Source organism: Ranitomeya imitator, chromosome 5 (assembly GCF_032444005.1).
Source record: "Ranitomeya imitator isolate aRanImi1 chromosome 5, aRanImi1.pri, whole genome shotgun sequence".
NCBI classification, from domain to species: Eukaryota; Metazoa; Chordata; class Amphibia; order Anura; family Dendrobatidae; genus Ranitomeya; species Ranitomeya imitator.
In genome coordinates, this window is record NC_091286.1 from 707,412,009 (window position 1) to 707,544,582 (window position 132,574).

The 132,574-nt window shown below is 47.8% G+C and overlaps 1 protein-coding gene across 1 annotated transcript; it reads left to right on the plus strand.

Annotated features, from left to right (window-relative positions):
• Window positions 1–3,352: 3,352 nt before the first annotated feature.
• Window positions 3,353–73,009, plus strand: LOC138638885 (tyrosine-protein kinase-like). Its single transcript, XM_069728591.1, has 9 exons — window positions 3,353–4,168; window positions 23,153–23,271; window positions 31,860–32,023; window positions 32,327–32,492; window positions 32,698–32,862; window positions 34,287–34,342; window positions 42,649–42,802; window positions 49,222–49,353; window positions 72,269–73,009. The coding sequence occupies exons 1-9, from the start codon at window positions 3,474–3,476 to the stop codon at window positions 72,466–72,468; spliced, it is 1,851 nt and encodes a 616-aa protein (XP_069584692.1). The 5' UTR covers window positions 3,353–3,473; the 3' UTR covers window positions 72,469–73,009.
• Window positions 73,010–132,574: the final 59,565 nt, after the last annotated feature.

Sequence of the window (132,574 nt, forward strand, 5' to 3'; positions counted from 1 at the left end):
ACCACTGAGTCCCTGCATACTAACCACTGAGTCCTCGCATAATGACCACTGAGCCCCCATGTGTATAAGTTACTGCTTGCTAACCACTGAGTCCCTGCATACTAACCACTGAGTCCTCGCATAATAACCACTGAGCCCCCATGTGTATAAGTTACTGCTTGCTAACCACTGAGTCCCTGCATACTAACCACTGAGTCCTCGCATAATAACCACTGAGCCCCCATGTGTATAAGTTACTGCTTGCTAATCACTGAGTCCCTGCATACTAACCACTGAGTCCTCGCATAATAACCACTGAGCCCCCATGTGTATAAGTTACTGCTTGCTAACCACTGAGTCCCTGCATACTAACCACTGAGTCCTCGCATAATAACCACTGAGCCCCCATGTGTATAAGTTACTGCTTGCTAATCACTGAGTCCCTGCATACTAACCACTGAGTCCTCGCATAATAACCACTGAGCCCCCATGTGTATAAGTTACTGCTTGCTAACCACTGAGTCCCTGCATACTAACCACTGAGTCCTCGCATAATAACCACTGAGCCCCCATGTGTATAAGTTACTGCTTGCTAATCACTGAGCCCCTGCATACTAACCAATGAGCCCCATGTGCTAAGCTAACCATTGAGCCCAAGGTGTAACCGAGTTACTGCTTGCTAACCACTGAGTCCCTGCATACTAACCACTGAGTCCTCGCATAATAACCACTGAGCCCCCATGTGTATAAGTTACTGCTTGCTAATCACTGAGTCCCTGCATACTAACCACTGAGTCCTCGCATAATAACCACTGAGCCCCCATGTGTATAAGTTACTGCTTGCTAACCACTGAGTCCCTGCATACTAACCACTGAGTCCCCGCATAATAACCACTGAGCCCCCATGTGTATAAGTTACTGCTTGCTAACCACTGAGTCCCTGCATACTAACCACTGAGTCCTCGCATAATAACCACTGAGCCCCCATGTGTATAAGTTACTGCTTGCTAATCACTGAGTCCCTGCATACTTCCCACTGAGTCCTCGCATAATAACCACTGAGCCCCCATGTGTATAAGTTACTGCTTGCTAACCACTGAGTCCCTGCATACTAACCACTGAGTCCTCGCATAATAACCACTGAGCCCCCATGTGTATAAGTTACTGCTTGCTAACCACTGAGTCCCTGCATACTAACCACTGAGTCCTCGCATAATAACCACTGAGCCCCCATGTGTATAAGTTACTGCTTGCTAACCACTGAGTCCCTGCATACTAACCACTGAGTCCCCACATAATAACCACTGAGCCCCCATGTGTATAAGTTACTGCTTGCTAACCACTGAGTCCCTGCATACTAACCACTGAGTCCTCGCATAATAACCACTGAGCCTCCATGTGTATAAGTTACTGCTTGCTAATCACTGAGCCCCTGCATACTAACCACTGAGTCCCCGCATAATAACCACTGAGCCCCCATGTGTATAAGTTACTGCTTGCTAACCACTGAGTCCCTGCATACTAACCACTGAGTCCTCGCATAATAACCACTGAGCCCCCATGTGTATAAGTTACTGCTTGCTAACCACTGAGTCCCTGCATACTAACCACTGAGTCCCCGCATAATAACCACTGAGCCCCCATGTGTATAAGTTACTGCTTGCTAACCACTGAGTTCCTGAATACTAACCACTGAGTCCTCGCATGATAACCACTGAGCCCCCATGTGTATAAGTTACTGCTTGCTAATCACTGAGCCCCTTCATACTAACCAATGAGCCCCATGTGCTAAGCTAACCATTGAGCCCAAGGTGTAACCGATTTACTGCTTGCTAACCACTGAGTCCCTGCATACTAACCACTGAGTCCCCGCATAATAACCACTGAGCCCCCATGTGTATAAGTTACTGCTTGCTAACCACTGAGTCCCTGCATACTAACCACTGAGTCCTCGCATAATAACCACTGAGCCCCCATGTGTATAAGTTACTGCTTGCTAATCACTGAGTCCCTGCATACTAACCACTGAGTCCTCGCATAATAACCACTGAGCCCCCATGTGTATAAGTTACTGCTTGCTAACCACTGAGTCCCTGCATACTAACCACTGAGTCCTCGCATAATAACCACTGAGCCCCCATGTGTATAAGTTACTGCTTGCTAACCACTGAGTCCCTGCATACTAACCACTGAGTCCTCGCATAATAACCACTGAGCCCCCATGTGTATAAGTTACTGCTTGCTAACCACTGAGTCCCTGCATACTAACCACTGAGTCCTCGCATAATAACCACTGAGCCTCCATGTGTATAAGTTACTGCTTGCTAACCACTGAGTCCCTGCATACTAACCACTGAGTCCTCGCATAATAACCACTGAGCCTCCATGTGTATAAGTTACTGCTTGCTAACCACTGAGTCCCTGCATACTAACCACTGAGTCCCCGCATAATAACCACTGAGCCCCCATGTGTATAAGTTACTGCTTGCTAACCACTGAGTCCCTGCATACTAACCACTGAGTCCTCGCATAATAACCACTGAGCCCCCATGTGTATAAGTTACTGCTTGCTAACCACTGAGTCCCTGCATACTAACCACTGAGTCCTCGCATAATAACCACTGAGCCCCCATGTGTATAAGTTACTGCTTGCTAACCACTGAGTCCCTGCATACTAACCACTGAGTCCTCGCATAATAACCACTGAGCCCCCATGTGTATAAGTTACTGCTTGCTAACCACTGAGTCCCTGCATACTAACCACTGAGTCCTCGCATAATAACAACTGAGCCCCCATGTGTATAAGTTACTGCTTGCTAATCACTGAGTCCCTGCATAATAACCACTGAGCCCCCATGTGTATAAGTTACTGCTTGCTAACCACTGAGTCCCTGCATACTAACCACTGAGTCCTCGCATAATAACCACTGAGCCCCCATGTGTATAAGTTACTGCTTGCTAACCACTGAGTCCCTGCATACTAACCACTGAGCCCCCGCATAATAACCACTGAGCCCCCGTGTGTATAAGTTACTGCTTGCTAACCACTGAGTCCCTGCATACTAACCACTGAGCCCCCGCATAATAACCACTGAGCCCCCATGTGTATAAGTTACTGCTTGCTAACCACTGAGTCCCTGCATACTAACCACTGAGCCCCCGCATAATAACCACTGAGCCCCCGTGTGTATAAGTTACTGCTTGCTAACCACTGAGTCCCTGCATACTAACCACTGAGTCCTCGCATAATAACCACTGAGCCCCCATGTGTATAAGTTACTGCTTGCTAACCACTGAGCCTCCGTCCTGCCTTGTATTACACCCATGTGATATTTTCCTGGAGTTTTCTTCCAGCACATTTTGGACTTTGCTTCCCAGACTGTGGACTGGTGAGGACGCCTGTGGGCTTTCTGCCATGCTCGGGCTTCTACTTTCCGACACGTCTCAGGTCAGGGAGATGGCTTGGGGTATGAGGAAGCAGGTTGTGCAGTCCCATGCCAGGTCCGCCCCACACATTCCACCTGTATATTGTGATCTTACTTCCTCATAGCCGCAGTCATCAGGAGCCAAGGATGGGGCAGACTTTGTGTAGAAGATGCTGTCCCTGCTGTTCGTGCTGTCCCTGCCACCGGGAGCCATATACGGACCCGACCTTCCCAGAACTGGAGATCACACGAGCCGATAAAGTTCTGAAACACTCCGAGAGCAAGTTCTACTCATTCAATAAAGCCCACAATGAGGAGAAAACCATGAGGGACAATGCTCCCATCACCCACCAAAAACAGATCATTACCCTGAAGAGGGAGGATGACATCATCAATGGTGAGGATAACCTCGGCTTTGTGGACACTTTAGACCATTCTAAGAACGTGACGAATCACCGTCCCCCAAACTTCATCACTGGACCGAGCACCCAAAACGATGACATCCCCCCTACAAAAGCAGAACCAGACGGAAATAAAAGATTCAGTGCCATGTCCCGGGACCTCCGAGCCAAGCAGGTCTCAACCTACAACTATAAACCGCGCTCATCGTTGGACCTTGACATAAAGAAAGGGCAAAAGGTGGAGATTATCGAAGACCGAGGAGAATGGGTGATCGCAAGGACCATCGATCGCACTGAAGAAACCAAAACCGGGTATATCCCCAAGTCCTACCTGGCCAACGAGGGGAGTCTGGAGGCAGAGGAGTAAGTAATATGTCCTGTCTTACATGGCTACTGTGTCATCTGTACCCTAGAGCAGAATGTTGTGTATGGCATGATTGCCATCTCCTGAAATGTCCAGGAGGTTCCCGAAACTTTCCAGAAACTAGCAGCTCCAGAAAGTTCCTTGTTCATTTAGGCCGGCTTCACACTTGCGAGTTTTACGGACATAAGAGCGCAGAAACTACGTCCGTAAAACTCGCAAAACATACGGCACAATTATTCTCTATGCCCCTGCTCCTATCTGCCGTATTAAACTGATCAGTATTATACGGCTTTCTACGGTCCTGGAAAATCGCAGCATGCTGTGTTTGTCACCGTATTGAGCAAATAAAACGTCAATGAAAGTCTATGGAAGCCCCAAAAATACGGATTACACACGGACCAGCAGTGTGACTTGCGAGGAATACGCAGCGGTGTTAGAGAGAAAAGCCGGTAATTCAGTGCGGTGTACAGTAAAATCACACTGACAGCTTCCAGTAGAATAGGTAGAATAAATGTGTACACATAGAATAGGTAGATATAAATATATATGTCAGTAGACACATATATATATATATATATATTTATATTTCATCCAGCACTAGATAGCTTTATAGCCGGTAATTCAATTGCCGGCTTTTGCTTTCTCCTTTCTAAACCCGACATGATATGAGACATGATTACATACAGTAAACCATCTCATATCACCATTTTTTTTTGCATATTCCACACTACTAATGTTAGTAGTGTGTATGTGCAAAATTTGGCCGTTCTAGCTAGTAAATTAAAGGGTTAAATGGCGGAAAAAATTGGCGTGGGCTCCCGCACAATTTTCTCCGCCAGAGTACCGTATATACTCGAGTATAAGCCGAGATTTTCAGCCCAAATTTTTGGGCTGCAAGTGCCCCTCTCGGCTTATACTCGAGTCACGGTAGCGGTGGGGTCGGCGGGTGAGGGCGCTGAGGTATACTTACCTAGTCCCAGCGATCCTCGCGCTGTCCCTGCCGTCCCACGGTCTTCTGTGCTGCAGCTTCTTTCTCTATCAGCGGTCACTGGCACCGCTCATTAGAGAAATGAATAGGCGGCTCCACCTCCCATAGGGGTGAAGCCGCCTATTCATTTCTCTAATCCGCGGTGCCGGTGACCGCTGATAGAGAAAGAGGCTGCGGCACCGAAGACCGTGGGACAGGCAAAGGGAGAGGATCGCTGGGACCAGGTAAGTATGTCATATTCACCTGTCCGCGTTCCAGCCGCCGGGCGTCGCTCCATCTTCCCGGCGTCTGCGCTCTAACTGTTCAGGTCAGAGGGCGCGATGACGCATATAGTGTGCGCGGCGCCCTCTGCCTGATCAGTCAGAGCAGAGACGCCGGGAAGATGGAGGCGCCGGGACCGGACGCTGGGAGCTGCAAGCAAGAGAGGTGAGTATGTGTTTTGTTTTTTTTTTTTATTGCAGCAGCAGCAGCGACACAAATTTATGTGGAGCATCTATGGGGCACAATGAACGGTGCAGAGCACTATATGGGGCACAGCTATGGGGCACAATGAACGGTGCAGAGCACTATATATGGGGCACAGCTATGGGGCACAATGAACGGTGCAGAGCACTATATGGGGCACAGCTATGGGGCACAATGAACGGTGCAGAGCACTATATGGGGCACAGCTATGGGGCACAATGAACGGTGCAGAGCACTATATGGGGCACAGCTATGGGGCACAATGAACGGTGCAGAGCACTGTATGGGGCACAGCTATGGGGCACAATGAACGGTGCAGAGCACTATATGGGGCACAGCTATGGGGCACAATGAACGGTGCAGAGCACTATATGGGGCACAATGAACGGTGCAGAGCACTGTATGGGGCACAGCTATGGGGAAATATGAACGGTGCAGAGCACTATATGGCACAGCTATGGGGAAATAATGATTTATTTTTATTTTTGAAATTCACCGGTAAATGCTGCATTTCCACCCTAGGCTTATACTCGAGTCAATAAGTTTTCCCAGTTTTTTTGTGGCAAAATTAGGGGGGTCGGCTTATACTCGGGTCGGCTTATACTTGAGTATATACGGTAGTAAAGCCAGTGACTGAGGGCAGATATTAATAGCCTGGAGAGGGGCCACGGTTATTGCCCCCCCCCCCCCGGCTAAAAACATCTGCCCCCAGCCACCCCAGAAAAGGCACATCTGGAAGATGCGCCTATTCTGGCACTTGGCCACTCTCTTCCCATTCTCGTGTAGCGGTGGGATATGGGGTAATGAAGGGTTAATGCCACCTTGCTATTGTAAGGTGACATTAAGCCAAATTAATAATGGAGAGGCGTCAATTATGACACCTATCCATTATTAATCCAATACTAGTAAAGGGTTAAAAAAAACACACACACACATTATTAAAAATTAATTTAATGAAAAAAACACAAAGGTTGTTGTATTAATTTATTCTACTCTCAATCCACTCACTGAAGACCCTCGATCTGTAAATTAAAAAAAAAATAATAAACCAACAATATACATACCTTCCAAGGATCTGTCACGTCCAACGATGTAAATCCATCTGAAGATGTTAAAATATTTTGCAGCCAGGAGTTCTGCTAATGCAGCGCTACTCCTGTCTGCAAAACCCCAGAGAATGAAGGTAAAGTAGGTCATTGACCTATATTTACCTGCATTTGCGGTGAGGCGCCCTCTGCTGGCTGTTCCTAGATCGTGGGAACTTTCCTAGAAAGCTCCCAGGCTCGGGATCATAAGAGGACAACCAGCAGAGGGCGCCCTCTTATGAACTCGAGCCTAGTTCCCACGATCTAGGGACAACCAGCATAGGGCGCCTCACCGCAAATGCAGGTAAATATAGGTCAATGACCTACTTTACCTTCATTCGCTGGGGTTTTGCAGGCAGGAGTAGCGCTGCATTAGCAGAACTCCTGGCTGCAAAATATCTTAACCCCTTCAGATGGATTTACATCGTTGGACGTGACAGATCCTCGGAAGGTAAGGATATTGTTGGTTTATTATTTTTTTTTTAATTTACAGATCGAGGGTCTTCAGTGAGTGGATTGAGAGTAGAATAAATTAATACAACAACCTTTGTGATTTTTTCATTAAATTAATTTTTAATAGTGTGTGTGTTTTTTTTAACCCATTACTAGTATTGGATTAATAATGGATAGGTGTCCTAATTGACGCCTCTCCATTATTAATCTGGCTTAATGTCACCTTACAATAGCAAGGTGGCATTAACCCTTCATTACCCCATATCCCACCGCTACACGGGAATGGGAAGAGAGTGGCCAAGTGCCAGAATAGGCGCATCTTCCAGATGTGCCTTTTCTGGGGTGGCTGGGGGCAGATATTTTTAGCCAGGGGGGGGCCAATAACCGTGGACCCTCTCCAGGCTAATAATATCTGCCCTCAGTCACTGGCTTTACTACTCTGGCGGAGAAAATTGTGCGGGAGCCCACGCCAATTTTTTCCGCCATTTAACCCTTTAATTTACTAGCTAGAATGGCCAAATTTTGCATATACACACTACTAACATTAGTAGTGTGGAATATGCAAAAAAAATGTTGATATGAGATGGTTTACTGTATGTAACCAGGTCTCATATCATGTCGGGTTTTAGGAAGGAGAGAGCAAAAGACGGTAATTGAATTACCGGCTTTCTGCTATATCGCGCTGGATGAAATATTAATATATAAATATATGTGTCTACTGACATATATATATATATATATATATATATATAGACAGTATATATGTTTTTTTTTTTACACATGGATCCCTTGTATATCCGTATGTCGGTTTTGGAAGCCTGCGATAAAAACACGCAGTACGGATGACATACGGATTACATACGGAGGATGCCATGCGCAAAATACGCTGAAACACCTTGCCTACGGAGGAGCTACAGACCACTATTTTCGGGACTTTTCTGCGTATTACGGCCGTAATATACGGACCGTATTTTCATACGCTGTGTGTGACGCCGGCCTTATCGGGGATGCTCCATCATTAAATGTCCAAACACATTCAGAGGACAGGAAACCGGTATGGAAGAGGTGACCAAGATAACATGGAAGGGCACGGCCTACAAAAGGGGGGAACAAATGGTAAAATTAGAGCCAACACTCCACCATCAGTCATTCGTGGTCCAGTGAGGGACATATCCATCAGAACATCTCTACAGTCCAGCGGTTTCAGTAAGTGGGGAGCATTACACGGAGAGGGACTTGGGATTGGTGGTAAGGTCGGCCCCTTACGCCTAGAGGCGTCCTCCACCTGGCACATCCACCTTATTTAGGGTTGATTACAGAGGCCATGAGGTCCATGTGACATGGAGGACACTGATGGTCCCTATGAGAACCTGCTGCGATCACACCAAGTACAGACCTCCCAGCTGTCTCATTGGGTGCCCTCCTGATTAGCAATGCTGCAACCAAAGTCACCTTGTTATCGTGTCAGCAGTTGTCCACCTCAATGACTAAAGGCCGGAAACCAGTGGCCGATATCGGGTCTGTCATGGGCTCATGCCACGTGTTATTGCCCCTGTATGTCACCTCCGACCAATTCAATGCCATCCCATATGCAGGATATTGCTTGGAGGCCACATACTTAGCGCTGTGGCCCCAGGGACACATCAATGTCCAGGCAATAAATATGTCACCAAATGTGAAGATTTATTGTTTTAAGGGGTTGTCGAGTGAGAAAAAAATGTTATCATAAGGCTTAGAAAAATTGAAAGAAGCAAAACTCGCCTCACCGATCCCGGCCTAATGGGGGCCACCCGTCTGCCACCCTTACCGGGGTATTCCTGTACTTGTAGATGAAGGTCCAGCTCCGGGGAACTGAGATGGGAGGTAATGAACCATCTACGTCAGCGGTGGTGAGAATGTCTCCTGGAATTGCTGCTGTGTAAGAATGTGGAGCCTAAAGTAAAATTCAGCCACTAACGTGAAGGCGGGGGGACACCCGGAAACAAGGATGGGCCCCCAATACCAGGGTGAAGGCTGGAGACATGATCCAGCCGTCGTCTATGGGTGGTCCCCCAAGCCTGCGGCTCAGGTGGTAGGTGCGGAGGGTACACATCAGTCCCCAAGTGTGGCATGTGGGGTACAATCTCATGATGCACCCGCTGTGGGGCCACTGACCAATGACAGCCATGATAAATATCCCGACCAATCAGTGATGGACAGCAGTGTAATAGATGACCTCATCAGAAACCCGAGGGATCAAAGTGATCGGAGATTTCAGCCGTCTGGATCCTGCCAGAGACTTCAGTCTGCTCTAAAGATAAAACACGCAGAATTCATTGCGATAATCTAGTGTGATCCACTCCTACCTGACCTCAACTTAATAATACGTATGATCCAGAGCGATCCGTTCATAGGCGGGATCCAAAGTGATCCACTAATAGGTGTGATCCAGAGCTATCAATTATTTGGTATGATCCAAAGTGATATCTACCATGGAAAGGTGAATGCCTTGAAAAAGTCTTCGAACCCCCTGAACTTTTCCACATTTTTTCACTTTCTCCACTTTTCTCTGCAGTCTTTTGGGGTCTGTCTCTCCACCTTTCTCTGCAGTCTTTTGGGGTCTGTCTCTCCACCTTTCTCTGCTGTCTTTTGGGGTCTGTCTCTCCTCCTTTCTCTGCAGTCTTTTGGGGTCTGTCTCTCTACCTTTCTCTGCAGTCTTTTGGGGTCTGTCTCTCCTCCTTTCTCTGCAGTCTTTTGGGGTATGTCTCTCCACCTTTCTCTGCAGTCTTTTGGGGTCTGCCTCCTCCTTTCTCTGCAGTCTTTTGGGGTCTGTCTCTCCTCCTTTCTCTGCAGTCTTTTGGGGTCTGTCTCTCCACCTTTCTCTGCAGTCTTTTGGGGTCTGTCTCTCCACCTTTCTCTGCTGTCTTTTGGGGTCTGTCTCTCCTCCTTTCTCTGCAGTCTTTTGGGGTCTGTCTCTCTACCTTTCTCTGCAGTCTTTTGGGGTCTGTCTCTCCTCCTTTCTCTGCAGTCTTTTGGGGTATGTCTCTCCACCTTTCTCTGCAGTCTTTTGGGGTCTGCCTCCTCCTTTCTCTGCAGTCTTTTGGGGTCTGCCTCCTCCTTTCTCTGCAGTCTTTTGGGGTCTGTCTCTCCACCTTTCTCTGCAGTCTTTTGGGGTCTGTCTCTCCACCTTTCTCTGCTGTCTTTTGGGGTCTGTCTCTCCTCCTTTCTCTGCAGTCTTTTGGGGTCTGTCTCTCTACCTTTCTCTGCAGTCTTTTGGGGTCTGTCTCTCCTCCTTTCTCTGCAGTCTTTTGGGGTATGTCTCTCCACCTTTCTCTGCAGTCTTTTGGGGTCTGCCTCCTCCTTTCTCTGCAGTCTTTTGGGGTCTGCCTCCTCCTTTCTCTGCAGTCTTTTGGGGTCTGTCTCTCTCTCCTTTCTCTGCAGTCTTTTGGGGTCTGTCTCTCCACCTTTCTCTGCAGTCTTTTGGGGTCTGTCTCTCCTTTCTCTGCAGTCTTTTGGGGTCTGTCTCTCCACCTTTCTCTACAGTCTTTTGGGGTCTGTCTCTCCTCCTTTCTCTGCAGTCTTTTGGGGTCTGTCTCTCCACCTTTCTCTGCAGTCTTTTGGGGTCTGTCTCTCCACCTTTCTCTGCAGTCTTTTGGGGTATGTCTCTCCTCCTTTCTCTGCAGTCTTATGGGGTCTGTCTCTCCACCTTTCTCTGCAGTCTTTTGGGGTCTGCCTCTCCTCCTTTCTCTGCAGTCTTTTCGGGTCTGTCTCTCCTTTCTCTGCAGTCTTTTGGGGTCTGTCTCTCCTCCTTTCTCTGCAGTCTTTTGGGGTCTGTCCCTCCTCCTTTCTCTGCAGTCTTTTGGGGTCTGTCTCTCCACCTTTCTCTGCAGTCTTTTGGGGTCTGTCTCTCCACCTTTCTCTGCAGTCTTTTGGGGTATGTCTCTCCTCCTTTCTGTGCAGTCTTTTGGGGTCTGTCTCTCCACCTTTCTCTACAGTCTTTTGAGGTCTGTCTCTCCACCTTTCTCTGCAGTCTTTTGGGGTCTATCTCTCCCTCCTCTCTCTGCAGTCTTTTGGGGTCTGTCTCTCCTCCTTTCTCTGCAGTCTTTTGGGGTCTGTCTCTCCCACCTTTTTCTGCAGTCTTTTGGGGTCTGTCTCTCCTCCTTTCTCTGCAGTCTTTTGGGGTCTGTCTCTCCCACCTTTCTCTGCAGTCTTTTGGGGTCTGTCTCTCCTCCTTTCTCTGCAGTCTTTTGGGGTCTGTCTCTCCCACCTTTCTCTGCAGTCTTTTGGGGTCTGTCTCTCCTCCTTTCTCTGCAGTCTTTTGGGGTCTGTCTCTCCCACCTTTCTCTGCAGTCTTTTGGGGTCTGTCTCTCCTCCTTTCTCTGCAGTCTTTTGGGGTCTGTCTCTCCCTCCTCTCTCTGCAGTCTTTTGGGGTCTGTCTCTCCTCCTTTCTCTGCAGTCTTTTGGGGTCTGTCTCTCACCTTTCTCTGCAGTCTTTTGGGGTCTGTCTCTCCACCTTTCTCTGCAGTCTTTTGGGGTCTGTCTCTCCTCCTTTCTCTGCAGTCTTTTGGGGTCTGTCTCTCCCACCTTTCTCTGCAGTCTTTTGGGGTCTGTCTCTCCTCCTTTCTCTGCAGTCTTTTGGGGTCTGTCTCTCCCTCCTCTCTCTGCAGTCTTTTGGGGTCTGTCTCTCCTCCTTTCTCTGCAGTCTTTTGGGGTCTGTCTCTCACCTTTCTCTGCAGTCTTTTGGGGTCTGTCTCTCCACCTTTCTCTACAGTCTTTTGAGGTCTGTCTCTCCTTTCTCTGCAGTCTTTTGGGGTCTGTCTCTCCTCCTTTCTCTGCAGTCTTTTGGGGTCTGTCTCTCCCACCTTTCTCTGCAGTCTTTTGGGGTCTGTCTCTCCTCCTTTCTCTGCAGTCTTTTGGGGTCTGTCTCTCCCTCCTCTCTCTGAAGTCTTTTGGGGTCTGTCTCTCCTCCTTTCTCTGCAGTTTTTTGGGGTCTCTCTCCCCCTTTCTCTACAGTCTTTTGGGGGTCTGTCTCTCCTCCTTTCTCTGCAGTCTTTTGGGGGTCTGTCTCTCCTCCTTTCTCTGCAGTCTTTTGGGGTCTGTCTCTCCTCCTTTCTCTGCAGTTTTTTGGGGTCTCTCTCCCCCTTTCTCTACAGTCTTTTGGGATCTGTCTCTCCTCCTTTCTCTGCAGTCTTTTGGGGTCTGTCTCTCACCTTTCTCTGCAGTCTTTTGGGGTCTGTCTCTCCTCCTTTCTCTACAGTCTTTTGAGGTCTGTCTCTCCTCCTTTCTCTGCAGTCTTTTGGGGTCTGTCTCTCCTTTCTCTGCAGTCTTTTGGGGTCTGTCTCTCCTTTCTCTGCAGTCTTTTGGGGTCTGTCTCTCCTTTCTCTGCAGTCTTTTGGGGTCTGTCTCTCCTCCTTTCTCTACAGTCTTTTGAGGTCTGTCTCTCCTTTCTCTGCAGTCTTTTGGGGTCTGTCTCTCCTTTCTCTACAGTCTTTTGGGGTCTGTCTCTCCTCCTTTCTCTGCAGTCTTTTGGGGTCTGTCTCTCTCACCTTTCTCTGCAGTCTTTTGGGGTCTGCCTCTCCTCCTTTCTCTGCAGTCTTTTGGGGTCTGTCTCTCCTTTCTCTGCAGTCTTTTGGGGTCTGTCTCTCCACCTTTCTCTACAGTCTTTTGGGGTCTGTCTCTCCACCTTTCTCTGCAGTCTTTTGGGGTCTGTCTCTTCATCTTTCTCTGCAGTCTTTTGGGGTCTGTCTCTCCACCTTTCTCTGCAGTCTTTTGGGGTCTGTCTCTTCATCTTTCTCTGCAGTCTTTTGGGGTCTGTCTCTCCTCCTTTCTCTGCAGTCTTTTGGGGTCTGTCTCTTCATCTTTCTCTGCAGTCTTTTGGGGTCTGTCTCTCCACCTTTCTCTGCAGTCTTTTGGGGTCTGTCTCTTCATCTTTCTCTGCAGTCTTTTGGGGTCTGTCTCTCTCACCTTTCTCTGCAGTCTTTTGGGGTCTGTCTCTCTCACCTTTCTCTGCAGTCTTTTGGGGTCTGTCTCTTCATCTTTCTCTGCAGTCTTTTGGGGTCTGTCTCTCCACCTTTCTCTGCAGTCTTTTGGGGTCTGTCTCTTCATCTTTCTCTGCAGTCTTTTGGGGTCTGTCTCTCCACCTTTCTCTGCAGTCTTTTGGGGTCTGTCTCTTCATCTTTCTCTGCAGTCTTTTGGGGTCTGTCTCTCCTCCTTTCTCTGCAGTCTTTTGGGGTCTGTCTCTTCATCTTTCTCTGCAGTCTTTTGGGGTCTCTCTCTCCTCCTTTCTCTGCAGTCTTTTGGGGTCTCTCTCTCCTCCTTTCTCTGCAGTCTTTTGGGGTCTGTCTCTCCTCCTTTCTCTGCAGTCTTTTGGGGTCTGTCTCTTCATCTTTCTCTGCAGTCTTTTGGGGTCTGTCTCTCCTCCTTTCTCTGCAGTCTTTTGGGGTCTGTCTCTTCATCTTTCTCTGCAGTCTTTTGGGGTCTCTCTCTCCTCCTTTCTCTGCAGTCTTTTGGGGTCTCTCTCTCCTCCTTTCTCTGCAGTCTTTTGGGGTCTGTCTCTCCTCCTTTCTCTGCAGTCTTTTGGGGTCTGTCTCTTCATCTTTCTCTGCAGTCTTTTGGGGTCTCTCTCTCCTCCTTTCTCTGCAGTCTTTTGGGGTCTGTCTCTCCTCCTTTCTCTGCAGTCTTTTGGGGTCTGTCCCTCCCTCCTTTCTCTGTAGTCTTTTGGGGTCTGTCTCTCCCTCCTTTCTCTGCAGTCTTTTGGGGTCTGTCTCTCCTCCTTTCTCTGCAGTCTTGTGGGGTCTGTCTCTCCTCCTTTCTCTGCAGTCTTTTGGGGTCTGTCTCTCCTCCTTTCTCTGCAGTCTTTTGGGGTCTGTCTCTCCTCCTTTCTCTGCAGTCTTTTGGGGTCTGTCTCTCCACCTTTCTCTGCAGTCTTTTGGGGTCTATCTCTCCCCCTTTCTCTGCAGTCTTTTGGGGTCTGTCTCTCCTCTTTTCTCTGCAGTCTTTTGGGGTCTGTCTCTCCACCTTTCTCTGCAGTCTTTTGGGGTCTATCTCTCCCCCTTTCTCTGCAGTCTTTTGGGGTCTGTCTCTCCTCGTCTCTGCAGTCTTTTGGGGTCTGTCTCTCCACTTTTCTCTGCAGTCTTTTGGGGTCTGTCTCTCCTCCTTTCTCTGCAGTCTTTTGGGGTCTATCTCTCCTCTTTTCTCTGCAGTCTTTTGGGGTCTGTCTCTCCTCTTTTCTCTGCAGTCTTTTGGGGTCTGTCTCTCCACCTTTCTCTGCAGTCTTTTGGGGTCTATCTCTCCTCTTTTCTCTGCAGTCTTTTGGGGTCTGTCTCTCCACCTTTCTCTGCAGTCTTTTGGGGTCTATCTCTCCCCCTTTCTCTGCAGTCTTTTGGGGTCTGTCTCTCCTCGTCTCTGCAGTCTTTTGGGGTCTGTCTCTCCACTTTTCTCTGCAGTCTTTTGGGGTCTGTCTCTCCTCCTTTCTCTGCAGTCTTTTGGGGTCTATCTCTCCTCTTTTCTCTGCAGTCTTTTGGGGTCTGTCTCTCCTCCTTTCTCTGCAGTCTTTTGGGGTCTGTCTCTCCTCTTTTCTCTGCAGTCTTTTGGGGTCTGTCTCTCCACCTTTCTCTGCAGTCTTTTGGGGTCTATCTCTCCCCCTTTCTCTGCAGTCTTTTGGGGTCTGTCTCTCCTCGTCTCTGCAGTCTTTTGGGGTCTGTCTCTCCACTTTTCTCTGCAGTCTTTTGGGGTCTGTCTCTCCACTTTTCTCTCCAGTCTTTTGGGGTCTGTCTCTCCTCCTTTCTCTGCAGTCTTTTGGGGTCTATCTCTCCTCTTTTCTCTGCAGTCTTTTGGGGTCTGTCTCTCCACCTTTCTCTGCAGTCTTTTGGGGTCTATCTCTCCCCCTTTCTCTGCAGTCTTTTGGGGTCTGTCTCTCCTCCTTTCTCTGCAGTCTTTTGGGGTCTGTCTCTTCTCCTTTCTCTGCAGTCTTTTGGGGTCTGTCTCTCCTCCTTTCTCTGCAGTCTTTTGGGGTCTGTCTCTCCTCCTTTCTCTGCAGTCTTTTGGGGTCTGTCTCTCCTCCTTTCTCTGCAGTCTTTTGGGGTCTGTCTCTCCACCTTTCTCTGCAGTCTTTTGGGGTCTGTCTCTCCTCCTTTCTCTGCAGTCTTTTGGGGTCTGTCTCTCCTCCTTTCTCTGCAGTCTTTTGGGGTCTGTCTCTCCTCTTTTCTCTGCAGTCTTTTGGGGTCTGTCTCTCCTCCTTTCTCTGCAGTCTTTTGGGGTCTGTCTCTTCATCTTTCTCTGCATTCTTTTGGGGTTTGTCTCTCCTCCTTTCTCTGCAGTCTTTTGGGGTCTGTCTCTCTACCTTTCTCTGCAGTCTTTTGGGGTCTGTCTCTCCTCCTTTCTCTGCAGTCTTTTCGGGTCTGTCTCTCCTCTTTTCTCTGCAGTCTTTTGGGGTCTGTCTCTCCACCTTTCTCTGCAGTCTTTTGGGGTCTATCTCTCCCCCTTTCTCTGCAGTCTTTTGGGGTCTGTCTCTCCTCGTCTCTGCAGTCTTTTGGGGTCTGTCTCTCCACTTTTCTCTGCAGTCTTTTGGGGTCTGTCTCTCCTCCTTTCTCTGCAGTCTTTTGGGGTCTATCTCTCCTCTTTTCTCTGCAGTCTTTTGGGGTCTGTCTCTCCACCTTTCTCTGCAGTCTTTTGGGGTCTATCTCTCCCCCTTTCTCTGCAGTCTTTTGGGGTCTGTCTCTCCTCCTTTCTCTGCAGTCTTTTGGGGTCTGTCTCTCCACTTTTCTCTGCAGTCTTTTGGGGTCTGTCTCTCCTCCTTTCTCTGCAGTCTTTTGGGGTGTATCTCTCCTCTTTTCTCTGCAGTCTTTTGGGGTCTGTCTCTCCACCTTTCTCTGCAGTGTTTTGGGGTCTGTCTCTCCAGCTTTGCACATCTAGAGGTGACATTTTGCCCCGTCTTCTTTGCCCCCTTTCTCTTGCTCAGTGACATTGGATGGAGACATCTGTGACCAGATATTTTGACGTCTTGTCACAGATTCTCGATTTGATTTGGTCTGGACGGTGAGTGGCTCATTGACACACATGAATATGCTGTGCTCAAACCCTCCATTGTAGCTGTGGCAGGAAGTTGAGGGTCGTTGTCCTGCTGGGAGTTGAACCTCTGCCCCAGTCTCTAGTCTTTTGCAGCCTCCAATAGGTTTTCCTCCAGAATTGCCCCAAATTTAGTTCCATCCATCTTCCCATCACTTCTGACCAGCTCCATTGTCCCTGCTGAAAAAAGCTTCCCCACAGCATGATGCTGCCTCCACTATGTGTGATGGTGGGAATGGTGTTTTCAGGGTGATGTGCAGTGTTAGTTTTCAGCCACAAACATTCCATTTTACATTTAGCCCAAAAAGCTCTCATTTGGCCACACGTGACCAAAGCCCCTCCACACCTTACTGTGTCCCCTACATGAGACTTCTTATGACTTTCAGAAATATCTTTGTTCCATGAAGGCCAGAAAATCAGCGTATTTAACCATACACTGTAATATCAGACTTTGTAGGCCACTTAAATTGTAAAAATAGCCCCAAAATTATCCCATTTTGGGGGCAGATACCTTCCTTGCTCTTGCCTATACGCAGGCAGTACAAACAGAAGAAGACATGGCTTTTTCACACAGGTAAAAAATGTATTCCTGTTTGGAAAGTATCAAGAGCTTTTTTCTTTGCTAAATGAAGAAGCAATATCTTTTTCCCAAGTTGTCCAAAAATTATCCATTTTTATTGAGCAAAAAACAGGTATGCTCGGGAGCGATCCATTAATAGGCATGATCTGGAGAGATCTATTAATAGGTGGGATCGGGAGTGATCCATTAATAGGAATAATTCGGAGCCATCCACTAATTGGTGTGATCCGGAGCGATCCATTAATAGGCGTGATCCGGAGCGATCCATTAATAGGTGTGACCAGGAGACTTTTACCCCGTTCTGCAGTGAATGATCCTAATTTATTGTATAGATGGGGTCATCTTTACGCCAGGGTAACCTGGGGCTCCGGGGGGGAGGACTGGCACTATCCTCCCAGTACTGATCTGCCCATCTTGGCCTTTCGTGCCCACTGCCTCTCTTCATGGTCACTGGCAGGTGACTTCTACATGTACAGTAGGGATTATGGTTCATTATAGCGGTATTATTCACACTGGTCTCTGGCTGAAGGACTGAAGACGGTTCTTCTAGAAGGACTGTAGACATCCAGCTGTTCCTTCCTCTCCAGTGGAGAGGTCTTCTACCTCCTAGTTGACCCTCTGCCACCATCTTCATCAGATCTTCATGCTGCCATCACCTCCTTTTATTACTCCCTCTCTTACACCCGACAGCTGCTGACCTGAGACTGAGGGCAGATCTAGAAAACAAATGTGGTAGAGTAACTCATGGCACCTGTGGCATCATATGACCCTCACTGAGCCCTCAGCTCTCCAGTACACCCCATACGTCTAGCAATGTCTGTGGAGATTGCACGACCGTGTGCTGGACTTTATTCTCAGGTTTGCAGTGGGTGTTGCTAACACACCTGATCTCAATAACAAGGGGTCACATAATTTTGGTCATATCATGCACATTTGTCAAGGAAGGCAACGTGTAGTATGACGTACAGGATAAATAAAACCTCTACATGAGAGGAAACCTGGGCAAGACTCAGACCAAACCCCCCCCCTAGGATCAGATCAGATGTGTCCTGTGTTCCGGGGGTCTCTTCTTCCATTGTTATATCCTCCACAGTTATTAAACCCCCACGTTACCACGATGTAATATTAGTATAATGCTAAAGTTATAAAGTCAATCAAGTTGGAGCTTTTCTTTTGAGTTTTCTTCCAGGAGCATCTGCGTAAATCCCAACCACGCATGCAGCATGGTCATTGAGGACATTATGGCCATCTTCCCCAACCTCCTGCTCTACAGATCTCCCTCATCCAGTGAGAATTTATAGCTCTGTTCATCCTGAGTGACATAACATTAATGGACATCATACACTGCCGAGTCTAAACTCCAAGAGGAGGTAAAAGCATAAATGTTCCAAGAACTGTAAAAATTCCAGTGCTCAATCCCAAAACCAATCATTACCAGAGCAATCGAGACTCTGATCTTCTCTCACTCTGCCTCAGCAGTTCTATAGGCTAATACCTGCTTGTCAGAATATCTAGGCCCCTTGTAAATGCATAAGAATAGGGCACAGGCTCTTCGGGGGCGGATCGGCCAGCTGCTCAATGTTACTACTGCTCACCTGGTAGGACGACTGTTCTCTCAATTAGTGGTAACTGGTCTCGTGAGTTCAGGTCACCTTCTATTCATAGGCCATATTGAAGATGGCAAGATTACACACACTGCTTGTACAATCCTATGAGGTTTTTATATTCTTGTTGTTCAAGAAGACTAAAAAGAAAAAATGAAAAATCCACCCTGAGTTATAGGCCTTCCCCGATGTCCATACAGATATACATTAAACCTACCAGTTCCATCAGGAATGTCTGACCATCTAATGTGCATGGAGGACATCCCGGGTCACATCTGACAGATTATCTCAGGAAAGAGAAGGATCAAGATGAAGTTTAAAGTAAAATGCTCCCTGGGACATAAGCCACTTCCAGATAAGCATAGTGGTGGGGACAGAAGGATCTTGAGGAGGGTAGAGCAGCCGAGGAGGACAAAAGAGTTTGAAGAAGAAGGGCGGAGGAGACTGGAGGAGGAGGACAAGAGATTCTAAAGTAGAGGAACAGAGGAGTCTGGAGAGATAATACAGGAGTCTGTTGAAGGGCAGAGGAGTCTGGAGAAGAAAGGTCTAGAGGAGGAGGAGGATCTGAAGGAGGAAGGTCTTTAGGAGGAGTTTACCAAAAGAGTTGAGGAGGAGGACAGATAAGTCTGGAGGACAGAGGAATGCAGAAGGTCAGCGAGGTCCTCTCTCTCTCTCTCCTCTTCCCCACATATATTTTCTTAGCAATTTCAAGCTTCCGGGCATTGAGATTCGCAAACATTTTTGGTGGTTGAATTAAAATATGCAAATTGCCTCTTCAGAGATGAAGAGGACTAGAACTCTATGGGGACACAGGAGTACAGGCGAGCCATACGTGGTACAGGCGAGCCATACGTGGTACAGGCGAGCCATACGTGGTACAGGGGAGCCATACGCGGTACAGGCGAGCCATATGTGGTACAGGCGAGCCATACGTAGTACAGGCGAGCCATACGTGGTACAGGCGAGCCATACGCGGTACAGGCGAGCCATACGGGGTACAGGAGAGCCATACGTGGTACAGGCGAGCCATCCAGGAGTACAGGGGAGCCATCCAGGGTACAGGGGAGCCATATAGATTACCGGGGAGCCATACAAGGTACAGGCGAGTCAAGGGTAATCGAAAAGTAAGCTAGCTTAAAGAAGAATGGGAGGTCGGACTCCTCTCTAGTTCTTTGAAGAGATGCTTTCTCTTCTTCGGTTGTTCTTGTGGGCAACCTCCTCATCATGTGGTGCCAATATTCAAAAAGGGCTCTAAAAGTGAACCTGGAAATTATAGGCCAGTAAGTCTAACCTCTATTGTTGGTAAAATATTTGAAGGGTTTCTGAGGGATGTTATTCTGGATTATCTCAATGAAAATAACTGTTTAACTCCATATCAGCATGGGTTTATGAGAAATCGCTCCTGTCAAACCAATCTAATCAGTTTTTATGAAGAGGTAAGCTATAGACTGGACCACGGTGAGTCATTGGACGTGGTATATCTCAATTTTTCCAAAGCGTTTGATACCGTGCCGCACAAGAGGTTGGTACACAAAATGAGAATGCTTGGTCTGGGGGAAAATGTGTGTAAATGGGTTAGTAACTGGCTTAGCGATAGAAAGCAGAGGGTGGTTATAAATGGTATAGTCTCTAACTGGGTCGAAGTGACCAGTGGGGTACCGCAGGGGTCGGTATTGGGACCTGTTCTCTTCAACATATTCATTAATGATCTGGTAGAAGGTTTACACAGTAAAATATCGATATTTGCAGATGATACAAAACTATGTAAAGCAGTTAATACAAGAGAAGATAGTATTCTGCTACAGATGGATCTGGATAAGTTGGAAACTTGGGCTGAAAGGTGGCAGATGAGGTTTAACAATGATAAATGTAAGGTTATACACATGGGAAGAGGGAATCAATATCACCATTACACACTGAACGGGAAACCACTGGGTAAATCTGACAGGGAGAAGGACTTGGGAATCCTAGTTAATGATAAACTTACCTGGAGCAGCCAGTGCCAGGCAGCAGCTGCCAAGGCAAACAGGATCATGGGGTGCATTAAAAGAGGTCTGGATACACATGATGAGAGCATTATACTGCCTCTGTGCAAATCCCTAGTTAGACCGCACATGGAGTACTGTGTCCAGTTTTGGGCACCGGTGCTCAGGAAGGATATAATGGAACTAGAGAGAGTACAAAGGAGGGCAACAAAATTAATAAAGGGGATGGGAGAACTACAATACCCAGATAGATTAGCGAAATTAGGATTATTTAGTCTAGAAAAAAGACGACTGAGGGGCGATCTAATAACCATGTATAAGTATATAAGGGGACAATACAAATATCTCGCTGAGGATCTGTTTATACCAAGGAAGGTGACGGGCACAAGGGGGCATTCTTTGCGTCTGGAGGAGAGAAGGTTTTTCCACCAACATAGAAGAGGATTCTTTACTGTTAGGGCAGTGAGAATCTGGAATTGCTTGCCTGAGGAGGTGGTGATGGCGAACTCAGTCGAGGGGTTCAAGAGAGGCCTGGATGTCTTCCTGGAGCAGAACAATATTGTATCATACAATTATTAGGTTCTGTAGAAGGACGTAGATCTGGGTATTTATTATGATGGAATATAGGCTGAACTGGATGGACAAATGTCTTTTTTCGGCCTTACTAACTATGTTACTATGTTACTATCATCCATCTCTATAGTCTGACTGTCACTCACAGCAAGTTCAGTCTCATAAAATTTTCTCCGATAATCTTAGGAGAATGGAGCTGTGTCCTGTGCTCCAAGGATTGGAGTTTGTAGGCATCTAATTGTTGCCAGCCTCTTATTCAGTTCTTCATGTTGCCTCGTTTGTTCTTCTTAAGGCTGTCCTCCTCTGGTTCTTCTTGAGGTCGATCTTCTCTTTTGTGCTTCTTGATGCCAGCCTCCTCAATTGTTCTTCTCGTGGCATGTCTCATCTCTGTTTCTTCTTGTGGCTCACCTCCTCTTTGTTCTTGTTGCCTGCCTCCTCTTTGGTTCTATTTGTGGCTGGCCTCCTCTTTGGTTCTTCTTGAGGCCTGTCTCCTCTTTGGTTCTTCTTGTTGCTCACCTCCTCTTTCGTCTGCCTTTGCAATGATTCTTCTGACTGGCCTCATCTCTGGTTCTTTTTGTGGCTGGCCTCCTCTTTGGTTTTTCTTGTAGCTGGCCGCTTCTTTGAATCTTCCTGTGGCCAGCCTCTTCATTAGTTCTTCTTGAAGTCACCTTATTCTATGGTTCTTCATGTGGCTGACCTCCTCTGTTGTTCTTTTTGTGGCTGGCCTCCTATTTGGTTCTTCTTGAGGCCTGCCTCCTCTTTGGTTCTTTTTGTGGTCAGCCTCCTCAATGGTTCTTCTTCTGGCTGGCCTCCTCTCTGATTCTTTATGTGGCTGGCCTCCTTTTTGTTTTTTCTTATTGCTGGCCTCTTCTTTGATTTTTCCTGTGGCCAGCCTCCTTATTGGTTCTTTTTTAGGTCAGCTTCCTCTTTGGTTCTTCGTGTGGCTGCCCTCCTCTCTTGTTATTTTTTGACTGACATCCTCTCTGTTTTTTCTTGTCATCTTCTTTCATTTTTCCTGTGGCCAGCCTCCTCATTGGTACTTCTTGACGTCAGCTTCCTCTTTGATTCTTCTTGTGGCTGGCCTCCTCTGTGGTTCTTCTTGTGGTGAACCTCCTCAATAGTTCTACTTCTGGCTGGGGTCCTCTCTGGTTTTTTTTGTGGCTGGACTTCTCTTTTGATTTTCTTGCTGCTGGTCTCTTCCTTGATTCTTCCTGTGGTCAGCCTTTTCATTGGTTCTTCTTCAGGTCAGCTTCCTCTTTGGTTCTTCTTATGGCTGACACACTCTTTGGTTCTTCTTGTGGCTGACCTCTTCTTTGGTTCTTTTTGTGACTGGCCTCCTCTTCTTTCACCTCCACAGTCTGGCTGTCATTCCCAGTGAATTCAGGCTTATAAAATGTGCCAGATAATCTTAAAGGAGAATGAATCTGATGTGACCTGTGCTCCAGAGGATGGACACTCTAGGCCTCTAATGTAGACAGTAATCTGGACACCCTGACAATAGATAATATTGGCAATATTTGCATGTGAGAAAAGTTGTAAATAACCAAAGATTACAATAGTGTGCTATACCCAAGTGCAATCATAAACATAGCTGAACTCTGAGCTTCTCTTCTACTGCTTCGTATCTCCAGAGCATATTCCCTTTCAGTCTATCATCTACTTCCTTTTTCTAATTCTTAGAGAGGTACGAACCAACTCCAGTCCCGAAGTATAATGCCCAGTTCTCTCATCTGTGAATCATGATGTGAAGTATAAGAGATCGAGTCTCTGCATCTTCTCAACTTATACCTTTCTAGCCAGAACTTGGTGACTTCCGAGTAAGTCGATGAGTTGGTGTCCATGACAACATGTGCAACATTTACCCCGATATATCTTAAAATCAGAATAAATTAATACCAAAAGGAGTCCATCATGAAATTACTATAAAGGTTCAACCATGGAGAGGTCAAAGGAGTATCTTCCGGAATGACTCACTCTCAGCTCTAGAAGTTATGGGGGACAACAACCTCTACGATCTGTAGGATTCTCCATGTAAAACACCTGCTGTCTTCAACCAAAGAACTAAACCCAAAGCCATGGGAGGTTCCATCACCATCACCATGATGGAATTTCTTGAGGTCACAGTACATACGTGTATATCACAGTGGTGCATGAGCTAAAGGGGCACTAAATGGGTATTAAACTTCTTTTGTTTTTTTTTTCCAGCTGGTATTTTGGGTCCTTGACAAAACTAGATGCCAAGCGCTACCTCCTGCAGGAAGAGAATGGCACCGGCTCATTCGTGGTTTGGCAGAAGGTGGCAGATGATTGTTATTACATCTCAGGTAGGTGAATGTGCAACTGCCGTAGTGTCCATATGTCCAGTAATTACTATGTTGACTAGCATGTCATCCTAGAGTGCAGGAGGTTGCTGGGGCAGAAGACTCTGATTACTACCATCATCTAATGGATAAAGGAAAGGCAATAGGCCACAGAGAAGTTAGGTGACTAGCTATGGTTGTGGTGAGGAGGCTCGTGGATCACCTGTAAGGAGCAGTGACTTGGGGGTGATTCATAAGGAGAACAGACACACTGGTAAACTTTAAGCAGAGGAGACTTGGCAGAAGCTGTGTAGAGAAGAGACTCTGAAAGAAGAGGAGATTTGAGGGTAAGCTGTATGGAGAGGAGACTCAAGTGTACCCTGGAAGAAGAGACTAGGTGGCAACCTTTAAGGAGAGGAAACTCAAGGGTGACCTGAAAAGAGAGGAAACTTGGGTGTACCCAGGAAGGATAGGATATTTGAGGGTGACCTGTAATGAGAACAGACTCAGTGGTGACCTGAAAAGAGAGCAGAATCGGGGTGACCTGTAAGGAGAAGAGAATCGGGGCGATCTCTAAGGGGTGGAGACTTGAAGATAACTTGTACAGGGAGGAGACTCGGGTGATGAACTATAAGGAGAGGAGACTTTGGGTTGACCTGTAAGAAGTGGGGACTTAGTGGTGACCTGTAAGGAAAGGAGACCCTGGGGAGATCTCTATGGAGAAGAGACTAGGGGATGACCTGTAATGGAGCAGAGTCATGGGGGTGACCGGTAAGTACAGGAGACTCTGTGGTGACATGTAAGGAAAGGAGACTCCGGTGTGACTTCTAGGAGAAGAGACTCGGGAATGACCTGTAAGGAAAGGAGACTTAGGGGGTGACTTAAATGGAGGGAAGACTCTGGGTGACTGGAAAGTAGAGGAGACTCAAGGGTGAGCAATAAGGAAGGGAGAATCGGAGTAACCTGTAAAGAGAATAGACTTCGGGTGACCTATAAGGAGAGCAGAGTCGGTGGTGATCTGTAAGGAGCGGAGACTTGGGGATGACTTGCAAAGAGAAGTGATTCGGGTGGTGCACTGTAAGGAGGGGAGACTTGGAGTGACCTAGAAGAAGCAGAGACTTGGTGGTGACCTAGAAGAAGCAGAGACTTGGTGGTGACCTGTAAGGAGCAGAAACTTGTGAGTGACCTGTAAGGAAAGGTGACTCGGGGTGACCTGTAAGGAGCAGAGACTTGGGGGTGACTTATAAGGAGCAGAGACACAAGGGTGACCTAAAAGGAGAGGAGACTTGGAAAGAGAAGATTTTTGGGGTCACCTGTAAGAAGTAACTCAGGGGTAATCTGTAAGGAGAGGAGACTCGGGGGTGATCTGCAAGGAGCAGAGATTTGGAGGTCATCTGTAAAGAGAGGAGACTTTCGTGTGACCTGTATGGATCGGAGACTCGTAGGTGACCTATAAGGAATGAGACTCGGGGGAGATGTGTAAGGAAAAGAGACTTGGCGGTATCCTGTGAGAAGAAGGAGACTCAGGGTGATCTTTATGGACCAAAGACCTGGCATGACCTGTAAGGAAAGAAGGCTAGGGTGACCAGTATGGAGCAGAGACATGGAGGTGACCTGTTAGGAGAGATGACGTGTGCGGAGTAGAGACTTGCTGGTGGCCTGTAGGGATTGGAGTCTCGGGGGTGACCTGTAAGGAAAGGAGACTTGTGAGTGACCTCTAAGGAGAGGAGATCCAGGTGTACACGGGAAAGAGAGGAGACTTGTGGGTATCCAGGAAGGAGAGGAGACAAAATGGAGTGCCCCCTAGGGCTGTGGGATGCTCGGTACCGGGTCGGCACAGTTCTTAAAGGGGAAGTCACGGCGGCAGTGACCCGGTCCGTGGCCCTGGGCGTCCAATTAAAGGGAATAAAGCGTAGTGGGAAATAAAGTCTAATGTAGTAATGTTCGTGACGCCTCCTGTGGTACTCGGCCAGGGATGGCCGACGCTGCTTAAAGGGATCCGCTGGGGCCGATGGTGATGCAGCTTAGATAGTTTCGCTCCCCACAGGTGGAGCAGAGGCCCCAGGGCTACCAGGACAGTCTATGAGCGGTTGTAGATGTTGGGATGTAGGAAATAATTGGAGGACACAGGATTCGCAGTCTCTTTACCTTTAATTGCCAGTGTAGTCTGGGGCACAGTTTACAGGTGATCTTTGAAATCTGGGCATGGCAGGCAGCTCGAGCCTTTTTACAGGTGTCCCTCTCTTGTGGTGACTCCAGGCTCTAATCTTCTGCTGTGCCTTGGAGTGTTAGATGGGCCAGGAGACCTGCAATCTCCTGCTCTCCGGTTTCAGCTGTGGGGCAAACAGTTCCCACACAACCTCGGACCCCGGTGTCCAGGGTCTTGCGCTTAATCCTGGGGGTGAGCTCAATCGCAGCTCCATTCTCAGTTTCTCTCTCCTTTGCTTCTTCTCCCGTCACTGTCTCACACAGACTCACGTCTACCTCCTCCTCCAGACCAAAACTTATAGGGAAGCTACCCTGGAACTGGGTTTAGAGCTCCCCCTTCTGGCCTGGAGTCAGGAAAGTGTTGTATGTAATTAAGAAGAAGGAGTATAAACGGAGCAAAAGAATAGTGCAAAAAATAATTTATTAAGCATATAGTGCATAAATATATACAAACAATACAAGCAGGATGGTTAAAAATAGAGTGAGTCTCCACCAGTAAACACTGCCAGGAATCACTATCCCACATATAAAGTAGTAATAGGGAAGCAGCCTAATATAAACACCAAGTTACCGCTGTGGGTAACTAGTATACCCCCCACAGTGTAAAATACCCGTAACCAGGCGGCGCTTACCAAGAAAATATGCAGAGGCAGTGTGTACCGGGCAGGATTCAGTCCGGGAAATCCCCGACGCGCGTTTCGCTGACGCAGATGTTCGGCTTTCTCAAGGGGAAGTGCCCCAGAACAGGAAAGGACCCTTCAAATAGCGCGGACTCTGCAGCATGTGACTAATCACATGTAGCGCCCCAGCCAACGGCAGCCTTGATAGCGGCGCATGCGTGCCTGGGGCACCCCGTCCCACGTCAGAGACGGCGTCAGGTATCACTCAGCCGCTGTGGGAAGGGAAAGCCCCACAGTGCCTGTGCGAGACAAAGGAGACGCCGCTCGGGCCGGGAACCAAGGGAACCGAAAGCAACGCATGCGCACCCGAGCATGCCGGACTGTGGTAAGTCAGCGAAGCAGATGTGTGAGCCCAAATGTATAATACAGCCCATACGAGCGTGCTGTACCCAGCATGAAATGTATGTTAGAGGCAACCATACATATTACAACAAACAATGATTAGCTAAAGAAGATGCCATAAAAATAGTCCATGTAATATCACATTAGCTGGGAAAACGGCACGTGTGATGATTCCAACATGTGACAGAATCCGTCCACAGGAGGTGTCCTAAGAGTCGGAGCAGGGTAGATGGAGGGTATAAAAACTAGAAATAGTAAGAGAAAAAATAAGTAAATAAAAACAACAATAAAAACAGAAAAAATCCAAACAGAGGACCCACACATTGGGGACCCGAATGTGGGCACTGGTCAGGAGGCAATATCAAACACGCAAATGCATGAAGGAGAACAGAGAGGAATTTATATGCAAATTAAGGTTTAACCTAAAAAAGAGGAGAAACTGAGGGACTCGTTAAGTCCAGTTGGGGTCAGGGTGTTGAGGCGCACAATCCAAGCGGCTTCTCGTTGCGCTAGCACTTTCTTATAATTCCCGCCTCTGACCCCAAGATGGACACAATCGATGCCTCTGACCTGAAGAGTTCCCGCATCACAGTCATGAAATTGTTTAAAGTGACAGGGGAGAGTCTTCAGGTCAGAGTCATCAGTGGCCGTCCGTGCGGCGTGGATGTCTCTGACATGTTCCCGGACACGTATCCGAAGCTCTCTGGACATGAGTCCCACATATATGAGAACATCCGCACGTGGCATAATATATGACATTAGACGTACCACATGTGATGTGGTGTCTGATGTCACATACCTTGGAACCGTCCGAAGATTTAAAAGACGAGATCCGTACCATATTGGTACAGGCCACACAATGGCCACACTTGAAAGAGCCTAACAGTGGGCCCCTAGTACTGAATGGGTTCACAATAGGAGGGATATAGTGGCTCCGGACCAACAAGTTGCCTAAGTTGGGAGATCTTCTAGCAGTCATTGATGGAAACTCCCCCAAAACAGAGGCTAATGCGGGTTCTGTCAACAAGACCGACCAGTGTTTTTTTAAAATTTCCCGCATATTTGTCCACTCGTGATTATATGTGGTGATAAACCGGACCCTATCTCCCTCTGTTTGTGTCTCCCGTTTATTAGTTTTTGGGTACAATAGGTCCCTCCGTGGCGTCCTTCTGGCTCTTTCAAACCCCCGCTTAATGGTCCTGTGGCTGTACCCACGTGCCTCAAAACGCCCCCTCAGGTCCTCCGCCTGTGCGAGGAATCTGTTGTCAGTAGAGCAAATCCGTCTCATCCTCAGGAACTGTCCGACCGGGCCGGCCCTGACAGTACTATAATTGTGTGCTGAACCTGCATGCAAGAGAGCGTTGACTGACGTCGACTTCCTGTAGACGTCCGTCTGAATACGACGTGCATCATCAATCTCAAATGTAACGTCCAGGAAGTCGATGCGTTGGTCATGAAATTGATATGTCAGTTTTATGTTTAGCTCATTCTCATTAAGCCGGCTCATAAACTCCACGAACTGCTGGGCCGTTCCCCCCCACAAAAACAGAATATCATCAATATAGCGCATCCAGCACAGCACATGGTTCGCGGACTGCGCGCCCCCGTCGCCAAAAATGGATCTCTCCCATGATCCCAGGAAGTGTTGTATGTAAGTATTACCTGCTAAGGGATTTCCTTCTCACCTCCAGGCATGGCATCACCCTCCCCCGGGAGGCAGGCAATGCCACTGTGGCATCCAGACTCTTGGGTTGCCACAAGTAGACTCGGTGATGACCTGTAAGGAGCAAAGACTCAGAAGTGACCTGTTGTAATCTGCACAGGGCAGTAGTCATGGGCGACTGGGCTGCAGTATTCCCACACCTTGGCACCCCACACACAAATAAACAGTGTCCCGATTTTCCTGTGCTATTTGGGTGGTGTGTAACACTCACATTTTGGTCGCAAGTCACTTTTGCCTCCAGTTCTTCAACTTCAGAAACCGCCATCAAATTTGTTTTATAATAGAAAACTTTACTTACCTCCCAATTTCCATCATATTGAAACATGCAGTATTGGGCACAGACCTTTCCATTTTCAGCACGTTCTGATATCCGCTGTTCGCTTGTCCTGAGCTACCCCATTCCTCTCTGGCATCTCTGACCCCTGGGATACTCCATTCTTCTCTGCAGCTTCCATGAGTCCTGTCCCTTATGCAATTCCCCATCCAACTTCCTCTCCTAGGAAGAAATTGAGGCACACTTCTCAGTGCCTCAGTTGGACCATAGGCCCCAGACATTCCAGGTATGTCCTCTCTGAATTTATGGGTTATGTTCTCTTGCTGCTGAACAGCCCGTGCGTGCTCCTTGTTCCCACAGACCTTCTGCTGCTGGTTTCTCTCCATCTAATCTCTTACTCTGACTGCACTAAACAGGAAGTTTGCCTCTTGTTACCTGCCCCTCCTACACTGGGCTGTTCCTGAACACATTAACTGTTCCTATCCTAAACCTACCTACTTCCCGAACTTATTGTGCCCACCATTGCACTATACCCAATCCTATCTTACAGCTAAATCTTAACCTATGTCCTATATGCATATCCTTTCCCTATATCTAATACATTAGAGCACATCGAGTCCTCCACATATTATAGATTATATGTTCTATGCAATAGAACACACTTTTTCGTATACACAGGTTAGAGCAGTTTTTCTAATCAAGGGAGAAGCACATGACCGTCCCGGTCACCCTCTGTAAGGGGTAGAGAATCGGGGAGTGACTTGTAAGGAGAAGAGTCTTGGGTGTTCCCTGGAAGGAGAAGAGACTCGGGGATAACCTGTTAGAAGCAGAGACTTGTGGGTGATTTGGAAGGAGAAGAACCTTTTCGACACAGAGGCAGCACAGAGAGGCTGAACAGCAGCACAGAGAGGCTGAACGGCAGCACAGAGAGGCTGAACGGCAGCACAGAGAGGCTGAACGGCAGCAAACAGAGAGGCTGAACAACAGCACACAGAGGCTGAACAGCAGCACACAGAGGCTGAACAACAGCACACAGAGAGGCTGAACGGCAGCACACAGAGGCTAAACGGCAACACAGAGAGGCTGAACGGCAGCACACAGAGAGGCTGAACAGCAGCACACAGAGAGGCTGAACAGCAGCACACAGAGAGGCTGAACAGCAGCACACAGAGGCTGAACGGCAGCACAGAGAGGCTGAACGGCAGCACAGAGAGGCTGAACGGCAGCACAGAGAGGCTGAACAACAGCACACAGAGGCTGAACAACAGCACACAGAGAGGCTGAACGGCAGCACACAGGCTGAACAGCAGCACACAGAGAGGCTGAACAGCAGCACACAGAGGCTGAACAGCAGCACAGAGAGGCTGAACAGCAGCACACAGAGGCTAAACGGCAACACAGAGAGGCTGAACAGCAGCACACAGAGGCTGAACAGCAGCACACAGAGGCTAAACGGCAGCACACAGAGGCTGAACAACAGCACAGAGAGACTGAATGGCAGCACACAGAGGCTGAACAACAGCACAGAGAGACTGAACGGCAGCACACAGAGGCTAAACGGCAGCACACAGAGGCTGAACAACAGCACAGAGAGACTGAATGGCAGCACACAGAGGCTGAACAACAGCACAGAGAGACTGAACGGCAGCACACAGAGGCTGAACGGCAGCACAGAGAGGCTGAACGGCAGCAAACAGAGGCTGAACAACAGCACAGAGAGGCTGAACGGCAGCACAGAGAGGCTGAACGGCAGCACAGAGAGGCTGAACGGCAGCACAGAGAGGCTGAACGGCAGCACAGAGAGGCTGAACAGCAGCACAGAGAGGCTGAACTGCAGCACAGAGAGGCTGAACAGCAGCAAACAGAGGCTGAACAACAGCACACAGAGGCTGAATGGCAGTATACAGAGGCTGAACTACAACAGGCAGAGGCTTAACGACAGCACAGATAGGCTGTACATCAACACAGAAGTTCTACAGCAGCACACAGAGGCTGTACGGCAGCAGATAGAGGCTATACGGGAGCACACAGAGGTTGTACAGAAGCACACAGGGTGTATGGCAGCACACAGAGGATGTCTGGCAGCACACAGAGGCTTTATGGCAGCACACAGAGGCTGTACGGCAGCATATAGAGGTTGTACAGCAGCACACAGAGGGTGTATGGCAGCACACAGAGGCTGACCGGCAGCACACAGAGGCTGTACATCAGCACACAGAGGATGTGCAGCAGAACACAGAGGCTGTAAAGCAGCATGCAAAGGGTGTATGGCAGCACACAGAGGATGTACGGCAGCACAGAGGGTGTACAGCAGCACACAGAGGATGTCCAGCAGCACACAGAGGATGTCCGGTAGCGCACAGAGGATGTACGGCAGCACATAGAGGTTGTACAGAAGCACACAGAGGCTGTACATCAATACAGAGAGGATCTATAGCAGCACACAGAGGCTGTACAGCAGCACACAGAGGCTGTACAGGAACACATAGATGTTGTCCAGCAGCACACAGAGGATGTACGTCAGCACACAGAGGATGTCCGGCAGCACACAGAGGATGTCTGTAAGCACACAGAGGCTGTCCGGCCGCACAGAGAGGTTGTACAGCAGCACACAGAGGTTGTATATCAGCACAGAGAGGTTCTACAGCAGCACATAGAAACTGTACGGCAGCACACAGAGACTGTACAGCAGCACACAGAGGCTGAAGGGCACACAGATTGTGTATGGCAGCACACAGATTGTGTATGGCAGCACACAGATGTCTGTCAGCACACAGAGGCTGTCCGGCAGCTCTTATGGTTGCGCCGTGCTACAGGCTTTGAGGCTTTATGTGAAGGACTCTGCCGTGCACATGACCCCAGTGATGGGGATTCTTATGAGTGGCTTGGATCTTCTCCAGGTCGCACTTACATTCACCTTCTCCTGACAGTTTGTAGATGTTTCTCTAATTTGTATCCTCTCCGGAACAAAGGCCCGTATTGTGCGGCCCGTGACCGGCCTGGATTAATGTCTGCGTGAGGCTGGGCCGCGTTCATTCACTCCAAGCTCAGAACCAGTTTTTCCACTTGGTGTCTATTTACTGTGTCTATGGCAAACTATGCTGCAAAAACCCTTCCGAAACCACGAATGTAGAAAAACAGAGAGCGGCACTGTGGTTTCCCTGTTGTCTGGTCCTGACGTACAGTAGTGTCCGGCCCGACAAGGGAAGACCATGATAGAAGCCGAGAGGCAGTCATGGTGGCCATCTGGCAGACCACATATCGCTGACGATCTCCTCCCATGGATTCTCTTCTCCAGGACGGAGGGTCCCGGCTTTATTATAATGATTTTGTCCCGATTACGACACGGCCACGTTATTACCGGATGTCACCATGTTTCTTGTAGTGCGTGTGGAGAAGTTGGTGAGACATTACAAGATCCGTCAGTCCGTCCATGGCGCCTTCTGTCTGGTGGAGAGAGCGTCGTTTCCCAGTCTGAAGGATCTCGTCCTGTATTATCGCGACCAGTATGACGGACTGTGCTGTAAACTGGAGATGCCGTGCGTCAAGGTGAGATACGAGAGGATTCACTGCCATCGTTATCACACACTGGTCCCAGCGAGAGAACGTCTCGCCCCCCATTATATAGTGGGAGGATGTGTGGTGCCAGCCTCTCGTACAGCCGGCGCCACCACATCACTGGTCCGATAGTGAGACTCAGCACCGTGGGTGGGCTGGGGGCCTCGTCAGGATGTAAGATGTCTGCCCTCTGTGTATTGGGGGCTCGGAGGGGCAGTCTGGTCGGGAGGTAGGAGGGGGCCTGGAACTACAGACCTTCAATCCACTTCTCCTTTCTTCTTTTCTTCCATGAAGCTGGACCTCCCTTCGGTGCAGAGCATATCCCACACCACCGTAGACCACCTGGAGATCGACCCCTGCTCCATACAGAAGGTTCGGCCGCTGGGCAGCGGCAGGTTTGGCACGGTGTGGCTGGGCTTGTGGAACGGAACCACGGAGGTGGCAGTGAAGGAACTCCAAGGTGACACTCAACTTCTCGCCCTCTTCCACCCACATAAATAAGTCCTTCTCGTGCCCCATTAGGGTGGGTGCCTGCACCAGGACTATCCCTGTGATTGCTCACGCTGGGGGTCCCATCGTTACACATCTGATATCAATCACTGTCTGGATATTAAGGGGGCAGATGTCACGTCTTCTTACGTTCTGTGTCTTCATTCTGATGACAGTGACGGCCGAGTCCCTCCAAAAGACGTTGTACGGGGAGGCCGAGACCATGTGGAAGCTGAGCCACGAGAAGCTGCTGAAATTATACGCCGTGTGTCTGCAGACCAAGCCCGTCTTCATAGTCACCGAGTACATGCCACAGGGGACCCTGAAGAAGTATCTGCAAGGTGAAACATCCAGGGCAGCGGCACTGATCATGTGACCCAGGAGAAGCGGGGCGAAACGTGACTGCAACCCTACAGATCAGCCCCATCATGCTGTACACGTCCTACCATAACCCCCATCATCCTGTACACGTCCTACCATAACCCCCATCATGCTGTACATGTCCTACCATAACCCCCATCATCCTGTACATGTCCTACCATAACCCCCATCATGCTGTACATGTCCTACCATAACCCTCATCATGCTGTACATGTCCTACCATAACCCCCATCATGCTGTACACGTCCTACCATAACCCCCATCATCCTGTACACGTCCTACCATAACCCCCATCATCCTGTACATGTCATACTATAGCCCTCTGTTATGAACTGGTGGTTTAGGAGCAACATGGGACGAGCTCTGAAGGAAGTGGTAACGTACTGACCGCAGTCCCTAAGCTCAACACAACACTAGAAGTAGCCGTGGGATGCTCCTGTCACTCCCCAGGCATCTCGTCACAGCCTAAGAGCTAACTACCCCTAAAGAAAGAAGCAGGAAAGCTATCTTGCCTCAGAGAAAATCCCCAAAGGATAGATAGCCCCCCACAAGTAATGACTGTGAGTGGAGAGGGAAAAGACATACACAGAATGAAACCAGGATGAGCACAGGAGGCCAGTCTAGCTTGATAGATAAGACAGGTATTAAAAACTACAAAAAATCCACACAGAGTTTACTAAAAATCTCCGCACCTGACTAAAGGTGTGGAGGGCAAATCTGCTTCCCAGAGCTTCCAGCAAGACAGAATTAATTCACACTGATAACGCTGGACAAACATAGAAAGCACAGAATGGATAAATCCACAATCTGTGGACAGAAAAGAGCAAGCAAGGACTTTGCTTTGCTGAACTGGTCAGGAAAACAAGGAAATCCAAAGAGATGTGAATCCAACCAGGAACCATTGACAAGTGGCACAAGCTGAAGGAAAGAGCCAGGCATAAATAGCCGAGCAGAATAGACAATCAGTGGAAGCCGCTGCTGACAGCTAAATCCAAGGAGCAGCCATACCACTTAAAACCACCGGAGGGAGCCCAAGAGCGGAATTCACAACAGCCCTCATCATGCTGTACATGTCCTACCATAACCCCCATCATGCTGTACATGTCCTACCATAACCCCCATCATGCTGTACATGTCCTACCATAACCCCCATCATGCTGTACATGTCCTACCATAACCCCCATCATGCTGTACATGTCCTACCATAACCCCCATCATGCTGTACATGTCCTACCATAACCTCCATCATGCGGTACATGTCATACTATCACCCCCATTATCCTGTACACGTCCTACCATAACCCCCATCATCCTGTACATCTCATACTGTCACCCCCATGGTGCAGGGTTTGGATAGTGATATATTTGGTGTTTTCATTCTCAGCTCATCAGAAGATAAAGGATTTGCCGTTTCTGCAGATGGTGGACTTCGCTGTGCAGGTCAGTGCCTCCATATATATCAGTGCCTCCATATATGTCAGTGCCTCCATATATGTCAGTGCCTCCATATATGTCAGTGCCTCCATGTATGTCAGTGCCTCCATGTATGTCAGTGCCTCCATGTATGTCAGTGCCTCCATGTATGTCAGTGCCTCCATGTATGTCAGTGCCTCCATATATGTCAGTGCCTCCATATGTCAGTACCTCCATATATGTCAGTGCCTCCATATATGTCAGTGCCTCCATGTATGTCAGTGCCTCCATGTATGTCAGTGCCTCCATATATGTCAGTGCCTCCATATATGTCAGTGCCTCCATATATGTCAGTGCCTCCATATATGTCAGTGCCTCCATATATGTCAGTGCCTCCATATATGTCAGTGCCTCCATGTACAGCTCTGGCAAAAATTAAGAGACCACTGCACAATGTTCAGTTTGTCTGATTTTCCTCTTTATATTTTTGAGTAAAATGTAAATTGTTCTTTTATTCTATAAACTTCTGAGCACATGTCTCCGAAGTTCCAAGCAAAAATGTTTGTATTTATTTTCGGAAAATGAGAAATGGTAAAAATAGCAAAAAATGCAGTGCCTACAGACCTCAAATAATGCAAAAAAACAAGTTCATAATGATATAGAAACAATACTAATGTTTTACCTCTGGAAGAGTTCAGAAATCAATATCTTGTGGAATAACCATGATTGTTAATCCCAGCTTTCCTGCGTCTCGGCAGCTTTCCACCAGTCTTTCACACGGCTCCTGGTACAATAATGTCAGCCGTTCTTGGTTTGATGGCTTGTGACGATCCATCATCCTCCTGATTACATTCCAGAGGTTAATGTGCTGTTCCGTGTAAGGCTACGTTCACATTCGCGTCTTTGGACGCAGCGTCGTCGTCGCAACGCACGACGGATGTGAAACGCACGCAAAAACGCATTGTTTTGTGACGCATGCGTCCATTTTTGGCTTGATTTTGGACGCAAAAAAATGCAACTTGCTGCGTCTTCTGCGCCCTGACGCTTGCGCCAAAAATGACGCATGCGTCACAAAACGAAAGACAACGCATGTCCATGCTCTCGACGCAACGCAAATGTGAACGTAGCCTTAGTTATGCTCTTCAGTTTTATGTGTATTTGCTATGTAAGTTCTTACATTTTACCCTGCTGCCACCCAGTGGCCTTTTTCCGTATGGCAGTTTGTTATTAATTTATCATTGTGGGCATGTCTTTCACTTCCGGTTCGGGGGTCAAGTCTTCTCTTCCTCTGGCAGCCATTTCATTTTCAGTTTGCATGCTGTTGTGAGAGGACACGCTTGAATTGGGCTTAGGAAGGCATCAGTCTTTCGACCTCTTGCTGCTCACTCACTGTCACTGATACACTCGTGAGCAGCATTGGTCCTGTCTGCTCTACAGCGAGGAAAACTGAAGGTACGATTTTCTCTCTCACAACTCTTAATAGTCAACTACACCTCCACACGCCTCATGTGGGGACAGAACAGTCGAAAGACTGCCTCGAAGCCCAGCCAGAATCATCCTTATATCCCTATCCATGTGCCCACGCTCTGCCTGCTCACATACTGCAGCCCTGCTCTGCTAAGAAATCTCCTGCAGCATCACATCAGACTGCATTGTGCATAAAGACTCTCTGTATATTATACCACATCGCTGCAGGTTGTTGGACTATAGAACCCCACAATTCTCCAAAAACAGCTTGGGAATCTTATCAGGGGGTCGCAACTAAGCTGCACCACGATTTCCAGCTCCCAATTCAAAAGTTCAGTTTCTTAAAGAGACAGCGCACCTTAAATCAAAAAGGACCTTACGCAGTTCCCCAATGCTGAAACAGAGCAAATACAACCCGATACTGTCCATTATGAAGACCGGGAAGCAGTGCCCGCTTCCGCAGCAGATCCAGATGCACGACCAGTACGCTCCCTCAAGCCAACATTAAAGGTCCTCGAGAATTACTGTTCCACACGGGACGAGTTCAATGACAACCTGGACGACCTGGAAGCGAGTCACCTCCCTCATGTCAAGCATCCAACGCCACAAAGATGATGCAGCGAGTTTACAGGACACTAAAAGACAGCTAGACGTGGCCCACGGCAGATACAAGAGACTGTCTGCAAAGTATACTGCCTTCCTGAAAGACTCTAAAATCGACGAAGCCCTATCAGAGTTAAGCAAAGCAGATTCCACAGAGAAAGGGATGCCACCGTGCAAGACGCCAAAGATATAGCGGAGCTTTGTATTGCCCATCTGCAAGAAACTAGATCGCACAGGTCAGCCTCATCTAAACACTCTGTTCGGTCATACAAATCATCCTGCTCAAGAACTTCAGCCCTCAGCGACAGAATCCTAGAGGCCCGTTTAAACGCAGGGCGGTCCAAGCGAAGATGTTCATACACAGAAAAGAAAGCAGAGGCTAAAGCAGAAGCAAAGAAAGCAGAAGCAGAGGCCCGAGCAAAGACTCTTCAAACAGAAGCAGAGGCAAAAGCAAAGATTCTTCAAACAGAAGCCGAAGCAAAGAAAGCAGAAGCAGAGGCCCAAGCAAAGACTCTTCAAGCAAAAGCAGAGGCCCGAGCAAAGACTCTTCAAACAGAAGCAGAGGCAAAAGCAAAGATTCTTCAGTCAGAAGCCGAAGCAAAGAAAGCAGAAGCAGAGGCTCGAGCAAAGATTCTTCAAACAGAAATGGAGGAAGAAATCGCATTAGTCAAAGTAAAAATACTTGAGTGAGCATTGTAGCAAAACCTCGACCCGATTTGCCTGCCACCACAGGAAGATTACCCAGCTGTTCGTACCAGCGACTACGTGCAGAAACAGATACCTGCAGCGGACACCTTCTCCAGCGACGTTCAACCCAACATTGCGGAAACGTCCAAGTCAGCCCAACCTATGGTGCCAGTATCGCCCACAGCCCCTGCAGAGACCCAAGCCCAACGCCGTGATGCACCCCTTCAGGAGCAGTCACCACCGCAAGATGACCGCAAGGCACACTCCAGCCTGCCTCCACAGTTCAAGCAGCAGTCATCGGAATCTCCAAAGGTTAAACCACAGCTCAACCCTGCAGCAACATCATTCTACCCGAGAACAATTCACCCTTCCATCTCACACAGCTTATACGCCCGAGGGGCACCACAAGCTACTACGGTAACAAGGAGTGCAGATTCAGACATGTCCGAGTTTGCCAGGTTCATGGTGAGCAGGGAGCTAATCAGCACTAGCCTCTCAAAATTCGACGACCATGCAGAGAACTACAGAGCCTGGAAAGCAACCTTCAAGGCCTCCATTGCTGATCTCAACCTAACCGCGGAGCAGGAGCTTGACCTCATGGTAAAATGGTTGGGTCCTGAATCCACAAACCGTATCAAGAGTCTTAGGACTGTCTATGTGGGGCAAGCTGAAGCAGGTCTCGCTGTGGCCTGGCAGAGACTCGAAAGAACCTACGGCAGCGCTGAAGCCATAGAAAAGTCCCTATTCAAGAGACTGCAGAACGTTCCAAGGATCAACCATAAGGAAGCCGACAAAGTTCTGGACTTAAGTGACCTTGACTGTCACTCTATCTAAGCCATTGAAGATGTTTCATTGTCCACACACGCAGGCTCAGGAGTGATAGTATCTATTCATTGTCTACACACATTTAGTTTGGATTGCTGCGGTCTTTATGCTGTGATTCGGCATTCAGTAGAATCTGTTGGCATTTATGTATGCTGTCGCTGTAAATCTGTGAAATTGTTACATTTGTCATTTCCAGCCCAGGATTACCCCCTTCTTTTGGGTATTTTACCCTTTATTTATGGATCTGCCTTTATGCGTATCATCCTTTGAGGATTTTTAATTGTTTTTATGTGTGCTCCTTGTTCTATAATAAAGCTTTTTTGATACTCTTTTCGGTTTGGGTGATCCCTGTTATATGCATGTACTTTTTTCTTCATATTTTCTGGTTCGTGTTTCCTGACATGCATTAGGTGATCCCCAGGATATATATTGGAACCATATCATATAGTATTGTTAGTGGATGGTGCCCGCCTATTTGTCTATTTGATGTTAAAACTCTTCAAGATTTACGCATGAGACCTTGGTTACACTTCTGGCTGAAGTTTCTGCCATAATCAAATCAAGACCCCTTGTCCTAGTGTCAATGGATCCTGAAATGCCAACCATTCTTACACTGGCTACTCTTCTTACCCAAAAGATCGGGAACCGCTAACAGTCAGTGGAGAGTTTACTCACACACACTCCTACAAGAAGCAGTGGAAACACGTACAGTACCGCGCCTATTACTTCTGGAACCGGTGGAGAAAGGAATATCTCGTGGTTCTGCAAGGAAGACGAGAATGGCGACAGAGTAAACCGAACTTGAAAGGAGACATTGTGTTAATGAAGGAACAGCAAGCTCAAAGGATCGACTGGCCTATGGGCATCATTACAAAGACTTTCCGTAGTGAGGACTGTAAGGTCCGGAAGGTGGAGCTGAAAGTCCTTAGGAAAGGTGAACCTAAGATATTTCAGAGGCCAATCCACCAGCTTGTATTGGTACTACCAATCGAGGACATTTCGGTAGGATAAACTATGAACAGAACACTGCACTAGTATTTGTCCATTGGATTATAGTTGGGTCAGAGATAGTTTGGCCTAGTGCAGCTTCTCTGATCCGAAGATGGGTTTCCTTTGGATTATCTCAAGAACTGACTTAAAGACATTCATTTATCTTGTTCGAAGTTGTCGTTATTGCATTGCATGCATGTTTGGTTTCATTTTCTAGGTTGTTGGATTTTATTTCAAGGACATTAATATAGTAACATAGTAACATAGTAACATAGTTAGTAAGGCCGAAAAAAGACATTTGTCCATCCAGTTCAGCCTATATTCCATCATAATAAATACCCAGATCTACGTCCTTCTACAGAACCTAATAATTGTATGATACAATATTGTTCTGCTCCAGGAAGACATCCAGGCCTCTCTTGAACCCCTCGACTGAGTTCGCCATCACCACCTCCTCAGGCAAGCAATTCCAGATTCTCACTGCCCTAACAGTAAAGAATCCTCTTCTATGTTGGTGGAAAAACCTTCTCTCCTCCAGACGCAAAGAATGCCCCCTTGTGCCCGTCACCTTCCTTGGTATAAACAGATCCTCAGCGAGATATTTGTATTGTCCCCTTATATACTTATACATGGTTATTAGATCGCCCCTCAGTCGTCTTTTTTCTAGACTAAATAATCCTAATTTCGCTAATCTATCTGGGTATTGTAGTTCTCCCATCCCCTTTATTAATTTTGTTGCCCTCCTTTGTACTCTCTCTAGTGAAATCCCCAAGAATTTCAGATGGGGAGTGTGCTGTTCTGTGTAAGTTATGCTCTTCAGTTTTATGTGTATCTTCATGCTGTGTATGTTCTTGCATTTCTGCTCTGCTGCCACCCAGTGGCCTTTTCCGTATGGCAGCTTGTTATTTATTATTTCTTGTGGGCTTCCAGTTCAGGGGTCAAGTCTTCTCTTCCTCTGGCAGCTATTTCATTTTTAGTTTACATGCTGTTGTGAGAGGACACGCTTGAATCGGGCTTAGGAAGGCTTCAGTCTTTCGACCTCTCGCAGCTCACTTGCTGTCACTAATACACTTGCTGTACTTGCTGTACTTGACTCAACTCTGGAGAAGTTACTGTATACCATCCTACGCTGTATGTCCAGATTTCCAAATAAGCAAGTCTGGATTGCACAATCCCTGGTGTGCATCATCTCTCCAGATGCTGAACAGCATTGGTCCTGTCTGCCCTACAGCGAGGAAAACTGAAGGTACGATTCTCTCACAACCCTTATTAGTCAACTACACCTCGATTCGCCTCATGTGGGGACAGAACAGTTTTCAGTGGGGTTCAAGTCTGGAGATTGGGCTGCCCATGACAGGGATTTGATGTGGTGGTCCTTCATCCAAACCTTGATTGACCTAGTTGTGTGGCATGGCGCATTGTCCTGCTAGAAAAACCAGTCCTCAGAGTTGGGGAACATTGCCTGAGCAGAAGGAATCCACTGTTTCTCCAGGATAATGTATGCGGCTTGATTCATACGTCCTTCGCAAAGAACAACCTGCCCAATTCCAGCCTTGTGGAAGCATCCCCAGATCAACACCGATCCTCCACCAAATTTCACAGTGGGTGCAAGACTCTGTGGCTTGTGCGCCTCTCCAGGTCTCCGTCTAACCATTAGACAACCAGGTGTTGATCTGGAGATGCTTCAGCAAGGCTGGAATTGGGCTGGTTGTTCTTTGCGAAGGACGCAAGAATCAGCCACATACAACGTTATCCTGGAAAAACAGTTGAATCCTTCTGCTCAGGCAACGTTCCCCAACCATGAGGCATCTTTCCCTTCACACATCAGTTTTTTGCCGTCATTCATAATCCGTTGGCTCTGCGGATCGTGAAAAACTGATGCGATGGATCCGTTTTTTTACACGGATCCGACTAGCAGATCTGGCTAATTGGATCGGAGCATGCTCAGTTAAAAAAAACTGAATCCATCGCCATAGGCTTCCATTCTAGCAAGCGACGACAGATGAAACAAGAGGCCATCTGTCGCAATCCGTCGCTAATACAAGTCTATGAGAAAAAAACGGATCCAGCGGCATCAGTCGCCGGATCGTTTTTTTTTTTTTTTTTCAAAATTCGACGGATTGCGACTGATGGCAAAAAACTGATGTGTGAAAGGGGCCTGAGGACTGTTATTTCCAGCAGGACAGTGCGCCATTCCACACAGCTAGGTCAATCGGTGTGGATGAAGGACCAGCACACCAAATCCCTGTCATGGCCGCCCAATCTCCAGACCTGAACCCCATTGGAAACCTCTGGAATGTAATCAGGAGGAAGATGGAAAGTCACAAGCCATCAAACACAGAAGAACGGCTGACATTATTGTACCAGGAGCGGCATAAGGTCACCCAGGAGCAGAGAGACTGGAGGAAAGCTGCCAAGACGCAGGAAAGCTGGGATTAACAGTCATGGTTATTCCACAAAATATTGATTTCTGAACTCTTCCTGAGGTAAAACATTAATATTGTTGTTTCTAAATGATTATGAACTTGTTTTTTTGCCTTATTTGAGGTCTGCATTTTTTTGTTATTTTAACCATTTCTCATTTTCAGAAAATAAATACAAAATGTATTGCTTGGAACTTCGGAGACATGTTGTCAGAAGTTTATAGAATAAAAGAACAATTTACATTTCACTCAAAAATATAAAGAGGAAAATCAGACAAACTGAACATTTTGCAGTGGTCTCTTAATTTTTGCCAGAGCTGTATGTCAGTGCATACATGTCAGTGCCTCCATACATGTCAGTGTCTCCTCACATGTCAGTACCTCCTCACATGTCAGTGCCTCCATATAAGTCAGTGCCTCCTCACATGTCAGTGCCTCCTCACATGTCAGTACCTCCTCACATGTCAGTGCCTCCACATAAGTCAGCACCTCCATACATGTCAGTGCCTCCTCACATGTCAGTGCCTCCTCACATGTCAGTGCCTCCTCACATGTCAGTGCCTCTATACGTCAGCGCTTCATCATATGTCAGTGCCCCCATGTATGTCAATGCCTCTTCACTTATTAGTGCCTCAACACATGTCAGTGCCTCCATTTATGGCGCTACAGTGTGCTGCCTTATTTATTTGATTGTATATGAGTTGGTGACTCTAGGCTAGCACCTGTTCACACTTAGTTTATGTTTGGATGTGACGGTCAGTTTTTTGATGTTTGTATTCATTAGCCTTCGGACTGAGCAATCCGCCTCTTAGCTTCAGGCGTTTTTAATCAAGGCAGGACCCTACCCCTCCACAGAGATATAGATTTCAGTCTAGGAGAGGATTCATAGGTTCCCATACAAATGAAGACTTCATTCTAAGAGTCGATTTGCATTGTTTAGGTCCTGGTAACGAGAATCACCTTAACGTGGCTACCAGGTACACATGAATTGGCCAATTTATGCGCTAAGCTTTTTCAATTTTTCATATTTCTAGTGCAGCGATTCAATTCAATTTTCATGTTTGCAAGCTATGGTGCTACAGTGTGCTGCCTTATTTATTTGATTGTATATGAGTTGGTCACTCTAGGTTCAGCATCTGTTCACACTTAGTCTATGTTTAGATGTGATGGTCAGTTTTTTTAAAACTGCCTGTGCCTCCTCATATGTCTGTGCCTCCTCACATGCCAGTGCTTCCATACACATCAGTGCCTCCACACGTCAGTGCCTCCACACATGTCTGTGCCTCCTCACATGTCAGGGGAGATCAGGAATGAGGGATCTGTACTCATTCTCCTCAGATCTCCCAAGGAATGGATTACATGGAACGGAAGGGCTGCGTCCACCGGGACCTGCGGGCCGAGAACATCCTCCTGTCAGCCATGATGTCCTGCAAGATCGGAGACTTTGGCCTGGCACGTTTCATGGACAGCAGCTCCATGGCCATCACAGCAGGTGACACTCACTAATGGCCACAGATTATATATACATGGCATGTAGAAAGTCTACACACCCCAGTAATATCCCAGGGTTTTGTCATGTGAAATCATCCGACTAAGAAGATTCGTCTCACGACTTTCCCCCCTTTTAATGTCAGCCATAATCTGTACAAACCCTGAAAGGAACAAACAGAAATCGTTATTATGGGAAAGCAGAAATAAGCAACCTAAAATAATGTGGTTGCATAAGTGTGAGCACCCCCTTATAATTAGAGCTGAGGTTGTGTTCGGAATCAGCCAATTACAATTTCCCTCATGTTACACCGTAGTCCGCGCTCGTCCGCCGTTATATACAGTGATTCTGATTAGCTCCAGATAAAGTGTCGCTGCTCTAGGAGGATTTTTCTGGCATTTTCTGGTCCATAATCAGCTGACAATACAGCAAAGGATCTCATTGTGGAAAGTTGTCAGTCAGGAGAAGATACAAGAACATTTCCCAGGCATCAGATCTACCAGGGACACCATGAAGATGTCACCAAGAAGGGGCTGACATCTGGTACTACAGCGACATCACCCAGAACTGGACGTCACTGAAACATTGAAGAAAGAAAATGTCCCTGGAGGCAGCAAGAGATGACAGCAACATTAGAGGAGCTGCAGGAATCTCTGTCTAGTCCTGGTTGTGTCCGGCTTGTGACCACAGTCTCCACATTCTCCATATCTCCAGCCTGTGGGGTCTGGGACAAGACGGAGCCTTTTCTTACATATAAAACCTCCGGGCCGGCGATGTTCTGCCAGAACCTCGAGAAGTAGAAACATGACCTGTCTGATGAAACGGAGGAGGACCTGAAGAGGGCGCTGTACACAGGAGATGTCCCCGCAATCTGTGGTGTCCTGAAGAGGGCGCTGTACACAGGAGATGTCCCCGCAATCTGTGGTGTCCTGAAGAGGGCGCTGTACACAGGAGATGTCCCCGCAATCTGTGGTGACCTGAAGAGGGCGCTGTACACAGGAGATGCCCCCGTAATCTGTGGTGACCTAAAGAGGGCGCTGTACACAGGAGATGTCCCCGCAATCTGTGGTGACCTGAAGAGGGCGCTGTACACAGGAGAGACCCCCGCTATCTGTGGTGACCTGAAGAGGGCGCTGTACACAGGAGATGTCCCCGCAATCTGTGGTGATCTGAAGAGGAGGCTGTACACAGGAGATGTCCCGCAATCTGTGGTGACCTGAAGAGGGCGCTGTACACAGGAGATGTCCTCGCAATCTGTGGTGACCTGAAGAGGACGCTGTACACAGGAGATGTCCCCGCAATCTGTGCTGACCTGAAGAGGACGCTGTACACAGGAGATGCCCCCGTAATCTGTGGTGACCTAAAGAGGGCGCTGTACACAGGAGATGTCCCCGCAATCTGTGGTGACCTGAAGAGGGCGCTGTACACAGGAGATGTCCCCGCAATCTGTGGTGACCTGAAGAGGGCACTGTACACAGGAGATTTCCCCGCAATCTGTGGTGACCTGAAGAGGGCACTGTACACAGGAGATTTCCCCGTAATCTGTGGTGACCTAAAGAGGGCGCTGTACACAGGAGATGTCCCCGCAATCTGTGGTGACCTGAAGAGGGCGCTGTACACAGGAGATGTCCCCGCAATCTGTGGTGACCTGAAGAGAGCGCTGTATACAGGAGATGTCCCCGCAATCTGTGGTGACCTGAAGAGGACGCTGTACACAGGAGATGCCCCCGCAATCTGTGGTGACCTGAAGAGAGCGCTGTATACAGGAGATGTCCCCGCAATCTGTGGTGACCTGAAGAGGACGCTGTACACAGGAGATGTCCCCGCAATCTGTGGTGACCAGAAGAGAGCGCTGTATACAGGAGATGTCCCCGCAATCTGTGGTGACCTGAAGAGGGCGCTGTACACAGGAGATGGTCCCGCAATCGGTGGTGACCTGAAGAGGGCACTGTACACAGGAGATGTCCCCGCAATCTGTGGTGATCTGAAGAGGACGCTGCACACAGGAGATGTCCCCGCAATCTGTGGTGACCTGAAGAGGGCGCTGTACACAGGAGATTTCCCCGCAATCTGTGGTGACCTGAAGAGGACGCTGTACACAGGAGATGTCCCCGCAATCTGTGGGCCCTGAAGAGGACGCTGTACACAGATGTCCCCGCAATCTGTGGTGACCTGAAGAGGGCGCTGTACACAGGAGATGCCCCCGCAATCTGTGGTGACCTGAAGAGGACGCTGTACACAGGAGATGTCCCCGCAATCTGTGGTGACCTGAAGAGGGCGCTGTACACAGGAGATGTCCCCGCAGTCTGTGGTGACCTGAAGAGGGCGCTGTACACAGGAGATGTCCCCGCAATCTGTGGTGACCTGAAGAGGGCGCTGAACACAGGAGATGTCCCCGCAATCTGTGGTGATCTGAAGAGGGCGCTGTACACAGGAGATGTCCCCGCAATCTGTGGTGATCTGAAGAGGGCGCTGTACACAGGAGATGTCCCCGCAATCTGTGGTGACCTGAAGAGGGCGCTGTACACAGGAGATGTCCCCGCAATCTGTGGTGACCTGAAGAGGGCGCTGTACACAGGAGATGCCCCGCAATCTGTGGTGACCTGAAGAGGACGCTGTACACAGGAGATGTCCCCGCAATTTGTGGTGACCTGAAGAGGGCGCTGTACACAGGAGATGTCCCCGCAATCTGTGGTGACCTGAAGAGGACGCTGTTCACAGGAGATGTCCCCGCAATCTGTGGTGACCTGAAGAGGACGCTGTACACAGGAGATGTCCCCGCAATCTGTGGTGACCTGAAGAGGACGCTGTACACAGGAGATGTCCCCGCAATCTGTGGTGACCTGAAGAGGGCGCTGTACACAGGAGATGTCCCCGCAATCTGTGGTGACCTGAAGAGGGCGCTGTACACAGGAGATGCCCCCGCAATCTGTAGTGACCTGAAGAGGGCGCTGTACACAGGAGATGTCCCCGCAATCTCTGGTGACCTGAAGAGGGCGCTGTACACAGGAGATGTCCCCGCTATCTGTGGTGACCTGAAGAGGACGCTGTACACAGGAGATGTCCCCGCAATCTGTGGTGATCTGAGGAGGGCGCTGTACACAGGAGATGCCCCCACAATCTGTAGTGACCTGAAGAGGACGCTGTACACAGGAGATGTCCCCGCAATCTGTAGTGACCTGAAGAGGACGCTGTACACAGGAGATGTCCCCGCAATCTGTGGTGATCTGAAGAGGGCGCTGTACACAGGAGATGCCCCCGCAATCTGTAGTGACCTGAAGAGGGCGCTGTACACAGGAGATGTCCCCGCAATCTCTGGTGACCTGAAGAGGGCGCTGTACACAGGAGATGTCCCCGCTATCTGTGGTGATCTGAGGAGGGCGCTGTACACAGGAGATGCCCCCACAATCTGTGGTGACCTGAAGAGGGCGCTGTACACAGGAGATGCCCCCACAATCTGTAGTGACCTGAAGAGGACGCTGTACACAGGAGATGTCCCCGCAATCTGTAGTGACCTGAAGAGGACGCTGTACACAGGAGATGTCCCCGCAATCTGTGGTGATCTGAAGAGGGCGCTGTACACAGGAGATGCCCCCACAATCTGTAGTGACCTGAAGAGGACGCTGTACACAGGAGATGTCCCCGCAATCTGTGGTGACCTGAAGAGGGCGCTGTACACAGGAGATGTCCCCGCAATCTGTGGTGACCTGAAGAGGACGCTGTACACAGGAGATGTCCCCGCAATCTGTGGTGACCTGAAGAGGACGCTGTACACAGGAGATGTCCCCGCAATCTGTGGTGACCTGAAGAGGACGCTGTACACAGGAGATGTCCCTGCAATCTGTGGTGATCTGAAGAGGGCGCTGTACACAGGAGATGCCCCCGCAATCTGTGGTGACCTGAAGAGGACGCTGTACACAGGAGATGTCCCCGCAATCTGTGGTGACCTGAAGAGGGCGCTGTACACAGGAGATGTCCCCGCAATCTGTGGTGACCTGAAGAGGGCGCTGTACACAGGAGATGTCCCCGCAATCTGTGGTGACCTGAAGAGGACGCTGTACACAGGAGATGCCCCCGCAATCTGTGGTGACCTGAAGAGGGCGCTGTACACAGGAGATGTCCCCGCAATCTGTGGTGACCTGAAGAGGACGCTGTACACAGGAGATGCCCCCGCAAACTGTGGTGACCTGAAGAGGACGCTGTACACAGGAGAGGCCCCGCAATCTGTGGTGACCTGAAGAGGACGCTGTACACAGGAGATGTCCCCGCAATCTGTGGTGACCTGAAGAGGACACTGTACACAGGAGATGCACCCGCAATCTGTGGTGACCTGAAGAGGGCGCTGTACACAGGAGATGTCCCCGCAATCTGTGGTGACCTGAAGAGGGCGCTGTACACAGGAGATGTCCCCGCAATCTGTGGTGACCTGAAGAGGGCGCTGTACAGAGGAGATGTCCCCGCAATCTGTGGTGACCTGAAGAGGGCGCTGTACAGAGGAGATGTCCCCGCAATCTGTGGTGACCTGAAGAGGGCGCTGTACACAGGAGATGCCCCCGCAATCTGTGGTGACCTGAAGAGGGCGCTGTACACAGGAGATGTCCCCGCAATCTGTGGTGACCTGAAGAGGACGCTGTACACAGGAGATGTCCCCGCAATCTGTGGTGACCTGAAGAGGGCGCTGTACACAGGAGATGCCCCCGCAATCTGTGGTGACCTGAAGAGGGCGCTGTACACAGGAGATGTCCCCGCAATCTGTGGTGACCTGAAGAGGACGCTGTACACAGGAGATGTCCCCGCAATCTGTGGTGTCCTGAAGAGGGCGCTGTACACAGGAGATGTCCCCGCAATCTGTGGTGACCTGAAGAGGACGCTGTACACAGGAGATGTCCCCGCAATCTGTGGTGACCTGAAGAGGGCGTTGTACACAGGAGATGTCCCCGCAATCTGTGGTGACCTGAAGAGGACGCTGTACACAGGAGATGTCCCCGCAATCTGTGGTGACCTGAAGAGGGCGCTGTACACAGGAGATGCCCCCGCAATCTGTGGTGACCTGAAGAGGGCGCTGTACACAGGAGATGTCCCGCAATCTGTGGTGACCTGAAGAGGACGCTGTACACAGATGTCCCCGCAATCTGTGGTGTCCTGAAGAGGACGCTGTACACAGGAGATGCCCCGCAATCTGTGGTGACCTGAAGAGGGCGCTGTACACAGGAGATGTCCCCGCAATCTGTGGTGACCTGAAGAGGACGCTGTACACAGGAGATGCCCCCGCAATCTGTGGTGACCTGAAGAGGGCGCTGTACACAGGAGATGTCCCCGCAATCTGTGGTGACCTGAAGAGGACGCTGTACACAGGAGATGTCCCCGCAATCTGTGGTGACCTGAAGAGGGCGCTGTACACAGGAGATGTCCCCGCACTCTGTGGTGACCTGAAGAGGGCGCTGTACACAGGAGATGCCCCGCAATCTGTGGTGACCTGAAGAGGGCGCTGTACACAGGAGATGCCCCGCAATCTGTGGTGACCTGAAGAGAGCGCTGTATACAGGAGATGTCCCCGCAATCTGTGGTGACCTGAAGAGGGCGCTGTACACAGGAGATGTCCCCGCAATCTGTGGTGACCTGAAGAGGACGCTGTACACAGGAGATGCCCCCGCAATCTGTGGTGACCTGGAGAGGACGCTGTACACAGGAGATGTCCCCGCAATCTGTGGTGACCTGAAGAGGACGCTGTACACAGGAGATGTCCCCGCTATCTGTGGTGTCCTGAAGAGGGCGCTGTACACAGGAGATGCCGAGAGATAGACCCCGACCCAGAAGCGCTGACTGCTGCAAGAAACTCACAGGGGACTGCAGCAAAGTATTAGTCTACGGGCGTGCAGATTTATGCAACTACATTATTTTTGTTTTCCACCAGAAATTATTCCAGTTTGCCTTTTATTTGCATTGTACCGATCACGATGACATTCGAGGAGGAAAATATCTGAAATTAATGTTCGTGTAGAATTTTACTACATGAAAAAGACCTGGCATTTTACCAGGGGTGTGAAGACTTTTTAGATCCATATAGGTGGGGCGCAGAGTGTCACATGTACGTGGTCTCATCCAGGGATCACATGGACCAGGTATGGTTTGGAGCAGCTCCGCCATCATAAGAATAATGGAAGAATAATCTAGAGGTGGAGGGATGGCCAACAGTGAAGACCATCAATGTATTGTCTGTGAGGTGTACTTACTTTATCACATGACTGTAATTACCACAGAATTTATTAGTGACCCCCAATATGATGAACAAGACAGTTAGGCTGGGGGATGATGAGGGTTGTCCAGATCTGCTGACACTATAATGTGGGGGTGGCGCACCCGTCTGGACATCACACCACATACCCGAGACGTTTAACCCTTATATTCCTGCTTTTCCCCAGACGCTCAGATTCCCATCAAGTGGACGGCACCAGAGGTTTTCCATGTGCAGAAATACACCAGCAAGTCCGACATCTGGTCGTATGGAGTCCTGCTGGTAGAAATCATCACCTACGGAAGGCCACCATTCCCAGGTGGGGGCCCGTGAGGACGGACAATGGTTAAATCAAGGGGAGGACAGAGGGGGACTGAAGACTGAGGGGGACGGTAGGTGACTGAGGACGGAGGGGGACTGAGAGGGATGGAGAGGGACTGAGGACTGAGGGGGACTGAGAATGGAGGAGGACACGGGACTGAGGACGGAGGGGGACTGAGGAGGACAGAGGGGGACTGAGGAGGATGGAGGGGGACTGACGGGGATGGAGGAGGATGCAAGGGGATTGAGTATGGAGGGGGACTGAGGAAGACGGAGGGGGACTGAGAACGGAGGAGGACAAAGGGGGACTGAGGTTGGAGGAGGAAAGAGGAGGACGGAGTAGGAAGGAGGAGGACAGAGAAAGACCAAGGAGGACCAGGAGGATGGAGTAGGAAGGAGGATGGAGGGGAACTGAGGAAGGTAGGAGGATGGAGGAGGTCGCAGAGGGATTCAGGAGGGTGGAGGGGGACTGAGGATGGAGAGGGAAGGAGGAGGACAGAGCAGGACCAAGGAGGATGTTGTAAGAAGGAGGAGGAAGCAGGGGGACTAAGGGGGAGAGAGGACGGAGGAGGATGGAGTTGGATGGAGGAGTACGCAGGGGATGGAGGGGTTCTGAGGACGGAGGAGGACAGAGCAGTACGCAGGGGGACTGAGGGGGGCTGAGAACGGAGGAGGATGGGAGGAGAGCAGACAGTGATGGAGCAGGACTGAGGAGGACAGAGGAAGACAGAGGAGGACGGAGTAAGAAAGAGGAGGACGGAAGCGGATGAAGGGGCACTGAGGATGGAGGAGGAAGAAGGATGAGGGATACACAAGGGGACTGAGGACGGAGGAAAGGAGGAGGACAGAGAGGGATGGAGGACTGAGGAGGACAGAATAGGATGGAGTGAGGATGGAGGACGACGCATGGGGACTGAGGACGGAGGAGGAAGAAGGAGGGAGGAGAACAGAGAGTGGATGGAGTAGGATAGAGGAGGACAGAGTAAGAAGGACTAGGACGGAGGAGGATGGAGGGGGACTGAGGATGGAGGAGGACGGAATTGGACAGAGGAGTACACAGGGGACTGAGGGGGACTGAGGATGGAGGAAGGGAGGAGATGGAGAGGGATGGAAGAGGACTGAGGAGGACATAGCAGAACGGAGGAGGACAAAGTAAGAAGGAGGAGGCTGAAGTAGGACAAAATGGCACGGAGGAGGACGGAGTAACACGAAGTAGGTCAGAGAAAGTTGGATGGAGGAGGACAGATTAACACAAAGTAGGACGTATTAGGAAAGAGGAAGAAGGATGGAGGAGGATGGAGTAAGAAGCATGAGGAATGAAGTAGGACGCAGTAGGATGGAGGAGGACAGAGGGTGAAACCTGATATATAATACCAAGCGGAGGGGACGGGTGTAAACAGGTGCGGGATGCAGTGACCCAAGGGAGGCAGAGCAAGGGTTAACAGTATAATTGACACAATGGGGGAACTCCTCGCAGGGAGATAAACAGTTAAGTTGAAAAGAGAAATTGCTAAGTAACAATGGTCCAATTATCTGTCAAGGGTCCGGGTGTAACTACTGCCGGGAGGGTCAGTGTCGGACGGGGTGCCGAGGGCCCACCAGTAAGGCCGCTTCCACACATCAGGCACAATCTGTCGAATGTTGAAAAAAACGGATCCGTCACAGATTGTGAAAAACTGATCCAGCTAATTGGATCCTAAAAAAATTGGATCATGCTGAGTTAAAAAAAAGGAATCCATTTCCGGATTCCACCATTTGATGGATCCGGCACCATAGGCTTCCATTCTAGCAAACGACGGATGGCGATGGATCTGTCGCTGTCCGTGTTTTCGACGAACACAAAAAACGTTACTATGTCCACTTTCTCCAGCCGCCAGAAAAACAATTTTCGACGGATCCAGCGAAAAACGGCTGAAACATGAGGCCATCCGTCGCAATCCCGCACTGATGCAAGTCTATGAGGAAAAAAACGGATCCGGCGGAAACTTTTGCAGGATCCATTTTTTTTTTCAAAATTCACCGGATTGTGACTGATGGCAAAAACCTGATGTGTGAAAGGGGCCTAACATGGACTTTAAGGGGGGCCCACTTTTCACCTGCATACCAATATTACACTACCCCCATTCACAAATTTACCTCTATCTCTATATAATAATACACTGCATAGTTTGGGTAATGAATGAAGAGATGCTGCTTTTTTCTGTACAGAGTGAATTATGCCAAGTATTGCCCATACAGAGGGATTGGAGGCTCAGATCAGCATAGGGGCCCACCGGGGGATTACCCTGTGGACCAGTCCGAGCCTGGGGAGGCTAGCCACTGCTGCAGTAAGGGAGCCCAGAGTAGAACGGCGGAGAACTCACCGGGTAGCGAGAAGGACCTGAACCATGTGACAGAGGGGGAGTGGCCAGGGGCGGAGCCAGATGTCGGTGTGCAAAGGAGGCGAATGGCGCCGGAGAATAGTCAAACGTGCTGAGGTCGATAACCGGAGATAAGCAAGGTACTGGAGGGTGAGACAGAAGGATAGTTTGGTGGAAGCCGGAGGTCAGGAAGCCGAGTAAGCGAATGAATAGAAACACAAAGCAGAGAAGCTGAGAGGATCAAACAAATAGCACAGTGTTCACACGCACACCAGGGGGTCAGGCACACAGACAAAAGTATAACTGACAGAGAATCCTAGTCCAGCATGGGTATAAATATCTCTCCCAGATCCAAAAGGAGGCCACAACAATTAACCCTGAGAGGGCAGGGCATTAACCCTGTCCAAACCATGACATTATCAAACTTATCATGTCCTTAGGTTCCTCAGCCGCAGATGATCCACTGGGGGTTGAAGTCCTGACAATGGCCGGAGTAGTGTCCGCAGATGGGGTCCCACAAATAACGGTCCAACTTCTGGCAGCAGCGGGCGGTCACCGGTTTTCCCCGCTGAGCCCCTACTCCATGAGCCTGTGCAGCTGAAGCAAAGAGAGCTGCAGAAATCCCGGTGTCAGGTGTCGGCTGCTGCGCTCCGGCCGGTAGAGGGGACCAATGTCCCGCAGCCATCCCACGTTTCCCTGCACGAGCGCGGCCTTGCTTTTTGCCGGGCGCATGGCACTCTCCACTCTCACCGTCCTGCTCGAGAGTCCAGAGGTTATCGGCCTCAGTACACCAAGGCGCAAATGCTCGGGGTGCATAACGCGCTGCTCACCTTCTTGCACTCTCCCTGAAACTGACCACTGCTTCGTGCGCTTTCGGCTGTTTCTAGTTTAAACACACTCCCTCTTCATGGGTCGTAGGGCCTGTCCGGACCCCTATTCCTTCCCCGGGCAACATGGGACGCAGCCTCGACAGTTCCGGACCCGGCTCAATACAGGTACGCGCAGCCCGCTCCTCCTCCTTACACGGACATAAGATAAGAAACTCAGAGAGTGATAACAAAATTGAAGAAACAAATATATGAAGGTGGAGCACCCCCAGACGCAGGGCCGCGAGGTACTCGGTACCGGTCCTCTCTGTCTTGGTGCTGGGGTTGTCACGGTGGCTGGACCCGGTCCGTGACCCTGCTAAGGGCGTCCAATAAAAGGGGTGATGGAATGTTTGTCAAGGGTTCGTGACGCCACCTGTGGTATTCGGTCAGGGTGACCGATGTTGCTTAGGGGTCCACTGGGGTGATGTGATGGCAGCTAGATGGTATACCTTCCCACAGGTGAAGTAGATCCCCAGGGCTTCCCAGTAGTGTAGGTGGCGATGATGTGAGGCGCAGTTAATAACGAGGACACAGGGTTGCAGTCTCTTTACCTTTTTACTGGTGACTTCAGGATCCACAATCCAGAGCACTGCTAACAGGGCTGTCTGAGACCGGCCGGTCTGATGGCACATTATTATTATTATTATTATTATTTATTTATATAGCACCATTGATTCCATGGTGCTGTACATCCAGAGTTCCCTTTGCAGGTGGAAATTAGTGCCTACCTCTAGCGCCTGTGTGTTGTAGTTCTTCCCTGCTGAGCATTCGGGATAGTCCTCACAACTTTCGTATCTGTTCTTTCTCTTTCTCTCCGTCCCCCAAGTTATTGTGTGGATAGGACGCACCCGTATGACGGGTAGGCTCAGAGCTATTTTGGGACCCTAGAGACGCCCCTCTCCACGTTTGCCCCCTATGTCTGCTTAGGTGATGTAAGGTAGACAGCCAACCTATAATTAACTGTCCTGCCGCTGTTTGAAGTAATGCTTGAAGTCTGTTACTTCCTCGGCGTTCCGGCCACCGGCTACGTGCCTCAGTAGGATGTTGCCGATCTCGGGGCACGACTCCTACTGGTTTGTCTCCTTGTGCTGCGATTTCATTTCTCACTTCTCCACAATATCCTTCGCTTCGTGTCCTTCCTTAGGATGCCGCCGCAAGGTAGTGCAGGCGCGGCTCCGAAACGATCTGTCCTTTCTGCTAGGTACCTGCCAGGAACCCACCCCTGACAGGTCCTCCCTGGAGCTCTCCCAGGCTGCGTTCTGTCCTAACTTCCTATCCAACCCCCAGTTTTACCAGAGTGTGAGGAGTGGCCTAATACATAGTGCCTTTTGCTCCCCCTGGTGGCCGGAGTGTGAAGTGTATTGTGTGACTGTGATACCTGGTCAGGTGAACTCCTTTAGTGCAATCAGACGTAACATCACTCCCCTCGACATTACTGCAACGACCAGGACTCTGGGGTGCTGCAAAGGGGACAGAGATTGAGCCGTAAAGAAGACTTCACCCGGTCAACTTTTCCCCCTTTTCCACGTTACAGCCACAAACTTACATGTATTTTATTGGGATTTTCTATGACACAAAGTAACAAATATCTGTGACGTGTGAAGGGAATGATTCGGGGTGTACTAATTATTATACAAGTATAAATCTGACAATTCTTCTGTGCATTAGTATTCACCCCCCGAGTCAGTACTTTGTAGGACCACCTTTCTCTGCAGTCTTTTGGGGTCTGTCTCTCCACCTTTCTCTGCAGTCTTTTGGGGTTTGTCTCTCCTCCTTTCTATGCAGTCTTTTGGGGTCTGTCTCTCCCACCTTTCTCTGCAGTCTTTTGGGGTCTGTCTCTCCACCTTTCTCTGCAGTCTTTTGGGGTCTGTCTCTCCTCCTTTCTCTGCAGTCTTTTGGGGTCTGTCTCTCCTCCTTTCTCTGCAGTCTTTTGGGGTCTGTCTCTCCTTTCTCTGCAGTCTTTTGGGGTCTGTCTCTCCCACCTTTCTCTGCAGTCTTTTGGGGTCTGTCTCTCCTTTCTCTGCAGTCTTTTGGGGTCTGTCTCTCCTCCTTTCTCTGCAGTCTTTTGGGGTCTGTCTCTCCACCTTTCTCTGCAGTCTTTTGGGGTTTGTCTCTCCTCCTTTCTATGCAGTCTTTTGGGGTCTGTCTCTCCTCCTTTCTCTGCAGTCTTTTGGGGTCTGTCACTCCACCTTTCTCTGCAGTCTTTTGGGGTCTGTCTCTCCACCTTTCTATGCAGTCTTTTGGGGTCTGTCTCTCCACCTTTCTCTGCAGTCTTTTGGGGTCTGTCTCTCCACCTTTCTCTGCAGTCTTTTGGGGTCTGTCTCTCCTCCTTTCTCTGCAGTCTTTTGGGGTCTGTCACTCCACCTTTCTCTGCAGTCTTTTGGGGTTTGTCTCTCCTCCTTTCTATGCAGTCTTTTGGGGTCTGTCTCTCCTCCTTTCTCTGCAGTCTTTTGGGGTCTGTCTCTCCTCCTTTCTCTGCAGTCTTTTGGGGTCTGTCTCTCCTCCTTTCTATGCAGTCTTTTGGGGTCTGTCTCTCCACCTTTCTCTGCAGTCTTTTGGGGTCTGTCTCTCCTCCTTTCTCTGCAGTCTTTTGGGGTCTGTCTCCTCCTTTCTCTGCAGTCTTTTGGGGTCTGTCTCTCCTCCTTTCTCTGCAGTCTTTTGGGGTCTGTCTCTCCACCTTTCTCTGCAGTCTTTTGGGGTCTGTCTCTCCTTTCTCTGCAGTCTTTTGGGGTCTGTCTCTCCTTTCTCTGCAGTCTTTTGGGGTCTGTCTCTCCTTTCTCTGCAGTCTTTTGGGGTCTGTCTCTCCACCTTTCTCTGCAGTCTTTTGGGGTCTGTCTCTCCTCCTTTCTCTGCAGTCTTTTGGGGTCTGTCTCTCCACCTTTCTCTGCAGTCTTTTGGGGTCTGTCTCTCCTCCTTTCTCTGCAGTCTTTTGGGGTCTGTCTCTCCTCCTTTCTCTGCAGTCTTTTGGGGTCTGTCTCTCCTCCTTTCTCTGCAGTCTTTTGGGGTCTGTCTCTCCTCCTTTCTCTGTAGTCTTTTGGGGTCTGTCTCTCCTCCTTTCTCTGCAGTCTTTTGGGGTCTGTCTCTCCTCCTTTCTCTGCAGTCTTTTGGGGTCTGCCTCTCCTCCTTTCTCTGTAGTTTTTTGAGGTCTGTCTCTCCACCTTTCTCTGCAGTCTTTTGGGGTCTGTCTCTCCTCCTTTCTCTGTAGTTTTTTGAGGTCTGTCTCTCCACCTTTCTCTGCAGTCTTTTGGGGTCTGTCTCTCCTCCTTTCTCTGTAGTTTTTTGAGGTCTGTCTCTCCACCTTTCTCTGCAGTCTTTTGGGGTCTGTCTCTCCACCTTTCTCTGCAGTCTTTTGGGGTCTGTCTCTCCTCCTTTCTATGCAGTCTTTTGGGGTCTGTCTCTCCACATTTCTCTGCAGTCTTTTGGAGTCTGTCTCTCCACCTTTCTCTGCAGTCTTTTGGGGTCTGTCTCTCCTCCTTTCTCTGCAGTCTTTTGGGGTCTGTCTCTCCTCCTTTCTCTGCAGTCTTTTGGAGTCTGTCTCTCCACCTTTCTCTGCAGTCTTTTGGAGTCTGTCTCTCCACCTTTCTCTGCAGTCGTTTGGGGTCTGTCTCTCCTCCTTTCTCTGCAGTCTTTTGGGGTCTGTCTCTCCCACCTTTCTCTGCAGTCTTTTGGGGTCTGTCTCCACCTTTCTCTGCAGTCTTTTGGGGTCTGTCTCTCCACCTTTCTCTGCAGTCTTTTGGGGTCTGTCTCCACCTTTCTCTGCAGTCTTTTGGGGTCTGTCTCTCCTCCTTTCTCTGCAGTCTTTTGGGGTCTGTCTCTCCTCCTTTCTCTGCAGTCTTTTGGAGTCTGTCTCTCCACCTTTCTCTGCAGTCTTTTGGAGTCTGTCTCTCCACCTTTCTCTGCAGTCGTTTGGGGTCTGTCTCTCCTCCTTTCTCTGCAGTCTTTTGGGGTCTGTCTCCACCTTTCTCTGCAGTCTTTTGGGGTCTGTCTCTCCACCTTTCTCTGCAGTCTTTTGGGGTCTGTCTCTCCCACCTTTCTCTGCAGTCTTTTGGGGTCTGTCTCTCCTTTCTCTGCAGTCTTTTGGGGTCTGTCTCTCCACCTTTCTCTGCAGTCTTTTGGGGTCTGTCTCTCCACCTTTCTCTGCAGTCTTTTGGGGTCTGTCTCTCCAGCTTTGCCCACCTAGAGATGACATTTTCCCCTTCCTCTTTGCCCCCTTTCTCTTGCTCAGTGACATTGGATGGAGACGTCTGTGATCAGTAATGTTCACATCTTGTCACAGATTCTCTGGGATTTGGGTCTGGACGGTGACTGCGCCGCTCACACACATGAATATGCTCTGATCTAACCCTCCATTGTAGCTCGGGCAGGATGTTGAGGGTCGTTGTCCTGCTGGAAGGTGAACCTACACCCCAGTCTCAGGTCTCCTTCAGTCTCTAACAGGTTGTCCTCCAGGATCACCTTGTATTTAGCTCCATCCATCTTCCCACCACCTCTGGCAAGCTTCCCTGCCCCTGCTGAAGAAAACTGTCCCCTCAGCAGGATGCTGCCACCTCCATGTGTGACGGTTTGGATGGTGTTTTCAGGGTGATCTGCAGTGTCAGTTTTTCGACACGCAATACGTTTTGCATTTAGGTCAGACAGTTCTCCTTTGGTCTCATCTGACCAGAGCCCCTTCTTCCACGTGCTCGCTGTGTCCCCTACATGGAACTTCTTACGCCTTTCAGAAATGTCTTTTTTCTTGCCCCTCTTCCATAACGGGCAGATTTGTGGAGCATACGACTAAAAGTCGTCCTGTGGACAGATTCTTCCACCTGTTTTTTGGATCTGCAGCTCCTCCAGTGACCATCGGCCTCTCGGCTGCTCTCTAATCAGTGCTCTCCTTGTCGGGATGGCAGGCTAGGAGGTCGGCCATGTCTTGGGAGGTTTGCAGTTGTGCCAGTCTCCTTCCAGTTTTGGATGATGGATTGATGCTCCGTGAGATGTTCAGAGCTTGGACTATTTTGTTATAACCTATCCCTGCTTTCCTCTTCTCAACAACTTTATCCCTGATTGGGAATAAAGACAAATGCACAGAACAATTCACAGCTTTATATTTTACAATAATTAGTACACCTCCTATCATTTCCTTTACACATCACAGATGATTGTTACTCCCAATAAAATACATTTGAGCGTGTGGATGTAACGGGAGAAATGTGGAAAAGTTTGTGGGGTGTGAAGACTTTTTTAAGGCTCAGTATATGAAGAGGAGGAGAAGGATATAAGAGGACAAGGGGACGGACACTTGGGTGGGATCCAGTACGACAATGACCGGTGACTCTCACTAGATGATCACAATAAGAGGAGCGGCCTGGAACCAGTAGGACGCGGCTGTCACAGTCCTGAGGATATACGGTCGGCATCTCTGCGGGAAACATCGAGCTGCGGTATATAAAGAGTGCTGCGTCCTGCGGGGCTGACACACCGACACCGCACCGTCCATAGACTGATGTCCGACGTGGTGACAGCCACAATACAGCAGAGTGATGGGAGCCATCGGAACGCAGACCTGAGAGGACTATAAGACGGAACGTGAGAGCAGAATAGTGACCGCATCCCTGGAGGTGACTGGAGGATAAGACACGATGCAACAGCAGAACTGTGACCGCAGCTCTGGAGGTGACAGGAGGATAAGACACGATGTAACAAAAGAATAGTGAGTGCAGCTCTGAAGGTGACTGGAGGATGGGACACAGTGTAACAACAGAATAGTGAGTGCAGCTCTGGAGGTGACTGGTTTATGGATGTACCGCAGTGTAGTGATTGCAGCTCTGGAGGTGACTGGAGTGTAGATATATCACAGTCAGTCAGAACTGGAGGATTCTCCAGTGAGCTCAGGCGCTGACACCTGCTGGCATACAGGACCAGCAGCTTCTATGGGGGCCCCCGGTCACAGCGGAGCAGCAGTGAGTGACAGGAGGCAGGAGTCGGCTGCTGCGGCTAAAGAGAAATGAATATTCACTCTTTCCCACGCCCCCGTAGACGTGGAGAGCAATGAATATTCACTCTTTACCATGCCCCTCATAGACGTGGAGAGCAATGAATATTCACTCTTTCCCACGCCCCCATTGACGTGGAGAGCAATGAATATTCACTCTTTCCCACGCCCCCATAGATATGGAGAGCAATGAATATTCACTCTTCCCCACGCCCCCATAGACGTGGAGAGCAATGAATATTCACTCTTTCCCACGCCCCCATAGATATGGAGAGCAATGAATATTCACTCTTCTCCACGCCCCCATAGACGTGGAGAGCAATGAATATTCACTCTTCCCCACACCCCATACACGTGGAGAACAATGAATATTCACTCTTTCCCACGCCCCCATAGATATGGAGAGCAATAAATATTCACTCTTCTCCACGCCCCCATAGACGTGGAGAGCAATGAATATTCACTCTTCCCCACGCCCCCATAGACGTGGAGGCAATGAATATTCACTCTTTCCCATGCCCCCATAAACGTGAAGAGCAACAAATATTCACTCTTCCCCACACCCCCATAGACGTGGACAGCAATGAATATTCACTCTTTCCCACGCCCCCATAGACATGGAGAGTAATGAATATTCACTCTTTCCCACGCCCCAATAGACATAGTAACATAGTAACATAGTTAGTAAGGCCGAAAAAAGACATTTGTCCATCCAGTTCAGCCTATATTCCATCATAATAAATCCCCAGATCTACGTCCTTCTACAGAACCTAATAATTGTATGATACAATATTGTTCTGCCCCCATAGACATGGAAAGCAATGAATATTCACTCTTTCCCACGCCCCCATAAACGTGGAGAGCAATGAATATTCACTCTTCCCCACGCCCCCATAGATGTGAAAAGCAATGAATATACACTCTTCCCACGCCCCTATAGACATGGAGAGCAATGAATATTCACTCTTTCCACGCCCCATAGATGTGGAGAGCAATGAATATTCACTCTTCCCCACGCCCTCATAGACATGGAGAGCAATGAATATTCACTCTTTCCCACGCTCCCATAGATGTGGAGAGCAATGAATATTCACTCTTCCCACGCCCCTATAGACGTGGAGAGCAATGAATATTCACTCTTTCCCACTCCCCCATAGATGTGGAGAGCAATGAATATTCACTCTTCCCCACGCCCCCATAGACGTGGAGAGCAATGAATATTCACTCTTCCCCACGCCCTCATAGATGTGGAGAGCAATGAATATTCACTCTTCCCACGCCCCTATAGACGTGGAGAGCAATGAATATTCACTCTTTCCCACGCCCCCATAGATGTGGAGAGCAATGAATATTCACTCTTCCCCAGACGTGGAGAGCAATGAATATTCACTCTTCCACACGCCCCCATAAACGTGGAGAGCAATGAATATTCACTCTTCCCCACACCCTCATAGATGTGGAGAGCAATGAATATTCACTCTTCCCCACGCCCCCATAGACGTGGAGAGCAATGAATATTCACTCTTTCCCACGTCCCCCATAGACGTGGAGAGCAATGAATATTCACTCTTCCCCACGTCCCCCATAGACGTGGAGAGCAATGAATATTCACTCTTCCACATGCCCCCATAAACGTGGAGAGCAATGAATATTCACTCTTCCCCACGCCCTCATAGATGTGGAGAGCAATGAATATTCACTCTATCCCACGCCCCCATAGATGTGGAGAGCAATGAACTTTAACTCTTTCCCACATCCCCCATAGACGTGAAGAGCAATGAATATTCACTCTTCACTACGCCCCCATAGACGTGGAGAGCAATGAATATTCACTCTTCCCCACACCCCCATAGACGTAAAGAGCAATGAATATTCACTCTTCCTCACGCCCCCATAGACGTAAAGAGCAATGAATATTCACTCTTCCCCACGTCCCGCATAGACGTGGAGAGCAATGAATATTCACTCTTCCCCACGCCCCCCTAGACGTGGAGAGCAATGAATATTCACTCTTCCCCACGTCCCCCATATACGTGGAGAGCAATGAATATTCACTCTTCCCCACGCCCCCATAGACGTGGAGAGCAATGAATATTCACTCTTTCCCACGCCCCCATAGACGTAAAGAGCAATTAATATTCACTCTTCCCCACGCCCCCATAGATGTAAAGAGCAATGAACATTCACTCTTCCCCACGCCCCCATAGACGTAAAGAGCAATGAATATTCACTCTTCCCCACGTCCCCCATAGACGTGGAGAGCAATGAATATTCACTTTTCCCCACGTCCCCCATAGATGTGGAGAGCAATGAATATTCACTCTTTCCCATGCCCCCATAGACGTGGAGAACAATGAATATTCACTCTTCCCCATGCCCCCATAGACGTAAAGAGCAATGAATATTCACTTCTCCCCACGTCCCCCATAGACGTGGAGAGCAATGAATATTCACTCTTCCCCTCGTCCCCCATAGACGTGGAGAGCAATGAATATTCACTCTTCCCCACGCCCCCCTAGACGTGGAGAGCAAAGAATATTCACTCTTCCCCACGTCCCCCATAGACGTGGAGAGCAATGAATATTCACTCTTCCCCACGCCCCCCATAGACGTAAAGAGCAATGAATATTGACTCTTCCTCACGCCCCATAGACGTAAAGAGCAATGAATATTCACTCTTCCCCACGTCCCCCATAGACATGGAGAGCAATGAATATTCACTCTTCCCCACGCCCCCCTAGACGTGGAGAGCAATGAATATTCACTCTTCCCCACGTCCCCCATAGACGTGGAGAGCAATGAATATTCACTCTTCCCCACACCCCCCATAGACGTGGAGAGCAATGAATATTCACACTTTCCCACGCCCCATAGACGTAAAGAGCAATGAATATTCACTCTTCCCCACGCCCCCATAGATGTAAAGAGCAATGAACATTCACTCTTCCCCACGCCCCCATAGACGTAAAGAGCAATGAATATTCACTCTTCCCCACGTCCCCCATAGACGTGGAGAGCAATGAATATTCACTCTTCCCCACGTCCCCCATAGACGTGGAGAGCAATGAATATTCACTCTTTCCCATGCCCCCATAGACGTGGAGAACAATGAATATTCACTCTTCCCCTCGCCCCCATAGACGTAAAGAGCAATGAATATTCACTTCTCCCCACGTCCCCCATAGACGTGGAGAGCAATGAATATTCACTCTTACCCACGTCCCCCATAGACGTGGAGAGCAATGAATATTCACTCTTTCCCACGCCCCCCATAGACGTTAGAGAGCAATGAATATTCACTCTTCCCCACGCCCCCATAGACGTGGAGAGCAATGAATATTCACTCTTCCCCACGTCCCCCATAGACGTGGAGAGCAATGAATATTCACTCTTCCCCACGCCCCCCATAGACGTAAAGAGCAATGAATATTCACTCTTCCCCACGCCCCCATAGACGTGGAGAGCAATGAATATTCACTCTTCCCCACGTCCCCCATAGACGTGGAGAGCAATGAATATTCACTCTTCCCCACACCCCCCATAGACGTAAAGAGCAATGAATATTCACTCTTCCTCACGCCCCCATAGACGTAAAGAGCAATGAATATTCACTCTTCCCCACGTCCCCCATAGACGTGGAGAGCAATGAATATTCACTCTTCCCCACACCCCCCTAGACGTGGAGAGCAATGAATATTCACTCTTCCCCACGTCCCCCATAGACGTGGAGAGCAATGAATATTCACTCTTCCCCACGCCCCCCATAGACGTGGAGAGCAATGAATATTCACTCTTTCCCACGCCCCCATAGACGTAAAGAGCAATGAATATTCACTCTTCCCCACGCCCCCATAGATGTAAAGAGCAATGAACATTCACTCTTCCCCACGCCCCCATAGACGTAAAGAGCAATGAATATTCACTCTTCCCCACGTCCCCCATAGACGTGGAGATCAATGAATATTCACTTTTCCCCACGTCCCCCATAGACGTGGAGAGCAATGAATATTCACTCTTTCCCATGCCCCCATAGACGTGGAGAACAATGAATATTCACTCTTCCCCACGCCCCCATAGACGTAAAGAGCAATGAATATTCACTTTCCCCACGTCCCCCATAGACGTGGAGAGCAATGAATATTCACTCTTCCCCACGTCCCCCATAGACGTGGAGAGCAATGAATATTCACTCTTCCCCATGCCCTCATAGACGTGGAGAGCAATGAATATTCACTCTTCCCCACGTCCCCCATAGACGTGGAGAGCAATGAATATTCACTCTTCCCCACGCCCCCATAGACATGGAGAGCAATGAATATTCACTCTTCCCCACGCCCCCATAGACGTGGAGAGCAATGAATATTCACTCTTTCCTATGCCCCCATAGACGTGGAGAGCAATGAATATTCACTCTTCCCCACGCCCCCATAGACATGTGGAGCAATGAATATTCACTCTTCCCCACGCCCCCATAGATGTGGAGAGCAATGAATATTCACTCTTTCCCACGCCCCCATAGACGTGGAGAGCAATGAATATTCACTCTTCCCCACGCCCCCATAGACGTGGGGAGCAATGAATATTCACTCTTCCCCACACCCCCATAGACGTGGAGAGCAATGAATATTCCCTCTTCCCCACGCCCCCATAGACGTGGAGAGCAATGAATATTCACTCTTCCCCACGCCCCCATACACGTGGAGAACAATGAATATTCACTCATCCCCACGCCCCCATAGACGTGGAGAACAATGAATATTCACTCTTTCCCACGCCCCCATAGACGTGGAGAGCAATGAATATTCACTCTTCCCCACGCCCCCATAGACATGGAGAGCAATGAATATTCACTCTTCCCCACGCCCCCATAGACGTGGAGAGCAATGAATATTCACTCTTTCCTATGCCCCCATAGACGTGGAGAGCAATGAATATTCACTCTTCCCCACGCCCCCATAGACATGTGGAGCAATGAATATTCACTCTTCCCCACGCCCCCATAGATGTGGAGAGCAATGAATATTCACTCTTTCCCACGCCCCCATAGACGTGGAGAGCAATGAATATTCACTCTTCCCCACGCCCCCATAGACGTGGAGAGCAATGAATATTCACTCTTCCCCACGCCCCCATACACGTGGAGAACAATGAATATTCACTCTTCCCCACGCCCCCATAGACGTGGAGAGCAATGAATATTCACTCTTCCCCACGCCCCCATACACGTGGAGAACAATGAATATTCACTCTTCCCCACGCCCCCATAGACGTGGAGAACAATGAATATTCACTCTTCCCCACGCCCCCATAGACGTGGAGAGCAATGAATATTCACTCTTTCCCACGCCCCCATAGACGTGGAGAGCAATGAATATTCACTCTTCCCCACGCCCCCATAGACGTGGAGAGCAATGAATATTCACTCTTCCCCACGCCCCCATACACGTGGAGAACAATGAATATTCACTCTTCCCCACGCCCCCATAGACGTGGAGAGCAATGAATATTCACTCTTCCCCACGCCCCCATAGACGTGGAGAGCAATGAATATTCACTCTTTCCCACGCCCCCATACACGTGGAGAACAATGAATATTCACTCTTCCCCACGCCCCCATAGACGTGGAGAGCAATGAATATTCACTCTTCCCCACGCCCCCATACACGTGGAGAACAATGAATATTCACTCTTCCCCACGCCCCCATAGGCATGGAGAGGAGTAAATATTCATTTCACTTTAATAGCGGGCAGTGTTTGCCACAGGCTGCTGCTAACATTACCCACTATCAGGGCTGGCAGACCAGGGCCCCCGTCCCCCCAGCCCACGCGGCCACTATGGTGCCGTAAGTCAGGGGGTTCGGCGCCAGCGCTGCCCCCCAGTGCGCGCCACATTCAACTGTATGGGCATCATAGACGCTCCCTCCCCCATCATTCGCCTCTGACACAGCGGGTGTGTGATGACGTCTCTTCATCGTGTATCCGCTGTGTGCCGGGCAGACGACAGTGCAGCTGCTGAGTCCGGAGCCGAGAGCAGCGGGGGAGCGAGGAGGAGAGCGGAGGATTGTGTTTTTATATTATATATTTATACGGTGGGTACGTATTCAGACCCCTTTAAATGTTTCACTCTTTGTTTCATTGCAGCCATTAGGTAAATTCAAAAAAGTTCATTTTTTTCTCATTAATATACACTCTGCACCCTATCTTGACGGAAAAAAAAACAGAAATGTAGCAATTTTTGCAAATTTAATAAAAATTTAAATATCACATGGTCACCCTTTGCTCACACACTCATACTTAAGTCACATGCTGTCCACTTCCTTGTGAATCTCCTTGATTGCAGTCCAGCTGTGTGTAATTAAGCCGATAGGACTTGATTTGGAGCGGCGCCCACCTGTCTATATAAGACCTCACAGCTCACAGGGCATGTCAGACCAAATGAGAATCATGAGGCCAAAGGAACTGGCCAAGGAGCTCAGAGACAGAATTGTGGCAAGGCACAGATCTGGCCAAGGATACAACAGAATGTCTGCAGTAAAAAGAGAAAACACAGTAGTTTGACAATAAATGGCTTCACCCAACCACTAACCATGAGTGGAGAAAAAACTTTTGGTGTTATCATTCTTATTCTCTGAAAAAAGGTCAAGAAAGCAAAAATTCTGCCGGGTATGTAAACTTTTGAGCACAACTCCGTATATGTATATATATACAGTATATACAGTATATATATATCTAATATATAATTGCCTAGAATACTACTTCCTGCAATTTGTGCCAACTTCCTGTCCGGAGCTAATGTCCGGAGCTAATGTCCGGAGATAAGTGACGTCAACAGTGTCCAGTGTCTGATTGGTTGCCGCCTGCTGCGAGCGACCAATCAGAAACGTGCTGTACTGTGACACACTCCGCCCACCATTTTGGTGTGATTTTTGAATTTTTACCTCACAGCAAGTTTCTACTGCGTGGAGGCGGGCCCAGTGACGTTGCTCTTTAAGCTCCTGCCGAATTTCGTCAAAAAAATGATAATACCATTTACCAAAACTATATATATTTAGTTGTGAAGTGGTTCAGTGACATTTTCACACCAATTTTGAACTTCTGTTTGGTGTTTTCTCCATATACTGCCTATTATTTTTGTTCTTTCTTACTATTATTTATTAATTGTATTATTCTTACATTTGAATAAATAAAGTATATATGGATTCTAGACTCCCGATTCTTTAGAATCGGGCTGCCATCTAGTATATATGTAATCAGTAAGTCCTGGTTGCATTATGCTCCATGTGGGGGCAGCATTATTCCCTATGAGGGGGGTGCATTATACCTTATCAGGGGGGCAGCATTATACCCTATTAGGGGGGCATTATATCCTATGAGGAGGCAGCATTATTCCCTATGAGGGGGGCAGCATTATACACTATGAGGGGGTGCATTGTATACTATGAGGGGGCTGCATTATACCCTATGAAGGAGGTGCATTATACCCTATGAGGGGGCAGCATTATACCCTATTAGGGGGCGCATTATACCCTATGAGCGAGGCAGCATTATTCCCTATGAGGGGGCTGCATTATACCCTATGAAGGAGGTGCATTATACCCTATGAGGGGGCAGTATTATACCCTATGAGCGAGGCAGCATTATTCCCTATGAGGGGGATGCATTATACCCTATTAGGGGGGCAGCATTATACCCTATTAGGGGGCGCATTATATCCTATGAGGGGGCAGCATTATTCCCTATGAGGGGGGAAGCATTATACCCTATGAGGGGGGCAGCATTATACCCTATTAGGGGGCGCATTATACACTATGAGGGGTGTGTATTATATACTATGAGGGGGCAGCATTATACCCTATGAGGGGGGTGCATTATACCCTATTAGGGGGCGCATTATACCCTATGAGCGAGGCAGCATTATTCCCTATGAGGGGATGCATTATACCCTATTAGGGGGGCAGCATTATACCCTATTAGGGGGTGCATTATATCCTATGAGGGGGCAGCATTATTCCCTATGAGGGGGCAGCATTATACCCTATGAGGGGGGCAGCATTAGACCCTATTAGGGGGCGCATTATACACTATGAGGGGGTGCATTATACACTATGAGGGGGTGCATTATATACTATGAGGGGGCTGCATTATACCCTATGAGGAGGCAGCTTTATAACCTATTAGGGGGCGCATTATACCCTATGAGCGAGGCAGCATTATTCCCTATGAGGGGGATGCATTGTACCTTATTAGGGGGCAGCATTATACCCTATTAGGGGGCGCATTATATCCTATGAGGGGGCAGCATTATTCCCTATGAGGGGGCAGCATTATACCCTATGAGGGGGGCAGCATTATACCCTATTAGGGGATGCATTATACACTATGAGGGAGGTGCATTATATACTATGAGGGGGCAACATTATACCCTATGAGGGGGGTGCATTATACCCTATGAGGGGGGCAGCATTATACCCTATTAGGGGGCGCATTATACCCTATGAGAGAGGCGGCATTATTCTTTATGAGGGGGATGCATTATACCCTATTAGGGGGGCAGCATTATACCCTATGAGGGGGCAGCATTATTCCCTATGAGGGGGCAGCATTATACCCTATGAGGGGGCAGCATTATACCCTATTAGGGGGCGCATTATACACAATGAGGGGGGTGCATTATACACTATGAGGGGGTGCATTATATACTATGAGGAGGCTGCATTATACCCTATGAAGGGGGTGCATTATACCCTATTAGGGGGCGCATTATACTCTATGAGCGAGGCAGCATTATTCCCTATGAGGGGGATGCATTATACCCTATTAGGGGGGCAGCATTATACCCTATTAGGGGGCGCATTATATCCTATGAGGGGGCAGCATTATTCCCTATGAGGGGGGCAGCATTATACCCTATGAGGGGGGCAGCATTATATCCTATTAGGGGGCGCATTATACACTATGAGGGGGGGTGCATTATATACTATGAGGGGGCAGCATTATACCCTATGAGGGGGGTGCATTATACCCTATGAGGGGGCAGTATTATACCCTATTAGGGGGCGCATTATATCCTATGAGGGGGCAGCATTATTCCCTATGAGGGGGGCAGCATTATACCCTATTAGAGGGCGCATTATACCCTATGAGGGGGCAGCATTATACCCTATGAGGGGGCAGCATTATACACTGAGGGGGGTGCATTATATACTATGAGGGGGCAGCATTATACCCTATGAGGGGGGTGCATTATACCTTATGAGGGGGCAGCATTATACCCTATTAGGGGGCGCATTATACCCTATGAGTGAGGCAGAATTATCCCCTATCAGGGGGCACATTATACCCTATAAGGGGGCAGCATTATACCCTATTAGGGGGTGCATTATACCCTATGAGGGGGCAGCATTATACCCTATGAGTGGGGTGCATTATACCCTATGAGGGGGCAGCATTATACACTATGAGGGGGTGCATTATATACTATGAGGGGGCTGCATTATACACTATGAGGGGGGCGGCATTATACCCTATGAGGGGGCAGCATTATACCCTATGAAGAGGGTGCATTATATACTATGAGGGGCAGCATTTTACCCTATGAGGGGGCAGCATTATACCCTATTAGGGGGTGCATTATACCCTATGAGGGGGCAGCTTAATACCCTATGAGGGGTGTGCATTATACCTTATGAGGGGGCAGCATTATACACTATGAGGGGGCAGCATTATATCCTATGAAGGGGGTGCATTATATACTATGAGGGGGCTGCATTATACACTATGAGGCGGGCAGAATACCCTTTAAGGGGGCAGCATTATACCCTATTAGGGGGTGCATTATACCCTATGAGGGGGCAGCATTATACCCTATGAGTGGGGCAGCATTATACACTATGAGGGGGTGCATTATATACTATGAGGGGGCTGCATTATACACTATGAGGGGGGCTGCATTATACCCTATGAGGGGGCAGCATTATACACTATGAGGGGGTGCATTATATACTATGAGGGGGCTGCATTATACACTATGAGGGGGGCAGCATTATACCCTATGAGGGGGCAGCATTATACCCTATGAAGGGGGTGCATTATATACTATGAGGGGGCAGCATTTTACCCTATGAGGGGGGCAGCATTATACCCTATAAGGGGGTGCATTATACCCTATGAGGGGGCAGCTTAATACCCTATGAGGGGTGTGCATTATACCTTATGAGGGGGCAGCATTATACACTATGAGGGGGCAGTATTATATCCTATGAAGGGGGTGCATTATATACTATGAGGGGGCTGCATTATACACTATGAGGCGGGCAGCATTATACCCTTTAAGGGGGGGCATTATACCCTATGAGGGGACTGCATTATTCCCTTTGAGGGGGAAGCATTATATTCTGTGGGGGGCATTATACTCTGAGGAGGCTACATTATATTCTGTGAGGGGGGCTACATTATACTATATGAGGGGGGCTGCAATATACCCTATGAGGGGGCTACATTATATTCTGTGGGGGGCTGCATTATACCCTATGAGGGGGCTGCTTTAAACCCATTGAGGGGGCTACATTATGCCTTATAAGGGGGTTGCATTATACTATATGAGGGCTGCATTATATTCTATGAGGGGGCTACTTTATATTCTATAAGAGGGCTACTTTATATTCTATGAGGGGGCTACTTTAAATTCTATGAGGGGGCTACATTATATATGTGAGCTGCATTATACCCTATGAGGGGGCTACATTATATTCCATGAGGGGGCTATTTTATATTTTATGAGGGGCTACATTATATTCTATGGGGGGCTGCATTATATTCTATGAGTGGGCTACTTTGTATTCTATGAGGGGGCTGCATTATACTATATGGGGGCTGCAATATATTCTATGGGGGTTGCACTATATTCTATGAGGGAGCTGCATTATATTCTATGAGGGGGCTACTTTATATTCTACTAGCTGAAGAGCCCGGCATTGCCCGGGCATAGTACCTAACTGTGGTTAGTTATAACAAATTATAATGATTATCCTCCATCCCATAGTCCTGTGCCATATACCCATCATACATAACCTCCATCCCATAGTTCCATGCCCATATACCCATCATACATATCCTCCATCCCACAGTCCCGTGCCCATATGCCCATCACACATCCTCCATCCCATAGTTCTGTGCCCATATACCCATTATGACATCATCTTCGCCATGGCAACCATTCTGACATCATCATCGCCATGGCAACCTATTATGACATCATCGTCACCATGGCAACTACTATGACATAACCGTCACCATTACAACCTATTATGAGATCACCGTCGCCATGGCAACCATTATGACATCATCTTCACCATGGCAACCTTTATGATATCATTGTCACCATGGCAACCTTTGTGACATCATCATCAATATACACATAGACTAGTTTTTATATTATAATTCTATGACAGGGCTGCATTATAATATATGAGTGCTGCATTATATTCTATGAGCGGGCTACATTATATTTTATGAGAGAGCTGCATTATATTCTATGAGGGGACTGCATTATATTCTATGAGGGGGCTGTATTATATTATATGAGGGGGCTGCATTATATTCTATGAGGGACTACATGATATTCTATGAGAGGGCTGCATTATATTCTATGAGGGAGCTGCATTATATTCTCTGAGGGGACTGCATTATATTCTATGAGGGAGTTGCATTATATTCTATGAGGGAGCTGCATTATATTCTATGAGGGGGCTGTATTATATTCTATGAGGGGACTGTATTATATTCTATGAGGGGGCTGTATTATATTCTATTAGGGGACTGCATTATATTCTATGAGGGAGTTGCATTATATTCTATGAGGGGGCTGTATTATATTCTATGAGGGGGCTGCATTATATTCTATGAGGGGCTACATTATATTCTATGAGGGGGGCTACTTTATATTCTATGAGAGAGCTGCATTATATTCTATGAGGGAGCTGCATTATATTCTATGAGGGAGCTGCATTATATTCTATGAGGGGACTGCATTATATTCTTTGAGGGAGCTGCATTATATTCTATGGGGGCTGCATTATATTCTTTGAGGGAGCTGCATTATATTCTATGGGGGCTGCATTATATTCTATGAGGGGACTGCATTATAATCTTTGAGGGAGCTGCATTATATTCTATGGGGGCTGCATTATATTCTATGAGGGGGCTACTTTATATTCTATGGGGGGCTGCATTATATTCTATGAGGGGGCTACTTTATATTCTATGAGGGAGCTGCATTATATTCTATGAGGGGACTGCATTATATTCTTTAGGGGGCTACTTTATATTATTTGAGGGAGCTGCATTATATTCTATGAGGGGACTGCATTATGTTCTATGGGGGTTGCATTAAATTCTTTGAGGGAGCTGCATTATATTCTATGGGGGCTGCATTATATTCTATGAGGGGGCTATTTATATTCTATGGGGGGCTGCATTATATTCTATGAGGGGGCTACTTTATATTCTATGAGGGAGCTGCATTATATTCTATGAGGGGACTGCATTATATTCTATGAGTGGGGGCTACTTTATATTCTATGAGGGAGCTGCAGTATATTCTATGTGGGGACTGCATTATATTCTATGAGTGGGGGCTACTTTATATTCTATGAGGGAGCTGTATTATATTCTATGAGGGAGCTGCATTATATTCTATGAGGGAGCTGCATTATATTCTATGGGGGCTGCATTATATTCTTTGAGGGAGCTGCATTATATTCTATGGGGGCTGCATTATATTCTATGAGGGGGCTACTTTATATTCTATGGGGGCTGCATTATATTCTATGAGGGGGCTACTTTATATTCTATGAGGGAGCTGCATTATATTCTATGAGGGGACTGCATTATATTCTATGAGGGGGGCTACTGTATATTCTTTGAGGGAGCTGCATTATATTCTATGGGGGCTGCATTATGTTCTATGAGGGGACTGTATTATATTCTATGGGGGCTGCATTATATTCTTTGAGGGAGCTGCATTATATTCAATGGGGGCTGCATTATATTCTATGAGGGGGCTATTTATATTCTATGGGGGGCTGCATTATATTCTATGAGGGGGCTACTTTATATTCTATGAGGGAGCTGCATTATATTCTATGAGGGGACTGCATTATATTCTATGAGTGGGGGCTACTTTATATTCTATGAGGGAGCTGCATTATATTCTATGTGGGGCTGCGTTATATTCTGTGGGGGGCTACTTTATATTCTATGAGGGGGCTACTTTATATTCTATGAGAGGGCTTCTTTATATTTTATGAGGGGCTACCCCAACCCCTGCTTCATAATTAAGACGTGTACTGCTTTATATTAGACCCTGTTTACCACACAATTGGTGGTGTGGTATTTATTTCTATGTAGCTACATAGTGGACCCCAAGAATGATTTTATTTGGTGGGCCCAAGGTGCTCCAGTCCGACGCTGATCGCAGTATAGGAAATGCAGCTCTAGAGGTAACTGGAGTATGGATATATCGCAGTTTAGTGAGTGCAGCTCTGGAAGTGACTGGAGTGTAGATGTACCACAGTAAATGGAGTGCAGCTCTGGAGGTGACTGGGGTGTGAATGTATCGTTTTAGTGAATGCAGCTCTGGAGGTGACTGGAGTGTGGATGTACAGCAGTATAGTGAGTGCAGCTCTGGAGGTGACTATCTATCGTCCTCAGATAAAACTAATGGACAATATCGCGAGGACATATTGAAGGAAAAAGATCTGACCCCTCCTCCTGAGACCCCTGAGAAGATGTCGCACCTGATCAGGATGTGCTGGAGATACCAGGCAGCCTCCCGACCCTCCTTCTCCAAGATTCAGGAATTTCTCATGGATCTGCTGAACCCAACGCTGGGAGATGAGGTGGTGGAGTGAGCGCCGTTACAGACTGAGGCTGAGGAGAGGCCACCATACACTAATGAGACTTCGTGTAAGACCACTAACGGGACCCCCACAGCTGCTCTGACACTTATGTGCTATAAAACCGCCATCCGGTGTCCTATCATTGCTCTGAGACTTACGTGCTATAAAACCGCCATCCTGTGCCCTGTCATCACTGAGACTTACGTGCTATAAAACCGCCATCCGGTGTCCTGTCATCGCTTTAACACTTACGTCCTATATACGGCAATGTCGGGGCATCCCTTGCTGACGGCCGAAGCCTCTGCTCTCTCAGCCATTGCAGGTGAACATCCACCGATTGGACACATTGTGCAGTGTGGACCCTATCACACATCGGACACCTTGCGCTGAACTATTTCTGTTTTCCCTCCAAGGATGTGGCCATATTGCTCTGCGGCGAGGAATTGAGGCAGAAGGATGTTCCTGATCACATAACGCACCCCGCAAACAATCCTGCACTGTTCACACAGAGTTTATACAGACAAATGTGACTAATATATAAAAATAAACGTGGAAAGATAAAAAAAAAGTGTGGTGTAATAAAGATGTAACAGAGGTGTACATGGAACTGGCAAAGAGTAACCACGCCATGAATAATGCCTCCATATACTGAATAAATAATACCACCATACACTGACTAAATAATACCTTTATACACTGACTGAATAATACCACCATACACTGACTGAATAATACCACCATACACGGACTGAATAATACCACCATACACTGACTGAATAATACCTCCATAGACTGACTGAATAATACCACCATACACTGACTGAATAATACCACAATACACTGACTGAATAATACCACAATACACTGACTGAATAATACCACAATACACTGACTGAATAATACCTCCATACACTGACTGAATAATACCACAATACACTGACTGAATAATACCACAATACACTGACTAATACCACCATACACTGACTGAATAATACCTCCATACACTGACTGAATAATACCACTATACACGGACTGAATAATACCTCCATACACTGACTGAATAATACCTCCATACACTGACTGAATAATACCTCCATACACTGACTGAATAATACCACAATACACTGACTAATACCACCATACACTGACTGAATAATACCTCCATACACTGACTGAATAATACCACTATACACGGACTGAATAATACCACCATACACTGACTGAATAATACCACAATACACTGACTGAATAATACCTCCATACACTGACTGAATAATACCTCCATACACTGACTGAATAATACCACCATACACTGACTGAATAATACCACTATACACGGACTGAATAATACCTCCATACACTGACTGAATAATACCTCCATACACTGACTGAATAATACCACAATACACTGACTGAATAATACCACCATACACTGACTGAATAATACCACCATACACTGACTGAATAATACCACAATACACTGACTGAATAATACCACAATACACTGACTGAATAATACCACAATACACTGACTGAATAATACCACCATACACTGACTAATACCACCATACACTGACTGAATAATACCACCATACACTGACTGAATAATACCACTATACACTGACTGAATAATACCACCATACACTGACTGAATAATACCACAATACACTGACTGAATAATATCACAATACACTGACTGAATAATACCACAATACACTGACTAATACCACCATACACTGACTGAATAATACCACCATACACTGACTGAATAATACCTCCATACACTGACTGAATAATACCACCATACACTGACTGAATAATACCACCATACACTGACTGAATAATACCTCCATACACTGACTGAATAATACCACCATACACTGACTGAATAATACCACAATACACTGACTGAATAATACCACAATACACTGACTGAATAATACCACCATACAGTGACTAATACCACCATACACTGACTGAATAATACCACCATACACTGACTGAATAATACCTCCATACACTTTCTGAATAATACCACCATACACTGACTGAATAATACCACAATACACTGACTAATACCACCATACACTGACTGAATAATACCTCCATACACTGACTGAATAATACCACTATACACGGACTGAATAATACCTCCATACACTGACTGAATAATACCTCCATACACTGACTGAATAATACCACTATACATGGACTGAATAATACCTCCATACACTGACTGAATAATACCACCATACACTGACTGATAAATACCACCGTACACTGACTGAATAATACCTCCATACACTGACTGAATAATACCACTATACACGGACTGAATAATACCTCCATACACTGACTGAATAATACCTCCATACACTGACTGAATAATACCTCCATGCACTGACTAAATAATACCACTATACACTGACTGAATAATACCTCCATACACTGACTGAATAATACCACCGTACACTGACTGATAAATACCACCGTACACTGACTGAATAATACCACTATGCACGGACTGAATAATACCACCATACACTGAAAAATACCTCCGTACACGGACTGAATAATACCACCATACACGGACTGAATAATACCACCATACACTGACTGAATAATACCACCATACACTGACTGAATAATACCTCCATACACTGACTGAATAATACCACCATACACGGACTGAATAATACCACTATACACGGACTGAATAATACCACCATACACGGACTGAATAATACCACCATACACTGACTGAATAATACCACCATACACTGACTGAATAATACCACTATACACGGACTGAATAATACCACCATACACGGACTGAATAATACCACCATACACTGACTGAATAATACCACTATACACTGACTGAATAATACCTCCATACACTGACTGAATAATACCACTATACACGGACTGAATAATACCACTATACACGGACTGAATAATACCACCATACACGGACTGAATAATACCACCGTACACTGACTGATAAATACCACCGTACACTGACTGAATAATACCACTATACACGGACTGAATAATACCTCCATACACTGAAAAATACCTCCATACACTGACTGAATAATACCACCATACACGGACTGAATAATACCACCATACACTGACTGATAAATACCTCTGTACAATGACTGAATAAAACCATCATACACTGACTGAATAATACCTCATACAATGACTAAATAATAATTCTGTATAATGACTGAATAATACCACAATATACAGTACTAACTGAATAATAGCACCATACTAATAATGTATGCATTGACTGAATAATACCACCATACATGGACTGAATAATACCACCATACATGGACTGAATAATACCACCATACACTGACTGAATAATACCTACGTACGCTGAATAATAAGAAGTGTTCCTGAGTCTTCCTTTGGAAGCAGCTGAGTGAGTCAACCCCTCACATGTGGTGGAGAATGCGTGCAGTATTCCAGGAACACGCATAGAGGTTGTGGACAACTGTATGTCTTGGGTAACATCCGCCATCCAGCACAAGATGTCCAGCAGCATGGAAGAGCTTGTGAAGCATCTGGTCCAGGTTCAAAAGCAGCTAAAGCTGTCAAGTTAACAGCAACAAATGGCTCAACAGGAAATAAATAAACTGTTGGCACAGCAGCTCCAACAACAGCAGCAGCAACAGCAACAGGAGGCTGTCATGGATCCCAGGGAGGATAACTTTATCATCCTCACCGCTCACACCAATATGTCATGAACCGGGGTGGTTTGGTCGCCCCTGGTTCTTTCTGAAGGGGATTTATCTATATCCCACTTCCCTGTTTCGGTTTGGAACTTGCAGCTCTCTGGTGCCCCCTTTACCCTCAGGTCAGTCAGGATTTTGCACCTAGGATAATTAGTCCCTAGAAAAGCTGCCTTACTTTGTATTGGCTAATGGGCACACTGCAGCGAGGGCGATATAACTACTCCCACTCAGGCGGGAACAATAATTATCAACGCCGTCCATCGCTACCAGGTGTCCCAAATGCGAAGGACAAATTGGCTGCCACCAGGTCCGATTTCTTAATTAATAAAGGGTCCGGAGCCAACCCAAATAAGTAGTGCAATTCACTTCAGAGGACGTGACAGTACATTATAGAGCAAGGGGAAACTAAGCTAGTAATTTTATATATTTTACTTCAAAAGGCAGGCAGTGTTTACAAAAGGTTAAAAAGATATTATAAAGAAGACAAGTATCGTATGTACAAACAATTACAAATAAACAGGGATTAATGGTGAAAATCGACTTACGGTTCTTTCATATCATTCAATGGTACGCCATGTGGTGACGGGGGAGGGGACCTTCCCAAAAATCTTCAAGTCAGATTGCACAGCCTGATGTAGCTGCATCCCCTGGCAAAATACACACCTGTCTGGGCCTCTGAGTTTTATACCTTTGCCCAAAACTAAGGGTCTCTCCCCCTGGATGACCTCATGGGGTGGGCAGAGGTATGGAATGCACTTCTCTTTCTTGAGTATATGAAAAACCATCATCCCACATATCTTGGCGTATGAACCTCGTAGAAAGATGACACAATGATCATGACGCTTCCCACGTCATGGGGCTTCCTTTAAGTGTAAACACGAGGTAGATATATGACCCGCTTAAACTGCAATCCGTCTCTCGGTCCCTGCAAGGCGCTGTGCAAAAAACTCACCGGCGTGTAGCCCTATTGTCGCACATACCAAATATATAACTTTCATATCTCTGTCACTAATTGGGGTCGAGTTATACCTTACTACTAACTTTCAACAAAAGAGCACATGGTACTATGGCTGCCTTTCCCAGCTTAAAGCCATAAACTGCTCAGTGAAGGTTGCTGACACGCTGGTCTCACATTACAGCTATATAGCAGGGGGAAGGGAGGGGGTAAGGTAATATCATGTAATTGAAGTTGTCACGATAATGTAAAATACCATAACTGAGGGATTTTTGCACAGGGGAGCATGGTCCTGAAAAACACTGCAGCTTTGACCCCCATCTCTCTCTCACCCCCCTGAATACAACAAACAAGCCCTATGGCTGAGACACTGGGTATCTTGAAGCTAGTGTGTGAGCAGGGTGTGGCTTTAAACTGCAGGTGACCAATCCTGTAAAGCCACTAGTGGCCTCTTCCCTCTCACTCAGGAATTCCTTTGTCTCCAGAGCCTAAAAACGTAAATATCTCTGAGATCAGTGCATATCATTAACCAGCCCTTTAGTGATGTCACAAGCTGAGAAGTATAAGACAGGATACTCTTAGCCCAGCCTTCCGTTTTGGCCCGGGAAGCAGCTAACAACAGCTCTTTAAGCTGTTTCCATGCATCTGGATGTATTTATCCTCTTAAGCCACAGGCCAGCCAAGATGATACCATGACATAACCTGTAAGTGTGTTTTTATTCTGTTAATCCTATTTTATTTTGTAATCTGCAATGTAAACAATATACGATTCGTCTCCTTTCTAATATCTTTTTATACTTTGTAACACTGCCTACTTTTGATGGAGTAAAATATTTAATTGCTAGCTTGTCTCTTCTGCTCTATACAAACTGTGTCCTCTGAAGTGAATTGCGCTACTGATTTGGGTTGGCTTCAGACCTGTTTAATCGGAGCTGGTGACAGCATAATAATAATAATAATAATAATCTTTATTTATATAGCGCCAACATATTCCGCAGAGCTTTACAGTTTAACAGTTTCAAACACGAAAGTCATAAGTAACAACGTTAACAATACAATAATTAAAGCAAAATAAGACGACCCTGCTCGTGAGATCTTACAATCTACAATGAGGTGGGGGAGATACAAAGTACAGGTGTGTATTTACAATGATGTATTTACAATGAGGGTCCGGACATCTTCAGGGGGTGGGGAATAGATGGGGATAGTGAATGGGCTACACACACACACAAACATAAAATGACTTTGTTTAGTGAACGTGATAGGCCGCTCTGAACAAATGTGTTTTGAGCGAGCGCCAACAAGCATACTTGTTCTGTGCAACTGGGAATCTTTGCAGCGGCAGCGGCACTGATAATTATTGTTCCTGCCTGAGTGGGAGTAGTTATATTGCCCTCACTGCAGCGTGCCCAATAGCCAGTACATAGCAGGCAGCCTTTCTGGTGACTAATTATCCTAGGTGCAGTACCTAATCTGACCTAAGGGTAAGGGGGGCGCCAGAGAGCTGCAAGTTCCAAACCGGAACTGGGAAGTGGGATATAGATAGAAGGAACCAGGGGCAACCAAACAACCCCGGTTCGTGACAAATTGGTGTTAGTAGTGGGGACGATAAAGATATCCTCCCCGGGATCCCTGACACCTTGTTGGGATCCATGACATAGTGTTGGCAGTCACGGTGTGAATCGTGACAGAAGTAATAAGAAATTCTTCCGATTTCCTGACAGAGGCGCTAATGGAGCTCCTCGCAGAGGCATTTCATGGTAGGCCGGTGGTCTCCTTTCCAACTCCAGGTGATGACTCGTACGTGTGGAAAACAGTAAGATGAGCCATGCAAAAAATGACCCCGGGGGATGATATGGAAGCTTTTATGACTGTTTTCTAGAGGGTGGTTGAATGGGAGAAACTTCCACCAGAGCAGTGGGTGGAGGTGCTGGCGCTATATTTGTTGGGAAAATCTCAAAATGTATATTATAACTTAGCCCTCCAGGATACCAAAGAATACGCCAAATTAAAGACTGAAATCTTGGCACGCCTGGAACAATTTTGTCTGTTAGAGCTCAGCGAGTCCTCCGCTGGGCATATGCTGGCGACAAACCCTCTCACTTGCAAATATTTGATTTGTTGCACCTGATCCAAAAGTGTTTGCAGCCAGAGACTTTCACTCCAACCCAGATGGTCAAGCGGGTGGTGATGGACAGGTTCATCCACTCCCTTCCCAGGCCAATACTGACCTGGGTTGCCCAGGGCGACCCTCAGAATGAGGAAGACCTGGTTGAGAGATACCAGGTTGTTGAGAAATCCCTTGGGATACCCAGAGGAGGGCAGGCTCACCACGGAGGGTGTCTAGACCCACAAATAAGGAGTGTCCCAATCCCACTGAGGGCTCCCCTAAGGATGTTATAAAGGACATGGTATATTGGTGGACACATAGCTGCCTGGTGTCATATGTCGGCAGGCTCACCACGGAGGGTGTCTAGACCCACAAATAAGGAGTGTCCCAATCCCACTGAGGGCTCCCCTAAGGATGTTATAAAGGACATGGTATATTGGTGGACACATAGCTGCCTGGTGTCATATGTCCCCTGAACCCATGGACTGCAGCCTAGGCAGGCGCAGCTCCTATTATGCCTATCGGCCTTCAGTGTGGACTGTCAACCCGGTGAGGGGCCGTAGTCATGCACTGTATCCGTCATTGGGGTAATGGTTCTTGGACTGTTGGACACTTGAAGTCTGGTGACCCTAATCACTGCCCCACCATTTGATCCCTAATAAGTTTGTGGGCATCCGCTGCATACACAGAGATTCCAAGGACTACCCTGTAGCCCGGGAGCAGACTGTGGTGATACGTCCCATGAGGTTGGGGTGGTAAAACACTTAATACATCCAGTCATGCTGGGGCATGATTTTTCACTATTTTGGAACTTGTGGCAAAACGGGGCTGTACAGAGTGTCCTGGTCAAAAGCCAGGCCCCTCTGGAAGAGGCTCCGTCTAAATTAAAGATGCAGGAGTTTCCTCTGTGTGTCCTCGCTGGAGAGGAGGATGAGACGGTGACAGAGGAGCCCAGCTTCCCTGAGTTAGACGTGCCTGAAGAGAACCTTGTGATTGCTCAACTTAGAGCTCTTACACTAAAGGGGGCATTTGATAATGTTACTGTAGGTAATTGGGTTGCTCAAGAGTAGTGATGAGCTAATTTGTTCGGAAAACGATCGCCAAACATAAATTCGGCATGAATATGGCACAATTGGATTAGTGATCGGAAATTAGCAACGATAATGGGGGTGTATCAGGGGCGTACATACAACATGTGCAGCCGATGCCACTGCATCGGGGCCCAGAGGTGGAGGGGGGCCCCTGCAGGGCAGCTAACACTGAGGGCAATCTGGCCTGTCTATCCAGCCCTGAGGCTCTGGGGGCCCCTGGCCAGATTGCCCTCATGTGTGTCGGACAGGGAGCGATCCCACAGTTCCGCTGCCTACAGGAGAATATGGCAGCGGAGCAGAGCTGCAGGGATCTGTCCTGCTCCCAGCCCACGCTTCCTGTCAGACACAGCAGTGCGGCTGGATGACGTCAGCATTCAGCGCCCTTCTGTGTCCGATAGAAAGCAGCCAGCTATGAAGATTTTGCGGGGATGTGCTGTGGCTGTGGGGAATGTGCGGAGAGGTGAGTGGTGGCAGTGTGTGTGAACATGAGGAGAGGTGAGTGGTGCTGTGTGTGTCTGTGTGTGCATGTGTGTGTAGGTAGTGAAGAGGACAGTGATGGAGGTGGTGGAAGGGGCAATGATGGGGGAGAAGCCAATAATGGTGGTGGTGGAAAAGGCAATTATGGGGGAGGAGGCAATGATGGAGGTGGTGGAATGGGCAATGATGGGGAGAAGCCAATGATGGTGGTGGTGGAAAAGGCAATTATGGGGGAGGAGGCAATGATGGAGGTGGTGAAATGGGCAATGATGGGGGGTGGGGGGAAAGCAATGATAGAGGTGGTGGAAAGGGCAATGATGGGTGTGGCAGAGGAGAAGGCAATGATGGAGGTGGAGGGGAGGGCAATGATTGACGTGGTGGAGAGGGCAATGATGGAAGTGATGAGGGAAGGCAGTGATTGGGGTGGTGGAAAGGATCACTGATTGGGGTGGGAAAGGGCAATGATTGGGATGGTGAAAAGGGCAATGATTGGGGTGGTGGATTGGGCAATGATTGGGATGGTGGAAAGGGCAATGATTTGGATGGTGAAAAGGGCAATGATTGGGGTGGTGGATTGGGCAATGACTGGGGTGGTGGAAAGGGCAATGATTGGGATGGTGGAAAGGGCAATGATTGGGGTGGTGGAAAGGGCAATGATTGGGATGGTGGAAAGGGCAATGATTGGGGTGGTGGAATGGGCATTTATGGGGGTGGGGTAAGGAGGCAATGATGGAGGTGATGGAGAGGGCAAAAAAAAGGAAAAAAAATATGCAGCGTGGGCATGAGATATCAGGGATCGCATTCACTTTTCCTGTTCTGTAAGACCTTGCACATTATCTGTGTGCACATAGCCTTACAGGTAATTGGGAAGAGTACTAGACTGAATAATTTATATTATTGGGAGTCAGAGATGATAAATAATGGGGGGCACAGTGCTGCTCATCACTTTATTGTTACGGAACTGCAACACAGACCTAGGATAGAAGGGGGACAACTGACCCTGCACTGAGACTAGGCTGATACCCTACGATGGAGTGGGCAACCCATTCCTTGCGAATAGACCCAACAAAGATCCTAGGTTAATCTCAGAAAGACCTATAGATAGGGGGAAGGAGGTCCCTAAAAGATCTAAGGACTGGGTATAAAAACAGGTCACCTCCTAATAGAAAATACAGAGAAGGCTGCAGAAACCAAACGAAAACAGAAACTAAGGATAGCAGAACCAGAGGTCCCAGAACTGCACAATATCAAACACAGAAAGCTATCAAAGCACCTAGCCAGAACTCTTGCGGATTAACACTGTTGTCCAGCAAGGAATGGGAGGCGGGTGCTGGGTAATAAAGGGTGATACAACCACCTGACCTAAGACAACCCAGCACCAGGAGAAAAAGACCAGCAACCAGAATACCACAACAAGATGGCGGATGGTCAAAACAAAACAGATTCTAACATTTATATTATTAATGGTGCGTGGCTAATAGTATATTAATGGTGGGGTACATAGGGTACATATTTGTATTCATGGGGAGACACATGTGTATATATATACAATGCATGTGACCTTGTTATTATCAGAGCTGCAAAGATCATCGTGACAAGACGAGTCGTGGCTGGGAGATGTCAACATGAAGGCCTGATTCCGCGTTGGGTCTCCTTCATGTGTGTTGCCTGTAGCAGTAGGTCTCCGATACCGGCAGTCCTCCACTGTTTTTGAGTCAACAACCTGTGTTACTATCCTTAAATTTTTCTGACAATAGTTATCTACGAAACTGATATGTGTGGCTGAGCATCACTTTCAACTTTTTTTTTTTATCACTTATATAGCGCCAATAATTCAACCTTCGCTTTACAGACATTACTTGTACTGTCATCATTGGGACTCACAATCTATATTTACTATCTGTATGTCTTTGTAGTGTGGGTAAAAAAATAATTACTGGGAGTAAACCCTCGCAAACATGGGAAGAACATACAAACTCTTTGCAGATGTTGTCCTTGGTGGGATTGTAACACAGGACTACAGCGCTGCAAGACTGCTAATGTTGTTGCGTTGACAACTGAATGTTTCTGTGATTAGAAGGCTATTACTGCGATGCAAACTGTGTGCCTCACAGCTGTTGTCACGATAATGTAAATATGCCATGTTCTGAGTATACTAGAAGGCTCCATGGCATTACAGACACACGCTGTGGGCTTTCGGAACCCCCATCTCTTCCCCGCAGCTGCCTGTGGGTGAATACACTTCTCCTCTGCCTCCCAGCTCTGTGTAATTCTAAACCACCCCCCCTCCCTCCTGCATGCAGCCGTGAAACCAAAAGTAAAGAGTAGCAACACATGGCTATCCCTTTGTTTAGCTACTGTGGTCCTTTAAGACCAAATATATCAACACAGGATATTCACAGAAATAGGCAGTTCATATTTCTGGAAACCACAGGGACAGGGCTCCCAACTGGTGAGTTTTGGAAGCTCAGCGCCTAGCAGAAATTGAGAAACACATTACTGCTTAACCGAGGCTCATAGCCAAGCCGTGTTTGGATTTAAATGAACGTCCATTTTGTGCTGAGAAAACGGTAATTGTGTCATCCTTCTACGAGGTTCATATGCCGAGATAGATGGTTTTCCATACCTTTCAAAAGGAGCCGTAACCAACCCACTCAGTGATGTGATGACCAGGGGTTTAAGACAGGGAGACCTCATTTTGCACTAGTCTTTGTCCAATGAGCTAGCTGAGAGACGCTCTGTGATGCATTTTGATGCATCGCCCCTCCCCTCGACCGCATGGTCTGCTACGAAATGACTTAAGCAACTGTGTTTTTACTTCCTTTAATGCTTTTTTTATTGTGTAATTGTCTGTACATATAATAATTGTCTAATTTTATAATATCTTTTATATACTTTTGTAAACACTATCTAATCTTTTTTGGAGTAAAAGTTACAATATTTGCTAGCGTTGTTTTCCTTGCTCTAAAACTTACCCTAAAGCCTCTGACCTAAGCCATTGCTACTGATTGGGTTGGCTCCTGACCTGATATTAAATTAGAAATAGGAGCTGGTGGTAGCGGAAGTGTCCAGAGCTTTTGGGGAAGCTGGCACTGACAGACGGCGTTGATAATTATTTTTCCTGCCTGAGAGGGAGTAGTTATATCGCCCTCACTGCAGTGTGCCCATTAGCCAGTACATAGCAAGGCAGCCATTCTGGCGACTATCCTAGGTGCAGTTCCTTGCCTGACCTGAGGGTAAGGGGGTGCCAGAGAGCTGCAAGTTCCAGATCAGAACTGGGATATAAATTAATCTCCTTCAGAAAAGAATCGGGCTAACCAAACAACCACAGTTAATGACAGCTGTGTTGGGGAAAACCACTGTCAAGATTGTCTTCCCGCATGTTTTGATACTGCAGCACGGGCGCGTCCCTTTCCAGGGGGAAGCAACAGGCAAAATTTACTTTTGTACTGTGGCTAGAACACACTGGCACCCAGTAGTCAGCACTATTTGGAATCATAACTATACGGGTAACAACAATGTTGCAGATAGTGCTGCAAGAAGGCACTCATGGGTCTGTCTCTTTCATGTTGTCCAACTCAGCATGAAAGTCCAACTCCGCAGTGAAGCAACAGGAACAGAATAGCCGGTCTCAGGAGCGCAGAAGGAGAACACAGACACCAGTTAGGGTCGAACCACAACTCCGCAGTCAAGCTTTCTTCCCCCATCCCCTCCTGACAACCACGGACAACATACAGGGATTCATTATCATCTTCATCTCTTAACTGTTGCGTGTCCATCACCTCTTCCTTTTCGTCCTTTTCCTCATCCTTCTCCATTTGTTCCTCCCTTGGCAAATGTCTGTGAGATGACAGATCTGAACTTATAGATATTGTTAACCCTAAAGGTATCCTCCGCTGCTTCCTCCTCTTCCCCCAGCACCACCACCACCACCTGCCCACCCACACTATTTAAAGTGTTCTCCAGCATGTAGATGACAGTGATAGGGATGCTGATGACGACATCATCACCGCTAACCATCTTAGTAGCCATGAACCCCTTTCCAACATCGGGCGTGCATTTATGCAAATGTCGCGCTCCCTCCTTTTGATGTCGGCTCCGGCGGTGAGCCTATATCTTTCCAGACACATGTCAGCTGTTTTGAACAGCTGAAGTGCTTGGAACAGCCATGGGTGGAATTGCGATCCACCTGTGGCTATTAACCCATTAAATGCCGCTGTCAAATGCTGACAGCAGCATTTAACTCGCATTTCCGGCCATAAGGCCAGAAATCCGCCCACTGGTGAATCCGATCAGAAGTGTCCGAAACCGCTCTCCAAGAAGCAAGTGAGGGCGTTTCCTGGAATTGTGTGATATTACCGGCGGTTTATCCCAAATTTTGCCATAATTGCCACACCATTAACAAATCTCCTTAAGGGCGCCAAGTCGATGATGGTGAAATGGACACCTGACACAGAGATGGCATTTCAGGAGCTTAAGTAGGGACTGTGCAACCATCCGGTTCAGGTCGCATTGGACTTTGGCAAAGAATTTGTGGTCCAGACAGATAAACTATATTCATTTATTTGCATTTTGCAGTGAGAAATAAGTATTTGATCCCCTCCCAACCATTAAGAGTTCTGGCTCCTACAGACCAGTTAGACGCTCCTAATCAACTCATTACCTGCATTACAGACAGGTGTCTTACATAGTCACCTTTATAAAAGACTCCTGTCCACAGACTCAATTAGTCAGTCAGATTCTAACCTCTACAACATGGGCAAGACCAAAGAGCTGCACAAAGCTAAAATGGGCTACAAAACCATAAGTAAGACGCTGGGTGAGATTGAGACAACTGTTGGTGTAATAGTAAGAAAATGGAAGAAATACAAAATGACTGTCAATCGACATCGATCTGGGGCACCATGCAAAATCTCACCTCGTGAGGTATCCTTGATCATGAGGAAGGTGAGAGATCAGCCTAAAACTACATGGAGGAACTTGTTAATGATTTCAAGGCAGCTGGGACCACAGTCACCAAGAAACCATTAGTAACACATTACACTGTAAAGTTTTAAAGTCCTGCAGTTCCCGCAAGGTCCTGCTGCTCAAGAAGGCACATGTGCAGGCCCATCTGAAGTTTACCAATGAACACCTGGATGATTCTGTGAGTGATTGGGAGAAGGTGCTGTGGTCAGATGAGACAAAAATTGAGGTCTTTGGCATTAACTCAACTCGCCGTGTTTGGAGGAAGAGAAATGCTGCCTATGACCCAAAGAACACAATCCCTACTGTCAAGCATGGAGGTGGAAACATTATGTTTTGGGGGTGTTTTTCTGCTAAGGGCACAGGACTACTTCGCCGCATAAATGAGAGAATGGATGGAACAATGTACCATAAAATTCTGAGTGACAACCTGCTTCCCTCCATTAAAAATGGGTCGTGGCTGGGTCTTCCAGCAAGACAATGACCCAAAACATACAGCCAAGGCAAGGAGTTGCTCACAAAGAAGCAGATTAAGGTCATGGAGTGGCCTAGCCAGTCTCCAGACCTTCATCCCATAGAAAACTTATGGAGGGAGGTGAAGCTCCGAGTTGCCAAGCGAGAGCCTCAAAATCTTAATGATTTACTGTAGAGATGATCTTCAAAGAGGAGTGGAGCAAAATTCCTCGTGACGTGCGCAAACTTCATCATCAACTGCAAAAAACGTCTGACTGCTGGGCTTGCCAACAAGGGTTTTGCCACCAAGTATTAAGTCTTGTTTGCCAGAGGGATCAAATACTTATTTCTCACTACAAAATGCAAATAAATTCATAAAATTTATACAATGTGATTTTCTGGATTTTATTTTTGATATTTTATCTCTCAATGTTAAAATTAACCTTCCATTAAAATTATAGACTGTTCATGTCTTTGTCAGTGGGCAAACTTACAAAATCAGCAAGGGATCAAATACTTATTTCCTTCACTGTACTTCCTGTCCCCAGGAGTCTCCCCTGTAACTAGACAGGTAAGGGAGGACTAGGGCGAGCCGTCGAGGAGTGGACGGGCCACCATCGTGACCCTAGGGTGCCAACCTCTGCGGCTCAGGCAGAGAACAAGGAGTAGGGAGAGACCCTTCCTATAAGACCCGCACGGTACTGCGACCTCCCGGAGGGGTCAGGTCCCTATTCACACTATAAGGATCTACAATATGTCTCATCTGGATATTTAGTGTTCTACGCTCACTTACGGGAATTATTAATACATTTAAAATAAAGATAATGTTTAATGGGAATTTATAGCAACTCATTTTTCATATCTTCTCATTGAATCATCACTATAAGATACATAAGGAAAACAGCAGCATTATAAACACAAATCCCGGCCTTGTCCGGGCGCTGATGCGACACCCGCTAGGGCAGTGGGGTACTCGGAACCGTGTTGGACGGTTCTTAAAGGAGAGGTCACGGCAGCAAGTGACCCGGTCCGTGGCCCTGGGCGCGCAATAAAAGGGGATGAGGGAAATGTTTATAGGGGGTAAAGAAATTGTTTGTGACGCCACCTGTGGCAGTCAGCCAGGGTTGGCTGACGCTGGTTGAAGGGATCCGCTGGGGCCGATGGTGATGCATCTTAGATAGTTTTGCTCCCCACAGGTGGGGCGGAGGCTCCAAGTCTACCAGGACAGCCTATGAGGTGTTGTAGATGTTAGGCTGCAGGAATCAATGGACGACACAGGGAGTGTAATTTTTTACCTTTAATTCCAAGTGCACTCCGAAATACTGGTGACAGGTGATCTTGCAAATCCGGGTAGTCTGGAAGCTGTACAGAATCCCCTTAGCCAGGTGGGGTTGGAAGCCTTCCTACTGCGCTGTTTGCTGGGTTCTTGATGCCTTAAGCTTTCCTCAAGTCCCTGTCCCAGTGTGTCCCTCAGGTGGAACACTACCTGCATGGCAGCCAGCTCTAGTCTGCTGTTGTGCCTTCGGGTGTAGGTTGTGGCAAGGAGACCTGCAATCTCCTGCCATCCGGATTCAGCTGTGGGGCATACAGCTCCCACACAACCACGGACTCTGGTGTCCGGTTTCCTGCACTCAGTCCAGGGGTGAGCTAAATCACAGCTCCACTCCCAGTTCCTCTCCTTCTGTGCTTCCTCTCCCTTCACTGTCTCACACAGACTGACCTCTAACTCCTTCTCCAAGCCAGAACTTATAGGGAAGCTCCACTGAAACCGGGTTTAGAGCTCCCCCTTCTGGTCTGGAGTCAGGAAAGTTTTGTATGCCAATGTTACCTGCTAAGGGGATCCCTTCTTGCTTCCAGGCATGGCATCACCCTCCCCGGGAGGCAGGCGATATCACTGTAGCAACCAGACTCCTGGGGTGTCACACTGACAGACCCTGACTACTCACACACAGCTGAGCTAGCCACAGACCGGTCACCGGTCACACAAAGCTGCTCTTGTCCATCACAACCTCTGATACTTGCAGTTCTCTACACACGGCCGGTGCCAACTCTTCCCAAAGAGATTCTGGCTAGTTCCTCTCTAAAGCTTCAAGACACATCCAGTCTGCTCAACCTCCCCAGCAGACTGATTCATATGAACATCTAGCCTGGTTATAGCAGATTTTCCTGTCCTGTGATTGGCACATTCTCCTGTCCTGTGATTGGCAGATTCTCCTGTCCTGTGATTGGCAGATTCTGCTGTCCTGTAATTAGCAGATTCTCCTGTCCTGTGATTATCAGATTCCCCTGTCCTATGATTCGCAGATTCCCCTGTCCTGTGATTGGCAGATTCCCATCCTATGATTGGCAGATTCCCCTGTCCTGTGATTGACAGCTTCTCATGTCATGTGATTGGCAGATTCCCCTGTCCTATGATTGGCAGATTCTCCTGTCCTGTGATTGGCAGCATCTCCTGTCATGTGATTGGCAGATTCCCCTGTCCTATGATTGGCAGATTCTCCTGTCATATGATTAGCAGATTCGTAATGGTACAAAAATAAAGAAAAGACGTGGCAACACTCACCAATCCTGTGAAGCAGATAAAGCCCTTTATTCAAGCAATGAAGAGACCATGTTCACGGCACGGGGGAGAAAAAGAGGTGAGCGGGGAGAGGACAACAGCCGTTTCGCGCCCACACCGGCGCTTCTACGGGTCCACGCTGGAATGGAACAACGCCAGGTGAGATAAGTGCCGAAGCACCAACCCCTCTGACGTGTATCCCGTCCAGCGCAGGCAGAAATCAGGTGCACAACGGGAAAGTAAGTGAGAGACATATACATATTAAAATCAATAGAAAAATGTTACGATGTTATACATATATATCTAGAGTAACAACCATATTACAATGTTATACATATACACCTAAAGTAGCCAAAATCCCATAGGAAAAGAATGTCAATTACACGTAACATATACAGTCGTGTTACATATGGTGCTAAATCGTTAGAATTTGCGTTTTTATAACCTGATATAAATATCTTTATAAACTGGTCTACCATCTACGTCCTATTTATTTATTAATAGTATTTATGCGAAAACAACATCAATCATCGTAGACGGGAGATAATGAGAAAAAGTGAATTATAGTGCACATTAGTGCTAATCAGACAGTCTGTTCATCCAAACTTTATAGGAACACAGACATGTCAATTTTTTCATTCAGGCCAGCCGGTCCTGTCGCCTTTGTTCTCATTATCCATCTCGCCTCTCGTTGTAGTAATAACTTTTGTAGGTCACCTCCTTGTTTTGGTTGGAATACTTTTTCGATCCCGGCAAAAGTTAGTACGTCAGGATCTCCTGCATGACATTCCTTAACATGTTGAATAAGTCTGGGGACACCTTTCCCTGAATTAATAGATCTTTGATGTTCCCTAAAACGTGTGAACAGTTTTCTAATAGTCTTGCCTATATAGAATCTCCTGCAGGGACAGAAAATAACGTACACCACGTAATCTGTCCTGCAGGTGATTAATTGTTGGACATGGTGTATATAGGGACCAATATTTAAAACAGGAGCCTGAATATGGAAACGACAATATCGACACTGTCCACATCTATAATTCCCTTTCGGGGTCATCTGTTCTAACCATGTATTTTTCTGTTCCGTTATACGGTTTCAAACTAAAATATCTCTTATCCTTTTCCCCCGTCTGTTGGAAATAAGAGGGCCTTCTATAGCGATGTCAGTCAACTCTTTATCTCTTTCCAATATATGCCAATGTTTCCTTATAGTAGATCTAATTTCCCTGTCCATGAAACTATATTGGAAACAAAAATTAAAACGCCGGGGAGTGACTTTTCTGGGATATATCGTATGTGGGCGGCTATTGACTCGTTTCATGGCATCCTCTAGAATGTTTTCTGGGTACCCTCTATCTCTAAATCTTTGACATAGATCCTTAGATTGTTCTTCAAACCCTCTGGTTGTATTGTTAGCTCTTTTCGTCCTTAATAATTGACTGTATGGTAATGATCTTTTTACATGGTAAGGATGAAAACTATCATGATGTAACAGTGAATTAATGGCGATTGGTTTGCGATATACCGATGTACATAATTTTCCTTCCTGAATGCAAACATTAACATCCAGAAACTCTAATTTATCACCGCCAAAATTGGAGGTGAAAGACATACCCATCGTGTTCCTGGTATTAAGAAAATTGACAAATTGATTGAACTCATCCTCAGTCCCATCCCAAATAAGAAATACATCATCTATATATCTTAAATATGTTCTAATATGTTTTAAAAAGACATTTATATTCGAGTATATATAATCTTCCTCGAAAACCGCCATATATAAATTGGCGAATGTACATGCAGCCGGGGTCCCCATGGCAGTCCCAGTGATCTGCCTATACCACGTACCGAGAAAAGTGAAAGTGTTATGGGTCAAAATAAATAGAAGACTTTCACAAACAAAATTAACATAATTCGTGCTTTTATCAGTAGTCTCCAGAATTCTCCTAATGGAGCGAATACCCAATTCTTGTGGTATGTTAGTGTAAAGGCTGATCACATCAAGGGACACCAGGGAGAACCCCGGCTGCCAATCTACAGTCTGTACCTGTTTCAAGAAAGAGTCCGTATCTTTGATGTGCGAAGGAACATCTTTAAGTAATGGGCGCAGGAGCCAATCAACATATTGAGACAGGGGTTCGGTCAAAGACCCGATCCCTGACACAATGGGTCTCCCAGGAGGTGAAGTGGCAGATTTATGAATTTTGCCTTATTCACTGTAATAATTTTGTTCTCCACTGCTCGTCTAAGTAGGGAGCGGAGATCATCTTTAAATTTTTGTGTACAATCTTTCTTTAAAGGATGATAAATATTAGTGTCTGATAACTGCCGCAATGCCTCAGTGATATATACCTCCCTAGGAATTAAGACCACTTTACCACCTTTATCCGCTGGACGTATTATGACCTCTGTCCAGCTTGACATGTCTTTCAACGCTTTCTTCTCTATCTCTGATAGATTTGGTGGGATTAGCAGATTCACCTGCCCTGTAATTGGCAGATTCTCCTGTCATGTGATTGTCAGATTCTCCTGTCCTATGATTGGCAGATTCTCATGTCCTGTGATTGGCAGATTCTCCTGTCATGTGACTAGCAGATTCTCCTGTCCTGTGATTGGCAGATTCTCCTGTCCTGTGATTGGCAGATTATCCTTTTTCTGTAATTAGCAGGTTCCCCTGTCATGTGATTAGCAGATTCTCCTGTCCTGTGATTGGCAGATTCTCCTGTCATGTGATTGGCAGATTCTCCTGTCATGTGATTGGCAGATTTTCCTGTCCTGTAATTGACAGATTCTCCTGTCATGTGATGGTCAGATTCTCCTGTCTTGTGATTAGCAGATTCCCCTGTCCTGTGATTGGCAGATTTTCCTGTCCTATGATTGGCAGATTCCCCTATCCTGTGATTGTCAGATTCTCCTGTCCTGTGATTGGCAGATTATCCTTTCCCTGTGATTAGCAGATTCCTCTGTCCTGTAATTGGCAGATTCTCCGGTCATGTGATTAGCAGATTCTCCTATCCTGTAATTGGCAGATTCTCCTGTCATGTAATTGTCAGGGTCTCCTGTCATGTGATTAGCAGATTCCCCTGTCATGTGATTGGCAGATTCTCCTGTCTTGTGATTAGCAGATTCCCGTGTCCTATGATTGGCAGATTCCCCGGTCCTGTGATTGGCAGATTCTCCTGTCCTGTGATTGTCAGATTCTCCTGTCTTGTGATTAGCCTATTCCACTGTCCTGTGATTGGCAGATTCTCCTGTCCTGTGATTAGCAGATTCTCCTGCCTTGTGATTGGCAGATTCTCCTGTCCTGTGATTGGCAAATTCTCCTGTAATGTAATTGGCAGATTCCCCTGTCCTGTGATTGAAGATTCTTCTGTCCTGCGATTAGCAGATTCCCCTGTCCTGCGATTGGCAGTTTCTCCTGTCTTGCGATTAGCAGATTCCCCTGTCCTGCGATTGGCAGCTTCTCCTGTCCCGTGATTGGCAGATTCTCCTGTTCTTGTGATTGGCAGATTCCTCTGTCCTGTGATTGGCAGATTCTCCTGTCCTGTGATTGGCAGATTTCCCTGTCCTGTGATTGGCAGATTCCTCTGTCCTGTGATTGGCAGATTCCTCTGTCCTGTGATTGGCAGATTCTCCTGTCATGTGATTAGCAGATTCTCCTATCCTGTAATTGGCAGATTCTCCTGTCATGTAATTGTCAGATTCTCCTGTCTTATGATTGGCAGATTCCCCGCTCCTGTGATTCGACTCTGCAAAAACTCTTACTGTTTCACTTATTCATTCTCGTCTGGACTATTGTAACTCTCTACTAATCGGCCTCCCTCTTGCAAAACTCTCCCCGCTCCAATCTGTCCTGAATGCTGCAGCCAGGATCATATTCCTCACCAACCGATACACCGATGCCTCTACCCTGTGCCAGTCATTACACTGGCTACCCATCCACTCCAGAATCCAGTACAAAACTACTACCCTCATCCACAAAGCACTCCATGGCTCAGCACCACCCTACATCTCCTCTCTGGTATCAGTCTACCACCCTACCCGTGCCCTCCGCTCCGCTAATGACCTCAGGTTAGCATCCTCAATAATCAGAACCTCCCACTCCCGTCTCCAAGACTTTACACGTGCTGCGCCGATTCTTTGGAATGCACTTCCTAGGTTAATACGATTAATCCCCAATCCCCACAGTTTTAAGCGTGCCCTAAAAACTCATTTGTTCAGACTGGCCTACCGCCTCAATGCATTAACCTAACGATCCCTGTGTGGCCTATTTATAATAAAAAAAAAAAAAAAAAAAGGTTCCTCGCATCATGTTCTCATACACTTTATGCAGTATTAGCCCTCTGTGTCTGTACTGCTACATACTTAGGCAGATAACTGGTTCATGCAGCTTTACATGAACACCTGAGCCTTACACTATAGCTGGTCCGAATAACTAAAGCAATTGTTACCATCCACCTCTCGTGTCTCCCCTTTTCCCCATAGTTTGTAAGCTTGCGAGCAGGGCCCTCATTCCTCCTGGTATCTGTTTTGAACTGTATTTCTGTTATGCTGTAATGTCTATTGTCTGTACAAGTCCCCTCTATAATTTGTAAAGCGCTGCGGAATATGTTGGCGCTATATAAATAAAAATTATTATTATTATTATTATTGGCATATTCCCCTGTCCTGTGATTGGCAGATTCCCCTGTCCTGTGATTAGCAGATTCTCCTGTCCTGTGATTGGCAAATTCTCTTGTAATGTAATTGGCAGATTCCACTGTCCTGTGATTGGCAGATTCTCCTGTCCTGCGATTAGCAGATTACCCTGTCCTGCGATTGGCAGCTTCTCCTGTCCTGTGATTAGCAGATTTTCCTGTTCTTGTGATTGGCAGATTCTCCTGTCCTGTGATTGGCAGATTCCTCTGTCCTGTGATTGGCAGATTCCCCGGTCCTGTGATTGGCAGATTCTCCTGTCCTGTGATTGTCAGATTCTCCTGTCTTGTGATTAGCCTATTCCCCTGTCCTGTGATTGGCAGATTCTCCTGTCCTGTGATTAGCAGATTCTCCTGCCTTGTGATTGGCAGATTCCCCTGTCCTGTGATTGGCAAATTCTCCTGTAATGTAATTGGCAGATTCCCCTGTCCTGTGATTGAAGATTCTTCTGTCCTGCGATTAGCAGATTCCCCTGTCCTGTGATTGGCAGATTCTCCTGTCTTGCGATTAGCAGATTCCCCTGTCCTGCGATTGGCAGCTTCTCCTGTCCTGTGATTGGCAGATTCTCCTGTTCTTGTGATTGGCAGATTCTCCTGTCCTGTGATTGGCAGATTCCTCTGTCCTGTGATTGGCAGATTCTCCTGTTCTTGTGATTGGCAGATTCTCCTGTCCTGGGATTGTCAGATTTCCCTGTCCTGTGATTGGCAGATTCCTCTGTCCTGTGATTGGCAGATTCTCCTGTCCTGTGATTGGCAGATTCCTCTGTCCTGTGATTGGCAGATTCTCCTGTCATGTAATTGGCAGATTCTCCTATCCTGTAATTGGCAGATTCTCCTGTCATGTAATTGTCAGATTCTCCTGTCTTATGATTAGCAGATTCCCCTGTCCTATGATTGGCAGATTCCCCGCTCCTGTGATTGGCATATTCCCCTGTCCTGTGATTGGCAGATTCCCCTGTCCTGTGATTAGCAGATTCTCCTGTCCTGTGATTGGCAAATTCTCTTGTAATGTAATTGGCAGATTCCCCTGTCCTGTGATTGGCAGATTCTCCTGTCCTGCGATTAGCAGATTACCCTGTCCTGCGATTGGCAGCTTCTCCTGTCCTGTGATTGGCAGATTCTCCTGTTCTTGTGATTGGCAGATTCTCCTGTCCTGTGATTGGCAGATTTCCCTGTCCTGTGATTGGCAGATTCCCCGGTCCTGTGATTGGCAGATTCTCCTGTCCTGTGATTGTCAGATTCTCTTGTCTTGTGATTAGCCTATTCCCCTGTCCTGTGATTGGCAGATTCTCCTGTCCTGTGATTAGCAGATTCTCCTGCCTTGTGATTGGCAGATTCCCCTGTCATGTGATTGGCAAATTCTCCTGTAATGTAATTGGCAGATTCCCCTGTCCTGTAATTGAAGATTCTTCTGTCCTGCGATTAGCAGATTCCCCTGTCCTGTGATTGGCAGATTCTCCTGTCTTGCGATTAGCAGATTCCCCTGTCCTGCGATTGGCAGCTTCTCCTGTCCTGTGATTGGCAGATTCTCCTGTTCTTGTGATTGGCAGATTCTCCTGTCCTGTGATTGGCAGATTCCTCTGTCCTGTGATTGGCAGATTCTCCTGTTCTTGTGATTGGCAGATTCTCCTGTCCTGTGATTGCCAGATTTCCCTGTCCTGTTATTGGCAGATTCCTCTGTCCTGTGATTGGCAGATTCTCCTGTCCTGTGATTGGCAGATTCCTCTGTCCTGTGATTGGCAGATTCTCCTGTCATGTGATTAGCAGATTCTCCTATCCTGTAATTGGCAGATTCTCCTGTCATGTAATTGTCAGATTCTCCTGTCTTATGATTAGCAGATTCCCCTGTCCTATGATTGGCAGATTCCCCGCTCCTGTGATTGGCATATTCCCCTGTCCTGTGATTGGCAGATTCCCCTGTCCTGTGATTAGCAGATTCTCCTGTCCTGTGATTGGCAAATTCTCTTGTAATGTAATTGGCAGATTCCCCTGTCCTGTGATTGGCAGATTCTCCTGTCCTGCGATTAGCAGATTACCCTGTCCTGCGATTGGCAGCTTCTCCTGTCCTGTGATTGGCAGATTCTCCTGTTCTTGTGATTGGCAGATTCTCCTGTCCTGTGATTGGCAGATTCCCCGGTCCTGTGATTGGCAGATTCTCCTGTCCTGTGATTGTCAGATTCTCCTGTCTTGTGATTAGCCTATTCCCCTGTCCTGTGATTGGCAGATTCTCCTGTCCTGTGATTAGCAGATTCTCCTGCCTTGTGATTGGCAGATTCCCCTGTCCTGTGATTGGCAAATTCTCCTGTAATGTAATTGGCAGATTCCCCTGTCCTGTGATTGAAGATTCTTCTGTCCTGTGATTAGCAGATTCCCCTGTCCTGTGATTGGCAGATTCTCCTGTCCTGCGATTGGCAGCTTCTCCTGTCCTGTGATTGGCAGATTCTCCTGTTCTTGTGATTGGCAGATTCTCCTGTCCTGTGATTGGCAGATTCCTCTGTCCTGTGATTGGCAGATTCTCCTGTTCTTGTGATTGGCAGATTCTCCTGTCCTGTGATTGCCAGATATCCCTGTCCTGTGATTGGCAGATTCCTCTGTCCTGTGATTGGCAGATTCTCCTGTCCTGTGATTGGCAGATTCTCCTGTCATGTGATTAGCAGATTCTCCTATCCTGTAATTGTCAGATTCTCCTGTCATGTAATTGTCAGATTCTCCTGTCTTATGATTAGCAGATTCCCCTGTCCTATGATTGGCAGATTCCCCGCTCCTGTGATTGGCATATTCCCCTGTCCTGTGATTGGCAGATTCCCCTGTCCTGTGATTAGCAGATTCTCCTGTCCTGTGATTGGCAAATTCTCTTGTAATGTAATTGGCAGATTCCCCTGTCCTGTGATTGGCAGATTCTCCTGTCCTGCGATTAGCAGATTACCCTGTCCTGCGATTGGCAGCTTCTCCTGTCCTGTGATTGGCAGATTCTCCTGTTCTTGTGATTGGCAGATTCTCCTGTCCTGTGATTGGCAGATTCCTCTGTCCTGTGATTGGCAGATTCTCCTGTTCTTGTGATTGGCAGATTCTCCTGTCCTGTGATTGCCAGATTTCCCTGTCCTGTTATTGGCAGATTCCTCTGTCCTGTGATTGGCAGATTCTCCTGTCCTGTGATTGGCAGATTCCTCTGTCCTGTGATTGGCAGATTCTCCTGTCATGTGATTAGCAGATTCTCCTATCCTGTAATTGGCAGATTCTCCTGTCATGTAATTGTCAGATTCTCCTGTCTTATGATTAGCAGATTCCCCTGTCCTATGATTGGCAGATTCCCCGCTCCTGTGATTGGCATATTCCCCTGTCCTGTGATTGGCAGATTCCCCTGTCCTGTGATTAGCAGATTCTCCTGTCCTGTGATTGGCAAATTCTCTTGTAATGTAATTGGCAGATTCCCCTGTCCTGTGATTGGCAGATTCTCCTGTCCTGCGATTAGCAGATTACCCTGTCCTGCGATTGGCAGCTTCTCCTGTCCTGTGATTGGCAGATTCTCCTGTTCTTGTGATTGGCAGATTCTCCTGTCCTGTGATTGGCAGATTCCCCGGTCCTGTGATTGGCAGATTCTCCTGTCCTGTGATTGTCAGATTCTCCTGTCTTGTGATTAGCCTATTCCCCTGTCCTGTGATTGGCAGATTCTCCTGTCCTGTGATTAGCAGATTCTCCTGCCTTGTGATTGGCAGATTCCCCTGTCCTGTGATTGGCAAATTCTCCTGTAATGTAATTGGCAGATTCCCCTGTCCTGTGATTGAAGATTCTTCTGTCCTGTGATTAGCAGATTCCCCTGTCCTGTGATTGGCAGATTCTCCTGTCCTGCGATTGGCAGCTTCTCCTGTCCTGTGATTGGCAGATTCTCCTGTTCTTGTGATTGGCAGATTCTCCTGTCCTGTGATTGGCAGATTCCTCTGTCCTGTGATTGGCAGATTCTCCTGTTCTTGTGATTGGCAGATTCTCCTGTCCTGTGATTGCCAGATATCCCTGTCCTGTGATTGGCAGATTCCTCTGTCCTGTGATTGGCAGATTCTCCTGTCCTGTGATTGGCAGATTCTCCTGTCATGTGATTAGCAGATTCTCCTATCCTGTAATTGTCAGATTCTCCTGTCATGTAATTGTCAGATTCTCCTGTCTTATGATTAGCAGATTCCCCTGTCCTATGATTGGCAGATTCCCCGCTCCTGTGATTGGCATATTCCCCTGTCCTGTGATTGGCAGATTCCCCTGTCCTGTGATTAGCAGATTCTCCTGTCCTGTGATTGGCAAATTCTCTTGTAATGTAATTGGCAGATTCCCCTGTCCTGTGATTGGCAGATTCTCCTGTCCTGCGATTAGCAGATTACCCTGTCCTGCGATTGGCAGCTTCTCCTGTCCTGTGATTGGCAGATTCTCCTGTTCTTGTGATTGGCAGATTCTCCTGTCCTGTGATTGGCAGATTTCCCTGTCCTGTGATTGGCAGATTCCCCGGTCCTGTGATTGGCAGATTCTCCGGTCCTGTGATTGTCAGATTCTCCTGTCTTGTGATTAGCCTATTCCCCTGTCCTGTGATTGGCAGATTCTCCTGTCCTGTGATTAGCAGATTCTCCTGCCTTGTGATTGGCAGATTCCCCTGTCATGTGATTGGCAAATTCTCCTGTAATGTAATTGGCAGATTCCCCTGTCCTGTGATTGAAGATTCTTCTGTCCTGCGATTAGCAGATTCCCCTGTCCTGTGATTGGCAGATTCTCCTGTCTTGCGATTAGCAGATTCCCCTGTCCTGCGATTGGCAGCTTCTCCTGTCCTGTGATTGGCAGATTCTCCTGTTCTTGTGATTGGCAGATTCTCCTGTCCTGTGATTGGCAGATTCCTCTGTCCTGTGATTGGCAGATTCTCCTGTTCTTGTGATTGGCAGATTCTCCTGTCCTGTGATTGCCAGATTTCCCTGTCCTGTGATTGGCAGATTCCTCTGTCCTGTGATTGGCAGATTCTCCTGTCCTGTGATTGGCAGATTCCTCTGTCCTGTGATTGGCAGATTCTCTTGTCATGTGATTAGCAGATTCTCCTATCCTGTAATTGGCAGATTCTCCTGTCATGTAATTGTCAGATTCTCCTGTCTTATGATTAGCAGATTCCCCTGTCCTATGATTGGCAGATTCCCCGCTCCTGTGATTGGCATATTCCCCTGTCCTGTGATTGGCAGATTCCCCTCTCCTGTGATTAGCAGATTCTCCTGTCCTGTGATTGGCAAATTCTCTTGTAATGTAATTGGCAGATTCCCCTGTCCTGTGATTGGCAGATTCTCCTGTCCTGCGATTAGGAGATTACCCTGTCCTGCGATTGGCAGCTTCTCCTGTCCTGTGATTGGCAGATTCTCCTGTTTTTGTGATTGGCAGATTCTCCTGTCCTGTGATTGGCAGATTTCCCTGTCCTGTGATTGGCAGATTCCCCGGTCCTGTGATTGGCAGATTCTCCTGTCCTGTGATTGTCAGATTCTCCTGTCTTGTGATTAGCCTATTCCCCTGTCCTGTGATTGGCAGATTCTCCTGTCCTGTGATTAGCAGATTCTCCTGCCTTGTGATTGGCAGATTCCCCTGTCCTGTGATTGGCAAATTCTCCTGTAATGTAATTGGCAGATTCCCCTGTCCTGTGATTGAAGATTCTTCTGTCCTGTGATTAGCAGATTCCCCTGTCCTGTGATTGGCAGATTCTCCTGTCCTGCGATTGGCAGCTTCTCCTGTCCTGTGATTGGCAGATTCTCCTGTTCTTGTGATTGGCAGATTCTCCTGTCCTGTGATTGGCAGATTCCTCTGTCCTGTGATTGGCAGATTCTCCTGTTCTTGTGATTGGCAGATTCTCCTGTCCTGTGATTGCCAGATATCCCTGTCCTGTGATTGGCAGATTCCTCTGTCCTGTGATTGGCAGATTCTCCTGTCCTGTGATTGGCAGATTCTCCTGTCATGTGATTAGCAGATTCTCCTATCCTGTAATTGGCAGATTCTCCTGTCATGTAATTGTCAGATTCTCCTGTCTTATGATTAGCAGATTCCCCTGTCCTATGATTGGCAGATTCCCCGCTCCTGTGATTGGCATATTCCCCTGTCCTGTGATTGGCAGATTCCCCTGTCCTGTGATTAGCAGATTCTCCTGTCCTGTGATTGGCAAATTCTCTTGTAATGTAATTGGCAGATTCCCCTGTCCTGTGATTGGCAGATTCTCCTGTCCTGCGATTAGCAGATTACCCTGTCCTGCGATTGGCAGCTTCTCCTGTCCTGTGATTGGCAGATTCTCCTGTTCTTGTGATTGGCAGATTCTCCTGTCCTGTGATTGGCAGATTTCCCTGTCCTGTGATTGTCAGATTCCCCGGTCCTGTGATTGGCAGATTCTCCTGTCCTGTGATTGTCAGATTCTCCTGTCTTGTGATTAGCCTATTCCCCTGTCCTGTGATTGGCAGATTCTCCTGTCCTGTGATTAGCAGATTCTCCTGCCTTGTGATTGGCAGATTCCCCTGTCCTGTGATTGGCAAATTCTCCTGTAATGTAATTGGCAGATTCCCCTGTCCTGTGATTGAAGATTCTTCTGTCCTGCGATTAGCAGATTCCCCTGTCCTGTGATTGGCAGATTCTCCTGTCTTCCGATTAGCAGATTCCCCTGTCCTGCGATTGGCAGCTTCTCCTGTCCTGTGATTGGCAGATTCTCCTGTTCTTGTGATTGGCAGATTCTCCTGTCCTGTGATTGGCAGATTCCTCTGTCCTGTGATTGGCAGATTCTCCTGTTCTTGTGATTGGCAGATTCTCCTGTCCTGTGATTGCCAGATTTCCCTGTTCTGTGATTGGCAGATTCCTCTGTCCTGTGATTGGCAGATTCTCCTGTCCTGTGATTGGCAGATTCCTCTGTCCTGTGATTGGCAGATTCTCCTGTCATGTGATTAGCAGATTCTCCTATCCTGTAATTGGCAGATTCTCCTGTCATGTAATTGTCAGATTCTCCTGTCTTATGATTAGCAGATTCCCCTGTCCTATGATTGGCAGATTCCCCGCTCCTGTGATTGGCATATTCCCCTGTCCTGTGATTGGCAGATTCCCCTGTCCTGTGATTAGCAGATTCTCCTGTCCTGTGATTGGCAGATTCTCCTGTTCTTGTGATTGGCAGATTCTCCTGTCCTGTGATTGGCAGATTTCCCTGTCCTGTGATTGGCAGATTCCCCGGTCCTGTGATTGGCAGATTCTCCTGTCCTGTGATTGTCAGATTCTCCTGTCTTGTGATTAGCAGATTCTCCTGCCTTGTGATTGGCAGATTCCCCTGTCCTGTGATTGGCAAATTCTCCTGTAATGTAATTGGCAGATTCCCCTGTCCTGTGATTGAAGATTCTTCTGTCCTGTGATTAGCAGATTCCCCTGTCCTGTGATTGGCAGATTCTCCTGTCCTGCGATTGGCAGCTTCTCCTGTCCTGTGATTGGCAGATTCTCCTGTTCTTGTGATTGGCAGATTCTCCTGTCCTGTGATTGGCAGATTCCTCTGTCCTGTGATTGGCAGATTCTCCTGTTCTTGTGATTGGCAGATTCTCCTGTCCTGTGATTGCCAGATATCCCTGTCCTGTGATTGGCAGATTCCTCTGTCCTGTGATTGGCAGATTCTCCTGTCCTGTGATTGGCAGATTCTCCTGTCATGTGATTAGCAGATTCTCCTATCCTGTAATTGGCAGATTCTCCTGTTATGTAATTGTCAGATTCTCCTGTCTTATGATTAGCAGATTCCCCTGTCCTATGATTGGCAGATTCCCCGCTCCTGTGATTGGCATATTCCCCTGTCCTGTGATTGGCAGATTCCCCTGTCCTGTAATTAGCAGATTCTCCTGTCCTGTGATTGGCAAATTCTCTTGTAATGTAATTGGCAGATTCCCCTGTCCTGAGATTGGCAGATTCTCCTGTCCTGCGATTAGCAGATTACCCTGTCCTGCGATTGGCAGCTTCTCCTGTCCTGTGATTGGAAGATTCTCCTGTTCTTGTGATTGGCAGATTCTCCTGTCCTGTGATTGGCAGTTTTCCCTGTCCTGTGATTGGCAGATTCCTCTGTCTTGTGATTGTCAGATTCTCCTGTCCTGTGATTGGCAGATTCCCCTGTCCTGTGATTGGCTGCTTCTCCTGTCATGTGATTGGCAGATTCTCCTGTCCTGTGATTAGCAGATTCTCCTGTCCTGTGATTGGCAAATTCTCTTGTAATGTAATTGGCAGATTCCCCTGTCCTGTGATTGGCAGATTCTCCTGTCCTGCGATTAGCAGATTACCCTGTCCTGCGATTGGCAGCTTCTCCTGTCCTGTGATTAGCAGATTCTCCTGTTCTTGTGATTGGCAGATTCTCCTGTCCTATGATTGGCAGATTACTCTGTCCTGTGATTGGCAGATTCCCCGGTCCTGTGATTGGCAGATTCTCCTGTCCTGTGATTGTCAGATTCTCCTGTCTTGTGATTAGCCTATTCCCCTGTCCTGTGATTGGCAGATTCTCCTGTCCTGTGATTAGCAGATTCTCCTGCCTTGTGATTGGCAGATTCCCCTGTCTTGTGATTGGCAAATTCTCCTGTAATGTAATTGGCAGATTCCCCTGTCCTGTGATTGAAGATTCTTCTGTCCTGCGATTAGCAGATTCCCCTGTCCTGTGATTGGCAGATTCTCCTGTCTTGCGATTAGCAGATTCCCCTGTCCTGCGATTGGCAGCTTCTCCTGTCCTGTGATTGGCAGATTCTCCTGTTCTTGTGATTGGCAGATTCTCCTGTCCTGTGATTGGCAGATTCCTCTGTCCTGTGATTGGCAGATTCTCCTGTTCTTGTGATTGGCAGATTCTCCTGTCCTGTGATTGTCAGATTTCCCTGTCCTGTGATTGGCAGATTCCTCTGTCCTGTGATTGGCAGATTCTCCTGTCCTGTGATTGGCAGATTCCTCTGTCCTGTGATTGGCAGATTCTCCTGTCATGTGATTAGCAGATTCTCCTATCCTGTAATTGGCAGATTCTCCTGTCATGTAATTGTCAGATTCTCCTGTCTTATGATTAGCAGATTCCACTGTCCTATGAATGGCAGATTCCCCGCTCCTGTGATTGGCATATTCCCCTGTCCTGTGATTGGCAGATTCCCCTGTCCTGTGATTAGCAGATTCTCCTGTCCTGTGATTGGCAAATTCTCTTGTAATGTAATTGGCAGATTCCCCTGTCCTGTGATTGGCAGATTCTCCTGTCCTGCGATTAGCAGATTACCCTGTCCTGCGATTGGCAGCTTCTCCTGTCCTGTGATTGGCAGATTCTCCTGTTCTTGTGATTGGCAGATTCTCCTGTCCTGTGATTGGTAGATTTCCCTGTCCTGTGATTGGCAGATTCCCCGGTCCTGTGATTGGCAGATTCTCCTGTCCTGTGATTGTCAGATTCTCTTGTCTTGTGATTAGCCTATTCCCCTGTCCTGTGATTGGCAGATTCTCCTGTCCTGTGATTAGCAGATTCTCCTGCCTTGTGATTGGCAGATTCCCCTGTCATGTGATTGGCAAATTCTCCTGTAATGTAATTGGCAGATTCCCCTGTCCTGTGACTGAAGATTCTTCTGTCCTGCGATTAGCAGATTCCCCTGTCCTGTGATTGGCAGATTCTCCTGTCTTGCGATTAGCAGATTCCCCTGTCCTGCGATTGGCAGCTTCTCCTGTCCTGTGATTGGCAGATTCTCCTGTTCTTGTGATTGGCAGATTCTCCTGTCCTGTGATTGGCAGATTCCTCTGTCCTGTGATTGGCAGATTCTCCTGTTCTTGTGATTGGCAGATTCTCCTGTCCTGTGATTGCCAGATTTCCCTGTCCTGTGATTGGCAGATTCCTCTGTCCTGTGATTGGCAGATTCTCCTGTCCTGTGATTGGCAGATTCCTCTGTCCTGTGATTGGCAGATTCTCCTGTCCTGTGATTAGCAGATTCTCCTGCCTTGTGATTGGCAGATTCCCCTGTCCTGTGATTGGCAAATTCTCCTGTAATGTAATTGGCAGATTCCCCTGTCCTGTGATTGAAGATTCTTCTGTCCTGTGATTAGCAGATTCCCCTGTCCTGTGATTGGCAGATTCTCCTGTCCTGCGATTGGCAGCTTCTCCTGTCCTGTGATTGGCAGATTCTCCTGTCTTGCGATTGGCAGATTCCCCTGTCCTGCGATTGGCAGCTTCTCCTGTCCTGTGATTGGCAGATTCTCCTGTTCTTGTGATTGGCAGATTCTCCTGTCCTGTGATTGGCAGATTCCTCTGTCCTGTGATTGGCAGATTCTCCTGTTCTTGTGATTGGCAGATTCTCCTGTCCTGTGATTGCCAGATTTCCCTGTCCTGTGATTGGCAGATTCCTCTGTCCTGTGATTGGCAGATTCTCCTGTCCTGTGATTGGCAGATTCCTCTGTCCTGTGATTGGCAGATTCTCCTGTCATGTGATTAGCAGATTCTCCTGTCCTGTAATTGGCAGATTCTCCTGTCATGTAATTGTCAGATTCTCCTGTCTTATGATTAGCAGATTCCCCTGTCCTATGATTGGCAGATTCCTCTGTCCTGTGATTGGCAGATTCTCCTGTCCTGTGATTGGCAGATTCCTCTGTCCTGTGATTGGCAGATTCTCCTGTCATGTGATTAGCAGATTCTCCTATCCTGTAATTGGCAGATTCTCCTGTCATGTAATTGTCAGATTCTCCTGTCTTATGATTAGCAGATTCCCCTGTCCTATGATTGGCAGATTCCCCGCTCCTGTGATTGGCATATTCCCCTGTCCTGTGATTGGCAGATTCCCCTGTCCTGTGATTAGCAGATTCTCCTGTCCTGTGATTGGCAGATTCTCCTGTTCTTGTGATTGGCAGATTCTCCTGTCCTGTGATTGGCAGATTTCCCTGTCCTGTGATTGGCAGATTCCCCGGTCCTGTGATTGGCAGATTCTCCTGTCCTGTGATTGTCAGATTCTCCTGTCTTGTGATTAGCAGATTCTCCTGCCTTGTGATTGGCAGATTCCCCTGTCCTGTGATTGGCAAATTCTCCTGTAATGTAATTGGCAGATTCCCCTGTCCTGTGATTGAAGATTCTTCTGTCCTGTGATTAGCAGATTCCCCTGTCCTGTGATTGGCAGATTCTCCTGTCCTGCGATTGGCAGCTTCTCCTGTCCTGTGATTGGCAGATTCTCCTGTTCTTGTGATTGGCAGATTCTCCTGTCCTGTGATTGGCAGATTCCTCTGTCCTGTGATTGGCAGATTCTCCTGTTCTTGTGATTGGCAGATTCTCCTGTCCTGTGATTGCCAGATATCCCTGTCCTGTGATTGGCAGATTCCTCTGTCCTGTGATTGGCAGATTCTCCTGTCCTGTGATTGGCAGATTCTCCTGTCATGTGATTAGCAGATTCTCCTATCCTGTAATTGGCAGATTCTCCTGTCATGTAATTGTCAGATTCTCCTGTCTTATGATTAGCAGATTCCCCTGTCCTATGATTGGCAGATTCCCCGCTCCTGTGATTGGCATATTCCCCTGTCCTGTGATTGGCAGATTCCCCTGTCCTGTAATTAGCAGATTCTCCTGTCCTGTGATTGGCAAATTCTCTTGTAATGTAATTGGCAGATTCCCCTGTCCTGTGATTGGCAGATTCTCCTGTCCTGCGATTAGCAGATTACCCTGTCCTGCGATTGGCAGCTTCTCCTGTCCTGTGATTGGAAGATTCTCCTGTTCTTGTGATTGGCAGATTCTCCTGTCCTGTGATTGGCAGTTTTCCCTGTCCTGTGATTGGCAGATTCCTCTGTCTTGTGATTGTCAGATTCTCCTGTCCTGTGATTGGCAGATTCCCCTGTCCTGTGATTGGCTGCTTCTCCTGTCATGTGATTGGCAGATTCTCCTGTCCTGTGATTAGCAGATTCTCCTGTCCTGTGATTGGCAAATTCTCTTGTAATGTAATTGGCAGATTCCCCTGTCCTGTGATTGGCAGATTCTCCTGTCCTGCGATTAGCAGATTACCCTGTCCTGCGATTGGCAGCTTCTCCTGTCCTGTGATTAGCAGATTCTCCTGTTCTTGTGATTGGCAGATTCTCCTGTCCTATGATTGGCAGATTACTCTGTCCTGTGATTGGCAGATTCCCCGGTCCTGTGATTGGCAGATTCTCCTGTCCTGTGATTGTCAGATTCTCCTGTCTTGTGATTAGCCTATTCCCCTGTCCTGTGATTGGCAGATTCTCCTGTCCTGTGATTAGCAGATTCTCCTGCCTTGTGATTGGCAGATTCCCCTGTCTTGTGATTGGCAAATTCTCCTGTAATGTAATTGGCAGATTCCCCTGTCCTGTGATTGAAGATTCTTCTGTCCTGCGATTAGCAGATTCCCCTGTCCTGTGATTGGCAGATTCTCCTGTCTTGCGATTAGCAGATTCCCCTGTCCTGCGATTGGCAGCTTCTCCTGTCCTGTGATTGGCAGATTCTCCTGTTCTTGTGATTGGCAGATTCTCCTGTCCTGTGATTGGCAGATTCCTCTGTCCTGTGATTGGCAGATTCTCCTGTTCTTGTGATTGGCAGATTCTCCTGTCCTGTGATTGTCAGATTTCCCTGTCCTGTGATTGGCAGATTCCTCTGTCCTGTGATTGGCAGATTCTCCTGTCCTGTGATTGGCAGATTCCTCTGTCCTGTGATTGGCAGATTCTCCTGTCATGTGATTAGCAGATTCTCCTATCCTGTAATTGGCAGATTCTCCTGTCATGTAATTGTCAGATTCTCCTGTCTTATGATTAGCAGATTCCACTGTCCTATGAATGGCAGATTCCCCGCTCCTGTGATTGGCATATTCCCCTGTCCTGTGATTGGCAGATTCCCCTGTCCTGTGATTAGCAGATTCTCCTGTCCTGTGATTGGCAAATTCTCTTGTAATGTAATTGGCAGATTCCCCTGTCCTGTGATTGGCAGATTCTCCTGTCCTGCGATTAGCAGATTACCCTGTCCTGCGATTGGCAGCTTCTCCTGTCCTGTGATTGGCAGATTCTCCTGTTCTTGTGATTGGCAGATTCTCCTGTCCTGTGATTGGTAGATTTCCCTGTCCTGTGATTGGCAGATTCCCCGGTCCTGTGATTGGCAGATTCTCCTGTCCTGTGATTGTCAGATTCTCTTGTCTTGTGATTAGCCTATTCCCCTGTCCTGTGATTGGCAGATTCTCCTGTCCTGTGATTAGCAGATTCTCCTGCCTTGTGATTGGCAGATTCCCCTGTCATGTGATTGGCAAATTCTCCTGTAATGTAATTGGCAGATTCCCCTGTCCTGTGACTGAAGATTCTTCTGTCCTGCGATTAGCAGATTCCCCTGTCCTGTGATTGGCAGATTCTCCTGTCTTGCGATTAGCAGATTCCCCTGTCCTGCGATTGGCAGCTTCTCCTGTCCTGTGATTGGCAGATTCTCCTGTTCTTGTGATTGGCAGATTCTCCTGTCCTGTGATTGGCAGATTCCTCTGTCCTGTGATTGGCAGATTCTCCTGTTCTTGTGATTGGCAGATTCTCCTGTCCTGTGATTGCCAGATTTCCCTGTCCTGTGATTGGCAGATTCCTCTGTCCTGTGATTGGCAGATTCTCCTGTCCTGTGATTGGCAGATTCCTCTGTCCTGTGATTGGCAGATTCTCCTGTCCTGTGATTAGCAGATTCTCCTGCCTTGTGATTGGCAGATTCCCCTGTCCTGTGATTGGCAAATTCTCCTGTAATGTAATTGGCAGATTCCCCTGTCCTGTGATTGAAGATTCTTCTGTCCTGTGATTAGCAGATTCCCCTGTCCTGTGATTGGCAGATTCTCCTGTCCTGCGATTGGCAGCTTCTCCTGTCCTGTGATTGGCAGATTCTCCTGTCTTGCGATTGGCAGATTCCCCTGTCCTGCGATTGGCAGCTTCTCCTGTCCTGTGATTGGCAGATTCTCCTGTTCTTGTGATTGGCAGATTCTCCTGTCCTGTGATTGGCAGATTCCTCTGTCCTGTGATTGGCAGATTCTCCTGTTCTTGTGATTGGCAGATTCTCCTGTCCTGTGATTGCCAGATTTCCCTGTCCTGTGATTGGCAGATTCCTCTGTCCTGTGATTGGCAGATTCTCCTGTCCTGTGATTGGCAGATTCCTCTGTCCTGTGATTGGCAGATTCTCCTGTCATGTGATTAGCAGATTCTCCTGTCCTGTAATTGGCAGATTCTCCTGTCATGTAATTGTCAGATTCTCCTGTCTTATGATTAGCAGATTCCCCTGTCCTATGATTGGCAGATTCCCCGCTCCTGTGATTGGCATATTCCCCTGTCCTGTGATTGGCAGATTCCCCTGTCCTGTGTTTAGCAGATTCTCCTGTCCTGTGATTGGCCAATTCTCTTGTAATGTAATTGGCAGATTCCCCTGTCCTGTGATTGGCAGATTCTCCTGTCCTGCGATTAGCAGATTACCCTGTCCTGCGATTGGCAGCTTCTCCTGTCCTGTGATTGGCAGATTCTCCTGTTCTTGTGATTGGCAGATTCTCCTGTCCTGTGATTGGCAGATTTCCCTGTCCTGTGATTGGCAGATTCCCCGGTCCTGTGATTGGCAGATTCTCCTGTCCTGTGATTGTCAGATTCTCCTGTCCTGTGATTAGCAGATTCTCCTGCCTTGTGATTGGCAGATTCTCCTGTCCTGTGATTGGCAGATTTCCCTGTCCTGTGATTGGCAGATTCCCCGGTCCTGTGATTGGCAGATTCTCCTGTCCTGTGATTGTCAGATTCTCCTGTCTTGTGATTAGCCTATTCCCCTGTCCTGTGATTGGCAGATTCTCCTGTCCTGTGATTAGCAGATTCTCCTGCCTTGTGATTGGCAGATTCCCCTGTCCTGTGATTGGCAAATTCTCCTGTAATGTAATTGGCAGATTCCCCTGTCCTGTGATTGAAGATTCTTCTGTCCTGTGATTAGCAGATTCCCCTGTCCTGTGATTGGCAGATTCTCCTGTCCTGCGATTGGCAGCTTCTCCTGTCCTGTGATTGGCAGATTCTCCTGTTCTTGTGATTGGCAGATTCTCCTGTCCTGTGATTGGCAGATTCCTCTGTCCTGTGATTGGCAGATTCTCCTGTTCTTGTGATTGGCAGATTCTCCTGTCCTGTGATTGCCAGATATCCCTGTCCTGTGATTGGCAGATTCCTCTGTCCTGTGATTGGCAGATTCTCCTGTCCTGTGATTGTCAGATTCTCCTGTCTTGTGATTAGCCTATTCCCCTGTCCTGTGATTGGCAGATTCTCCTGTCCTGTGATTAGCAGATTCTCCTGCCTTGTGATTGGCAGATTCCCCTGTCATGTGATTGGCAAATTCTCCTGTAATGTAATTGGCAGATTCCCCTGTCCTGTGATTGAAGATTCTTCTGTCCTGCGATTAGCAGATTCCCCTGTCCTGTGATTGGCAGATTCTCCTGTCTTGCGATTAGCAGATTCCCCTGTCCTGCGATTGGCAGCTTCTCCTGTCCTGTGATTGGCAGATTCTCCTGTTCTTGTGATTGGCAGATTCTCCTGTCCTGTGATTGGCAGATTCCTCTGTCCTGTGATTGGCAGATTCTCCTGTTCTTGTGATTGGCAGATTCTCCTGTCCTGTGATTGCCAGATTTCCCTGTCCTGTGATTGGCAGATTCCTCTGTCCTGTGATTGGCAGATTCTCCTGTCCTGTGATTGGCAGATTCCTCTGTCCTGTGATTGGCAGATTCTCCTGTCATGTGATTAGCAGATTCTCCTATCCTGTAATTGGCAGATTCTCCTGTCATGTAATTGTCAGATTCTCCTGTCTTATGATTAGCAGATTCCCCTGTCCTATGATTGGCAGATTCCCCGCTCCTGTGATTGGCATATTCCCCTGTCCTGTGATTGGCAGATTCCCCTGTCCTGTGATTAGCAGATTCTCCTGTCCTGTGATTGGCAAATTCTCTTGTAATGTAATTGGCAGATTCCCCTGTCCTGTGATTGGCAGATTCTCCTGTCCTGCGATTAGCAGATTACCCTGTCCTGCGATTGGCAGCTTCTCCTGTCCTGTGATTGGCAGATTCTCCTGTTCTTGTGATTGGCAGATTCTCCTGTCCTGTGATTGGCAGATTTCCCTGTCCTATGATTGGCAGATTCCCCGGTCCTGTGATTGGCAGATTCTCCTGTCCTGTGATTGTCAGATTCTCCTGTCTTGTGATTAGCCTATTCCCCTGTCCTGTGATTGGCAGATTCTCCTGTCCTGTGATTAGCAGATTCTCCTGCCTTGTGATTGGCAGATTCCCCTGTCCTGTGATTGGCAAATTCTCCTGTAATGTAATTGGCAGATTCCCCTGTCCTGTGATTGAAGATTCTTCTGTCCTGCGATTAGCAGATTACCCTGTCCTGCGATTGGCAGCTTCTCCTGTCCTGTGATTGGCAGATTCTCCTGTTCATGTGATTGGCAGATTCTCCTGTCCTGTGATTGGCCGATTTCCCTGTCCTGTGATTGGCAGATTCCCCGGTCCTGTGATTGGCAGATTCTCCTGTCCTGTGATTGTCAGATTCTCCTGTCTTGTGATTAGCCTATTCCCCTGTCCTGTGATTGGCAGATTCTCCTGTCCTGTGATTAGCAGATTCTCCTGCCTTGTGATTGGCAGATTCCCCTGTCCTGTGATTGGCAAATTCTCCTGTAATGTAATTGGCAGATTCCCCTGTCCTGTGATTGAAGATTCTTCTGTCCTGTGATTAGCAGATTCCCCTGTCCTGTGATTGGCAGATTCTCCTGTCCTGCGATTGGCAGCTTTTCCTGTCCTGTGATTGGCAGATACTCCTGTTCTTGTGATTGGCAGATTCTCCTGTCCTGTGATTGGCAGATTCCTCTGTCCTGTGATTGGCAGATTCTCCTGTTCTTGTGATTGGCAGATTCTCCTGTCCTGTGATTGCCAGATATCCCTGTCCTGTGATTGGCAGATTCCTCTGTCCTGTGATTGGCAGATTCTCCTGTCCTGTGATTGTCAGATTCTCCTGTCTTGTGATTAGCCTATTCCCCTGTCCTGTGATTGGCAGATTCTCCTGTCCTGTGATTAGCAGATTCTCCTGCCTTGTGATTGGCAGATTCCCCTGTCATGTGATTGGCAAATTCTCCTGTAATGTAATTGGCAGATTCCCCTGTCCTGTGATTGAAGATTCTTCTGTCCTGCGATTAGCAGATTCCCCTGTCCTGTGATTGGCAGATTCTCCTGTCTTGCGATTAGCAGATTCCCCTGTCCTGCGATTGGCAGCTTCTCCTGTCCTGTGATTGGCAGATTCTCCTGTTCTTGTGATTGGCAGATTCTCCTGTCCTGTGATTGGCAGATTCCTCTGTCCTGTGATTGGCAGATTCTCCTGTTCTTGTGATTGGCAGATTCTCCTGTCCTGTGATTGCCAGATTTCCCTGTCCTGTGATTGGCAGATTGGCAGATTCTCCTGTCCTGTGATTGGCAGATTCCTCTGTCCTGTGATTGGCAGATTCTCCTGTCATGTGATTAGCAGATTCTCCTATCCTGTAATTGGCAGATTCTCCTGTCATGTAATTGTCAGATTCTCCTGTCTTATGATTAGCAGATTCCTCTGTCCTATGATTGGCAGATTCCCCGCTCCTGTGATTGGCATATTCCCCTGTCCTGTGATTGGCAGATTCCCCTGTCCTGTGATTAGCAGATTCTCCTGTCCTGTGATTGGCAAATTCTCTTGTAATGTAATTGGCAGATTCCCCTGTCCTGTGATTGGCAGATTCTCCTGTCCTGCGATTAGCAGATTACCCTGTCCTGCGATTGGCAGCTTCTCCTGTCCTGTGATTGGCAGATTCTCCTGTTCTTGTGATTGGCAGATTCTCCTGTCCTGTGATTGGCAGATTTCCCTGTCCTGTGATTGGCAGATTCCCCGGTCCTGTGATTGGCAGATTCTCCTGTCCTGTGATTGTCAGATTCTCCTGTCTTGTGATTAGCCTATTCCCCTGTCCTGTGATTTGCAGATTCTCCTGTCCTGTGATTAGCAGATTCTCCTGCCTTGTGATTGGCAGATTCCCCTGTCCTGTGATTGGCAAATTCTCCTGTAATGTAATTGGCAGATTCCCCTGTCCTGTGATTGAAGATTCTTCTGTCCTGTGATTAGCAGATTCCCCTGTCCTGTGATTGGCAGATTCTCCTGTCCTGCGATTGGCAGCTTCTCCTGTCCTGTGATTGGGAGATTCTCCTGTTCTTGTGATTGGCAGATTCTCCTGTCCTGTGATTGGCAGATTCCCCTGTCCTGTGATTAGCAGATTCTCCTGTCCTGTGATTGGCAAATTCTCTTGTAATGTAATTGGCAGATTCCCCTGTCCTGTGATTGGCAGATTCTCCTGTCCTGCGATTAGCAGATTACCCTGTCCTGCGATTGGCAGCTTCTCCTGTCCTGTGATTGGAAGATTCTCCTGTTCTTGTGATTGGCAGATTCTCCTGTCCTGTGATTGGCAGATTTCCCTGCCCTGTGATTGGCAGATTCCTCTGTCTTGTGATTGTCAGATTCTCCTGTCCTGTGATTGGCAGATTCCCCTGTCCTGTGATTGGCTGCTTCTCCTGTCATGTGATTGGCAGATTCTCCTGTCCTGTGATTAGCAGATTCTCCTGTCCTGTGATTGGCAAATTCTCTTGTAATGTAATTGGCAGATTCCCCTGTCCTGTGATTGGCAGATTCTCCTGTCCTGCGATTAGCAGATTACCCTGTCCTGCGATTGGCAGCTTCTCCTGTCCTGTGATTAGCAGATTCTCCTGTTCTTGTGATTGGCAGATTCTCCTGTCCTGTGATTGGCAGATTCCTCTGTCCTGTGATTGGCAGATTCCCCAGTCCTGTGATTGGCAGATTCTCCTGTCCTGTGATTGTCAGATTCTCCTGTCTTGTGATTAGCCTATTCCCCTGTCCTGTGATTGGCAGATTCTCCTGTCCTGTGATTAGCAGATTCTCCTGCCTTGTGATTGGCAGATTCCCCTGTCCTGTGATTGGCAAATTCTCCTGTAATGTAATTGGCAGATTCCCCTGTCCTGTGATTGAAGATTCTTCTGTCCTGCGATTAGCAGATTCCCCTGTCCTGTGATTGGCAGATTCTACTGTCTTGCGATTAGCAGATTCCCCTGTCCTGCGATTGGCAGCTTCTCCTGTCCTGTGATTGGCAGATTCTCCTGTTCTTGTGATTGGCAGATTCTCCTGTCCTGTGATTGGCAGATTCCTCTGTCCTGTGATTGGCAGATTCTCCTGTTCTTGTGATTGGCAGATTCTCCTGTCCTGTGATTGTCAGATTTCCCTGTCCTGTGATTGGCAGATTCCTCTGTCCTGTGATTGGCAGATTCTCCTGTCCTGTGATTGGCAGATTCCTCTGTCCTGTGATTGGCAGATTCTCCTGTCATGTGATTAGCAGATTCTCCTATCCTGTAATTGGCAGATTCTCCTGTCATGTAATTGTCAGATTCTCCTGTCTTATGATTAGCAGATTCCCCTGTCCTATGATTGGCAGATTCCCAGCTCCTGTGATTGGCATATTCCCCTGTCCTGTGATTGGCAGATTCCCCTGTCCTGTGATTAGCAGATTCTCCTGTCCTGTGATTGGCAAATTCTCTTGTAATGTAATTGGCAGATTCCCCTGTCCTGTGATTGGCAGATTCTCCTGTCCTGCGATTAGCAGATTACCCTGTCCTGCGATTGGCAGCTTCTCCTGTCCTGTGATTGGCAGATTCTCCTGTTCTTGTGATTGGCAGATTCTCCTGTCCTGTGATTGGCAGATTTCCCTGTCCTGTGATTGGCAGATTCCCCGGTCCTGTGATTGGCAGATTCTCCTGTCCTGTGATTGTCAGATTCTCTTGTCTTGTGATTAGCCTATTCCCCTGTCCTGTGATTGGCAGATTCTCCTGTCCTGTGATTAGCAGATTCTCCTGCCTTGTGATTGGCAGATTCCCCTGTCATGTGATTGGCAAATTCTCCTGTAATGTAATTGGCAGATTCCCCTGTCCTGTGATTGAAGATTCTTCTGTCCTGCGATTAGCAGATTCCCCTGTCCTGTGATTGGCAGATTCTCCTGTCTTGCGATTAGCAGATTCCCCTGTCCTGCGATTGGCAGCTTCTCCTGTCCTGTGATTGGCAGATTCTCCTGTTCTTGTGATTGGCAGATTCTCCTGTCCTGTGATTGGCAGATTCCTCTGTCCTGTGATTGGCAGATTCTCCTGTTCTTGTGATTGGCAGATTCTCCTGTCCTGTGATTGCCAGATTTCCCTGTCCTGTGATTGGCAGATTCCTCTGTCCTGTGATTGGCAGATTCTCCTGTCCTGTGATTGGCAGATTCCTCTGTCCTGTGATTGGCAGATTCTCCTGTCATGTGATTAGCAGATTCTCCTATCCTGTAATTGGCAGATTCTCCTGTCATGTAATTGTCAGATTCTCCTGTCTTATGATTAGCAGATTCCCCTGTCCTATGATTGGCAGATTCCCCGCTCCTGTGATTGGCATATTCCCCTGTCCTGTGATTGGCAGATTCCCCTGTCCTGTGATTAGCAGATTCTCCTGTCCTGTGATTGGCAAATTCTCTTGTAATGTAATTGGCAGATTCCCCTGTCCTGTGATTGGCAGATTCTCCTGTCCTGCGATTAGCAGATTACCCTGTCCTGCGATTGGCAGCTTCTCCTGTCCTGTGATTGGCAGATTCTCCTGTTCTTGTGATTGGCAGATTCTCCTGTCCTGTGATTGGCAGATTTCCCTGTCCTGTGATTGGCAGATTCCCCGGTCCTGTGATTGGCAGATTCTCCTGTCCTGTGATTGTCAGATTCTCCTGTCTTGTGATTAGCCTATTCCCCTGTCCTGTGATTGGCAGATTCTCCTGTCCTGTGATTAGCAGATTCTCCTGCCTTGTGATTGGCAGATTCCCCTGTCCTGTGATTGGCAAATTCTCCTGTAATGTAATTGGCAGATTCCCCTGTCCTGTGATTGAAGATTCTTCTGTCCTGTGATTAGCAGATTCCCCTGTCCTGTGATTGGCAGATTCTCCTGTCCTGCGATTGGCAGATTCTCCTGTCCTGTGATTGGCAGATTCTCCTGTTCTTGTGATTGGCAGATTCTCCTGTCCTGTGATTGGCAGATTCCTCTGTCCTGTGATTGGCAGATTCTCCTGTTCTTGTGATTGGCAGATTCTCCTGTCCTGTGATTGCCAAATATCCCTGTCCTGTGATTGGCAGATTCCTCTGTCCTGTGATTGGCAGATTCTCCTGTCCTGTGATTGGCAGATTCTCCTGTCATGTGATTAGCAGATTCTCCTATCCTGTAATTGTCAGATTCTCCTGTCATGTAATTGTCAGATTCTCCTGTCTTATGATTAGCAGATTCCCCTGTCCTATGATTGGCAGATTCCCCGCTCCTGTGATTGGCATATTCCCCTGTCCTGTGATTGGCAGATTTCCCTGTCCTGTGATTAGCAGATTCTCCTGTCCTGTGATTGGCAAATTCTCTTGTAATGTAATTGGCAGATTCCCCTGTCCTGTGATTGGCAGATTCTCCTGTCCTGCGATTAGCAGATTACCCTGTCCTGCGATTGGCAGCTTCTCCTGTCCTGTGGTTGGCAGATTCTCCTGTTCTTGTGATTGGCAGATTCTCCTGTCCTGTGATTGGCAGATTTCCCTGTCCTGTGATTGGCAGATTCCCCGGTCCTGTGATTGGCAGATTCCCCTGTCCTGTGATTAGCAGATTCTCCTGTCCTGTGATTGGCAAATTCTCTTGTAATGTAATTGGCAGATTCCCCTGTCCTGTGATTGGCAGATTCTCCTGTCCTGCGATTAGCAGATTACCCTGTCCTGCGATTGGCAGCTTCTCCTGTCCTGTGATTCGCAGATTCTCCTGTTCTTGTGATTGGCAGATTCTCCTGTCCTGTGATTGGCAGATTTCCCTGTCCTGTGATTGGCAGATTCCCCGGTCCTGTGATTGGCAGATTCTCCTGTCCTGTGATTGTCAGATTCTCCTGTCTTGTGATTAGCCTATTCCCCTGTCCTGTGATTGGCAGATTCTCCTGTCCTGTGATTAGCAGATTCTCCTGCCTTGTGATTGGCAGATTCCCCTGTCCTGTGATTGGCAAATTCTCCTGTAATGTAATTGGCAGATTCCCCTGTCCTGTGATTGAAGATTCTTCTGTCCTGTGATTAGCAGATTCCCCTGTCCTGTGATTGGCAGATTCTCCTGTCCTGCGATTGGCAGCTTCTCCTGTCCTGTGATTGGCAGATTCTCCTGTCTTGCGATTAGCAGATTCCCCTGTCCTGCGATTGGCAGCTTCTCCTGTCCTGTGATTGGCAGATTCTCCTGTTCTTGTGATTGGCAGATTCTCCTGTCCTGTGATTGGCAGATTCCTCTGTCCTGTGATTGGCAGATTCTCCTGTTCTTGTGATTGGCAGATTCTCCTGTCCTGTGATTGCCAGATTTCCCTGTCCTGTGATTGGCAGATTCCTCTGTCCTGTGATTGGCAGATTCTCCTGTCCTGTGATTGGCAGATTCCTCTGTCCTGTGATTGGCAGATTCTCCTGTCATGTGATTAGCAGATTCTCCTATCCTGTAATTGGCAGATTCTCCTGTCATGTAATTGTCAGATTCTCCTGTCTTATGATTAGCAGATTCCCCTGTCCTATGATTGGCAGATTCCCCGCTCCTGTGATTGGCATATTCCCCTGTCCTGTGATTGGCAGATTCCCCTGTCCTGTGATTAGCAGATTCTCCTGTCCTGTGATTGGCAAATTCTCTTGTAATGTAATTGGCAGATTCCCCTGTCCTGTGATTGGCAGATTCTCCTGTCCTGCGATTAGCAGATTACCCTGTCCTGCGATTGGCAGCTTCTCCTGTCCTGTGATTGGCAGATTCTCCTGTTCTTGTGATTGGCAGATTCTCCTGTCCTGTGATTGGCAGATTTCCCTGTCCTGTGATTGGCAGATTCCCCGGTCCTGTGATTGGCAGATTCTCCTGTCCTGTGATTGTCAGATTCTCCTGTCTTGTGATTAGCCTATTCCCCTGTCCTGTGATTGGCAGATTCTCCTGTCCTGTGATTAGCAGATTCTCCTGCCTTGTGATTGGCAGATTCCCCTGTCATGTGATTGGCAAATTCTCCTGTAATGTAATTGGCAGATTCCCCTGTCCTGTGATTGAAGATTCTTCTGTCCTGCGATTAGCAGATTCCCCTGTCCTGTGATTGGCAGATTCTCCTGTCTTGCGATTAGCAGATTCCCCTGTCCTGCGATTGGCAGCTTCTCCTGTCCTGTGATTGGCAGATTCTCCTGTTCTTGTGATTGGCAGATTCTCCTGTCCTGTGATTGGCAGATTCCTCTGTCCTGTGATTGGCAGATTCTCCTGTCCTGTGATTGGCAGATTCCTCTGTCCTGTGATTGGCAGATTCTCCTGTCATGTGATTAGCAGATTCTCCTATCCTGTAATTGGCAGATTCTCCTGTCATGTAATTGTCAGATTCTCCTGTCTTATGATTAGCAGATTCCCCTGTCCTATGATTGGCAGATTCCCCGCTCCTGTGATTGGCATATTCCCCTGTCCTGTGATTGGCAGATTCCCCTGTCCTGTGATTAGCAGATTCTCCTGTCCTGTGATTGGCAAATTCTCTTGTAATGTAATTGGCAGATTCCCCTGTCCTGTGATTGGCAGATTCTCCTGTCCTGCGATTAGCAGATTACCCTGTCCTGCGATTGGCAGCTTCTCCTGTCCTGTGATTGGCAGATTCTCCTGTTCTTGTGATTGGCAGATTCTCCTGTCCTGTGATTGGCAGATTTCCCTGTCCTGTGATTGGCAGATTCCCCGGTCCTGTGATTGGCAGATTCTCCTGTCCTGTGATTGTCAGATTCTCCTGTCTTGTGATTAGCCTATTCCCCTGTCCTGTGATTGGCAGATTCTCCTGTCCTGTGATTAGCAGATTCTCCTGCCTTGTGATTGGCAGATTCCCCTGTCCTGTGATTGGCAAATTCTCCTGTAATGTAATTGGCAGATTCCCCTGTCCTGTGATTGAAGATTCTTCTGTCCTGTGATTAGCAGATTCCCCTGTCCTGTGATTGGCAGATTCTCCTGTCCTGCGATTGGCAGCTTCTCCTGTCCTGTGATTGGCAGATTCTCCTGTTCTTGTGATTGGCAGATTCTCCTGTCCTGTGATTGGCAGATTCCTCTGTCCTGTGATTGGCAGATTCTCCTGTTCTTGTGATTGGCAGATTCTCCTGTCCTGTGATTGCCAGATATCCCTGTCCTGTGATTGGCAGATTCCTCTGTCCTGTGATTAGCAGATTCTCCTGTCCTGTGATTGGCAGATTCTCCTGTCATGTGATTAGCAGATTCTCCTATCCTGTAATTGGCAGATTCTCCTGTCATGTAATTGTCAGATTCTCCTGTCTTATGATTAGCAGATTCCCCTGTCCTATGATTGGCAGATTCCCCGCTCCTGTGATTGGCATATTCCCCTGTCCTGTGATTGGCAGATTCCCCTGTCCTGTGATTAGCAGATTCTCCTGTCCTGTGATTGGCAAATTCTCTTGTAATGTAATTGGCAGATTCCCCTGTCCTGTGATTGGCAGATTCTCCTGTCCTGCGATTAGCAGATTACCCTGTCCTGCGATTGGCAGCTTCTCCTGTCCTGTGATTGGCAGATTCTCCTGTTCTTGTGATTGGCAGATTCTCCTGTCCTGTGATTGGCAGATTTCCCTGTCCTGTGATTGGCAGATTCCCCGGTCCTGTGATTGGCAGATTCCCCTGTCCTGTGATTAGCAGATTCTCCTGTCCTGTGATTGGCAAATTCTCTTGTAATGTAATTGGCAGATTCCCCTGTCCTGTGATTGGCAGATTCTCCTGTCCTGCGATTAGCAGATTACCCTGTCCTGCGATTGGCAGCTTCTCCTGTCCTGTGATTCGCAGATTCTCCTGTTCTTGTGATTGGCAGATTCTCCTGTCCTGTGATTGGCAGATTTCCCTGTCCTGTGATTGGCAGATTCCCCGGTCCTGTGATTGGCAGATTCTCCTGTCCTGTGATTGTCAGATTCTCCTGTCTTGTGATTAGCCTATTCCCCTGTCCTGTGATTGGCAGATTCTCCTGTCCTGTGATTAGCAGATTCTCCTGCCTTGTGATTGGCAGATTCCCCTGTCCTGTGATTGGCAAATTCTCCTGTAATGTAATTGGCAGATTCCCCTGTCCTGTGATTGAAGATTCTTCTGTCCTGTGATTAGCAGATTCCCCTGTCCTGTGATTGGCAGATTCTCCTGTCCTGCGATTGGCAGCTTCTCCTGTCCTGTGATTGGCAGATTCTCCTGTCTTGCGATTAGCAGATTCCCCTGTCCTGCGATTGGCAGCTTCTCCTGTCCTGTGATTGGCAGATTCTCCTGTTCTTGTGATTGGCAGATTCTCCTGTCCTGTGATTGGCAGATTCCTCTGTCCTGTGATTGGCAGATTCTCCTGTTCTTGTGATTGGCAGATTCTCCTGTCCTGTGATTGCCAGATTTCCCTGTCCTGTGATTGGCAGATTCCTCTGTCCTGTGATTGGCAGATTCTCCTGTCCTGTGATTGGCAGATTCCTCTGTCCTGTGATTGGCAGATTCTCTTGTCATGTGATTAGCAGATTCTCCTATCCTGTAATTGGCAGATTCTCCTGTCATGTAATTGTCAGATTCTCCTGTCTTATGATTAGCAGATTCCCCTGTCCTATGATTGGCAGATTCCCCGCTCCTGTGATTGGCATATTCCCCTGTCCTGTGATTGGCAGATTCCCCTGTCCTGTGATTAGCAGATTCTCCTGTCCTGTGATTGGCAAATTCTCTTGTAATGTAATTGGCAGATTCCCCTGTCCTGTGATTGGCAGATTCTCCTGTCCTGCGATTAGCAGATTACCCTGTCCTGCGATTGGCAGCTTCTCCTTTCCTGTGATTGGCAGATTCTCCTGTTCTTGTGATTGGCAGATTCTCCTGTCCTGTGATTGGCAGATTTCCCTGTCCTGTGATTGGCAGATTCCCCGGTCCTGTGATTGGCAGATTCTCCTGTCCTGTGATTGTCAGATTCTCCTGTCTTGTGATTAGCCTATTCCCCTGTCCTGTGATTGGCAGATTCTCCTGTCCTGTGATTAGCAGATTCTCCTGCCTTGTGATTGGCAGATTCCCCTGTCATGTGATTGGCAAATTCTCCTGTAATGTAATTGGCAGATTCCCCTGTCCTGTGATTGAAGATTCTTCTGTCCTGCGATTAGCAGATTCCCCTGTCCTGTGATTGGCAGATTCTCCTGTCTTGCGATTAGCAGATTCCCCTGTCCTGCGATTGGCAGCTTCTCCTGTCCTGTGATTGGCAGATTCTCCTGTTCTTGTGATTGGCAGATTCTCCTGTCCTGTGATTGGCAGATTCCTCTGTCCTGTGATTGGCAGATTCTCCTGTCCTGTGATTGGCAGATTCCTCTGTCCTGTGATTGGCAGATTCTCCTGTCATGTGATTAGCAGATTCTCCTATCCTGTAATTGGCAGATTCTCCTGTCATGTAATTGTCAGATTCTCCTGTCTTATGATTAGCAGATTCCCCTGTCCTATGATTGGCAGATTCCCCGCTCCTGTGATTGGCATATTCCCCTGTCCTGTGATTGGCAGATTCCCCTGTCCTGTGATTAGCAGATTCTCCTGTCCTGTGATTGGCAAATTCTCTTGTAATGTAATTGGCAGATTCCCCTGTCCTGTGATTGGCAGATTCTCCTGTCCTGCGATTAGCAGATTACCCTGTCCTGCGATTGGCAGCTTCTCCTGTCCTGTGATTGGCAGATTCTCCTGTTCTTGTGATTGGCAGATTCTCCTGTCCTGTGATTGGCAGATTTCCCTGTCCTGTGATTGGCAGATTCCCCGGTCCTGTGATTGGCAGATTCTCCTGTCCTGTGATTGTCAGATTCTCCTGTCTTGTGATTAGCCTATTCCCCTGTCCTGTGATTGGCAGATTCTCCTGTCCTGTGATTAGCAGATTCTCCTGCCTTGTGATTGGCAGATTCCCCTGTCCTGTGATTGGCAAATTCTCCTGTAATGTAATTGGCAGATTCCCCTGTCCTGTGATTGAAGATTCTTCTGTCCTGTGATTAGCAGATTCCCCTGTCCTGTGATTGGCAGATTCTCCTGTCCTGCGATTGGCAGCTTCTCCTGTCCTGTGATTGGCAGATTCTCCTGTTCTTGTGATTGGCAGATTCTCCTGTCCTGTGATTGGCAGATTCCTCTGTCCTGTGATTGGCAGATTCTCCTGTTCTTGTGATTGGCAGATTCTCCTGTCCTGTGATTGCCAGATATCCCTGTCCTGTGATTGGCAGATTCCTCTGTCCTGTGATTAGCAGATTCTCCTGTCCTGTGATTGGCAGATTCTCCTGTCATGTGATTAGCAGATTCTCCTATCCTGTAATTGTCAGATTCTCCTGTCATGTAATTGTCAGATTCTCCTGTCTTATGATTAGCAGATTCCCCTGTCCTATGATTGGCAGATTCCCCGCTCCTGTGATTGGCATATTCCCCTGTCCTGTGATTGGCAGATTCCCCTGTCCTGTGATTAGCAGATTCTCCTGTCCTGTGATTGGCAAATTCTCTTGTAATGTAATTGGCAGATTCCCCTGTCCTGTGATTGGCAGATTCTCCTGTCCTGCGATTAGCAGATTACCCTGTCCTGCGATTGGCAGCTTCTCCTGTCCTGTGATTGGCAGATTCTCCTGTTCTTGTGATTGGCAGATTCTCCTGTCCTGTGATTGGCAGATTTCCCTGTCCTGTGATTGGCAGATTCCCCGGTCCTGTGATTGGCAGATTCCCCTGTCCTGTGATTAGCAGAATCTCCTGTCCTGTGATTGGCAAATTCTCTTGTAATGTAATTGGCAGATTCCCCTGTCCTGTGATTGGCAGATTCTCCTGTCCTGCGATTAGCAGATTACCCTGTCCTGCGATTGGCAGCTTCTCCTGTCCTGTGATTGGCAGATTCTCCTGTTCTTGTGATTGGCAGATTCTCCTGTCCTGTGATTGGCAGATTTCCCTGTCCTGTGATTGGCAGATTCCCCGGTCCTGTGATTGGCAGATTCTCCTGTTCTTGTGATTGGCAGATTCTCCTGTCCTGTGATTGGCAGATTCCTCTGTCCTGTGATTGGCAGATTCTCCTGTTCTTGTGATTGGCAGATTCTCCTGTCCTGTGATTGCCAGATTTCCCTGTCCTGTGATTGGCAGATTCCTCTGTCCTGTGATTGGCAGATTCTCCTGTCCTGTGATTGGCAGATTCCTCTGTCCTGTGATTGGCAGATTCTCCTGTCATGTGATTAGCAGATTCTCCTATCCTGTAATTGGCAGATTCTCCTGTCATGTAATTGTCAGATTCTCCTGTCTTATGATTAGCAGATTCCCCTGTCCTATGATTGGCAGATTCCCCGCTCCTGTGATTGGCATATTCCCCTGTCCTGTGATTGGCAGATTCCCCTGTCCTGTGATTAGCAGATTCTCCTGTCCTGTGATTGGCAAATTCTCTTGTAATGTAATTGGCAGATTCCCCTGTCCTGTGATTGGCAGATTCTCCTGTCCTGCGATTAGCAGATTACCCTGTCCTGCGATTGGCAGCTTCTCCTGTCCTGTGATTGGCAGATTCTCCTGTTCTTGTGATTGGCATATTCTCCTGTCCTGTGATTGGCAGATTTCCCTGTCCTGTGATTGGCAGATTCCCCGGTCCTGTGATTGGCAGATTCTCCTGTCCTGTGATTGTCAGATTCTCCTGTCTTGTGATTAGCCTATTCCCCTGTCCTGTGATTGGCAGATTCTCCTGTCCTGTGATTAGCAGATTCTCCTGCCTTGTGATTGGCAGATTCCCCTGTCCTGTGATTGGCAAATTCTCCTGTAATGTAATTGGCAGATTCCCCTGTCCTGTGATTGAAGATTCTTCTGTCCTGTGATTAGCAGATTCCCCTGTCCTGTGATTGGCAGATTCTCCTGTCCTGCGATTGGCAGCTTCTCCTGTCCTGTGATTGGCAGATTCTCCTGTTCTTGTGATTGGCAGATTCTCCTGTCCTGTGATTGGCAGATTCCTCTGTCCTGTGATTGGCAGATTCTCCTGTTCTTGTGATTGGCAGATTCTCCTGTCCTGTGATTGCCAGATATCCCTGTCCTGTGATTGGCAGATTCCTCTGTCCTGTGATTGGCAGATTCTCCTGTCCTGTGATTGGCAGATTCTCCTGTCATGTGATTAGCAGATTCTCCTATCCTGTAATTGTCAGATTCTCCTGTCATGTAATTGTCAGATTCTCCTGTCTTATGATTAGCAGATTCCCCTGTCCTATGATTGGCAGATTCCCCGCTCCTGTGATTGGCATATTCCCCTGTCCTGTGATTGGCAGATTCTCCTGTCCTGTGATTGGCAAATTCTCTTGTAATGCAATTGGCAGATTCCCCTGTCCTGTGATTGGCAGATTCTCCTGTCCTGCGATTAGCAGATTACCCTGTCCTGCGATTGGCAGCTTATCCTGTCCTGTGATTGGCAGATTCTCCTGTTCTTGTGATTGGCAGATTCTCCTGTCCTGTGATTGGCAGATTTCCCTGTCCTGTGATTGGCAGATTCCCCGGTCCTGTGATTGGCAGATTCTCCTGTCCTGTGATTGTCAGATTCTCCTGTCTTGTGATTAGCCTATTCCCCGGTCCTGTGATTGGCAGATTCTCCTGTCCTGTGATTAGCAGATTCTCCTGCCTTGTGATTGGCAGATTCCCCTGTCCTGTGATTGGCAAATTCTCCTGTAATGTAATTGGCAGATTCCCCTGTCCTGTGATTGAAGATTCTTCTGTCCTGTGATTAGCAGATTCCCCTGTCCTGTGATTGGCAGATTCTCCTGTCCTGCGATTGGCAGCTTCTCCTGTCCTGTGATTGCCAGATTTCCCTGTCCTGTGATTGGCAGATTCCTCTGTCCTGTGATTGGCAGATTCTCCTGTCCTGTGATTGGCAGATTCCTCTGTCCTGTGATTGGCAGATTCTCCTGTCATGTGATTAGCAGATTCTCCTATCCTGTAATTGGCAGATTCTCCTGTCATGTAATTGTCAGATTCTCCTGTCTTATGATTAGCAGATTCCCCTGTCCTATGATTGGCAGATTCCCCGCTCCTGTGATTGGCATATTCCCCTGTCCTGTGATTGGCAGATTCTCCTGTCCTGCGATTGGCAGCTTCTCCTGTCCTGTGATTGGCAGATTCTCCTGTTCTTGTGATTGGCAGATTCTCCTGTCCTGTGATTGGCAGATTCCTCTGTCCTGTGATTGGCAGATTCTCCTGTTCTTGTGATTGGCAGATTCTCCTGTCCTGTGATTGCCAGATATCCCTGTCCTGTGATTGGCAGATTCCTCTGTCCTGTGATTGGCAGATTCTCCTGTCCTGTGATTGGCAGATTCTCCTGTCATGTGATTAGCAGATTCTCCTATCCTGTAATTGTCAGATTCTCCTGTCATGTAATTGTCAGATTCTCCTGTCTTATGATTAGCAGATTCCCCTGTCCTATGATTGGCAGATTCCCCGCTCCTGTGATTGGCATATTCCCCTGTCCTGTGATTGGCAGATTCTCCTGTCCTGTGATTGGCAAATTCTCTTGTAATGCAATTGGCAGATTCCCCTGTCCTGTGATTGGCAGATTCTCCTGTCCTGCGATTAGCAGATTACCCTGTCCTGCGATTGGCAGCTTATCCTGTCCTGTGATTGGCAGATTCTCCTGTTCTTGTGATTGGCAGATTCTCCTGTCCTGTGATTGGCAGATTTCCCTGTCCTGTGATTGGCAGATTCCCCGGTCCTGTGATTGGCAGATTCTCCTGTCCTGTGATTGTCAGATTCTCCTGTCTTGTGATTAGCCTATTTCCCGGTCCTGTGATTGGCAGATTCTCCTGTCCTGTGATTAGCAGATTCTCCTGCCTTGTGATTGGCAGATTCCCCTGTCCTGTGATTGGCAAATTCTCCTGTAATGTAATTGGCAGATTCCCCTGTCCTGTGATTGAAGATTCTTCTGTCCTGTGATTAGCAGATTCCCCTGTCCTGTGATTGGCAGATTCTCCTGTCCTGCGATTGGCAGCTTCTCCTGTCCTGTGATTGTCAGATTCTCCTGTCATGTGATTAGCAGATTCTCCTATCCTGTAATTGGCAGATTCTCCTGTCATGTAATTGTCAGATTCTCCTGTCTTATGATTAGCAGATTCCCCTGTCCTATGATTGGCAGATTCCCCGCTCCTGTGATTGGCATATTCCCCTGTCCTGTGATTGGCAGATTCCCCTGTCCTGTGATTAGCAGATTCTCCTGTCCTGTGATTGGCAAATTCTCTTGTAATGTAATTGGCAGATTCCCCTGTCCTGTGATTGGCAGATTCTCCTGTCCTGCGATTAGCAGATTACCCTGTCCTGCGATTGGCAGCTTCTCCTGTCCTGTGATTGGCAGATTCTCCTGTTCTTGTGATTGGCATATTCTCCTGTCCTGTGATTGGCAGATTTCCCTGTCCTGTGATTGGCAGATTCCCCGGTCCTGTGATTGGCAGATTCTCCTGTCCTGTGATTGTCAGATTCTCCTGTCTTGTGATTAGCCTATTCCCCTGTCCTGTGATTGGCAGATTCTCCTGTCCTGTGATTAGCAGATTCTCCTGCCTTGTGATTGGCAGATTCCCCTGTCCTGTGATTGGCAAATTCTCCTGTAATGTAATTGGCAGATTCCCCTGTCCTGTGATTGAAGATTCTTCTGTCCTGTGATTAGCAGATTCCCCTGTCCTGTGATTGGCAGATTCTCCTGTCCTGCGATTGGCAGCTTCTCCTGTCCTGTGATTGGCAGATTCTCCTGTTCTTGTGATTGGCAGATTCTCCTGTCCTGTGATTGGCAGATTCCTCTGTCCTGTGATTGGCAGATTCTCCTGTTCTTGTGATTGGCAGATTCTCCTGTCCTGTGATTGCCAGATATCCCTGTCCTGTGATTGGCAGATTCCTCTGTCCTGTGATTGGCAGATTCTCCTGTCCTGTGATTGGCAGATTCTCCTGTCATGTGATTAGCAGATTCTCCTATCCTGTAATTGTCAGATTCTCCTGTCATGTAATTGTCAGATTCTCCTGTCTTATGATTAGCAGATTCCCCTGTCCTATGATTGGCAGATTCCCCGCTCCTGTGATTGGCATATTCCCCTGTCCTGTGATTGGCAGATTCTCCTGTCCTGTGATTGGCAAATTCTCTTGTAATGCAATTGGCAGATTCCCCTGTCCTGTGATTGGCAGATTCTCCTGTCCTGCGATTAGCAGATTACCCTGTCCTGCGATTGGCAGCTTATCCTGTCCTGTGATTGGCAGATTCTCCTGTTCTTGTGATTGGCAGATTCTCCTGTCCTGTGATTGGCAGATTTCCCTGTCCTGTGATTGGCAGATTCCCCGGTCCTGTGATTGGCAGATTCTCCTGTCCTGTGATTGTCAGATTCTCCTGTCTTGTGATTAGCCTATTCCCCGGTCCTGTGATTGGCAGATTCTCCTGTCCTGTGATTAGCAGATTCTCCTGCCTTGTGATTGGCAGATTCCCCTGTCCTGTGATTGGCAAATTCTCCTGTAATGTAATTGGCAGATTCCCCTGTCCTGTGATTGAAGATTCTTCTGTCCTGTGATTAGCAGATTCCCCTGTCCTGTGATTGGCAGATTCTCCTGTCCTGCGATTGGCAGCTTCTCCTGTCCTGTGATTGCCAGATTTCCCTGTCCTGTGATTGGCAGATTCCTCTGTCCTGTGATTGGCAGATTCTCCTGTCCTGTGATTGGCAGATTCCTCTGTCCTGTGATTGGCAGATTCTCCTGTCATGTGATTAGCAGATTCTCCTATCCTGTAATTGGCAGATTCTCCTGTCATGTAATTGTCAGATTCTCCTGTCTTATGATTAGCAGATTCCCCTGTCCTATGATTGGCAGATTCCCCGCTCCTGTGATTGGCATATTCCCCTGTCCTGTGATTGGCAGATTCTCCTGTCCTGCGATTGGCAGCTTCTCCTGTCCTGTGATTGGCAGATTCTCCTGTTCTTGTGATTGGCAGATTCTCCTGTCCTGTGATTGGCAGATTCCTCTGTCCTGTGATTGGCAGATTCTCCTGTTCTTGTGATTGGCAGATTCTCCTGTCCTGTGATTGCCAGATATCCCTGTCCTGTGATTGGCAGATTCCTCTGTCCTGTGATTGGCAGATTCTCCTGTCCTGTGATTGGCAGATTCTCCTGTCATGTGATTAGCAGATTCTCCTATCCTGTAATTGTCAGATTCTCCTGTCATGTAATTGTCAGATTCTCCTGTCTTATGATTAGCAGATTCCCCTGTCCTATGATTGGCAGATTCCCCGCTCCTGTGATTGGCATATTCCCCTGTCCTGTGATTGGCAGATTCTCCTGTCCTGTGATTGGCAAATTCTCTTGTAATGCAATTGGCAGATTCCCCTGTCCTGTGATTGGCAGATTCTCCTGTCCTGCGATTAGCAGATTACCCTGTCCTGCGATTGGCAGCTTATCCTGTCCTGTGATTGGCAGATTCTCCTGTTCTTGTGATTGGCAGATTCTCCTGTCCTGTGATTGGCAGATTTCCCTGTCCTGTGATTGGCAGATTCCCCGGTCCTGTGATTGGCAGATTCTCCTGTCCTGTGATTGTCAGATTCTCCTGTCTTGTGATTAGCCTATTTCCCGGTCCTGTGATTGGCAGATTCTCCTGTCCTGTGATTAGCAGATTCTCCTGCCTTGTGATTGGCAGATTCCCCTGTCCTGTGATTGGCAAATTCTCCTGTAATGTAATTGGCAGATTCCCCTGTCCTGTGATTGAAGATTCTTCTGTCCTGTGATTAGCAGATTCCCCTGTCCTGTGATTGGCAGATTCTCCTGTCCTGCGATTGGCAGCTTCTCCTGTCCTGTGATTGCCAGATTTCCCTGTCCTGTGATTGGCAGATTCCTCTGTCCTGTGATTGGCAGATTCTCCTGTCCTGTGATTGGCAGATTCCTCTGTCCTGTGATTGGCAGATTCTCCTGTCATGTGATTAGCAGATTCTCCTATCCTGTAATTGGCAGATTCTCCTGTCATGTAATTGTCAGATTCTCCTGTCTTATGATTAGCAGATTCCCCTGTCCTATGATTGGCAGATTCCCCGCTCCTGTGATTGGCATATTCCCCTGTCCTGTGATTGGCAGATTCCCCTGTCCTGTGATTAGCAGATTCTCCTGTCCTGTGATTGGCAAATTCTCTTGTAATGTAATTGGCAGATTCCCCTGTCCTGTGATTGGCAGATTCTCCTGTCCTGCGATTAGCAGATTACCCTGTCCTGCGATTGGCAGCTTCTCCTGTCCTGTGATTGGCAGATTCTCCTGTTCTTGTGATTGGCAGATTCTCCTGTCCTGTGATTGGCAGATTTCCCTGTCCTGTGATTGGCAGATTCCCCGGTCCTGTGATTGGCAGATTCTCCTGTCCTGTGATTGTCAGATTCTCCTGTCTTGTGATTAGCCTATTCCCCTGTCCTGTGATTGGCAGATTCTCCTGTCCTGTGATTAGCAGATTCTCCTGCCTTGTGATTGGCAGATTCCCCTGTCATGTGATTGGCAAATTCTCCTGTAATGTAATAGGCAGATTCCCCTGTCCTGTGATTGAAGATTCTTCTGTCCTGCGATTAGCAGATTCCCCTGTCCTGTGATTGGCAGATTCTCCTGTCTTGCGATTAGCAGATTCCCCTGTCCTGCGATTGGCAGCTTCTCCTGTCCTGTGATTGGCAGATTCTCCTGTTCTTGTGATTGGCAGATTCTCCTGTCCTGTGATTGGCAGATTCCTCTGTCCTGTGATTGGCAGATTCTCCTGTTCTTGTGATTGGCAGATTCTCCTGTCCTGTGATTGCCAGATTTCCCTGTCCTGTGATTGGCAGATTCCTCTGTCCTGTGATTGGCAGATTCTCCTGTCCTGTGATTGGCAGATTCCTCTGTCCTGTGATTGGCAGATTCTCCTGTCATGTGATTAGCAGATTCTCCTATCCTGTAATTGGCAGATTCTCCTGTCATGTAATTGTCAGATTCTCCTGTCTTATGATTAGCAGATTCCCCTGTCCTATGATTGGCAGATTCCCCGCTCCTGTGATTGGCATATTCCCCTATCCTGTGATTGGCAGATTCCCCTGTCCTGTGATTAGCAGATTCTCCTGTCCTGTGATTGGCAAATTCTCTTGTAATGTAATTGGCAAATTCCCCTGTCCTGTGATTGGCAGATTCTCCTGTCCTGCGATTAGCAGATTACCCTGTCCTGCGATTGGCAGCTTCTCCTGTCCTGTGATTGGCAGATTCTCCTGTTCTTGTGATTGGCAGATTCTCCTGTCCTGTGATTGGCAGATTTCCCTGTCCTGTGATTGGCAGATTCCCCGGTCCTGTGATTGGCAGATTCTCCTGTCCTGTGATTGTCAGATTCTCCTGTCTTGTGATTAGCCTATTCCCCTGTCCTGTGATTGGCAGATTCTCCTGTCCTGTGATTAGCAGATTCTCCTGCCTTGTGATTGGCAGATTCCCCTGTCCTGTGATTGGCAAATTCTCCTGTAATGTAATTGGCAGATTCCCCTGTCCTGTGATTGAAGATTCTTCTGTCCTGTGATTAGCAGATTCCCCTGTCCTGTGATTGGCAGATTCTCCTGTCCTGCGATTGGCAGCTTCTCCTGTCCTGTGATTGGCAGATTCTCCTGTCTTGCGATTAGCAGATTCCCCTGTCCTGCGATTGGCAGCTTCTCCTGTCCTGTGATTGGCAGATTCTCCTGTTCTTGTGATTGGCAGATTCTCCTGTCCTGTGATTGGCAGATTCCTCTGTACTGTGATTGGCAGATTCTCCTGTTCTTGTGATTGGCAGATTCTCCTGTCCTGTGATTGCCAGATTTCCCTGTCCTGTGATTGGCAGATTCCTCTGTCCTGTGATTGGCAGATTCTCCTGTCCTGTGATTGGCAGATTCCTCTGTCCTGTGATTGGCAGATTCTCCTGTCATGTGATTAGCAGATTCTCCTATCCTGTAATTGGCAGATTCTCCTGTCATGTAATTGTCAGATTCTCCTGTCTTATGATTAGCAGATTCCCCTGTCCTATGATTGGCAGATTCCCCGCTCCTGTGATTGGCATATTCCCCTGTCCTGTGATTGGCAGATTCCCCTGTCCTGTGATTAGCAGATTCTCCTGTCCTGTGATTGGCAAATTCTCTTGTAATGTAATTGGCAGATTCCCCTGTCCTGTGATTGGCAGATTCTCCTGTCCTGCGATTAGCAGATTACCCTGTCCTGCGATTGGCAGCTTCTCCTGTCCTGTGATTCGCAGATTCTCCTGTTCTTGTGATTGGCAGATTCTCCTGTCCTGTGATTGGCAGATTTCCCTGTCCTGTGATTGGCAGATTCCCCGGTCCTGTGATTGGCAGATTCTCCTGTCCTGTGATTGTCAGATTCTCCTGTCTTGTGATTAGCCTATTCCCCTGTCCTGTGATTGGCAGATTCTCCTGTCCTGTGATTAGCAGATTCTCCTGCCTTGTGATTGGCAGATTCCCCTGTCCTGTGATTGGCAAATTCTCCTGTAATGTAATTGGCAGATTCCCCTGTCCTGTGATTGAAGATTCTTCTGTCCTGTGATTAGCAGATTCCCCTGTCCTGTGATTGGCAGATTCTCCTGTCCTGCGATTGGCAGCTTCTCCTGTCCTGTGATTGGCAGATTCTCCTGTCTTGCGATTAGCAGATTCCCCTGTCCTGCGATTGGCAGCTTCTCCTGTCCTGTGATTGGCAGATTCTCCTGTCTTGCGATTAGCAGATTCCCCTGTCCTGCGATTGGCAGCTTCTCCTGTCCTGTGATTGGCAGATTCTCCTGTTCTTGTGATTGGCAGATTCTCCTGTCCTGTGATTGGCAGATTCCTCTGTACTGTGATTGGCAGATTCTCCTGTTCTTGTGATTGGCAGATTCTCCTGTCCTGTGATTGCCAGATTTCCCTGTCCTGTGATTGGCAGATTCCTCTGTCCTGTGATTGGCAGATTCTCCTGTCCTGTGATTGGCAGATTCCTCTGTCCTGTGATTGGCAGATTCTCCTGTCATGTGATTAGCAGATTCTCCTATCCTGTAATTGGCAGATTCTCCTGTCATGTAATTGTCAGATTCTCCTGTCTTATGATTAGCAGATTCCCCTGTCCTATGATTGGCAGATTCCCCGCTCCTGTGATTGGCATATTCCCCTGTCCTGTGATTGGCAGATTCCCCTGTCCTGTGATTAGCAGATTCTCCTGTCCTGTGATTGGCAAGTTCTCTTGTAATGTAATTGGCAGATTCCCCTGTCCTGTGATTGGCAGATTCTCCTGTCCTGCGATTAGCAGATTACCCTGTCCTGCGATTGGCAGCTTCTCCTGTCCTGTGATTGGCAGATTCTCCTGTTCTTGTGATTGGCAGATTCTCCTGTCCTGTGATTGGCAGATTTCCCTGTCCTGTGATTGGCAGATTCCCCGGTCCTGTGATTGGCAGATTCTCCTGTCCTGTGATTGTCAGATTCTCCTGTCTTGTGATTAGCCTATTCCCCTGTCCTGTGATTGGCAGATTCTCCTGTCCTGTGATTAGCAGATTCTCCTGCCTTGTGATTGGCAGATTCCCCTGTCCTGTGATTGGCAAATTCTCCTGTAATGTAATTGGCAGATTCCCCTGTCCTGTGATTGAAGATTCTTCTGTCCTGTGATTAGCAGATTCCCCTGTCCTGTGATTGGCAGATTCTCCTGTCCTGCGATTGGCAGCTTCTCCTGTCCTGTGATTGGCAGATTCTCCTGTCTTGCGATTAGCAGATTCCCCTGTCCTGCGATTGGCAGCTTCTCCTGTCCTGTGATTGGCAGATTCTCCTGTTCTTGTGATTGGCAGATTCTCCTGTCCTGTGATTGGCAGATTCCTCTGTACTGTGATTGGCAGATTCTCCTGTTCTTGTGATTGGCAGATTCTCCTGTCCTGTGATTGCCAGATTTCCCTGTCCTGTGATTGGCAGATTCCTCTGTCCTGTGATTGGCAGATTCTCCTGTCCTGTGATTGGCAGATTCCTCTGTCCTGTGATTGGCAGATTCTCCTGTCATGTGATTAGCAGATTCTCCTATCCTGTAATTGGCAGATTCTCCTGTCATGTAATTGTCAGATTCTCCTGTCTTATGATTAGCAGATTCCCCTGTCCTATGATTGGCAGATTCCCCGCTCCTGTGATTGGCATATTCTCCTGTCCTGTGATTGGCAGATTCCCCTGTCCTGTGATTAGCAGATTCTCCTGTCCTGTGATTGGCAAATTCTCTTGTAATGTAATTGGCAGATTCCCCTGTCCTGTGATTGGCAGATTCTCCTGTCCTGCGATTAGCAGATTACCCTGTCCTGCGATTGGCAGCTTCTCCTGTCCTGTGATTGGCAGATTCTCCTGTCCTGTGATTGGCAGATTTCCCTGTCCTGTGATTGGCAGATTCCCCGGTCCTGTGATTGGCAGATTCTCCTGTCCTGTGATTGTCAGATTCTCCTGTCTTGTGATTAGCCTATTCCCCTGTCCTGTGATTGGCAGATTCTCCTGTCCTGTGATTAGCAGATTCTCCTGCCTTGTGATTGGCAGATTCCTCTGTCCTGTGATTGGCAAATTCTCCTGTAATGTAATTGGCAGATTCCCCTGTCCTGTGATTGAAGATTCTTCTGTCCTGTGATTAGCAGATTCCCCTGTCCTGTGATTGGCAGATTCTCCTGTCCTGCGATTGGCAGCTTCTCCTGTCCTGTGATTGGCAGATTCTCCTGTCTTGCGATTAGCAGATTCCCCTGTCCTGCGATTGGCAGCTTCTCCTGTCCTGTGATTGGCAGATTCTCCTGTCTTGCGATTAGCAGATTCCCCTGTCCTGCGATTGGCAGCTTCTCCTGTCCTGTGATTGGCAGATTCTCCTGTTCTTGTGATTGGCAGATTCTCCTGTCCTGTGATTGGCAGATTCCTCTGTCCTGTGATTGGCAGATTCTCCTGTTCTTGTGATTGGCAGATTCTCCTGTCCTGTGATTGGCAGATTCCTCTGTCCTGTGATTGGCAGATTCTCCTGTCATGTGATTAGCAGATTCTCCTATC

Coding starts and splice junctions, on each gene's coding strand:
- LOC138638885 (XM_069728591.1), top strand. CDS start 3,474: ATGCCAGGTCCGCCCCACACATTCCACCTGTATATTGTGATCTTACTT. Junction 4,169..23,152: donor GGGAGTCTGGAGGCAGAGGA/GTAAGTAATATG, acceptor TTTTTTTTCCAG/CTGGTATTTTGGGTCCTTGA. Junction 32,863..34,286: donor CCTGAAGAAGTATCTGCAAG/GTGAAACATCCA, acceptor TTTCATTCTCAG/CTCATCAGAAGATAAAGGAT.